The following is a 140,063-nucleotide window of genomic DNA, read 5'->3' as shown; positions in this document are numbered from 1 at the left end:
GGTTCACTACTATTCCTTTTTCAAAAGGGTTCACGTTGCCCTTTGTTGCTCATGTTTTTTGCTTGTTCCTTTGCTCTGATGTGTCTGTTCATTCCCTTTCACCACAACTATGGCATAAATTTGTTTTCTAACAGATTGCAACTACTATTGTGCCCCAAAAAAATAATGTGAGGTACAATAACATTTATATCTTGTCATGATGGAACTACACAGATAATACTTTATTTGGATGTCATTCTTTTGTACTGAGTTCCAAAACTCAGAAAGAAAATGATATTGAGTTATGGATTAACAAAACTCAAAAAGAAAACAAATGCTAGATGAATCTCCGCAAGCTTCTTTTATGTGATCAATTCCAGAGTGATGCGTGGCAATGTTACACGATATAATAATTTGATCTTGAACTTGTAGAGATTTCTAGTCTGCCATTGATTCCTCTCTCTTCCTTCTGGATGGTTGGGTCTTTACCAAACTTATTTCAAGTTGTGATTACTTATATTCATTTTTGAGCTGAACGTCAGGAGTGGGCTATTTAATGGGGGCTGCCCTCACCCATTTCCCAACTGTCCCCAGCCCCAAACCCCATGTCAACTGTTGAATCAAAACTTCCTCTCTTAGCGGGAATATAGATTTGGCACTTAATAGGGAGTGTTACATCTTTCATTGCATCTTTGTAGTCTTTGATGTGTTACGTTCTCTAACTATGGTATCTTGTTCAATATTGGGTGAGGACCCCTCCATTATCTATACTGACATCTACTATTTCAAATTACAGGATGCTCCACTTCTTGGGAAGCCAACAATTTATGCGACTGGTAGAGCAGGGTAAGGCAATTTAGTGCTAAGATCTGTTTGTGAAGACTTCTATTTAGTTACCTAAGTGGGCGCGTTGATAAGTTTGTTGGTTAACATCTATTGGCTAACAAAATTGTGCCTCGGTGTGCTGCTGGGTGAAAATTTTCTGTTTTCTTTCCCATTTCTGGAATATTTTGAAGAGACTGAAAGGCACGTAATAAAATATCTACCAGCTTCAAATGTTTTGTTCCGTTCTTGCCAGTGAAAGGATTCAGTGGGCTCAATGCGAAGATTGTTTCAAATTTCGCAAACTGCCTATCAATGCTCTTCTACCATCAAAGTGGACTTGTTCTGAGAATTCATGGGACCCTGAAAGGTAAATGAACAGTTTCCCTAATATGTCACCTGAGATTGATATCAGCTCCAAGGCTGTGCACGTTGATAAACTGAATTTTTAATGTTTTGAAAAATATTCGCCAGATCTTTGTGTTCAGCAGCTCAAGAATTGACAACGGAACAGCTTCAAGATTTGCTACCCCGCTGTAATTCAGGTATAAATTACTGGAAACAATTATCATAATCCAGAGCTCATTGAGTCACGTGTCTTAAAGAGAACAACTTGGTTGTGGGCACTACATTTTCTTCTTTTTGGCCTACCCATTTCTAAATGGTTATTTTTCTTTTCCTACATGCAAGTTTTTCTCTAACATTTACACGCGCACATCCTTCCAATTTATCAAATTTGCAACTGTTTGTTTTTTTATTCTGATTGAGCAGTTGCTTCTAAGAAAATGAAGGCTGCTAAACAGGACCCCGATAACATTGAAGTACTGGAGGGGCTTGACACACTTGCGAACCTAGCCATCTTGGGAGAGGGTGAGTCACTACCATCATCAGGTCAGGCCACCACAAAACACCCACGACATAGGCCCGGATGTTCATGTATTGTCTGCATCCAGCCCCCTAGTGGGAAGGGTCCTAAACACAAGCAAACATGCACCTGCAATGTGTGCTCAACAGTGAAGCGTCGCTTCCGTACATTAATGCTACGGCGTGAGAAGAAACAGTCAGATAAAGAAGCAGAAACTACACGCAAAAAGCAGCACAAGGGGCCATTACTGGTGGTTGATAAACCGGAGGATGACACCCTTTTATATTGTAACGCAGGAAGCACTAGTCCAAACCCGAAAATAGAGATCCTTGAACTTTCCGATGATGACCTTAACCTGACGAAATCCTCAACTTCACCTTTTAAAGGCCAAATTGACCTGAATATCCAGCCGGAGCGGGAGGATGAGCTGTCGCCTGGATCCGATTCGGGCGGCATGATGAAGTTGCTTCACGATGCCACAGCAAGGTATCTCAGGCAGCAGAGATTGTCAAGCTCTGGTGGTGGTGAAAAGTCATCAGGCAACGGGTCACCACGAGCTGCAAGTGAAGCAGGAGGGGGAGAACCCCTCAGCAACGGTGTAAACCTCGAAAGTAGCAATCATGATAGTGGCAACGACTGTCCTGCAACTTTATCCATCACAGCATCAGCATCAATGACTGCTACGGGATAACATTAATACATCATTCCGTGCAACGATATGTAGGTCATCAGCGATGCGGGGCTGCTGTTCTGAACAGGAGATAGTTTTGTTGTACATTCATCAACACGGGCATCGCGCATCTCCACGTTTGTACATAAAAAGGTGGAAAGAAGGTAACTTCGTTGCGAAACTATAATTTGGTATGATGTTGTCCTCTCTAAATCATATAAACGGACACGAGAGCCGGTTTTTTAATAGGGAAAGCGATGAATGCAACTGAATCGTGTGGCAGGTCGAGGCAACGCAGTTTCGTTTTAGAAGCTCACCTCAATACCTTGCAGTGAAACTTTGAGGGATGTAATGTAAATGAACTCTCTTTTCCCGGCACCTATTGTTTATTTTGCGTTTATTGCTAGTAATTTTGTGCGATATCTTAATAATATGTATTTTTTGCTAGCCGCAGCTAATTAGATACCTCGTCTCCGATCTCCCGTACCTTTGTTTGACTCTCCTTCCCCTAGATTATAGATTATAGTAGTATAAAATATCGCTTTGTCAGTCCCTTTTTTGGACGTCAACTGAGTGGGGTAACTTTAGTCCTTTTTTTATTTTATCCGATTCCTAGTTTGGATCTCCTTTTTGTAGATTATAGATTGTACTAGTTTAAAATATCGCTTTGTGAGTTTGTTTTTGTACGTTACAACTGGTGGGGGTAACTTTAGATTTTTTTATCGGATTAGATTTCCGTAATTAGGTTGTTATCTTTATGAGCTTGTTAGGGTTTCCTTGTATTAGATGTGTTCCGTTGCAAATGCAAATGGTTAATTACATCTACTTGTTGCTAATCCATTTATAATTAGGGCAGGTTAATTATCCACAATTATCTTAAATCAAACTAGTGGTAGGGTGGAGAGAAACGTACGACCAAGTCAACCATCAGATTAAGAGAATAGGATAATGCCACGGGTCAACTCAGGAGCCACTGTACGGCCATCGTTAAAACGGTATTATAGGTTAATTTGGCTGGTCCTAATTATGCAATTAATCCAAAACCTCTAATGCTAATCCCACCCCACCACCCCCTCCTCACCAAAAATAAGGAAACTTCTTCTTTCGTCCATATCTTGGTGACAGCTTCTGCTTTTGTCACCTCCTCCTCCTTACGCACAATGTGGATGCAGAGGAGGTTGCAGAAGCCCGAAACCCCCATCCAAAAGCACTTTTAAGAAAAGCACACTTCGATTTAATTTAGCTTACCTGTTATACGCATATGGTTTCAACTTTACGTGCTTTTCTGTATTTTCACCAACATTAGAGAGAGAAAGAAATCCCCATAGAAAAGCAGTTTTTAAGAAAAGCGCCTTTGATTATACATAAGATCGAGGCAAGATGAACGACTTATTTTCGAGCTCGTTTAAGAAGTACACGGACCTGAACCAGCAGGCCTACCTCGACGACATGGAGGCCGGCAAGGAAAGTGTTAACCTCGACAAGTTCTTCGAAGACGTGGAGAATGTGAAGGAGGACATGAGGCAGGTCGAGAGGCTGTACAAGCAGCTGCAGGACGCCAATGAGGAGAGCAAGACCGTGCACAATGCGAAAACCATGAAGGAGCTCCGGACTCGAATGGACTTGGAAGTCGAGCAGGTCCTCAAAAGGGTCAAAATCATCAAGGGAAAGCTCGAAGGTTTAGAGCGTTCGAACGCAGCGCACAGGAACCTTCCCGGGTGCGGCCCTGGATCCTCTGCTGATCGAACGAGGACCTCGGTGGTTAGTGGCTTGGGGAAGAAGTTAAAGGACATGATGGATGACTTTCAAGGGTTGAGAGCCAGGATGACAGCCGAGTACAAGGAAACAATAGAACGCAGGTATTTCACAATCACCGGAGAGAAAGCGAGCGAGGATACCATCGAAACTTTGATTTCGAGCGGAGAGAGTGAGAGTTTTCTGCAGAAGGCAATTCAGGAGCAGGGGAGAGGTCAGATTATGGACACCATATCCGAAATGCAAGAGAGACACGATGCTGTGAAGGAGATCGAGAAGAATTTGATCGAGCTGCATCAGATATTCTTGGACATGGCGGCCCTGGTCGAAGCTCAGGGCCATCAGCTCAACGACATCGAGAGCCACGTCATGCACGCGAGTTCTTTCGTGAGACGCGGCACTGAAAACCTTCAGGTAGCCAAAGAACAGCAGAAGAAATCAAGGAAGTGGACATGCATTGCAATAATTCTTGGAATAGTCCTCATCATTCTCATCCTAATTCCAATTATATTACAAGTTTTGCCTCATATGAAATAGAAAGGGGGAGATGGGGGAGACTTTGTTCATAGTTAGATCTTACGGCGAGTTCAGAAGGAAAGAAAAAAGACTAGCAATTTTGGCGCTCCTTTTTGGTCTTCTGCACATTCATTTTGCAGTGCATACGGCTAAAAGTAGAGCGCCACATTCCCTACGCAAGAAAATAGAACCGTTTGTTCTCGAGAGGTGCGGTTTCATGTCTCTCACACACACACAATTGTGACACAAAAGTAGCAAAACTTAGAAATGGAAGTTCAAGGTTCATTCACATTTGGGCATCCTCTAAGCTTTTATATCTCTCGGGGCAACGGGACCGAAATGGCAGATGGTAAATGCATGGAATTCTCATGAAGTAACGAATTAGACATTTATTTGTAACCAATTTTATTCTCGTTTTATGAATGACATTGCATTTTTAACTACTTTTTCATTGCCCCCGTTCCCGCGTTCTTACCATTTCTCCACGACTTAGGGCTCGTTTGAAAGTGTTTTTAAAATGACTGAAAACGCTTTAGAGAAAATGTTTTTGGGTTCCAAAAGCACTTAAGTGCTTCCAGCAAGAAGCACCATTTATGTGTTTCTCGTAGAAAGCATTTCAAGTGTTTTTTCATGATTCATTTGCATATTTACTAAGCATTGGTTCCAAAAATATTTTCACCAAAAAGTACTTTTAATCATTTTAAAAACACTTCTAAATCAGCCCTCGCATTTTAAAGTCAAAACATTTTCTGAGTTTGATGAGCTATCGATTTCGATTTGGTAATGCTTTCTCCTAAGAGCTTTTATTAGAAGCATGTTAAAATCCAAGTGCCTTATGAAGGAAGCTCCCAAGTGCTTTATAAAAGAAGCACAAAGCGAAAGAACTTTTCGTTATCTAATTCTAAAGACACTAATTTAATAGAATTAGGCCACGGTTGGTGCACCAAAACCAAAAGTAGTAGAGAAACTAATCATTTATACATCAAACAATTTCCTTTCACAAAATGGCCATCAAACAATACACTACTCACAAAATAGCCCGAAGATTGAGCATTTCATTTCAATCAAGCCACCGAGATCATTTACCATTAAAAATCAAGAAACTTAATTCAAGTGTAATTCCTTCAATACAGTTTGGAAATCATATCTGGAATGATTGACACAAAATATCGACACTAAGCATGAAGTTCGGAACAGGCATTCCCCAAAATATACACATACACGCTGCAGAAAAGTAGTAATCCGTTAAGTGGGGGTGTCAAGTACCATAATTCGGCAAAGCTGACATAAACGAGTTGTAAGATGACTCGAGATCAAAGTGAAGCTGCCTTGACTGCTGCTCCGTCAACTCATCGGCTGCTCCCATCTTCGACAGCCTTGCAATCCATTCCTTCAACTTCACCTTTCCCAAAAAGTCCGGTGGCAGAAAGGTTAACTTCCCGAGGGACGTTGAGAGGTCCGAGAGCAGCGGGTGCACCTGATCAACTGCCACCATGTTCAGCTTCAAGGAGTCCATTGCAGTGATGAAATTCTGCGTGCATTCTGCCACAGCAGCAGCTGAGGAAGTCATGGAGGAAGCTGCAGCAGCCCGGTGCTCCACTGTGGCAGGCACCCCTGAGGTCACAAGGCGGTTTATAGCTGCTAGGCAGTCCATCTTGTATGTATCTGCAAACCGCTCGATGCTTGGGATGGTGTCCTTTAGCGTGGATGCCAATGTCTTAAAGTGGGCAATAAGTTTTTGGCATTCAGCCTCGTACGCAGAAGAAGTGATCACATCCCGAACATACGCCTTTTCAAGCTTCTCAGTGGTCTTGATAATGGCGTATAGCTCGGCAAAACTATCATACATTTCTCTTTCACGCTTGTCATTGGCCAGCTTGACCTCCATTTTACTGATGTATGTGAAAGAAGTGTATCAGGTGTGCGTGTGCAGGTGGAGGATTGGAGAAGAGAATGGGACACGCGCAAAGGAAAGAAAGAACCTTATGCACTGCAGAAAGAATTGCATACAGAGAAAACAGAAGTATGAGAACTTATCCCCTCAATTGACAACCAGCAAAAGAAACGAAAGATCTCAGCATCCACAAAAATCAACACACTTAAGGGCTTGGGAAGAAAAAAATTCAATCCCTCATATCAATGAAATCTGCTACAACATTCAGCTTTACTAAGAACAATCATAATTTCTTTTCGTATCTTTTCGGCCCGGGAACAAAGATGATTCTCATAACCTAGCATTCTATAACTTTGATCCAGATTTTGGGAAAACAATATACAGGAAAATACATTATCTTCATAAGTAAGAAGCAGATTGGAACAAAGGAACTAGCAAAAAGCAAAAAAGCTCCAGCTCAAAACCCAAATTTTTTTCTAAATCTCAACCTAGATATGAACATTTCAGCTGAAACCTAAACCCTAGACAGGCACAAATGTTCAATTCTTCATAGATAATTTCCAGAAATTTAAAGAACGACAAACCCAGCAAAACATATCCAAAATTAGCAAGAGAAACACAAACCCAAAAGCAAATCAGCCTCTCACACTAAGCAAACACGGCAGCAGCCATGGACGCCCATGGCCCTTTCATCTCAGGAGGCCATGACCGACGACGGAATAACCAAAAATACCAAAGAAAGCGCAGATTCCAAGCAAACCCAAATCGAAATGAACCCCAGAAATTGAAATTCCGAATTGAAAATTCAAATTGGGGGAGCTCTGAGATTTTACCTAAATAGCAGCTCGGATGGGGAAAAGTTGAGAACTTTGTTCTGCTGCAGCTGGGTTCGAGTGGGTGAGATTTAGAAATAAAAAATTGAAAAAAATATCAAAGGAAAAATCGAGGGAGGGGCCGCACCTGGGAGTATTTGTATATGTGTCTCTCCGAGAAGAAGAGGAGAGAGAAAGTCTGATGTTACGGCACACAGAGGGGGGAGAGAGAGAGAGAAGAGAAGACAAGAGGAGAGAGAGAGGGGTTGCGTGCGCGTAGCGTGTATGATTGCTGCTGCTTACGGTGTAGCAGTTGGAAAGCGACAAGGCCTTCCTTCCCTTCTTTTTCTCCGTTCTCCGAGACCGCGTTATTTTACGTCACTCGCGCTAAAATATTATCATCATGGGCTTTTTAGGCCCACTTATATATTTATGGGCCTGGGTTTCATGGCCCGCCAACACTTGTGCTCTTTATTATAGGCACAAGGGCTTCTTTTGAAACTTCTATGTCGGAAAAAAAAGTGCTTTCTATTAACGAATAGCGTTTTCGACTCACATAAGCACTTTTTAAAAAAGCAATGGTCAGATACCCCTTCATAAAACACCTTCAGATTTTTTCATGAAAAACTTAAATTTTTAACAAATTCTTCAACGAAGTCTATTGATTATAAATACTGATAAGTTTTGTTTTAAAAAACTCGTTTGAATATGTTTTTGAAAAGTTAAAAGCACGTACGCACTTTCATTTTGAAACCTAACGCTTTTAATTTAGACCCGGTTGCAAGTTAAACCAAAGATTTTATCTCGTCCGTCCATTTTAAGCAAACTGTTCTTGTTAAAATGTGTATTTAGTGACGTGAATTAGATAAAAAATTTCCGATTCCCGGTTACAAAAAGATTCCGATCTGTTCGCGGCTTTCAACCCTCACACAATTTGATACATTTAGGGTTTTATCCAACCCCAAAATCCCAGTCCATGCAACATTGAAACTTCAAAATCCCCAAAAATTCGAACTTCCCGGCATTGTTTCGGTAGGGTTTAGGGGTTTTCCAGGCATTACCAACTCCTACCTCTGCCAATTCACTCCCCCATGGCGATTTCTCAGGAGTTGTACCCATCGCAAGACGACCTCCTATACGAAGAGGAGCTTCTCCGCAACCCCTTCAGCCTGAAGCTATGGTGGCGCTACCTAATCGCTCGAGCCGAATCTCCGTTCAAAAAGCGCTTCATAATCTACGAGCGAGCCCTCAAGGCTCTACCCGGAAGCTACAAGCTCTGGTACGCTTACCTCCGCGAACGACTCGAGCTCGTTCGGAACTTGCCCATCACTCACTCGCAGTACGAAACCCTAATTAACACGTTTGAACGAGCTCTGGTGACGATGCACAAGATGCCCAGGATTTGGATTATGTACTTGCAGACTCTGACGGAGCAGAAATTGGTCACTAAGACCCGCCGGACCTTCGACAGAGCGCTGTGTGCACTTCCTGTGACGCAGCACGACCGCATTTGGGAGCCCTACCTGATGTTTGTGAGCCAAAAGGGCATCCCAATCGAGACCTCGCTTCGGGTTTATCGCAGGTATTTGAAATATGACCCTACCCATATTGAAGATTTCATCGAGTTCTTGATTAATTCTAGTCTTTGGCAAGAGGCTGCCGAGAGGCTTGCTTCGGTGTTGAATGATGATAAGTTTTACTCAATAAAGGGGAAAACGAAACATAGGCTGTGGTTGGAATTGTGTGATTTGCTTACTAAGCATGCCACTGAGGTTTCAGGCCTCAATGTAGACGCTATAATTAGAGGTGGGATTAGGAAGTTTACGGACGAGGTGGGGCGGTTGTGGACCTCTCTTGCGGACTATTACATTAGGAGGAATTTGCATGAGAAGGCGAGGGATATATTCGAGGAAGGTATGACTACTGTGGTAACGGTGAGAGATTTTAGTGTGATTTTTGATTCGTATGCTCATTTTGAAGAGATTGTGCTTGCTCATAAGATGGAAACTGCTGATTTGAGTGATGATGAGGAGGACGAAGAAAATGGGGTGGCAGAGGATAGAAATGAGGAGGAAGAAGATCTTCGATTGGACATTAACTTGTCTGTGGCTGAGCTTGAGAAGAAAATGCTTGATGGGTTTTGGCTACATGATGATAAGGATGTAGATTTGAGATTAGCTCGATTGGACCATCTCATGGATAGAAGACCTATACTGGCAAATAGTGTTCTTTTACGACAAAATCCTCATAATGTAGAGCAGTGGCACCGGAGAGTGAAGCTATACGAGGGCAATCCCACGAAGCAGATACTTACATACACTGAAGCTGTGAGGACAATTGATCCAATGAAAGCAGTTGGGAAGCCTCACACATTGTGGGTTGCTTTTGCTAAGTTGTACGAGAACCACAATGATATTGTCAATGCCAGGGTGATTTTTGATAAAGCAGTGCAGGTGAATTACAAGACCGTGGATAATTTGGCCAGTCTTTGGTGTGAGTGGGCAGAAATGGAACTGAGGCATAAGAATTTCAAAGGAGCACTGGAACTGATGAGGCGGGCTACTGCAGAGCCATCTGTTGAGGTGAAACGAAGAGGTAATGTTCATCCTTCTTTGGTTTGTTGGATGATTTTGTATGTGTTGGAAGTTCATATAAAAACTTTAAGAGAGCTTTTTATTCACTTATTATTCTGTTTCAATAAATCTCAAACATAGATACGCTTCCTGAAATATCCTACACCTGGTATCTTGCCTGTACCTCTTATGCTGCTTAATTTTGTTTCCAATTTGAAGATTACCTTGATTCGATTTGATTTGTTTGGCATTGTCTCTATTATTATTATTATTGTTATTCCAAATACCGTTTTCAAGACCTATAATTCTGCCGGACTTCCAAGCGCCTTTATATTAAAAGAAATATGCCTCTAGGCCCTATTCAGTTTCCATGTTCTTGTCTTTTTTCTTTTCCATTCTTATTTTGCTTTTTGTCAGGCTTTTTAATTTTTTTAATTTTTTTTATTTGTTGTGTTTGGTTTGATCCTCTGTGTGCACTAGTCTTTTGGTTTGTAACAGCCCCCATCCATCGAGTTGTGACCTTTCTATTATTATTTTTTTTATTTTAATTGTTGAAAAGAAAAGGAAGTTAAATAGTTAGGTTAGTCATATGGATTATGTGGGAGCTATAACTAAACTTTGGACTCTTGGCTTGTGCTTTTGCAGTGGCTGCTGATGGGAATGCGCCGGTTCAGATGAAGCTGCATAAATGCTTGAGAATTTGGGCATTTTATGTAGACTTGGAGGAGAGCCTGGGTAAATTAGAGTCCACTCGAGCTGTTTACGAGAGGATATTGGATTTGAAAATAGCTACACCGCAGATCATAATCAATTATGCATCGCTTCTTGAGGTATGGCATTACACCTGTTGCCCTTTTCTTGGCAAATTCACTTTTAAGTATCTTATGTTTATAATTTGACTGCACAGGAGCATAAATATTTTGAAGATGCATTCAAGGTTTATCAAAAAGGTACTAAGATATTCAAGTATCCACATGTCAAAGACATATGGATTACATATCTTTCTAAATTTGTAAAGAGATATGGGAAGAAAGAACTGGAACGCGCAAGAGAGCTATTTGAGGAGGCTGTTCAAGCGGTACGGGCCTTCTATCCCTTTAGACTTTAGTCTGGAATACTCTGGATATATAAGTTACTGTGATAATTTTAAGGCACGAAATTTTTTTATGTCGCATTCCTTTTCAACATTTTTTGCTTTGGTTAATGATTGTGTTCATATCTGATTAGCAATCATATGGTTCATTTTTATAGATTCTGTCTTATCATATCGTTCTTGTGTCATACTATCCATTTTTTAAAGTGAAACTCGACAAGCCATTGAGTTATAATTAAGGTTAATTTATTTTGTTGTATTGTATTCTATTTTTTTATGTCTGCATGTGGTTTACTTTTCATTGACTGTCAATGGGGGCCTGCATCTTGGTGTCTTCTTACTTACTGTGATTATATATGTGCACTCTGTCATCTAGTGAATGGAATATAACATGAATATTATTACCCAAGTTGCTTTTGAAGTGCGTAAGGACCTCCTCTAGGTCCAGCTGTCAAAGTTTCTCACAATTGATTGCACGGAGCCTTTATGTTGTTCGTTTCAAGAGTTCTCCCTCTGGTTTACGGGTGGTCTGTATGTCACCACTCTGTGTGTATAAATTTGTGTGGGTTTCGTATTTTTTGAAATCATTTCAGGTTTGAGTTCAATATGCTAGAATGTTGCCATTTTGGTTGTTATTTATCTTATACTAACCTTAAAATGGTCTATCAGGCTCCTGCCGATGCGAAGAAACCTTTGTATCTTCAATATGCAAAGCTGGAGGAGGATTATGGTCTATCAAAGCGGGCAATGAAGGTCTATGATGAAGCAACTAAGGCTGTTCCCAACCATGAGAAACTGGGCATGTATGAAATCTACATTGCTCGTGCTACAGAGATATTTGGCGTCCCGAAGACGAGGGAAATATACCAGCAGGCCATAGACTCTGGTCTTCCAGACAAAGATGTGAAGACAATGTGTTTAAAGTTTGCTGAGCTTGAGAAGAGTTTGGGAGAAATCGATCGTGCTCGGGCAGTGTATACATATGCTTCACAGTTTTCAGATCCACGATCTGATGTGGACTTCTGGAACAAATGGCATGAGTTTGAGGTGCAACATGGAAATGAAGATACCTTTCGAGAGATGCTTCGAATTAAACGAAGTGTTTCTGCAAGCTATAGCCAGGTAAGCTCATTAGTTCTATATCTGTTTTTGTCTAAAACGTTTAGTACCTTCATTTTTTTTTCTCCAGCAAATTAGGTAGGTGTTTTATTAGGGTCTCAGTGAAAGAGTTCCTGAATTGCTCATTTAAATTCCCATTTTTTTTTCGTTCTTCAGACCCACTTTATTCTACCCGAGTATATGATGCAAAAGGATCAGAAGCTGTACATAGACGAGGCAAAAGACCAGCTTAAACAGGCTGGAGTCCCCGAAGATGAAATGGCTGCTCTAGAGAGGCAGTTGGTACCTGTGGCCAACGATACTACCACTAAAGATAGCAGTAGAATAGGCTTTGTGAGTGCAGGAGCAATTCAACAGACTGACGGAGGGATGAAAGTTGCTACAAATCCTGAAGACATTGAGCTACCAGAAGAAAACGATTCAGAGGATGACGAAGGGGTTGAAATTCAAATTGCACAGAAGGAGGTCCCGGATGCTGTTTTTGGAGAGTTGGCTAACAAGAGAAAGGAGGCCGAAAAAGATGAGGGTGGAGGTGCTGATACCAAGGACAACGACAGCCGCCTTGGTGCCCTTGAGAGAATAAAAAGGCTAAAACGAGGTGCCTGATTTACTAGCAGTTTTGACGCGTATGTTCACCAACACCGTATTCAGGTTTCTTTTTCTCCCCTTTGCCATTGCATCTGGACCTGTATATTTTAAGAAAATAGCTGCATCTCTCGGTTCGCTTGCTCAGTGTTCCTGAGTGATCGAATCCGAAATAGACGACTTGAGAACCCAAAAACAAAAAAAAGGAAAGAGACGACTTGTTTGCATCTCTCGAAAGAGGTTAGCTTGAAAGAAGTATTTAGCATAACCTTACACTCTCTTGATCTTTTGATGTACCTGAGTACAAGTTGAAAAGGCTGGCTGCTTTATCAATTTAAAAACTCTCCTGTTCTATTCTTTCTTGGGCCATCTCCAACCGAAATGGCTAAATATAGTCCCGTTCAAAATTATAGACCTGTAAAAATTATTTTTAAATGAACAATATTAGGCTATAGTCATATAAAATTTCCAACCGAAAATGTTAAATATAGCTCCTTCAATAATTTATTAGTTTTAAGGATATAATTTAAATTTGTTAGTTAATGTAATAGAATTACTTTTTTTGGATGTTTTCAAATATTGTTAAATTTGAATCAATTGTTGCAACTAAGGGGTTGAGCTCCAAAAAAAGGGCTAAGAGGTGGGTTACATATGGCCATCTTGATGCCCATTTGGCCGAATAATAATTGAGAAAATTTGAACTATGTCCAATTTTATAAGCCACCTTTTAAATATGTCTAATTTTTAGTTAATTTGGACCTATATCAAAAGACCTCATAATAGTTTGGTGGGTTTTATAGAATTATAGTCCAACCTTCGGTTGGATATGAGTTTTTGAACAAATCAAATTATTTTATGACCTCTGGACCTTTAGCCTTCTTCATTGGAGATGACCCTGATGTAACATTCTTATTACTTGTGTCTACGTGATTTTACATCACAAGAAATTCTAAGATGAGACACCCGGACCACATCAGGCCAACCCCAATCCTGTCCCAGCCGGGTGAGTCTGATACCGTACGCGGATGTCAGCAACTAAGAATTCCCCCTCCCACGGTGAGGTGTCGAATCTTGAATACTTTTTGGTGCATCGTTTCTATCTCAAAGATTCAAGTGGGTGGCCATCGGTGTCGTGGCCAGGTATGTCAAGTCAGCCCCGGCAGCTGACAGCTGTCTTTTTATGAATGGATTTGGACTTTGGATAACTATGGGGTTAGGGCCTAAATAATTTAGACTTGGGACAGATGTAAAGCCATGAGTTACTCGCTAATCGTAGTTACGGACTAGTTCTTTAGGTGACCTAAAATAAGAGATAATGATACGGTGATACTGATATGATTCACCTACATGGGTAGGGTTTTTTACAAGTGTCGGGATACCGAAAGCTCTGGATACACCAGTTGAGTAAGATATTACGTGTTGTTTGTCTAGAGCATAAATTCTATGATGCTTCAAAGCAAAAATACTCTGGGGACTTTTATTTGTTAGATTTTACTTTTTATGCTTTTAATCAAAGATTTAACTATTTCTAAAACTTGGAGTATGATATTCTAGAGTACCATAAAAAATCGTTTAAAGAATCTTGTAGCTTAGTTAGTTAAGAATAGGGGCGTATCTACTTTTGAGCAAGGTGGGTCAGCTGACTTCTCAAGCTAAGAAATTCTCCAGAGAGGAGATGGGTGTAGCCCTCTAAAAATCTGAGATGTCCTTGAAAGCTGCCCTCTAACGGCTCAACGAATTGCCACTATGGGCACTGGGCACAGTAGCTGAGCAGCTGCTAGCCTTATGCATTTGTATGCGTTGTTATTGGTATATGTCGATATACTCACTCAACATATATTAGCATATGTTAGCATGTTCGCTAAAAAACTATTAACATCAATCGACATGCTTGTTCAGACGCTATTTTTATTGACCCCCTAATAATATTTCCTAAATCCGCAATTGGTGAAGAGCATTTACCAACTCTTGAGTTGGATTACCCCATCATTTGTTTATGAAAAGTAAATATCGCCTTGTCCTAAGAAAAACTTCAAATTCAATCATTCAGTGAAGTCCAAATCATGATATAACAAAAAGCTTACAATGAAGTACACTCTTTTAAAATTTCTAACTTTCCTTTACAGTCAAAAAGAACGAAAAGGAAAGAACAATATAAAACGGTTTCTTGCTTTACAGACCCACACGTCTTACCCTTTCCCTTTCCCAAGACAAAAAACAAAAGCAATCCTAATTAAACCCTAATTGTAATTTTGTTCATCTTTTTTTTTTTTTTTTTTTTTTTCTGGTTAAAATTAATTCCAACCAAATACTTTTTTTTTTTTTTTTTGAAAAAAAACCTATTAAATTATAGGGGGAAAAGAAAAAAGTTTGAGCAAATATGTGTATCAATGGCTTCCAGGGTTGACCATCTTCATGTACTGATTCAAAGACTTTTGTCTCTGCAGCCTCATTTCCTCATTGAACTTGTTTATGAACTCTTCCGCTCGGCGGTTCAACTCGTCCTGACTCAGCGACGGCTCTTTCCTCAGCCTCCCTCCACTTCCATCTACGGCGGCTGCACCTCTCAGTTTCTGGTTGCTTCGGTCCTTAAACGTCTCTTCCTTCGCCATCACTGGCGTGTCCACCGCCGAAGTCAAGTCAACGTTTAACTGACAGCCGCGGTTATGGAACGTCTCGGACTTCTCCATGCGCCTGCTCAACGTATTTGACCGACCTTCCGTTATCGCCTTCCACGTGCTCTCCAGCGTGTCGTACTGTTTTGGCTTCGCCACTCTCAAAGGCCTCCCACCTGTGAAATTTGGCGGTAAGAAGTTAAATGTCTACTTTACCCCTTTGTGCTAGAGCACCTTTTACTTTTCAACGTATCATATATAAAAGGACTTATTAGACATTATTCAAACTTTTATGCCGTTACTTGTTTACCTGATAACAAATGTTCGAAAATGTTTTTCAGATAGTCACAAACATTTTCGTTTCTAAATAACTAAAAGCGTTAAAAAGTATTACAAATATTTTAAAATTCTAAAAGGACTTATCAGTTTCTTCGAAAAGCACTTTTAAATGACAAGTACTTGAATTTTCAATAAAAGTTTTGTTATGCTAGCAAAAGTGCTTCTTATTAAAACAATCTTAAACTATTTAAACATAAAACTAGGGTTATGAAATTGAAAATGAAAATACCTTCAGGACTGGATCTAGCCGGTTTCCGGTGACTGTATCTCGCCGAAACTAGAGGTCTCTTCACGGGCAAAGCAATCTCATCGGACTCCGCCATACTCTTCGGCGGCGAGATCACAAGCTTATCTTCGTATTCGCGATCATCTTTATTCTGAGCCACCTCAGGCTTTGCTTCTTCTACGTAGCCATTGCTCACAAACGCAGACGTCGACTCATGAACAACCTCAGGCTCTCGATACCTCGGTTCGTAAACCGCCTCCGACCCCGGTTTGATCACAACCGCAGACGTCAGCTTATGAACCTTCGGCTCTCGATACATCGGCGCGTAAACCGGCGCTGGCTCCGAAACGCTCACCTCCGACTCCGGTTGAATCTTCGGCTGAGGCGACCTGCCGTAGCCGTCGAATCTGGAGGAAGCAGCGATGGTGATGATGATGCCGTTGACGAGGAAGTAGAGGTACGGAGGGCGGAGCAAGAATCGGAATGAGGAGCACATGACCGAAAAGTTGGAGGCTACGAACTCCGCCGCCATCGGAACGGAGATCTTCATGGCCAGAGCCCACGCCACAAAGCCGCTCGAAATCAGGACAATCTTCAGAGAAGCTAACCAAGACATTTTTGATTAAGTAAGATCTTAATCAAGTTTAATTTTGATTAGTTGGTGACTGTTTGAGAACGAGTGAGAGTGAGTGAGAACTGGAGATGTGAGCACTGAGAGGTGGTCGTTTGAGAGAAACTGAATTAATGCATGGGGAATATATAGAGAAGGAGAGGGAGGGGCGCGTATTTTGTGATGGAACTTGAGCCGTCGGATTTAGACGAGGAGTGATCGATGGGTTGTGATGAATTAATGCATGGGGAATATATAGTGAAGCAGAAGGAACGCGTATTTTGTGATGGGACTTGAGCCGTCGGATTTAGACAAGGAGCGATCGATGGATTGTGACTGAATTAATGCATGGGGAATATATAGAGAAGGAGAAGGAAGGACGCGTATTTTGTGATGGGACTTGAGCCGTCGGATTTAGACAAGGAGCGATCGACGGTGGATTGTTGACTCGGTGCGCAAGGATGACCCACTCTTGTTGCCTTGTTGTAGGAAAAATTTTTAGTTGTGACGGGAGCACAAGTGGTATACTATGGTGGGAAATCTTATTTTTTTAAGTTATTAATTTTTTAGCACACATATCTCACCATTTGTTTAAAAAATTTTAGTTGTGACTGGAACATAAATGATACACTTCCACATAATGGCCCATGTTTCAAATTAAGTAATCATGATCTAGAGATAAAGTGATTAGCTGTAAATATATATGGGTTTAAGTTTAAACATGTGTGGACCACTTCTTAATTAAGCGTAGTAATCATGATTTAGAGATAAAGTGATAAGCTGTAAATATTTATAGGTTGTAAGTTTAAACATGTGTACATGGAGGCACCGCCACTTCCGAATTAAGCGTGCCAGCGTGGGCATTACATGGTGGCAATTTGGCAAGTTGAGTTTCCATTTCACACGAAACTCAACCACTTCTTTTCTCTCTAATTTTCTTTTCAAGAGCTTAGGGGGGTTGTAGTTAAATAAGAATTTAGATAGATTTTAAAGGATTTTAAAAGATTTTAGAATCCAGGTGTAGTCAATTAGGATTTTAAAAGAATTTAAGAGAGTTCATTCAAATACATGGAGGATTGAGCATTTTAAATTAAGGGTTAGGAGAACTTGACATCCGGAAAACATGGAGGATTTGGAGAACTAGGCATTTTACATTGGATGGCAAGGTATTTTAAATTAATGGGTGGAATTTGTCAGGGAGAACTGGGTAAAGTTCTTAAAAAAAAAATTTCAAGTTTTTTATTTATTTTTAATCTTTATTTTCTATTTAAAAAACAATTCTTTAAATGACAAGAAATCTCTCAAAATCCGTTCAAATCTTTAATCAAAATCCATAAGAATGCTTGAAAATCCATTTGAAAGTTGTAAGGATTCTACAATCCTTTGAAATCTATCACTTAACAAAATCTTTTAAAATCCTGTGAAATCCAAATTGACTACACCCTCCTTAGTTTATGGTCAGTTTGTTTCGTCGTTGTGCATGATGTTCTATCTTTCTTATATACAGGTTACACTGAGGAAATCTAACCGATTATAAGTTCTCATTGACCATGGCCTCCAACAACCAGGCTATCTACCAACTTTAAGTTTTTAACCCCTTGCATAGGTTCATGCATAGATTTGCGTTCAATAATCTCAAGGGCTTTCACTTCGACCTCGTGTTTAGTTGCCACTGTTGAATTTGGAACCCTAAGCAAACTGCCGGTGATAAGCTGCATAAAGGTGAGGATGACGTCAAGTCATCATGTCCCTTATACCCAGAATTACCATTTAATTTAATGTTTAAGTTTTTAATCTCAAATGTGACAGCCCGTTCCGGAAATTTTTAAAACGTACACGTGAAAAGACGATTTTGCCCCTAGCGTGATTTTTTTTTTTACGTTGTATGGTTGTTTTGAGCTTGGTGTGGCTGGTTTTGCACCACACACTTCCCCCACACATTTCCTTCACCCTTTCCCTGTCCCTGCACCTGTCCCGTGCCATTTCCCTTCCCCATTTTCCCCTCCATTTGTACGGACCTACATAGAAACCACCCAAATCTTCACAGATCGAAGAAACAAAGTACATATTCATGCTCGTGAGGTCCGTAGAAGTTCAACCATACCCATTTCAGGTAAGGATACCTTCGTTTTCACGTCGAACTCGGGATACCCGATTTTTGTCATTGTTCATGCACACGTAAATTCTTATGTTTTTGGGAATTTCAAGCTTGTAGGAAGCTTGGTGAGGTCCTTAGGAGGCTCGGGGTGGTTCGTTTGAAGGTTTTGGACGTCGGGATCGTGAGTTTCGAGGTTGGCCGGAGTTGGTGGTATTTTTCCGGCGAGATTCCGTGGATTTTAGCACTTGAAAGTGGTATGGATTTGTTCCTCTCGTTGTAAGCTTCATTTTGGTACCAATTTTGTGAAATTTGGTTGAAAAAACGAAGAAGATATCACGATTTGAAAATTTCCCAGTTTTCCGGCGCCGAAGAAGACGACGGAATATTCCGTCAGTTTGGACGGAATATTCCTAACGGCGTTAACGGAATATTCCTGACGACGTTAACTGACGCCGACAGCGTGCCTGCGCGTGGGGGGCACGTGCGACGGTGAAATTTTTTTTCTAAAAATATGGGGATGTTCCTGAGGTTGAGTATATCACGTTGGTGTATTCATACACCCCATTTGAGCATTGTATGAGAAGTTATTTCCTAAGGTTGGTTATGTGTTTTAAAATTAACGTTTTTATAGTTGTTTCGCATATAGGTGTGACCTATCCCGAGGACGAGCGTGGTCACTCGAGGCAAGGGGTTACGATCCTTCCACATACCAGTGAGTGGGCTTTTGGTTTTCCGTATATACCTATATACTTATACTTTTCCCAGAAAGTGAAATGAAATGTTTATTCGTTTATATGTCATGCTTATTGTTTGCCATTTATTTACGCATTATGAATCGCATATGTTTATATATGTTTGGTGCTGCGGACGCATAGGTAAGTGTCAGGTGAGTTATGATTTATGTTTACGTTCAGTAGTGATTTGAGATGCATAGAGAGCTCATAACCTGCACCCCCGGTGTTAGTGCTCTCGCCCAGAGTTGGGCACAGTCCTTCACGTGATGTTCACCTCCCGCACCACACGCTCATCTTGGATCCAAGTTAGGTGCACAGTCCTGTCGTACAGACCACTTTAGGTGGTTCCGACTCGTAGGTGACCCGCGATTATTCACCCAGCCTTTACGTGATCGTAGCACTTGAGCGTACTTATATTACACCCATACTTGTCGTACAGACCACTTTAGGTGGTTCCGACTCGTATGCAGGTATAGTTAGTTAGATGGAGATTTGAGCTCTAGATTCAGTCATACAGGTCACGTTAGGTGACTCCGGCTGACAGATTATATGGCATTGACTTGATATTCCTGAGCACTTGCATTCTATTTAGAGGCATTTGACTTGGCATATTTCGGAGCATGATTTATATACATATGTATATTCTATTTTTCTGGGAAATATACAGGTTTTACGGCGAAGGGTTAGAACTTGTTTATGAAATGGTTTTTTTTTAAAAGCTTTGTTTTTGCCCACTCACAATTTTGTTTTGCGTCCCTCTAGGTTTTAGTTGGCTAGCACGTTTGGTGGCTTCCCCGAGGATTTCCCCGGCATATCTGACAGACGATCACCAATGTAGGACCACCTTCGGGTGTGCTTTTGTAGTGTCGTTTTCTCCCGGACTGCATTAGGTCTTCGCGCTCTGAACCTTGTGTTCACACTTTCGCTTGCACATAATTGCTTTTACCTTGTGTAAAGCTGTTTGGTTTTTATTCATTCGTACTATTTATATATATTATTTTTATTATTATTTTATTAGCTTCCGCACTGTGCACATGGTTACGTCACTTCCACGTGACGGCCAGCATGCCCTTATCTCGATCGGGATGTGTCATCAAATTAGTTAATCATTTAAAAGGTAAGTTTTCCCGTTTAAGTATAACATTTGTACATTATAAAATAGCGGAAAGGGATCCTCTCCGGATCCCTTCTACCAAATCCACACAATCAATGAATTTGGGCCCTTAAAATTTGATCTAACGGCTAAAGTTATTACAACTTTTAAAGGGGCCCCCTGTTTTTAGCCGTTAAATCAAATTTCAAGGGAAACTATATAAGCCCATAGCAAACTTTGTCCCTCACCGATGTGGGACAACTTGTCTTTCAAATTTCAACTTTCAACACGCCCCGGCACGTGTGGCCGATTTTCAAGCTTACACGTGGACAACAACTGGGTGACGTGTGAGCACATGTGGCCTTTGGGCTTTCACATGAGGGACAAGCTGCTCTGATACCATGATGAAATCGAGGTTCTACCATAAAACCGATTGACTATATGGGAAGTAGCCCAAAACCATATAAGCCCATAGCAAACTTTGTCCCTCACCGATGTAGGACAACTTGTCACTCAAATTTCAACTTTCAACATTGATTGGGTAGATTTGATGAAAGAGATTCAGATCGCATCAGACAATCAATCACTCTATTAACTTGTTGGCGAATATGGGTAACAGAACCATCAATTGCCTTTTTTCAACAACTCTTCACCGTTCATCAACTCCATCTCAGATGTGTTCAGACCTGAACGAACAATCGCCGAAGTTACGAAGAAAATGACCTTTTTAACTCTTTTGTTTGTTTAGATCCCAATTTATGTGTAAAGGGGGTCACAATCTTCTTTTTTCGGATTAAGGTAAAGAGGACTGGCTTTAGGTGACAGGAAAGTTTAGTAGTATTTATCAAAAGTAAAAGGCATTATTTTGGATTCTTGGAAAGCATAATTTTGAAATCTTTAGAGCATTATTTGACTGTTACTTAAGGATTAAGATCATGAGAGCATTATTTTGAATTTTTCTTTTGACAAACAGTAATGTTAGTAGATTAAATTGTTAGTTATTAAGGAAGGTAAATCAATAAGGATCGAACTCGTACCAAAGTACATAAATATCATTACTTTTCACCACTACAGTAAAGCGCATACGCGCATTACTTTGAATTCTTGAGGGCATTATTTGACGTAGTAAGATCATGAGGGCTGGTCCAATGGGGGCGGAGACGCTCCTCCATAGTAGCTGGCCAGTGGCGGGCACCACTTGTTTTGTAGCTTTCACGAAGTGTACCTCTAAACCGATCACGTAACCTTGAGCTTTTGGCACTGGATCCTACGGCTGAAAGATAATAAGACTATTTGTTTGGTCAACTTGATTAGAATAATGTTGACGAATCTTAACCATTTGATCCTTGGAGATGAACTTAATCTGCTCCATATGGCATATATGTGAAGCGGAAAAGGTATACAATATTAGAGTATCTTTATAGGAAATGTCAAAATGTTAAAATGTCAAAATCAACAATAACGGTAAAAAAAGCAGCATCAATGTTTTCCAACCGAGAAGCCAAATTTGACATCACCTTCAAATTTGACATCAGCTTCAATTTTTTTTTAATTAACTATTAAACACTTTTTATTAATTTTTTTTATTGGTTTAAAGCATTGACTTTTAATTTATTTTCATGCATTGTTTACATATTTTTTTTATACCTTTTAATTCATTTCCTTTCATTACCAATGCAAAGAAAATAAATATAAATTTTTATTTATGTTTAAAATTTAATATATCGGGTGGAGAGCAAAACTTTAAAAAATGTCAAAGTGGCACATAAGCTGTCAAATTTAAATTTTATGTTTAAAATTTCACATCTTCTTTGGAGATGGTCTTAGCGGTTTATCATTAGTTTAGGAGAAGAAAGTGATGAGAGAGACTTTCCTACACCTTCGGAGTGCCAACCGTCATGTTTATGATATTGTGCCGTATGTTTTATATATATCTTTTCTACATAGCATTATATCATTGATAGGCGTCATGGTGAGATCTCAGAGTGTAAGTCTTTTCTGAAAATGATAACTAATTAATAATTTAACATAGAAGCAAAGAGGTACTGAGGTGGTTGGTGCTTGACATCTCAACTAAATACACTAGTACAAAAATCAATTTGCGCGACGGAAATTTGCACGACGCATCAAATTTCGTCGCCCAAAGTGTGTTTGCGCGACCCTATCCTAAACGCGTCGCGCAAAGCTATTTTGCGCAACGTACTTTGCGCGACGAAGACGACGTCGCGCAAAACAGCTTTGCGCGACGAATACATCATCGCGCAAAGTTGCATTGCGCAAAAGACGTTTGCGTGACCCCTATATGCGTCGCGAAAGATTTTGGCGCCAAACGAAGGATCGTTACCGCTTTTTTTTCCAAATTTGCGCAACTAAGGCAGAAACACGTCGCGCAAAATAGCTTTGCGCGACGTAGTTGGGAAGGCGTCGCGCAAAACAGCTTTGCGCGACAGAGTTGTACCTACGTCGCGCAAAGTCCTTTTTTTTTTTTTTTTTTTTTTTTAATCCCTTTTGCTTTTCTTTTGGGGTTCTTTCATTGCATTTTCCTTTATGGTATCCACTTGTGTAAATATTTGAAATTGACGATCCAATTAGTTCATTGTATTCATATAGGGTTAAAGAGTGTAACTGTAAAAAATCATCAAAATCAGAGTTAAAATAATCATTTGATCGTGATTTTTTCGTTTATGGCCGTCGAAATAGTGTGTCCCATTACTTGATTTCTGAATGTTTGTTTTTTGCGATTTTGGCGTATGCGATCTCGAAGCATATACAAATAAGTTTGACGGTCAGATTGTTGAAACTAGTTTCGTACAATGCGTTTCCCATCAAATTCAATGGTATATGTATTTACTAAGTAGATTTCAATTTATTTATTTTGTACTCATAAGCAAAAAAAAAAAGGACTTGGCGCGACGTAGGTACAACGACGTCGCGCAAATATGTTTTGCGCAACGTAATTGTACCCACGTCGCGCAAAATCCTTTTTTTTTTTTTCCTTTTGCTTTTCTTTTGAGGTTCTTGCATTGCCTTTTCCTTTTGTGGTATCCACTTGTGTAAATGTTTTAAATTGATGATCCAATTAGTTCATTGTATTCATATAGGGTTAAAGAGTGTAGCTGTAAAAAATCATCAAAATCAGAGTTAAAATAACCGTTAGATCGTGATTTTTTTGTTTATAGCCGTCGAAATGGGCCAATTTGAAGCCATGGAAGAGTTATAATAAGTTATAATAAGTTTTTGTTGTATGATTAAATTTCAAGAGTCCGAATCACTTAATCTACAGGCTGATTAAATTTCAGTGAGCAATACACTGAATAAAATAAAGCATGTCCATTGATCTCCGAGAAATTACAAGTGCGTACAAAAAAAAAAAAAAAAAGATTGCTCATTTGTGAAAATCGTCTCCGGCCCCTTCTCTGGAAGTGTATCAACCGTTGTAAATTCCATCTTCTCTTTGGTGATTGCATTGAGGCTTACTCTTGAACGGGTTCTCCCATCGTTGATTTTCCTTTGTGCTACTCTTGAGCTGGGCAGCAGGATTCCTTTGGGTCTCCCCCGAAGGTCTGAGCTTCCTCTTCTTATCTGTTTCTTTGTTCAATCTTTCCAATTCGTATTGAAAAGGGTTAGAGGATAGCTCAGCATTTGGGTCTCTACATGCTTCAATGTATCTTTTTCCCCTTGCCTTACTTGCTCCCCCTTGCAGAAGTGGTCCCTTCTCTGGAAGTGTATCAACCGTTGAAGATGACTACTCGAGAGCAACGCTAGGTAAGCAATCAGGAATAGATTCCAGGCAGTTGGCTCCAGATCGGAAGACTGGCTCCAAGTGCCGGCTGATTGCTTCTTTCACTTTGCCATGCGAGTAAGAACAAGGACAAAGAAAAGGACAGGGAAAGAGCATGATATGAGATACATTTGCTTTTGACCTTGATGATATGAGATACCTTTGCTTTTGAAGAAGCGGTGAATGAATCAGCGCATGTATTTCCTCCTGGGTCATATGTACTCCAGGTATCTGGTATCATCTTTGGGGAAGAAGAAAAATTTGAGTATTTCAAAAGGCTTTGCTGGGAGTGCGCCCTCAGAGGTGAGGGAGAGTTGGTGGGCATTTTCTTCAAGTCTGCCTTGCCATAAGAGACGAAGGTCGACAAATATAGGGATTTTCTGAATAGAAAGTGGTGGTACTGTTCTTTTACCCTTGTCGACAAACGTTTCTTCGATTTCTGAACGAACGGCTCTTCGATTTCTGAACGAACGGCTCTTCGATTTCTGAACGAACGGCTCTTCGATTTCTGCATGGCAAAAGTAGTCACGGGTGCGGCTCTTTTGACAAAGCTTCACGTGATTTGCGGAGGAAAATCCGGCTCTCTGAATAGGTGGACGCATCGCCTTGGCATTTTATAGAGTTATCTATCACCACAACAAACACACTCTGAAGAATTCTCATTCTTGAAAATCGACTCCGGCCCTTTGAGAATTAATTTCATCCACCCCTTCTCTTTGAACACTTTGAAAAAATGGCAAACCCATCAAACCTTAGCTTAGAATTAAGTCTCAGCAGTGATACGGGCGCGCCGCGTCAAGGTAATGTATGGCGCCCTTCTTTCCTATCTTCTAACGGTCCCCTTACACGTGAAGACTCCGTGATCCAGGACGCCACAACAGCTACAATAGTAGCTAGGAACCTCCTCACTCCAAAAGATAGTAGGCTGCTGTCAGGACGGTCCGATGAGTTGGCCGTTCAAGAGTCCCTCGCACTTAGTGTTCAGTGTGCGAGCTCTGTGTCCAATATGGGCCAACGCCTACTTGCCCGCTCCCGTCAGGTGGAATCATTGATGGCAGAGGTGGAAAGTCTCAAGCAAGAGATCAAACTGCTTAAGCATGAGAATAGAAGTTTGCACGTGCTTGCAAACAACTATTCGACGGGCATGAAGAGGAAGCTTGATGAGCTGCAAGAATCCGAAGGTCGGATTCAAAGTGACCGTCAAAGGTTTTCGGCTTATCTCCAGAGGCACCTTTTTCCTGGGTCATCCAGCATTTGTCCAAGTATTGAGGCCTCGAATGCTCTATATCCGATGCCTTCCGCTCCGATGCCTTCCGCTTCAATGCCTTCCGCTTCAATGCCTTCTGCTCTGATGCCTTCCGCTCCAAGAGTTTTGCCACGTAGTGGGGCTTCAAGCAAACAACCTTTGTGAAAGTTACATTCTTTTAATTTTTTTTTTTTTATTTTTTTTTTAATGCACATGCTTTTTTCATGGAATCTCGTCAAGTCAAGGTTTATCCTAAACCTAATTAATCAACTTTATTTATAGCACATTGACGGACTCTACAGCTTAATCAACATATACCACTCTTATTTAATAATTTAAATTGTGATTCTTTAACAATGACAGAATAATTAATATATACTTTACAACTTAGAAAAATAAGTGCAAAAGAAAAGCGGATTGACACTTGGTTAAGCATAAGCCATGCAAATCCATTAGCATGATTAGGATATGCCATGATTAAAATCCATGGAAACTCTGTCGGTTCTTTGAAAACAACGTGCCAGAGGACTCCAATTCGGAAAGATATCATCTTCATGTCTCTTCTTCTACAGCCTGTAGATTAAGTGATTCGGACTCTTGAAATTTAATTATACAACAAAAACTTATTATAACTCTTCCATGGCTTCAAATTCACCTCTAACTAAAAAGAAATTAGTTCCACATGTTTAACTAAATCCACCTATTTTTTTTTTTCTTTACCTTCATCATTGCTTCCCAACATCATCATTGCTACCTCTTTTTTTTTATGCCGTCCATCATTTCCCTCCTTCCCGTGAAAACCCCAGTTTTCCTGTTTCCCTGTAACTAGGTTTTCCCTCTTTCCCTCTTTATTTCCCTCTTCCCTTTTTCCCTCTTTCTTTCCCTCTTTCCCTCCCGTATAAACCTCTTTCCCTCTTCCCTTTTTCCCTCTTTCTTTCCCTCTTCCCTTTTTCCCTCTTTCTTTCCCTTTTTCCCTCCCGTATAAACCTCTTTCCTTTTTCCCTTTTTCCCTTTTTCTTTCCCTCTTTCCCTTTTTCTTTCCTTCTTTCCCTCTTTCCCTCTTTCCCTCCTCACTTTCTTCTCCCGAACTTCCTCTCCACTATCGATCCCCCTTGCACAAAGGAAGAAGACAATGATTTTTTTCAGGACCTCAAGGTTTTATTTCTCCATCTTTTTCTTTGGTTTTTACGATTTTTCCTCTCTTTAGTTTTGTTTTCCCTCTTTTCAGTATTTAATTCACTCTTTAGTTTTGATTTCCCTCTTGCAATCGACTTTAATTTGTAGAAACATGCTTATTCACTCTTTTCATTCTCTTTGCTTCTTTGCAGATTTATGAAGAAGGATTTGACTTTTAAAAATCACTTTAAGCACTAGAAAATTTATCTTCCATTGATAGGTTTTCAGAATGTTGGATACCAAAAGTTGAATCAATTATATCAAATTGGAGCATGCATGATTCCTTTGTCGCATTTGATCACTCGTCGTCGGAGCGTGACCAATGCGCCTCCCACATTATCAGCATCTACTGCTCCAGGCGTGATTGGGGAGCCTACACCCCTTACTGAGGCTACTCCTACGGCGTCTCAGGTGCCCGTATCATCAACATCATCAGTGTTGGTTCAACCTCTCAATGCAAGGCGGCCTCACCGTCGCCGCCGCGAGTTGGAGCCTGGTGATCACGCTTCCTCCTCCTCCGGAGTCGATGGTGGGGCCTCCCAACCAGGTAGTTTTTTTTCTAATTCTCACTACGTTGTAATTTTTTTTCTATTTTAAAACTATTATTTTATGATTGTGAAAATTTGTTGGATTGTGAAAATGTGTTGCGGGTTGTGAATTACTCTTTTAAGGTTTTGGGAAATGATATACTATTAGGTGAGGTTTTGCCCAATTTTCTGTACAAATTTAAGCTTTTTACCATTTAAGTTTTTTTGGGCAGCTAAAAAAAACACCAGGGGGCCTAATCGAATGCTAAAGGAGGCACATGTTGTACGTATGTCCGCCTCCTTGATCAAGATTGCATATGACTCGCAACATCGTGGAGCGGCTACCTCACAGCAGCATAGCAGCGTTGTTACTAGCTGTGGTTATGTTATTCGGAATTGTTGTCCTATGCGGTGGGAGTCTTGGGCACAAATTCCCGAGGAGACGAAGAAACTGGTGCGAGACAAGTTGTCGGTTAGTAAAATAATTTTTAGCCCTTATCATTTTTTTAAAAAATTTTGTTTACAAATATTATAAACCAAAGTATATTATCTTAATATTATTAAATTTCTTAATATTATTTTATTATTTTTCATATTTGTAGGTCAATTTTGATGTTAAGGACTTATCCCCTGAGGTTAGTGCCTACTTAGAGGGGACCTTAGCAAACCGGTACAAAGATTGGAAGAGCGCTTTTCACACGCATTTTCAGCTATGGGATGATCCGGAGATTGCTCGCCTAGAAGGTTGCCCAAACGAGTTGAAGGACCGGCCAGAGGATTGGGAATGGCTCTGTAAACATTTTATGGATCCAAAATTTGTGGTATGTACATAATACTTTAATAATAATTTACTGTTTTTGTTATTTTTTTTTAAGTTTTTTTTTAATAATTTCATTCAAATAATCGCACTAACATTTATATTGTATGTTTAACAGAAGAAATCTATTGCTGGCAAGAAAGCTCGGGACTCAAAGACACTTCTCCACCATTCCGGTTCAAAGCCCTTTTCGTATAGGCTTGAGGCACGACGTCAGGTAAAAGTATATTAATTTTTAAATTTTATACATTTTATTTTTTATTATTGACTAATAAAATTTACTTAATGATTTTTTTTTTAAGGAGGGTTCTAAGTTCCCACAGATTGACTTGTTCAATGACGTTTACGTTCGACCCGGCAATGAGACCGCTAAGGAGATTCATGTAAGTATATGTAATTCTTATTATTCTTATTTTTACGAATCGTTCAAATATTATTTATATTTTGTTATTAAACATTATATGTTTTTTCTTTATTAATACAGGATGTTATGGTGGAAAAGTCCACTGCTGTTCTCCAAGAAGCAACATCGCAGCTTCCCCCGGAGACCCCGATCGAGGACGTCAATGTACCCGAGGATGCAGATATTCAGATCGTGACTGAGGTCTTGGATCAGAAGTTGGGTCGTCGTTATGGCAAGATTGTTCGATGTATGGGGAAGGCGGGGGTTCGTGAGACGGGTGCCTCCTCTTCCAGATCGTCCACAGGAGAGGTCAATGCCTTGAAGGAGGAAGTGACAACCCTAAAATGTCAGCTTGCGGCCCAGGGCGAGTACATTAAGGCCCAGGGCGAGAGGATGAGTATGATTGTACAAGCCTTAGCGATGTCCGGCCTCCAGATCCCGATGCCAACACGTGATGTTGCTCCACCTTCAACTTCCCAGCCACTTCACCCAGCTGATACCCAGTAGCATGATGTATCCTAGAAGACTAGTAGTTGTTTTTTTGTGTTTGGACATCTTGTGTGTACATTTTTATATATTTTATAATTAAATACTTTTTCTTGGTTTAATAATTATTGTTTAGAATTTCATTACAATATTTATTAAAAATTAAATAAAAAAAATTCTTTGGCCAAAAAAAAAAAAAAAAAGGGTTTGCGCGACGAAGAAGTGATCTGCGTTGCGCAAAACCACTTTGCGCGACCCAGGTTCTTAGTTGCGCAAAGTTGTTTTGCGCGACACAGGACCTAGGTTGCGCAAAGTTGTTTTGCGCGACGCAGGACATTCGTCGCGCAAAGTGGTTTTGCGCAACGTAGATCACTTCTGCGTCGCGCAAACCCTGCTTTCACGCACTTGGCGCAACGGTGAATGCGCGACGAACATCCGTTGGGCTAATTTTTGCACGACGTTTTTTGACTTTGCGCTACGAAGGTCCTGCGTCGTGCAAAGCCTTTTTTGTACTAGTGATATATCGTTATTTTGTGTAGACATCTGAGGACTGACCCGATATGTTTGAAGATATGGGTAGTCTGTGTAGACATTTGACGACTGACAAATATTTGAAGTGTTGAAGAAGATCAATATTGCTCAAATATAAATAATAATATCCACATTTAGCGTTCAATTTGGCCCATATATAGCATTTGTAATGATACTACCATAATTCCCAACCGACCATCAGTGAAAAAAGGATAACCGAAATTAGATTACTGCAGATAAATTAACAGATAAACAAATGGGCAAGCAAAAGATTAGTCAATTGTTCGCTGAGACGTAATTAGTATTTTCGACGTCAAATGACAGGTAATTACATGGTAATTAAATATGGAAGTTGGAAGTTAGCTTGTTAGTTAAGCGATCCATATATATATACGGAAGTTGGAAGTTAGCTTGTCAGTTAAGCGATCCATATATATATATATATATATATATATAGAGAAACAGAAGGTCAGTCAATTGGTGGTCGGTGTGCTTTAGTTTCAGGTGAACTTCTAGTATTAATCGTGACACTACTTTTTTGTGGACCTCAAATCACCCAAATTGCAAAGAAAAAATCTTCATGCATGCGATTTCACCAAATGGCCAACTACAGTCCTTGACAAGTAAAAAGCCTAAAAAATACTCCCAAAAAAATGTAGACTGTAGACGTCACATTCATGCAATCCATTAAACCGTCCATATGTATCGAGGTTGTGTATAGTACAGACATATACTGTGGATAATGCGTGCACCCCAATAAAAGGAATCGACATGAGATAATTTTTCAGTGCAGCTGTTGATGATCACATAAACCATTAAATTCTATAACAAATGTTATAATATATCAACATTTTTATGCGCTCATGTGAATTTTATGCATACATGTGAATTAGTACATAACACCACGGATCAATGTTATCATTGCTAAACTCATAAATCTCTCAATTGACACAGTTTCTCCATGTAATCTCCAAATTTATGTCCACCGGCCAGTGTGAAATGTGAACGAATAGTAGACTAATTGCATCTTTAATTATTAATTAGTGTTCTTTTGCGTAGAAAAAGTGCATATAATGGTATGGAAATATAACTAGTCGCTCTCAAAAATTAATTAATTGCAAAAGAAATTAAATAAATGGAGGATAAGGTAGTTAATTGATAAAGATGCATGGTTGGCTGCCTCCTTCTAGAGCTACCAGACTATCCAGGAAACTCCTCCGAAGACCCATGAAATAGGTCGTTCTTTTATCAGCAAATTTTTTTATGTATCCGGGGGTGATGTGATGTTATTCTACTTAAATATTAATACGTGGATTTGTATTTTATTATTGACCATGTCTTTTATTTTTATTATAATATGTGAAATTATACGTTACATAATTTGTAGTTTTGATACTCATAAAAATTTTCCTGGGTGTGGCAATATGTCATGCAAGTTGTCAATACTCAATAGCTTCCCTTTTTATGGATAACTAGCTGTAACCCAATGTCCGAATATTTTTCTGTGTAGTTCCTTTTAGAGTACTGTGAATAATTTAGCTACTTCAAAGACTACATTAATCTTATGGCTAAAAACTTCTATGTAAAAATATAGTGTGTATATGTATTGTACCAAAATGAGGATCCCAAATTACATGAGTATAAGTCTTACATGTAAAGGATCATGCACCAATGATAGAAAAAAATTATTGCCAATTGTCCGAAATGAGAAGGAAAGATATTTTGATAAAGATGTTCCTCAGTAATATCATCATGACTTTTAAAGTCATGTGCAGTAGCAATACCAAACCAAATACGACGAGTACTGAGTTCCTGAGCTAAGCCTTGGTTAAACCTTGGAAATCTTAAGGCATTATAAGATGTATACATATGCATGATCGGTCCATTAGATTAGGTAAGAAAAATTGGCAGTTAATATACAATTACCAGCGAAACAAAGAGGGACAGAGAGATGGTGCATGCGTGTGTGCTCAGATAGCACTGATCAGTAGGTTTATTTGTCTGGTCCCAGATGATGAAAGTGATCGAGACTCGAGTACTGACTTTGAATGGAGGGAACATACTTAACCTAATGGGATAGAAACTGCGTATTATGATATATGCTTGTGAAGTTGTTGTCGACGAGCAAGACTTGAGATAACATTTTGCATGGTTTGGTGGGTTGCTTTCTACTTTATACAGCCAAACCGACTATCCATGGAAAAACGGATAACAGAAACAAATGGGACAAACCTTGACCCAAATGGCAGTTTATTGTTCGTTGAGACTTGAGAGGTAGTTAATATATACGTCACACAAATATAGTTGATAAATAAATATACGACAGTTAACTTGTCAATTAAGCTGCATATATGGATAGACAGAGGATAAGTCAATTGGTCTGTGGTCCCTTGATTTCAGGGAAATCTGTTGGTCTTAATCTTTGCGGACCTGAAATAATTGACAGCATTTTTTTCGCAATGCACCTTTTTTTGTGGTCCTGAAATAATTGTCCGGATTGCAAAATCTTTGCATGCATACGATTTCACCAAATGGCCAACTTCTATGTGTGAAGCGTAAACTTAACCACGCGCGTTCATCTTTTTTCCACCTAAACTTTATCCAACTGCCCCCAACTGCATGCATATAATATGTATATACATATATATATATTATATTTCTCAATGAAAGAAAAAATGGTGTAGACTGTAGACGTCATGCATATGCACCATAATTAATTACATGCATACGATATGGAAAAAGTGTGGACCCCAGTTTAAGGGGATAATTTTTTGGTAAATTTGGGGATACTTAACGGTTGTTAAATGTTAATACATGGTATCACTTAACGATCAATTTAACAAATTTTGTAACGATTTTATGATATTGTTACAAAATTGTGAGTCGTTGTATAAAATTAAAAAAGTTAAAAGACTTATGAATTTAAAATTAAACAAACATATAAGAGTGCAAAATTTAGTTTGTCCTTGATTATTTATAATCTCCGAACGAACGGTGGACTCGAGTCACACTTTGCCTAGAAAGTGCAGAGGGGCCATTGCCAGATTATGGGATTGTGCTAGTCATTGTTAGATTAAATTAGTTAAATAAATAAATTAAGGATAATGAAGGTAGTTAATTAAATTAATCATAAAGATGCATGGTTGGCTACTGCCTCCTTCCAAAGCTACCAGTCCATCCAAGAAACTACTCCCGATCGCCGATTGAGAGTTGCATGCGATCGAAACAGGTCATTGTCTCATGCGTGTGTGTCTACTAGTCTACTAGTAAGAAATCTTCGATACCTTACCTCGTTAATCAAGTAACAAATTAGTTTATTTATTTATTATTATTATTATTATTATTTAAATACAAAAATATTATAACTATAAAATGTACCACGTACAATATTTAAATTTAGGTGCAAAGGAACAATATATACCTGCTTTAACCCACACTATACTTAATAAAAATTCAAGAGTATTAGCATTCGTTTGAAAATGTTTTTAAAATGACTGAAACAGTTTTTAGAAAAAATGTTTTTGGGTTTCAAAACACTTGAAGTACTGTCATAAAAAACACCAATTATGTGTTTCTTCTAGAAAATACTTTTAAGTGATTTTTTGATTTACTTGCACTTTTACTAGACTTGTTTCCAAAAACATCTTTAACAAAAACGTTTTTAATCATTTTAAAAACATTTTTAAACAAACGATTACATAATTTGGAGGTGATAATATTGGCTAAAACTTTGTTCCCTTGGTACGCCAGTGTATTTTCATCCTCCACTAAAAATATTGGATAGGGTATCGTGGGCGGTGGTCAGAGACTCAGAGGGTGGGAGTGTGCCGCTGATTGGGCAACTGCAAGAGATGGAAGGAGATTTGGTAACGTACGAGGATTCCGAGTCAAAGTCTTTGGTCCAAAGTCGTTACTGATGAACAGTTTACCGTTTACACCGTCCATTTCTTGAGTGTCAGCCATTTGTAAATTTCCTCCATCACAGTTTACAGAATCTTCATGGTTGCATCAGTATATTCTCTATATCCGTAATTGGATAACTCCACCGTATAGCTCGGGTCAAACTCATGCGAGATGAGAGATAGAATGCATTAATGGATCATATTAGCCGTCCTTTAATGTACGGCCTATGGGGCTCATTAGTCATTAGACATATGATCAAATTTTCAAAAAAAGTGTTTATCACATAGTATGAATCTTTCTCAGTAAATAGTAAGATGGTTTTTAAAGGGGTTATAGCGTTTTTCTTAGGGGTGGTTTGGTGTTGCTTAATTTTTTTTTAAAAGCACATTCTTAAAAAAGTTGGGGCCTTAATTGTGTTTGGGATGAAAAGAAAAGTATTTTTTTTCTTTTCAAAATCATGAGTCCAAAACAACAGAAGCAGAAGCGGCTCCACAAAACGCTTCTGAGAAATTGAAGGTAGGTGAACAATACCAATTAATGAAACTTTCATATTCACAATCGTGCCCCCATCTTTTTTTTTTTTTGGTGAAAGTACTTTTAGCACTATAGTTTACCAAACACTTACATGATTTTTTTCACAGCTACTTATTCACACAACACAGCAGAAACAATTTAAAAAAAAAGCATAGCAACTCCAAACTAGCCCTTAATGAAGCCACATATAAGTTCTAGCGAAAACTTAACAATAGAACTTGTCACAAAAATTGTTGGTTGTAGGTCAATTTAACTTTAATTATTTTTGCGAACAAAACTATCACAAATCTATTTTCGTGTCATCATAAGAAGAATAACATGATATGAACATAGCACAGCTTCATACTTCAGGAGTTCTGGTCTTCTGGTCTGAGCTTGCTTAATCTGCTTGCAGTGGAAGCATGCATGGTGGATATTCTAGACGTGGTGTCGGCCACCGTGGGGGGACAAACGGGAACGCACGAAAGTCTTCATCCTTCAAATCGTGCTTGGTAAAAACCGTTTCTGTACGAATGTTGCAAATGCAGCAGTTTAGTTGTAACACGGTGCAAGTGACGAAGACCAAATTCATCAAGCATTGGGGACAAGGAAACGTTATATATCAAGCAAAAGTTTCCTTCCTCAATCTCTCCCTTCAACTCCCAAATATGAATGCGACTCCCATTGACCCCATCTGTAAGGCACGAACAGCCTCGGCGCATACATAAGCGTCTAGAGTAATCTGATTCATCTGGATGCTCGTGGACAACTTTAATGAAGCGACATTTATCAAAAACATTGGCATTACTAGCCACTGGTTGCACCAATATTCAGCGTTACTACAACTAGTAGCGTCTTGTTCTAAATTTTTGTCATCTTCGTATACGGATCACAGATGAAATCTACTCCCACTGGCCTCCGTTTGAATTCCAATGGAGGAAGAGCAACCCATTGCGTGGTGTATGTATTGCAGATGTAGTAATAGCTTCCGTTGGTTTTGTGGTTACACAAAGCTAAGTCATTATATATCGACACTACCTATTAGAATCGGAAACTAAAAAGTTAGAAAAGCAAAGAAGAAATTGAACTAAACCCACCGTATAGAACTTAAAATTGAATATGAATACGAATCCTATATAATCAATCTTGGCTTATATAAAAGGGAAGGGAATAAACATGGCCTCGCGTGCTAAGATAAACACGTTTAAACACTTAAGCTACAAGCCTGTTGCATTAATTGAACTTTTTTACATTCTAGCCTTCGTCATTTAACAAAGGCGAAAAGGCCTAACTACAAGAAGCAACTAAAAGAAGGTGAATTCATGCCAAGCAATACGAACCCAATTTTATTGAGACAAAGCCTGCCGATACAATTGAAATCAACATCTTAGGAAGGAATCAACTAAAATACTATTGTCCCAACTATTTTCCATCAATTTCTTTCCTTCTGTACTGATGAATGATTGAAGTGGATCATTCTACCCGCTGCAGGAGAACCTGCTCACCTTTTGGTAAACAATCCTTGAGTTAATGATGAGAAATCAAAATCCCTTCCTGACTTAGTTGAAGGGATGGAAGATATTGGTGACGCTGATGAAAATCCGTTAGCTCTGATGTTAGTGACACCATTAACTGGAGTTACTGGCCTTGTCATGTACATGCTGCAACAGAAAAGTTTCACAAAAAATTCACATGGTTAACCAATTTTCTTCACTTTCTATTTTCTAAAAAATATCTGAGCAGTCTTTCAGATACCGGCGTATATTATAGTATAGGGCAAATTGAACATGATCATGTCGAATTGATATATAATCTGTACCTTGATGTTTGGAAAGGAACTGTATTCCCTACCAGCCATGTATGATAGCTGTTTCCAATCTGGTGCAAGGAAAGCAATGACAAGATAAGAGATGGAACATCAAATGGAAAACACTAGGTGCAAGCTTTGTCCTAAGCACAACCTGAGTATAATGTTGTGGATGAACAGGTACCAGGCTTCCAGGAACTTGGCGACCAATGTTTTGCCCATTTCGGGTGGGTAAGTGCTGAATAGAATGGGAGGCAGGTTGTATGTTTGCAGTAATGGTATGGGATCCACTAGATTTCGCCGCAGTAGCCATGAGTAATGCCTGTTGTTGGGATGACATTGCAAGTTGCTGTTGATGCACAGAGAATGGAGAAGCCATACTGGACTGCCCAAAATCCAATATTAAATTTGTTAGAGAAATGTAAACCTACATGGTTCATCGGCAGACCAAATTCTACCACAACACGGAATCAAAAGTTAGAAACGGCATTCTAAACAACTTTGCAACGTATACCTTCTCAAATAAGTTCATAATGTCATTCTGCACGTCAGTCTGAGTTTTCATTGAAAAGGGTTGAGTGACTGGGGTTGGATCTATAAATAAATCCTTGAGACCAAAGTTTGGTTGAATCTTGCTTTCAGATGATTTTGGTCTATTACTTTTCTCTTCTGTCAATTTTGTTTCAACTGCTGCATGTTAAGGAGGTACGAGGTTAGCGGTAATGCCTAAGCCAAACTTGCAAGATGTAATTGATTTGGAAATTTTCATCCATGGAACACAACATAATCAAGCAACAGTTTCTCTCACGATGATAAATAAAAGAAACATAACATGGTTACCAGCCAATGTATTCGTACTGGCAGATACCACCGAGTCATTTTCTATATCATCCTCCATGGAGAGCAAATTGAACAGATCAGTAGCATAATCCACTTTAACTGGTACTGAAACGGGCCTTACACTACCCACCTCACTTACTGGTTCAACCTTGAAGACTACTGGTTTTGGTTTCAGTGCAAGTTCTTGGGGTTTAGGTTTCTGATCAAGTTCTTGTGGTTTTGGTTTCTGCGCAAGTTCTTGTGGTTTTGGATCACGACTGATCTGTCCATCAAGACCATCAAGCTTACTTTCATCAACAGAAAAAAGGAACCAATACAGATACTAAAACAAGAAGCAGCATGATTTGTATCAGTTATCAACCGAGAGGGAAATAACCGAATAAAATTTACCCGCTGCGTCATCCTGTAACTTGTACTGAGTGTACAAGAACCTCTCTGCTCCTCAGAAAACCGTTCCATCTTTTTCACATGGACATGCTGACAACTAGTTGCAGGTCTCGCTCTACAAATGGAAGTCTTCTCCTCACTCACCCTCGGAGGTGATTTTACTTTTCGATCTCTAGGAACCCATTTTTTGTGTTCATACCTATGGAGAACACAAGCACCCAAACAACTAAGCCCAAAATAAACCAATAATGAATAACTAGTACTACATCATACAATTACTCGACAATCTAAACCAAGAAAAAAACGAAGTCATACTTTGCTCGAATGAAATTCTCAATTCCAACTCTGTCATACTTAGGAGGCAACTCTGCTTCCCAATACCTGTTCGCCTTATCGTTTCCCATTGCTAGCAGCAAAATGAACCAAAATGAATTTCAGTACTTGTATCATCATTCAAAACTCGATTCCCACCAGAATGAAAAGAAGACGGTAAAACAGCAGTGGTACTTACATTGGATAAATGCAACCTGCTCCGGAAGCCATGTATCCAAATTGGCAGATCTCACCTACAAAAGCATCCAAATCATCAGAATAATGCAGGAGAAAATAGAACCGAAACTCAATAGCATAACGCAGAAATGAACTTGAAGTTTTTGCATAACCGAAAATTATACCTTTGATACATGTACCCCAAGACTCTTGTGGATCCCTGAACATTGCATGCATATGAAGATACCAAGATTCACGCTAGCCCATCGCGGAGCTCTGCACCAAAAACAGGCAGCACTACAAGAAGTTAACCATCCATATAAGATGCTAACGACGGAATAATCCTCTACAAAAATACAGTATTAAATCTAAATAGCCTGCATTAGTCAGTTTCTACCCCTTGATCTTCGCAACTCAACCTATCGTGTTGCTTACGCTTCAATGAAAAAAAAATTACTGTGTCTATAGTTCGTTACAAGACACGTACTTGGTTTTGCAGTCTGCGCATTCTCTGTTCTCTTGTAGTTTTAGAAGACCCTCCAATATCTACATACAAAAAACCCAGATGAGACCAAACCAATCTAATCATTAAATCCAAACAAGGCCTAAGATTTCAAGGTATTATGCCTTAGCCAACTTGGAGCATACGAACTGATATATGTTGGTTCATGCTCAGCTCAAAACTCAAAACCAACAAAGCCAAAAACTTCATCCTTCCAAAAACAAGAACATTAAAAAGAAAAAAAAAAAAAAAATCATATCTTTGAACCAAATAATACAGAAAATTACATAACTTGATATCACTAAGAGTGAAAAAATGAAGAGAGAGAGAGAGAGAGAGAGAGAGAGAGAGAGAGAGCGAAGGAGAGAGAGACCTTTCTGTGTTTGGAATTAAGCTCTTTAGAAACGCTATAGCCTTCTGGTTCATGTTGCTGCTGGCACCCAATTATCCAAACTCTCTCTCTCTCTCTCTCTCTCTCTCTCTAAAAAAGGTTGGGTCTTGGTTTGGGATTCTGGAAATGAGAAAATGGGTTATCTGCGCTTTTGCTTTGCTTTGTTGAAGATGTTGTGTGTGTTGGTGTTGGACTTTGGAAGGTGGCAATGCCTTGTTGTTGGTCTTGTTGTTGCCTTGTTGGCCTTCGACGGCGCCGTCCTCTGTCATTTCGTTCGTTTGGCTTTATCTCTGTCTACTGTCTGGCTTACCGAGCAAACAACCAAACAAGTATTTAGTCCCTCTTCATTTAGTCCCAACCCTGTCTCTTCCGCCTCAGTCGATCAAGAAAACTAAAACAAAATAATCTGCCGCTTCGAGTCCGAGTGCAAACTCTACCTCGTAATTACCCCAACTTTTTTTTTGTAATCATTGAGGAAATAAAACCAATAATATTCATATTTTCTTGGTCTGACATGTTATGTTACCGAAAATGTAAATTAGATATTTAATCGATTATTCATGTACTTACTGTTCGACTACATAACATCCTACACATCTTGACACAACTCATAAACAAAGTATTCCTTTAAATTACTTGGATTCAATAAAAATCCAAAGCAATGAGCAAGGTAATACTAAGTTTCCATAAGCAAGAAGGGGATGACTTGCAATTAATTACTATATTAGGGAAAATTATGCACTGATAATGAATATGTGCGCTGATGAGAATGACTTTTATGGCATGAGTAGTCTCCTCGCTGACTTGGAAATATTTATCATGTGTGCTGAGGACACAGCCCGGTACACCGAGTGTAGTAATACAATTGGTTGGAAACTTAAAAAAAAAAAAATATTTCAACCGAGTGTATTATTACACTTGATGTACAAGACCGTGTTCCCGGCCTCCTGAAAATTCTCTCGCTGGCTTGCTAGCTAACAGGCGCATTATGATTGATGGCTGTAATATTAATTTGGTCCTATGGTTTTTGTTGTACCAACACCAACAAAATATTTTAAATCATTCAATTATGAAAACCAATAAACACATAAAATATAATTATATTATCTTTGAGAAATATATTGTAAGAAATACATGACATGAACTAGTTGAACACCTCATCTTCAAAGAAGGAGAGAGTGAGAGGTAAAACTATTGATACATGAAAGAGGAAAATCGCATTCACGTACATGAGAGAAGGCTTCGAATCACTCCCTCTTCTTGTTTAACATCTTCTTTTCTACGTCTCCGCTGTAAGGCGCAACGTGGTACGCATACTGCTGGAGGACAGAAAACACAACCATCTCCAGACATATCAAGACATTCTGAATAGCTTCCTCGACGTGCTCCACATCTAACCAGAAATGGTGAGATCGAATGATGCCCACAGCAGCTAATATGTCAATGACCACTCCCTGCAATTGGATCAAAGCCTCGTTTGTTAACGAATGGCACAATGAAGAGTTTATAGATTAAGTCAATAATTGGTCTTAAAACAATTTTCAGGTGGCGTTTAACCAAAATCTGGTTCCAATAGAACGAGTGTGGTTCCAAATAGAACGAGCTGATAAGTGAATGTGTGGTTCAGTTACAAGAAGTTCCCAGTTTCTTACATGTTTTTGCTTCCAAGTATAGAACCAGAAAATGTCAAATCAAAGTTGTAATTTGCAAATAATCACTCTTACATAGTAATTCTATCAAATAAGGCGAGCAGTTCAGAACAACTAAAATAATTTTCATGTTCAAAAGACCAAAACCAACCACAATAGATAATACTAATAGCTAGGATATTCTATAGACGGATCTCAAATCCTTTTACTCGGTATCTTTGTTGATTTGTTTGTGTTCTATATCCTTGGTTGCATTTTCTCTAAAGCTAACATATAAGAATTGGGCATGCAAAAGAACAGACGAGCTGTACCTGCCAAAAGACGAAGAAGACAATTCCCTTGATGCACAGGAACTTTGCAAGGGGTGAATGCGGTGCCAATTCCTTTGCAAACACATGGTAAAACACCACTAGAGAGTACAATGCTAGAGAAACCGAAAGGTTAAGAATTAAAGTGAAAGTCCAGCTCAACCAACTGGGGTACAGCCCCAGTGCTTGTAGAGTTATCATCAAAACTGAACAAACTGGGCGTATGATGACAAACTGCCACGTCCAATATTTGAGTAGCTTCAGGGTCTGGTGGTTTAGCCGAACGGTGCGAGGCTGCAGTTTGTAGAGCCACATTGTATCTGTTATTATATGATAGATTCAACATATACAATGAATTATGCTTACACATCCATTGCAATGGAAACTGAAACAGCATAAAACTACCTCGTACCTGAAAAAGAGTCATGGGAAACGAGTGGTGAATTTCTCTTCCTTTGATTTCATCTGGCACAATATTTTTGCTTATGGATATCTTCAGGTAACTATACATAAGAGCCAAGAACTTAGCAATCACCTGGAAATAGGAACACGAGAAGTTAGCAATCGTGCAAGCCATATGAGACAGTTGACAATAACGAAAACCATAACAAAGTTGAAGGCACTCACCAGAGCCTCGTAACATTCCTTAATAGAGTCCAAAAACATGAAAAACGTTTTGCTTCCCTTAATATCCAATAAACCCACAAACGAGTCAGCAGCGTATAAAGGAGCCATAAGAATGATAATTATTATCGCCTTCTGCTCCTTCGGGTTCTTCCAGTAAAAGAGATGTTGCGACAATAACTGTAATGTGAAATGCACCGTAAGCATCACACAGCCTGCGGATCCTAGCAGGGTCAACTGACCGCGATCCATTGTTCTAAAATCCATTATTCAGCAGTCGGATGGAACCCAAGGTTGAAATCTGCCCAAAAGAAATTAAATGATCCTCAGATTCTACAATTGGTTCAACTATTCATGATTAATTCAAGTAAACCAGACAAATTCATGATTACTGAGATACCTTTTTCTAAATTTTCAATTCATCATAAGATTTTAGTTCAAATTGCAATTTTGCTACCACTATACCTCTAAAGCTCGAAAATTCCAACAAAACATAAATCTTGATTTCACAAGACAATCAAGCATTTCATCTGAATCTTCTAAAACCACTGACAATTCACATACAACACAAAAAACCCATGATTGATCGAAACTAACATCCTGAAAAATACGATCATTAGCTCACGATTTTGAATGTTTGGTGAAAGAATGAAAAGCAAGAGCATGGTTTTCTGTAACAGTTCAACTAGTTCGAGAAATCGTATTAAAGCTAAGGTCTTTAAGTAAAGATTGTATACAAGTTGCAAGAATCGAAGGAGCAGAAGAAGAAGAAACTCACCCGAATCCGAAACCGAGCAATCGAGCGGATCCAATCCAAGAAATCTGAGAGACCCTTTAGTGTTTGTGCTGAAAATTGAGTCAACAAATCGGATTTTAACCAACCCACTAGAGCTTGTTACTTGAATTGGATCAGTGAGTGTCCACGCCGATTGATATCTTGTTATCGGAAGCTGAATGCTTTCCTCATGTATCACATTAGCGTCCAACGACCCTCTCAATTATCTTATGGCATTCAATTTTGCACACGAAAAACAGAGACCTCTGTTAGCTGCTGCCATTCTATCGAGTCGTCGGTTTTTTTTCTTCCAATTATTGCATCACACGTTGATTAATTGACAGTGAATGGACCCACAAATTATATTTATAATAAGGGTTAAATTTGAATAATTACTCAAATTTTGAAGGTGATTTTAAAATTGTTCTGATTTTTTAAAACATTCTAAATAACTACTTAATGTTTTGAAAAATAGACATCTGCTTGGTTCACTAACGTTAAGTGATTATGATGAGGACAATTACCAAAGCGGATTTTTATTCTCAAGTCATTTATAGAGTTTTGAATATCCAAATTGACGCAGTTTAGCTTAACAAATTTATGACTTAATTTGGCTAAAAATAGTTCATTTGATCAATTATAGCTCTATGGACAATGATTAGTATACATCAACTTTAATATTTGTCACCCCATCATTTAATATTAGAAACATCGTTTGTTAGTGTTGGTAAAGTCATTACTAAATATCGATGACCTAACGAATGTTTAATTTTTAAAACATTACGTAATTTTTTATAATGTTTTAAAATATTGAAATTAATTTGAAATTACTTTAAAAAGTTAATTAGTTATCCGTAATTTGTTACCATAAAAGTTTGCCAGGCCTCGAGTTTGGCTCATGTGCCTGTACCATACGCACAGGTGCAAATCCCCAGTCTATACAAACCAATAATGTATTTGGTTGGATGGAATATATATCTATGTGCTTTCTATCACTGTGACATATGACCATCATGCTTGAAGCACTCCGACTCCGGAGGTGAGTTTTAAAATCTGTTTGTTTACGTTATTATAATGAGGTCGATAAAGAAAATCTTAACCACCAAAACAAGCTCAAAATTTTAAAACAACAAATATCATACTTCTCTTCAAATGAAAAAATGGTAATTGTTGGACAAGATTACAAACCTTGTTTGAAATAAGAAAATCTACAAAACGACAAACACGAACTTTAGCATGGACAATGTCTCGAATGTTTTTATATGTACCACAAATTTTATGGGGTAAATATACACGGGCAGTTGAGATACTTCACATGTTATTTTCAGTGTTGATTTTGTTACTTGTGTTAATGTTACCTTTACAACAAAAGAGATTTGTAATCATCCTCTAATGGTCAATTCCTCTTTACAAAATAAAGACCAAAATAGTCATTAACATTGCGGTCTAAGAGCTTTTCTAAAGAAGATGTCAAAATGTCTACATAAGTTATAATAATAAATAAATAAAAATCACACTAATGTTCTCCAACTATGTGGCGATGACATGAATTGACAACAAGAGAGTTGCTATCAAGTTTGACATAAAATAATAATTTAATTTGACATATTGGGTGAACAATAAAACTTCAAAATATGTCAAAATATCACCTAAATTGTCAAACTTTAAATTTGATGTTCAAAATTTGACATCTTTAGATACTCTAATGAAATTCATCTTCAAATGCAAGGTCTCAAGACTCTCAACTCCAACTGATTTGAACGACAAGTTACTTTTGAAGCTGCCCAAATTAACGGTCGAAAATGAAGCAAACCATCTCTGTTTTATCACTTGACAGCAACGCCTTTGTTTTCTTCTTCCAACCAAAACAGAAAAAGCCATCAGCTTCCCTCCAAAAACCAAGCTTGGTAAATGTCATCGGTCTGGATAATCATCAAGGTACGATCTTTTGCATTTTTCAGTGCCAACAAACAAAATAATCGAATATCCAGTTCAACGCACATGTTAAATTCGCGAATTTATGATTATATCACTCTCATGCTCTTCTAATCTTTGAGGGGTTTTTGAAGTTTTTGGGATTTTTTCGAATTCTGGGTTTTGTGAATTTTGTTGAATTGAATGATGGGAAGCAAGAATTGGGTAGCATTAGTTCTGTTTGTCCTTTTAGTTTTTGAAGGTTATTTCACTGAAACTGTGGTTTCGGCCACCGTGACATATGACCACAGAGCACTGGTTATTGATGGGAAGCGGCGGATTTTGCAGTCGGGCTCTTTTCATTACCCTCGAACCACTCCGGAGGTGAGTTCTAAACATCTGTTTGTTTATGTGATTGCAATGTGCTTATTGAGAACCTTTGAAAAAGGGTATTAGAGGGTGAATTATAATGACAAGGTGGGATTGTTCTTGTTGGGGGGCAATGCAGGTGTGGCCGGAAATTATTGAGAAAGCGAAGGAAGGGGGAATAGACGTGATTGAGACTTACGTTTTTTGGAACTACCATGAGCCAGTAAAAGGCGAGGTATATATAAGTAACCCTAGCAATTGCAGCCTCTCAGTTAGCTAATTAAGTCCTTTAGGTCTATTGACAACTATTTTCTCACTAGATTTGTCTTTAATTTGACGGGTTTTTTCGTTTTACATAGTACTACTTTGAAGGCAGATTTGATTTGGTGAAATTTGTGAAGACAGTCCAAGAAGCAGGTCTTCTAGTTCATTTGAGGATTGGCCCGTATGCTTGTGCTGAATGGAACTACGGGTTTGTTTTGTTTCTTGTGATGTTCATTGCACCGGCATCAGTTTCTTAGTTTTGTATGTTTCACTCTGTTTTGGCATTGAACTGATTCTTTAGATATTGCTATCATATGACAGGGGATTTCCAATTTGGTTACACTTTATTCCCGGAATTCAGTTTCGCACAACAAATGCACCTTTTAAGGTACTTGATATGTTTATACTTGGCAGTGGAAATGGTTTCTTCATGAGTAAAACCTGACCTCTTACTTTTCCATCTTTATTTGCATTGCTTATGCTTTTAAAGGAAAGTTGTTCAAATTAATGCCCAAATTTCAAGTGGTTTCCTTTTGAGTCTTATGGATGGGTAAATTTTATACTTGTCAAAATGCAGAAGGAAATGAAGATATTTCTTGCAAAAATTGTTGAAATGATGAAAATGGAGAATCTCTTCGCATCACAAGGAGGCCCAATCATTCTTGCTCAGGTGCTTCCCTTTGACGGTTAGCCAATTTACCAACTGCATCTGTTCTGAGTCAATTGCGTATCGAGACATGTTGATTGTTGGCTCAAACAAGTAGTCTAAAACCAACAAATGTTGTTGGCTACTTTTGTGGTCAAAATTGATGGTTGGTATGCTACATGTGGGAAATAAAATGGATGCTCTTATGCCTAATTTGTGGTCAAAGAATGGATGCAATTATGCCTAATTCTTTTGACTTGATGAGAGGCCTTTGGCCTATAAAAGGAGGTGTAGGCATAACTCATACAACACCAAGGAGAAAGGAAGAGAGAAAATTAGCAAGAAGCCATTTGGCATAGAGAAGAATTTTCTCAAATTGTCTTGCTTTGTATTTTTGGTTTTCTCTTCCTATTGTAAGTGTGAGAGTTTGGGTTATTCGGGTCTTTGGGAAATTGAGTGATAAACACTATTGTATGTTCTCATTGATTATAGTGGAATACTCCGTCGTCTCCAAACTGGATGTATGCATTGCCGAACCAGTATAAATCTTGGTGTTCTTGTTGGTATTGTTCCATTTATCTTTTGTCAGTTATTGTGGTTTATTTTTCACTCACACTTGGTTGACGCTTCCGCACAACAAGTGGTATCAGAGCCTAGTGTTTCGACTAGGTGTTCTCGTGGGAGTGAAAAATTTGCTGGCGCTACAGTCCCGTGAATAGTGCCGAGTAGATGGCTGGAGATAAAGATGAATCTGTGAAGGGGAAGGAGTCGACATCGTCTTCGTCGGCATCTACATCCAATAGACATCAAATTGCTACTACAAGGTTAGAGGTTGATAAATTCAATGGCTCTAATAATTTTGGTATGTGGCAATGTGAAGTTATGGATGTGTTGTATCAACAAGAGTTGGATATGGTTCTGGAAGATAAACCAGAAGATATTGATGACAAGCAGTGGACACGAATTAATCTTCATGCTTGTGCTGCTATTCGATCGTTCCTTGATAAGGAGTTGAAATACCCGTATATGAAGGAAACTTCTGCTAAGGAGTTTTGGACAAAATTGGAGGAGAAGTATATGACCAAGAGCGCAGAAAATCGGCTCTTCTTGAAGAAGCGACTCTTCCGATTTCAGTATAGTCCAGGTATTTCTATGCATGAACACCTCAATGATTATAATAAAATACTTGCTGATTTAGCAAACCTTGATGTGAAAATTCCTGACGAGGATAAGGCACTATGTTTGTTAAATTCATTGCCTGATGATTATGATCATTTGACAACTACTTTGTTGTATGGAAAAACCGAGGTGAAACTTGATGAGGTGTCTGCGGCATTGGTGAATCATGAGTGTCGTAAGAAGGAATTGAAGACTCACAATTCACAAACCGAGGCACTTGTTGCAAGGGGTCGAATAGAGGAAAGAAAATTTGGGAAGCGGGGAAAATCTCGTTCAAAGTCACGAGGGAAGTTTCCTGCTAAAGATGAATGTGCCTTTTGCCGCCAAAAGGGTCATTGGAAGAGAGACTGCCCCAAATTGAAGAACAAAGAGAAGGAGAAAGCGGGTTCTGAAGCAAATATTGCAAAATCTGGAGATGATGATTTCGAGTTTGCTTTGGCTAGTTCATCTGCTGATGGTCACTCCAAGGAGTGGATTTTGGATTCAGGTTGCACCTATCATATGTGTCCCATTCGAGAATGGTTTTCTAGCTTCGAGGAGCTGGATGGTGGAGTTGTTTTGATGGGTAATGATAATGCCTGCAAAACACAAGGGATAGGCAAAATCTGTTTGAAGATGCATGATGGAACAGTCAGAGAATTAAGTGATGTTCGGTATGTACCGGATATGAAGAAGAATCTTATCTCACTGGGTGCATTGGAATCCAAGGGTCTCAAGATCACCATGAAGGGTGGAGTTCTTAAAGCTGTTTACGGGGCACTGGTGGTGATGAAAGGTACAAGACGAAATAACTTGTATTTCTTGAAGGGGAATACAGTTATTGGTGAAGCAGCTGTCACCGAAGCTGCTGACGCAGATAGCACAGACACCACGAGGTTATGGCATATGCGTCTTGGGCATGCTGGTGAAAAAGCGTTGCAAGGATTGGTGAAACAAGGCTTATTGAAAGGTGCAAAGGCATGCAAATTGGAATTCTGTGAGCATTGTGTGTTGGGTAAGCAAACTAGAGTAAAATTTGGCACTGCTATTCACCACACTAAAGGCATTCTTGATTATGTTCACACTGATGTTTGGGGACCTTCCAAGAATGCATCTTGGGGAGGTAGCCATTATTTTGTCTCCTTTGTTGATGACTTCTCTAGAAGAATATGGGTGTACACCATGAAGCGTAAAGATGAAGTCTTGAAGATATTCCTGAAGTGGAAAAAGATGATTGAAACGTAAAGCGGTCGAAAGATCAAGACTCTCAGATCAGACAATGGGGGTGAATATAAGTCTGATCCTTTCTTGAAAGTTTGTCAAGATGAGGGTATTGTGAGGCACTTCACGGTTAGGGAGACACCGCAACAGAATGGGGTGGCGGAGCGCATGAACCGTACTTTGCTTGAGAAAGTTCGGTGTATGTTGTCTAATGCTGGATTAGGCAAAGCGTTTTGGGCTGAGGTAATTACTTATGCAAGCCATCTCATTAATCGATTGCCAGCTGTTGCGAATGAGGGCAAAACGCCCATGGAGGTATGGTCTGGTAAACCTTGTACTGATTACAAGTTCTTACACATATTTGGTTGTCCTGCTTACTATCATGTCAGAGAAAGCAAGTTGGATCCAAGAGCAAAGAAAGCTCTATTTATGGGCTTTAGCACTGGCGTGAAGGGATACCGACTCTGGTGTCCAGATGAGAAGAAAATTGTTGTAAGCAGAGATGTGACCTTTGATGAGGCTGCTATGGTTAATCAGAACAAGCATGAAGGTGAAACTGAAACGACCGAGACCATGAGTAGCTCAAAGCAGGTGGAGTTACTGAAGACTCCAGTTGTTCCAGTAAGGTCTGATGTTACAGACACTAGTCCTACAGTTAATCATGATGATGAGGACGAGGATGATGAAGAGGAGGCACCTACCCAAGAGCCTCCACAGCAACAAGACTATATTGCAACCAGAAGATCGAGAAGGGAAATTCGAAAGCCTACTCGATTTACTGATATTGTGGCATATGCACTTCCCGTTATTGAAGATGATATTCCTTCCACCTACAAAGAAGCTGTCATGAGTTCAGAGTACGTGTTGTGGAAGAAATCTATGGATGAGGAGATGAAATCTCTTCATAAAAACAAGACTTGGAAGCTGGTTCAGTTACCAAAGGGGAAGAAAGAAATTGGTTGTAAATGGGTGTATGCCAAAAAGATGGAATCTTTGGGAAAAGACAATGTAAGATTCAAAGCCAGATTGGTAGCTAAAGGCTATGCTCAGAAAGAAGGCATTGACTACAATGAGGTATTTTCTCCTGTAGTAAAACATTCTTCTATTCGTATTCTGTTGGCTTTGGTTGTGCAGTTTGATCTTGAGTTGGCCCAACTTGATGTCAAGACTGCGTTCTTACATGGTGATTTGGAGGAAGAGATTTATATGTCTCAGCCAGAAGGTTTTAAGGTTGCTGGAAAGGAAAATTGGGTTTGCAAATTGGAAAAATCATTGTATGGCTTGAAGCAGTCTCCAAGACAATGGTACAAGCGATTTGATCGATTTATGATCGGGCAAAAGTACACAAGAAGTCACTATGACCATTGTGTATACTTTCACAAACTACAAGATGGAACCTTCATTTATCTGCTTTTATATGTTGATGATATGCTTATAGCATGTAAGAGCAAAGTGGAGATTGAAAGGTTGAAGACTCAACTGAGTAATGAATTTGAGATGAAGGACTTGGGAGAAGCTCGGAAGATACTAGGTATGGAAATTGAAAGAGATAGACCGAAGGGCAAGATTAGTCTGTGTCAGAAGCAGTATTTGAAGAAGATACTACAACGTTTCAGGATGAATGAAAATTCAAAACCGGTTAGTACACCTCTTGCTCTTCATTTCAAACTTAGTGCTTCTATGTCTCCTAAGACTGTTGAAGAGAGTCAGTACATGACTCAAATTCCTTATGCAAATGCTGTTGGTAGTTTGATGTATGCTATGGTGTGTACTAGGCCTGATATTTCACAAGCTGTTAGTATTGTGAGTAGATATATGCATAATCCAGGAAAAGGGCATTGGGAAGCTGTGAAATGGATTCTACGGTATATTCTGGGTACTGTGGATGTTGGTTTATTGTTCCAGCAGGATAAAATTACTGGTCAATGTGTTGTTGGATATGTGGATTCTGATTACGCAGGTGATTTGGACAAGCGTAGATCCACTACAGGTTTTGTATTCACTATTGCTGGAGGTCCAGTAAGTTGGAGGTTGACTCTGCAATCTACAATTGCTTTGTCAACTACTGAGGCAGAATACATGGCTATAACAGAAGCTATAAAGGAAGCCATCTGGCTTCAAGGGTTGCTTGATGACTTAGGGGTTCAACAAGACCATGTGGATGTTCATTGCGACAGTCAGAGTGCTATTCATTTAGCAAAGAATCAAGTTCATCATGCACGTACGAAACACATTGACGTGAGGTTCCATTTTGTTCGTGAAATTATTGACGAAGGAGATATTCTTCTTCAGAAGATTGGGACCGCTGACAATCCTGCGGATATGTTAACAAAGCCAGTTTCGTTGCTCAAGTTTAAGCACTGCTTAGACTTGATTGGCATTTGTAAAATTTGTTGATTGCCCCATGGGGGAGTGGGAGACGACTATTGGAAGTTCTACTTAGAGGGTTTGCGCCAAGGTGGAGATTGTTGATTGTTGGCTCAAACAAGTAGTCTAAAACCAACAAATGTTGTTGGCTACTTTTGTGGTCAAAATTGATGGTTGGTATGCTACATGTGGGAAATAAAATGGATGCTCTTATGCCTAATTTGTGGTCAAAGAATGGATGCAATTATGCCTAATTCTTTTGACTTGATGAGAGGCCTTTGGCCTATAAAAGGAGGTGTAGGCATAACTCATACAACACCAAGGAGAAAGGAAGAGAGAAAATTAGCAAGAAGCCATTTGGCATAGAGAAGAATTTTCTCAAATTGTCTTGCTTTGTATTTTTGGTTTTCTCTTCCTATTGTAAGTGTGAGAGTTTGGGTTATTCGGGTCTTTGGGAAATTGAGTGATAAACACTATTGTATGTTCTCATTGATTATAGTGGAATACTCCGTCGTCTCCAAACTGGATGTAGGCATTGCCGAACCAGTATAAATCTTGGTGTTCTTGTTGGTATTGTTCCATTTATCTTTTGTCAGTTATTGTGGTTTATTTTTCACTCACACTTGGTTGACGCTTCCGCACAACAAGACATATACTGATAAGATGGTTATGCAGATTATGTATCCAAAACTTAGCTAGGGCACTCATGGTGTTTTCTCGTGCAATTTGATGTAGTAATCAGGCTAACAAAACAAAACCGACAGTTATAATTTGCATTACTCAATTTTTATTTCTTCAAACGCATTCTTACATGTGCTCTCACAGGTTGAAAATGAATTTGGAAATGTTGAAGGGTCGTATGGAGTTGGTGGAGAATTATATGTCAAATGGGCTGCAGAAACTGCTGTTAGTCTCAATACATCTGTACCTTGGGTGATGTGTGTGCAAGATGACGCCCCGGATCCAGTTGTGAGTGTTTGAACTTGATTTTTCATGAAAAGGTGTAGCCTATATTTCAAGAACACTGCTTTTCTTCAAGAAGTAAAACTACCTTTTAACTTATGAGGCATCTAGATATATCTTCTCAGAGTTTCTCCAACCTTTTCATTGTTCTTTACGTGATTCCAGTTTAAGGGTTGAAGGGGTTTCGTCCGAGAGCAAACTCCCGAGATATTCATTAGTTTAATAAATTACCTGCAGATAAACACATGCAATGGATTTTATTGCGATGAGTTTACCCCGAATTCCCCATCCAAACCGAAGATGTGGACAGAGAATTACAGTGGATGGTAACGATCTTTGCTTATTTAGCCTATTAAATTGTGTATAGGATGCAGGAGTCCTCTTTGGAGTTCACTTGGAAGTACAGGTTGTTGAATTTCATATGTAACGTATAGGTTCCTTGGATTTGGCAATCCAATCCCCTTTCGACCTGTTGAGGACCTTGCTTTTGCTGTTGCACGATTTTTCGAAACAGGTGGCACTTTTCAAAATTATTACATGGTAAGCTACACCGATTCTCTTTCTCTACTATCTCTAGTTCTAGCCTTGATTGGTATATGTTAGCATTTTCATCACCATATGATTCCATAAACATCATCGTAATGTCTTCATTCTCCGACATTTCCTTGCAGTATTTTGGCGGTACCAACTTTGGGCGAACTGCTGGAGGCCCTTTGGTTGCAACGAGCTATGATTATGATGCTCCTATAGATGAATATGGTAACTTTATCCAACACTTAGTTTGATTTGCACATCTTGATGCGAGAATTATACGCGCACAAATTAAACCATCTTTTTGTCAAATTGTAGTAAGTATGTAAGTAGGGATCGTTCTGGACCGGGGATTAGGAGGGATTGCAAAACACTTGGAAACTGACTTCAAAACGTAAAAACAATATAAAACACTAAACTAGACTCAAAGAATGGGAAACTAAACGTTAAAACACTAAGACAAACCAAAAGACTCAAAATGCTTTAAAAACACAAACTAAATTGATTTCTAACTAAATTGAACATTAAAGCAAAAGGGGGATTGAGGTTTGAGGAAAATTGAAATAACGAAACAAGTTAATAAACTAGACAGAATGTAAATATGAAATTTATGAAATGGAATGAATGGATGCTAGCCAAGGGGTTCATCTCCACACATGTTACACTTGCATAATAAAATGATTTCCAATTGCAATTCAATAAACCATGAATTCTCAATGCTCCAAGTTAATTAGATCCGCTTAAATTAACTTTCAGATTTCCCTAGATTCATTGGATTGAATGGAATACGCATTACAACCAAATTATTCCTAATCAAAGTCCCTAACTATGGAATATGCATGATAGAGACATTCAACAAAAATCATTAAGTTCAACGGAAATCATAAGTGTTGACGAGGCATTCGTTACTATGGAATACGCATGAAACTTATGCCAAGAATTCGTTTAACGCGATTGTTTATAAGCAACCTCCACTACTTGTGAATATAAGTTCGTAACTATTAGGTGAAACTCACTTATATTCTAGCGTCATATTCATGCATGAAAATTAAGCGTGCACTCTCAATAAACATACATAAATAAGTTATCAATCAAACAGTTAAACAAATTGAATCCACAACTTATGAAACGCAATTAGAAGTAATCAAATCAAAATGCAAGCATAAACATATATTTCGAATCCCCCCCTAGCCAAGGGGGGGTTTAGTTCCTCATGGTACAAAACAAAGAGAATTGAAATTTAAACATTGAATTCAAAGGAAAAGAAACACCTAAACATCCCAACAACTCAAACTTGAATTGTATGAACGTTTAGGCCCGCTTCTCTTCCTCTTTGTTGTAGCACAAGGTCTAAGGATAGTTTGATGGTGTGAATATGTATGAATGGATGAGGAGTGATGGAAATGAATGGAAGGGAAGGCACGGCCTTGGGGGTTTGTGGATGGTGTTTGGATTAATAGGGAGAGTCACGGCCAAAGGGCAGTTTTTGGTGAGTTTCTGAAAATGGAAGAATGTATGAGAATTGAGGTGTGTTGTGGTAATGGGAATGCAAGGGTTTTTATAGGAGGAGTGGAGGTGTATATGGCTGTTTGTTTAGAATGCATGTGGTTGTTTAATGATGGAAAACAACTAGGAAAACATGTGGCAAGGTGGAATTGCATAAGGGGTACACGGCAAAGAAGTGTTGTTGGTGCTGGAATTGTTGGAAAGGCACGGCAATGATGCTTGTTGTTGGTGAAAATGTGGCTGGATGGTTTAATTAATGAAAGAATAAAGGTTGCATGTTTGAATGATTAAAGGGACATGTGGGGTGGTTAGAACAAAGGGGGAAGCACATGGAAATGCTGGAAATCTGATGGTAGTAATGCACGGCAAGGTGGAGTGGTTTTGGAAGAAAGGTGGATGAATGTGCATGTGGATTAGGTTGTGAAAGCATGTGAATGCATGTGTTGATTTAAAGAATAGGTATGCATGTGAATTAGGTTGGAAAGAGGTGGAAATGGAATGTTATGCAATGATAATGTCTTGTGGCTGAATTGGTGGAGTAATTATGATGGGAGGCACGGCATAGTTGGATTTGTGGTGGGTTGATGAAAGAATAATGTCAAGGTGTGGGATTGTTAAAGGGGGAAGTGCATGTGCAAGGTTGTTGTTGTGATAAGTGATAAGTGTATGATATGTTAAGTGTATGATATGATAAGTGTATGATATGTGGTGAATGATATGTTAAGTGAATGATATGATAAGTGAATGATATGTGGTGAATGGTTTGAATGGTTGAATGATTAAGGAAGTGTTTAAGTGTTTAAAATAGGGAACAAAGCCCTTCCTTGCATGGCAAGGAAGGGAGACACAAGGAAACACACGACAATGTCCTAAGGTTGCAAGGAATGTTGTTTTTGTGTTCTAAAATGCGTAGGAGTCTTCAATGATAACCAGACATGAGCTCTTTTAGGATTTAACTTTCATACTTCAAGTCTTCAATTTCGTCCATCCTCTTGGCTCCAAGCATATGATATCCATTCCAATCTCTAATTTGCTCCAAAAGGCTCCAAAAGGCATCCTTTTGCATACTTTGCCCTTAGAACCTACAAACACACGAAAATAGCTTAAAGTACTAAAATTACTAAAGAAACATAACGTAAATGCACGAGAACAAGCCTTTTAAGTCGCATGAATATGCTCCTATCAAATATACTTAGTTACCCCCCACACTTAAATCGAACATTGTCCTCAATGTTTTAAGCATAGATTAACACAAAACATAAGTAAACACACAAAAAGCAACTAAACATACTAAACATGGCAGAATGTAACTAACAAAGAGAAGAGTTTAGGGACGCAAATCTGGTTTTGGAGTGCTTTCTCTCTTCTCCTTGGTTGAATGCATGGGTGCTTGATCTTGATGATTCCACAGGCTCATTCTTGAACTGGTTTCCTCCCATCGTTGATTTTCCTTTGTGCTACTCTTGAACTGGGCAGCAGGATTCTTTTGGTATCCCCCGAAGGTCTGAGCTTACCCCTTTTATCTGTTTCTTTGTTCAATCTTTGCAGGAGTGGTCCCTTCTCTGGAAGTGTATCAACCGTTGAAGATGACTACTCGAAAGCAACGCTAGGTAAGCAACCAGGAATAAATTCCAGGCAGTCGGATCCAGATCGGAAGACTGACTCCAAGTGCCGGCTGATTGCTTCTTTCACTTTGCCATGCGAGTAAGAACAAGGACAAAGAAAATGACAGGGAAAGAGCATGATATGAGATACTTTTGCTTTTGACCTTGATGATATGAGATACCTTTGCTTTTGAAGAAGCGGTGAATAAATCAGCACATGCTTCAATCTACCGTTTCCTCCTGGGTCATCTATACTCCAGGCATCTGGTATCATCTTTGGGGAAGAAGAAAAAATTGAGTATTTCGAAAGGCTTTGCTGGGAGTGCGCCCTCAGAGGTGAGGAAGAGTTGGGCATTTTCTTCAGGTCTGCCTTGCCATAAGATATGAAGGTCGACATATATAGGGATTTCTCAATAGCAAGTGGTGGTACTGTTCTCTTACCCTTGTCGACAAACGTCTCTTCGATATCTGAACGATGCCTCTTCGATTTCTGAACGACGCCTCTTCGATTTCTGAACGAGCGCCACTTTTGACAAAGTTGCACGCGTTTTCTGAAAAGCAGAGAAAGCGTCGCCGAACTTTGCGCTTGTCGGCTAAAGATGTGTAGTTGCGATGATGGCCTCCACGTGTTTTCGACTTTGTCAGATATCTTTTGACAAAGTTGAACGCGTTTTCTGAAAAGCCGCGAACGCGTCGCCGAACTTCACGCAGGAAAATTCGGATTTTTGAATCGGTGGTCGTGTCGCCTTGGCTTTTTATAGCGGTATCGATCACCCCAACATACACACTCTGAAGATTTCCCATTCTTGAAAATCGACTCCGGCCCTTTGAGAATTAACTCCATCCACCCATTCTCTCTGAACACCTTTGAAATATGACTAACTCATCGAACCTTTGCTTAGATTTGAGTCTCAGCAGCGATCCGATTGCGCCCCGTCAAGGTAATGTATGGCGCCCTTCTTTTTTATCTTCTAACGGTCCTCTTACAGGTGAAAACTCCATGATAACGGATACAACAACAACTACGATAGTAGCTAGAAACCTCCTCACTCCTAAGGATAGTAGGCTGCTTTCAGGACGGTCCGATGAGTTGGTCGTTCAAGAGTCCCTCGCTCTCAGCGTTCAGTGTGCAGGCTCTGTGTCCAACATGGGCCAACGCCTACTTGCTCGCTCCCGCCAGGTTGAATCGTTAATGGCAGAGGTGGAAAATCTCAAGCAAGAGATCAAGCAGCTGAAGTATGAGAATAGAAGTTTGCATGTGCTTGCAAACAACTATTTGACGGGCATGAAGAGGAAGCTTGATGAGCTGCAAGAATCCAATGGTCGCATTCAAAGTGACCGTCAAAGGCTTGCGGCTTTCTTCCAGAGGCATATTTTTCCTGGGTCATCCAGCGTTCCACCAAGTATTGTGGCCTCGAATGATCTAGCTCCGATGCCTCCCGCTTCGATGCCTCCCGCTTCTATGCCTCCTGCTCCGATGCCTCGTAGTGGGGCTTCACGTAAACAACCTTTGTGAAGGCTACATCTGCTTTATTTTATTTTATTTTTTATTTTTTTATTTTTTATTTTTTATTTTTTCAAACGGCATGGAATTTATCTTTGAATGGAAGGTGATACTTGAAATGATCCGGTAATAGTTTAAATTCAAGATTGGGTGCCTGAATCATCAACAACAGATTAGTATAAAAGAAAATTGAAATTCGGAGAGGCGGCTTACCTGTGTGCTCCGACATGAACTCAAGAATAAACACCCCTTCGTTGAACGTTTCAGGAAGAACGTCATCTTTAACGAATTCTTGATATTTCATACTCTGCACCTTTGGAAGGGCTTCCAAGATGTCTTTTTCACTTTCTTCTTCTTCGGAATTCATGAACCTGCACGGAATAGGGACATTAGGTGGAATGGGGTTAGAACTAATTAAATTTGGAACAACCTTACTTGAATTAGATGACGTATGAGCAATAGGTGCTTCCGGCAAAGGTGTTTCGAATCCTCCCCTCGGATTTGCAATGGTTGAACTAGGGAGTTCGCCTTGGTCTCGAAACTGTCCTACGAACTCCGCGATCTGCCCAATTTGCTTTTCCAAGTGGTCCAACCTTTTGTCTTGATTTTGGCTCTCTTTGTTTTGAGTTTGGACCCCCTGCGTCAAAGTAGTAAGTAACTGAAAAATCTTATCATTATCACTTGACGGTCACTCTGAATGCGACCATTGGATTCTTGCAGCTCATCAAGCTTCCTCTTCATGCCCGTCGAATAGTTGTTTGCAAACACATGCAAACTTCTATTCTCATACTTTAGCTGCTTGATCTCTTGCTTGAGATTTTCCACCTCTACCATCAACGATTCAACCTGGCGGGAGCGAGCAAGTAGGCGTTGGCCCATGTTGGACACAGAGCCTGCACACTGAACGCTGAGAGCGAGGGACTCTTGAACGGCCAACTCATCGGACCGTCCTGAAAGCAGCCTACTATCCTTAGGAGTGAGGAGGTTTCTAGCTACTATCGTAGCTGTTGTTGCATCCGTCATCATGGAGTCTTCATCTGTAAGAGGACCGTTAGAAGATAAAAAAAAAGGGCGCCATACATTACCTTGACGGGGCGCAACCGGATCGCTGCTGAGACTCAAATCTAAGCAAAGGTTCGATGAGTTAGTCATTTTTCAAAGGTGTTCAGAGAGAAGGGGTGGATGAAGTTAATTCTCAAAGGGCAGGAGTCGATTTTCAAGAATGGGAAATCTTCAGAGTGTGTATGTTGGGGTGATCGATACTGCTATAAAAAGCCAAGGCGACATGACCACCGATTCAAAAATCCGGATTTTCCTGCGTGAAGTTCGGCGACGCGTTCGCGGCTTTTCAGAAAACGCGTTCAACTTTGTCAAAAGATATCTGACAAAGTCGAAAACACGTGGAGGCCATCATCGCAACTACACATCTTTAGCCGACAAGCGCAAAGTTCGGCGACGTTTTCTCTGCTTTTCAGAAAACGCGTGCAACTTTGTGAAAAGTGGCGCTCGTTCAGAAATCGAAGAGGCGTCGTTCAGAAATCGAAGAGGCGTCGTTCAGATATCGAAGAGGCGTTTGTCGACAAGGGTAAAAGAACAGTACCACCACTTGCTATTGAGAAATCCCTATATATGTCGACCTTCATCTCTTATGGCAAGGCAGACCTGAAGAAAATGCCCAACTCTTCCTCACCTCTGAAGGCGCATTCCCAGCAAAGCCTTTCGAAATACTCAATTTTTTCTTCTTCCCCAAAGATGATACCAGATGCCTGGAGTATAGATGACCCAGGAGGAAACGGTAGATTGAAGCATGTGCTGATTCATTCACCGCTTCTTCAAAAGCAAAAGTATCTCACATCATGCTCTTTCCCTGTCCTTTTCTTTGTCCTTGTTCTTACTCGCATGGCAAAGTGAAAGAAGCAAAACAAAACAACAAAAGAAGACGAAACTAGACAAAACGAACAAAACACAACCTATACCTTCCAACAATCGTCTTACGGATTTCCAATGCACATGACAAGTTAAAAATCATTATTCCCACAGATTTTAGCCATCTTTACACTTAAGTACATTCTTAATCATAGTCACCACATACTAGTTCACAATTAAGCATTTAAAACATATTTCGAATGTAGTAACATGCCTTAGAGAATTTCCTCAATTCCTTACTAGAATGCACTCTATTTTCACACAGATTTTCTAACTACACACCCTACACTAGTTATATGTGAGAGATTGATGTAAACATGAAGGACTAGTATCTCACATATGTTATAACAAAGAAAGCATTTTCTGGATTTATGACAATGACATGAATATGATCTCATGAATGGAAAGCTACTACTTAGAACGAGAACCAGTGATTCCATATGCTCATACCAAATTCAAACTCCACATATTGAATACATAACATCAAGATAGAAGTTGAGGGTTGTAACGGGGCTAAGGGTAATGGCTAACAAGGAAAAGCAAAGGACAAACAAAGGTTCTTAAAGCAATAGGAAGCAAAGTAATGAAATTGACACTTAAACTCACTTTTAATGGCAGAAATCAACTTTTAAACACAAGGGAATATTCATGCACACTTAGGGTCAAATTCACTCTTTTGGACCCTTCCTTCAATAACCAATACTTGTGAGATCATTCTCACTTATTTTTCAACTTTGGCCGTGCCCTATTATCTTCCCCCACACTTATTTATTTTATTTATTTTTTCTTTATTTCATTCTTTGGCCGTGCCCTATTATCTTCCCCCACACTTATTTTCTGCAATATATTGATCAAAATGAGTTCATTCTAAGTCATGCTTCACTATCCTTTAAGAACAAGGGTATGGAAAGTCCTAATCTAGGCTAGGTGAGGATAATGTGGTTAACAAAGAAAATAAGCTTGAAAAGGCTCAAAAGGGGTAATCCTACAATACATGTGAAAAGGGATAGGCTTTTTGGCTTTGGCTTGACTAACAACTTCATCTTATTGTATGTTATGCAATCAATATCATGCTTTGAATGAAACGGATATAAGTTCTAGCATTTAGTTCTATCATGATACAATTGCATTCTAAGTAGCAACCAAGCAAGGAATAATGAGATCCTGCAACAACTTTAGAAAACAAAGAATCACAGAATATAACTCTCCAAAGAAGGTAATGGCTCGAGTCTCACAGGGTTGTAGCGTTTGTTTGAGTTCCTTCCTTCAAGCATGTTACAAAAACGAATTTTTCTTTTATGATTGCATGTGAAGTCATACATTATAACCATAACCAAACATATACCAAGAGTAAATCAAACTTTTCTCTATGTTTATAACTCTTTTTAACAGTCATGCAATTACAAACCAAATCCTTATCATTGTGTTGGAAGGTACCCTAAGACACAAACACACAAAAACTACTCAAAACACTCTTTTTAGGTTTTTCAAAACATGTTTTTCAAATTTTTATGTGATTTTCGGAGTTATAAAAACAAAACATACTAAAACACTCTAAAACAACTTAAAAACACCTTAAAACAGCAAGGAACAACATTTGAAGTAATGAGTGATAAAATCCTACGAATTTGCATCAAATATACTTAGTTACCCCCCACACTTAAATCGAACATTGTCCTCAATGTTTTAAGCATAGATTCACACAAAACATAAGTAAACACACAAAAAGCAACTAAACATACTAAACATGGCAGAATGTAACTAACAAAGAGAAGAGTTTAGGGACGCAAATCTGGTTTTGGAGTGCTTTCTCTCTTCTCTTTGGTTGAATGCATGGGTGCTTGATCTTGGTGATTCCACAGGCTCATTCTTGAACTGGTTTCCTCCCATCGTTGATTTTCCTTTGTGCTACTCTTGAACTGGGCAGCAGGATTCTTTTGGTCTCCCCCGAAGGTCTGAGCTTACCCCTTTTATCTGTTTCTTTGTTCAATCTTTGCAGGAGTGGTCCCTTCTCTGGAAGTGTATCAACCGTTGAAGATGACTACTCGAGAGCAACGCTAGGTAAGCAACCAGGAATAAATTCCAAGCAGTCGGATCCAGATCGAAAGACTGACTCCAAGTGCCGGCTGATTGCTTCTTTCACTTTGCCATGCGAGTAAGAACAAGGACAAAGAAAAGGACAGGGAAAGAGCATGATATGAGATACTTTTGCTTTTGACCTTGATGATATGAGATACCTTTGCTTTTGAAGAAGCGGTGAATGAATCAGCACATGCTTCAATCTACCGTTTCCTCCTGGGTCATCTATACTCCAGGCATCTGGTATCATCTTTGGGGAAGAAGAAAAAATTGAGTATTTCGAAAGGCTTTGCTGGGAGTGCGCCCTCAGAGGTGAGGAAGAGTTGGGCATTTTCTTCAGGTCTGCCTTGCCATAAGAGATGAAGGTCGACATATATAGGGATTTCTCAATAGCAAGTGGTGGTACTGTTCTTTTACCCTTGTCGACAAACGTCTCTTTGATATCTGAACGACGCCTCTTCGATTTCTGAACGACGCCTTTTCGATTTCTGAACGAGCGCCACTTTTGACAAAGTTGCACGCGTTTTCTGAAAAGCAGAGAAAGCGTCGCCGAACTTTGCGCTTGTCGGCTAAAGATGTGTAGTTGCGATGATGGCCTCCACGTGTTTTCGACTTTGTCAGATATCTTTTGACAAAGTTGAACGCGTTTTCTGAAAAGCCGCGAACGCGTCGCCAAACTTCACGCAGGAAAATCCGGATTTTTGAATCGGTGGTCGTGTCGCCTTGGTTTTTTATAGCGGTATCGATCACCCCAACATACACACTCTGAAGATTTCCCATTCTTGAAAATCGACTCCGGCCCTTTGAGAATTAACTCCATCCACCCATTCTCTCTGAACACCTTTGAAAAATGACTAACTCATCGAACCTTTGCTTAGATTTGAGTCTCAGCAACGATCCGGTTGCGCCCCGTCAAGGTAATGTATGGCGCCCTTCTTTTTTATCTTCTAACGGTCCTCTTACAGGTGAAGACTCCATGATGACGGATGCAACAACAGCTACGATAGTAGCTAGAAACCTCCTCACTCCTAAGGATAGTTGACTGCTTTCAGGACGGTCCGATGAGTTGGTCGTTCAAGAGTCCCTCGCTCTCAGCGTTCAGTGTGCAGGCTCTGTGTCCAACATGGGCCAACGCCTACTTGCTCGCTCCCGCCAGGTTGAATCGTTGATGGCAAAGGTGGAAAATCTCAAGAAAGAGATCAACCAGCTGAAGTATGAGAATAGAAGTTTGCATGTGCTTGCAAACAACTATTCGACGGGCATGAAGAGGAAGCTTGATGAGCTGCAAGAATCCAATGGTCGCATTCAAAGTGACCGTCAAAGTGACCGTCAAAGGCTTGCGGCTTTCTTCCAGAGGCACATTTTTCCTGGGTCATCCAGCGTTCCACCAAGTATTGTGGCCTCGAATGATCTAGCTCCGATGCCTCCCGCTTCGATGCCTTCCGCTTCTATGCCTCCTGCTCTGATGACTCGTAGTGGGGCTTCACGTAAACAACCTTTGTGAAAGCTACATCTGCTTTATTTTTTTATTTTTTTATTTTTTTATTTTTTTATTTTATTTTATTTTTATTTTTTTTTCAAACGGCATGAAATTTATCTTTGAATGGAAGGTGATACTTGAAATGATCCGGTAATAGTTTAAATTCAAGATTGGGTGCCTGAATCATCAACAACAGATTAGTATAAAAGAAAATTGAAATTCGGGGAGGCGGCTTACCTGTGTGCTCCGACATGAACTCAAGAATAAACACCCCTTCGTTGAACGTTTCAGGAAGAACGTCCTCTTTAACGAATTCTTGATATTCCATACTCTGCACCTTTGGAAGGGCTTCCAAGATATCTTTTTCACTTTCTTCTTCTTCGGAATTCATGAACCTGCACGGAATAGGGACATTAGGTGGAATGGGGTTAGAACTAATTAAATTTGGAACAACCTTACTTGAATTAGATGACGTATGAGCAATAGGTGCTTCCGGCAAAGGTGTTTCAAATCCTCCCCTCGGATTTGCAATGGTTGAACTAGGGAGTTCGCCTTGGTCTCGAAACTGTCCTACGAACTCCGCGATCTGCCCAATTTGCTTTTCCAAGTGGTCCAACCTTTTGTCTTGATTTTGGCTCTCTTTGTTTTGAGTTTGGACCCCCTGCGTCAAAGTAGTAAGTAATTGAAAAATTTTATCATTATCACTTGAATTACCTACATTGCTTTGGGCAGGTTGTGGTGCCTGCATAGGCGTTGAATAGAACTCCTCATATGGCGGCCAATATCCTCCTTGTTGAGCCTCATTGTCTTGATTTTGTGAGCCCTGCACCAAACAAATTAATTCATTAAGCTTTTGATTATAATCTATTGACGAACTTGAGTTTGCTTGGGCATATTGAATATGAGGTTGTGGTGGCTGCATAAGTCTTGAATAGAACTACTCATATGGCTGCCAATATCCTTCTTGTTGAACATGTTGAGGTTCCCACCACATAGAGTTTGAATGATCACTCCAATCCGAATTGTAAGTATTGGAAAACCCATCATTTCTTGATTGAAGATCAAATGTACCAACGCTTTGCATTTGGGACCTTTCCATGAGCTGTGACAAAAGAGAAGCATTATCAAGTGCCATGTTGTGCTTCTCTAGTACTTAAAATCAACAAACAAAACACAAATCAAAAACTAAAACTAAAATACATAATAGAAACGAACAATCCAAGGAATTAGCAAATTTACTAATCCCCGGCAACGGCGCCAAAATTTGATGCGAGAATTATACGCGCACAAATTAAACCCTCTTTTTGTCAAATTGTAGTAAGTATGTAAGTAGGGATCGTTCTGGACCGGGGATTAGGAGGGATTGCAAAACACTTGGAAACTGACTTAAAAACGTAAAAACAATATAAAACACTAAACTAGACTCAAAGAATGGGAAACTAAACGTTAAAACACTAAGACAAACCAAAAGACTCAAAATGCTTTAAAAACACAAACTAAATTGATTTCTAACTAAATTGAACATTAAAGCAAAAGGGGGATTGAGGTTTGACGAAAATTGAAATAACGAAACAAGTTAATAAACTAGACAGAATGTAAATATGAAATTTATGAAATGGAATGAATGGATGCTAGCCAAGGGGTTCATCTCCACACATGTTACACTTGCATAATAAAATGATTTCCAATTGCAATTCAATAAACCATGAATTCTCAATGCTCCAAGTTAATTAGATCCGCTTAAATTAACTTTCAGATTTCCCTAGATTCATTAGATTGAATGGAATACGCATTACAACCAAATTATTCCTAATCAAAGTCCCTAACTATGGAATACGCATGATAGAGACATTCAACAAAGATCATTAAGTTCAACGGAAATCATAAGTGTTGACGAGACATTCGTTACTATGGAATACGCATGAAACTTATGCCAAGAATTCGTTTAACGCGATTGTTTATAAGCAACCTCCACTACTTGTGAATATAAGTTCGTAACTATTAGGTGAAACTCACTTATATTCTAGCGTCATATTCATGCATGAAAATTAAGCGTGCACTCTCAATAAACATACATAAATAAGTTATCAATCAAACAGTTAAACAAATTGAATCCACAACTTATGAAACGCAATTAGAAGTAATCAAATCATTATGCAAGCATAAACATATATTTCGAATGTCCCCCTAGCCAAGGGGGGGTTTAGTTCCTCATGGTACAAAACAAAGAGAATTGAAATTTAAACATTGAATTCAAAGGAAAAGAAACACCTAAACATCCCAACAACTCAAACTTGAATTGTATGAACGTTTAGGCCCGCTTCTCTTCCTCTTTGTTGTAGCACAAGGTCTAAGGATAGTTTGATGGTGTGAATGTGTATGAATGGATGAGGAGTAATGGAAATGAATGGAAGGGAAGGCACGGCCTTGGGGGTTTGTGGATGGTGTTTGGATTAATAGGGAGAGTCACGGCCAAATGGCAGTTTTTGGTGAGTTTCTGAAAATGGAAGAATGTATGAGAATTGAGGTGTGTTGTGGTAATGGGAATGCAAGGGTTTTTATAGGAGGAGTGGAGGTGTATATGGCTGTTTGTTTAGAATGCATGTGGCTGGTTAATGATGGAAAACAACTAGGAAAACATGTGGCAAGGTGGAATTGCATAAGGGGTACACGGCAAAGAAGTGTTGTTGGTGCTGGAATTGTTGGAAAGGCACGGCAATGATGCTTGTTGTTGGTGAAAATGTGGCTGAATGGTTTAATTAATGAAAGAATAAAGGTTGCATGTTTGAATGATTAAAGGGACATGTGGGGTGGTTAGAACAAAGGGGGAAGCACATGGAAATGCTGGAAATCTGATGGTAGTAATGCACGGCAAGGTGGAGTGGTTTTGGAAGAAAGGTGGATGAATGTGCATGTGGATTAGGTTGTGAAAGCATGTGAATGCATGTGTTGATTTAAAGAATAGGTATGCATGTGAATTAGGTTGGAAAGAGGTGGAAATGGAATGTTATGCAATGATAATGTCTTGTGGCTGAATTGGTGGAGTAATTATGATGGGAGGCACGGCATAGTTGGATTTGTGGTGGGTTGATGAAAGAATAATGTCAAGGTGTGGGATTGTTAAAGGGGGAAGTGCATGTGCAAGGTTGTTGTTGTGATAAGTGATAAGTGTATGATATGTTAAGTGTATGATATGATAAGTGTATGATATGTTAAGTGAATGATATGATAAGTGAATGATATGTGGTGAATGGTTTGAATGGTTGAATGATTAAGGAAGTGTTTAAGTGTTTAAAATAGGGAACAAAGCCCTTCCTTGCATGGCAAGGAAGGGAGACACAAGGAAACACACGACAATGTCCTAAGGTTGCAAGGAATGTTGTTTTTGTGTTCTAAAATGCGTAGGAGTCTTCAATGATAACCAGACATGAGCTCTTTTAGGATTTAACTTTCCTACTTCAAGTCTTCAATTTCGTCCATCCTCTTGGCTCCAAGCATATGATATCCATTCCAATCTCTAATTTGCTCCAAAAGGCTCCAAAAGGCATCCTTTTGCATACTTTGCCCTTAGAACCTACAAACACACGAAAATAGCTTAAAGTACTAAAATAACTAAAGAAACATAACGTAAATGCACGAGAACAAGCCTTTTAAGTCGCATGAATATGCTCCTATCACATCTCCTTTTGTTGTTTCATCTTCTGAAGCATCTTATGCAGGTTTTCTTAGACAGCCAAAATGGGGGCACCTCCGAGACTTGCACCTGGCAATAAAACAGTGTGAAGAATATATGATCAGCTCTGATCCGACGCAAATGAAACTTGGTACTAATTTAGAGGTGTGCGACATATTTCTAGATTTTTAAATATATATTTTCTGGACTTAAAATCAATTTGTTTTCGAAAACTCAGTTTTCACCATTGTTTTCTCTTGTTCATATCTCTCACTGCACCCTGACTTCAGGTTTCCCTTTTCTTTCATCAGGCACATATCTACCATAAAACATCCAATGAGTGTGCGGCATTTCTTGCTAATTATGACAGTAGTTCAGATGCAAATGTCACTTTTAATGGAAATATCTATTTCCTTCCAGCTTGGTCTGTGAGCATCCTTGCGGATTGTAAAAATGTTATATTTAACACCGCTAAGGTATGGATCCTGTTGCAATTTAGTATATCATGGGCCAATCGGGACTCGCAACTTCTTTTAGCACAAAACAGAGTGTCCCAGATCTCTTGAACCAAACATTTGCCTGATTATTTTTCCTCCCATTAATGTGTCACAATTGAAGGTTGTCTCACAAAGGAATATTGGACTTTCTCCTTTCGCCCTCACACCTGGTGTACATGATTTTATACTGGAACCAGCTTCATGGAGTTGGTATAAAGAGAGAGTTGGTACTTGGAGTAACAATTCGTTTACTGACTTGGGCTTACTGGAGCAGATAAGTACGACGAAAGATGTTAGTGATTATTTATGGTATACAATAAGGTAAAGAATCCAGTTTTGTTCATCTTCTGCGCTCATAAGAACAGCATTTCAAATCCTTGGCATACTTGCATTCTAGTTATTTGTATTCTTATCAAAATTTTGATATGTTCTTGAATATTCTTCACCATACTGGCAGCATTAATGTGGACGCAAACATAATACCCCGTCAAGAAAAAGAACTTTTTTTACACATCGAGAGTCTGGGACATGCAGCCCTAGTTTTCGTAAATAAAATACTTGTGGGTAAGTAGTCTATTGAATTTCAGAGAAGCGAAAAACTGACCATCTAATTATTCGGAAGCTTTGAATCTTATGTCCCTTTGTGCATCTAAATGAACATTTTATATCGCTATCTTGAAGGATTTGGATATGGTAACCATGAAGATGCAAGTTTCATTGTTGACGAGAAGATTACTCTAAACCATGGAAACAATACCATAGATTTGTTGAGTATGATGATTGGTGTACAGGTACGTAAAAAACTGTTTGTTAACAGCCATCTTTGCACCGTTTCCTCTGCTTATACAAACACGGTGTGTGCAACTATTCAGAAATTTTATGCAGTAGTTACTGTTATTAAATCTCTGTTATTTTCCAGAATTACGGGCCATGGTTCGATGTTGCAGGAGCAGGAATCTTTTCTGTTGTTCTTAGAGACTTGAAGAACAGAACAAATGATCTTTCTTTTGAAGAATGGACCTACCAGGTGGGACTTGAGGGGGAATACCTTGGATTGGATAACATAAGCCTTGCGAACAGTTCGCTGTGGACTACAGGGTCTGCTCCACCACTTAATCAGAGTTTGATATGGTACAAGGTAAGTAGTTGGCATGCCTGATTCGATGTTTTTCTGTTTCCTTTTCCCCCTCTTCAATTGATGTTCTTCTCATCCTCAGGTTTCATTCCTTGCTCCTGAAGGCATGGGTCCTTTGGCGTTAAATCTTGCTAGCATGGGAAAGGGACAAGCGTGGGTTAACGGGCAGAGTGTAGGGAGATATTGGCAAGCCTACCTCTCGCCCTCAACTGGTTGTGTAAACGGCAGTGATTGTGACTACAGAGGAGCCTATAACGCATCTAAATGTCTAAGGAACTGTGGTCAACCGGCTCAAACTCTGTAAGAGTGAACATTGCTGGTTTTATTCATTTTGTAATCCTGTATATATTTTGCACGATACAGTATTATGCATCTCTTGCACTTAGATTTACTAACAAATGCGAAGACATAATGTTTAGGTATCATATTCCCCGTACATGGGTACATACCGGAGATAACCTTCTAGTTCTCCACGAAGAGCTTGGTGGTGACCCTTCAAAGATTTCTTTGAGGACAAAAACCGGCCAAGAAATATGCGCACTTGTATCTGAGACTGATCCTCCGCCTGCCAGTTCTTGGAAACCAAACTCGGAATTCATATCTCAAAACCCTGAAGTTCAACTGACCTGCGAACCAGGATGGCGTATCACTTCAATCAACTTTGCTAGCTTTGGAACTCCTATTGGAAGTTGTGGCACATTCACTTCGGGAGCTTGCAGTGCTGACATCTTATCAATCGTTCAGCAGGTAAGGGAAACCTCAGCTTATTCATATTATAATGTTGAATCAGTAACTCATACGTTTTCGTAGGGGAATGCCATTCACACTCCCCTCCAATGAGCTTCTTGCACTCCTCTTTTTAAGAGTCGAAAACTATGAAATATTGACTTCCGGGTGTAAGGGAGTGAAACGGGATTGCAAATAGTAGTTTCTAATTAGAGAGGGCTTAAACATGCTTAACACCTTTGCTTGTTTCAATGGACTTGCAGGCTTGCCTTGGCCAAGAAGGATGTTCAATCCCTATCTCCGCGGCAACCTTGGGCGATCCTTGCCCCGGAGTGCTTAAGAGTTTAGCTGTCGAAGCTATTTGCAGTGAATGAAAGTTCGACTTCGTACCCTAAATGGCGATTGAAGACGACACTATTATAGATTAATAAGATGGATCAGTTTTGCATGAATGTCGAGAAGGGCATTCAGCGTTATTATGGACCCGACATGACGAGGTCTGGACCATTTTGTTCACTTGATTACTTAATTACAATAACAATTATATAATCAGCAGCAGTATCTTTCCGATATGCGGATTGCTTTCCAAGAGCCGGTGAGCTTCTGATGCCTAAGATCAAGGTTCTAAAAGACGCTAGGCGCTAGTCGGACGGAAGGCTGGGGCCTAGCGTTTAGGCGGTCTATTTATATTGAAAATATATATAATTTCATCATAAACTACAAAATAGAATGACATATATATTATGAGCTATTGGAACATAATGAAAACATGGGAAACAAGCATATAATGTGTGTTCATTTAAGTATTCAACAAGTCTCTTACAATCTATTGAAAAATAAAATAAAATGCAAAATGAAAGTTATATATTTTCCATCTAATTGAGTCGCAATCTAGGCGGGTGCTTAGGCGGGTCTTGACGGGCTAGGCGGGTGCCTAGGTGGTCCAGGCGCTCTTTCTTAATTCTCAAACCCCTAGGTGGCGTTAGGAGGAGATTTTGAGAACAGTGCCTAAGATAATGGAAAAGACATGTAGATCACAGTTTGCTAGCAACAATTGCAGGCCACACATTGTTCTCCACCTCCCTAACAATTAGCGCTTTGTTTCTCTTGACTTCTGTACCACAAGCCGGCAACTGCATATGCAGTGTAGAGATGCATTCGCGAATTGTTCGGCAAGAACCCACGGAACCATCCCCACGATTTTGATAGCTGTACCCACCAATACCTATCGCACGTTTGGCGATTTACAACCGAACAGAAAGATTTTCTTTAGTTTCCAATTTTCACAATGATTTATTTACATTCAGTTTTGTACTCGGATTCATTTTCTACTGGGATTCGTATTTCCTTGCATAATCAAGATTACAAGCAAACACTATATATATATATGTGTGTGTGTGTGTGTACCCATATATATAGAGTACGTGGTGTGCATGTGCGTGTCCATGATTCCATATTGGTTGAAACTCTTCCTCGTCTTCCCTCGAAATCCGCATTTCAGTGCATGTGCGTGTCCAAGCGTTGGTGCACTCTCGTTGCTGATAATCCTTGTTTTGATGACCGCTTTTTTCGTGTCCAAATTGATAAGCAGAGGCCGGTTACGCGTAGTCTGATCTTCACGAATCCAAGAGATCCAAGGGATTTCTTTAGCACGTCTGAGCAGCCTTGGGCGCCCAAAAGAGTACTCTGCGGCAACCTGTTGCGGCACAACTTCTGTTTGAGTTTCCTCCCTTGTTTTCAAGGGCCTGTCAAGACAATAGCCGAAGGGGGGGAGCCCATTGTGGTAGCAGCTCACAACGACTTTGTTTTATGCTCCGGGACAAGGTGGTTTCAACAGGATTACTACATATGTTATCCATACACCTAGCAGTGGGATGCCCTTCCTCCCCCTCCTCAACGCACAGCCCAGGTAATCGTTGGACTCATGTGCAATCCCTACAACAACCTTGGTGATCGTCGTGTTTGTGACGACCAGTACAGGTACAGGGTTGTGCGAACAATTATTCCTGATGATAGAGATGAAGGGTGTAATTCATCCTCGGCCAATTAAAAGCGGAGATATTTGCTTCAGAGACTCGTAAATGGACAGAAAGAGTTGTATTATACCCAAAAAATACAGGATTTTTTGTTGGTAATTTGGTTCAAATGCATGTGGCAGTTGCTTTCAATGAAATGTTGTACTTCTTGAGCAGCGATGGCTTTGTTATTGGTTTGGATCCCTACTACAACGATAACAACTATATCACTCCTCCCGCGAGTACTACAACTACTGGTGGATCCGACGATGATGGTAAGAATTATATTAATTGTCATTTCATTGATAAGCCTGAAGGTGAAGATGCAGTAAAATCTGACTTACTAGGTGTGTGTAGATGGTCATCAGGACCTTGTATGCGAATGTACCAGATCACTCAAGGTAGTCCAGGTTTCGCTCGTGATCTGTGTGTTTGGGATTACGTGAAAGATAATCAGGCTGCAGCAGGGAATTACTATTGGACCTTAACTGGCAGAGTGAACCTGGAAACAATGGTTATGCTTAATCCGCTCTCCATCGAATGGAATTTAGACCGCCGCTTTCATAACGTCGTACGTTTGCTTGTTTTGAACCCAAATCATGGGGATATCTTGTATCTAGAATTGTGTCAACACATCGTCATGCTCAACGGTGTTGCAGGAACGCTAACCGCAGCTTGGAAAACTAAGGTTTCTTATGATACGTGGGTTGAAGGAGGTACTGTCTTCCCATTCATGCTACCAGGGTGGCCGACACCAAATCCTGGACACAACCAACGGGAGCAAGCTAGCTCAAATAATTCAAGACTGCCACATTAGCCGCCCACCCACCCGCCATCATGACTATACTTGGTCTGAATCTCATGATCCATGTCTCTACGTACTTGTAGTATCGATTATTATGTATATGCATGTAACGTTGCTATTCCTAGCTAGCTAGTTTTTGTTATGTACTTATTAATTGACACTTGTAGAATTTGTCCTCGCATAATATTGTGTGTAAAATTTTCAGTCTGGATTAATTCAAACTTTAAATTTCCATACCAAATTACCAAAGCTGGCATCTTTTCCTATTTCACAATCTAGATTCTTGAAACATCAAAGTACGAAACAGAAGTAACTGAATCTTTATCAATCACAGCAAAAAAATCAGCTCCTGAATTTATAAATTTTTATTGAACAAAAAAATAATCAAATAATAGCAAAAAATTTACCGCGCAGTAAACTGACCTCTGCAATCTTGCAAATTTTGTATTGGCCTTCTTTGCTTGAAACCACCCTCAATGATTCTGCTCAGTTTCTTCAAGGACTACTTGGAGGACAACGTTGGTGTCCTTTCTGGCCTAATCAACAAGGTCACACCCCCATGGGTGGTCGTGGTCCTATCTATCAATAAGTGTAGTGCAGTCCTATACATTGTTAATTTGGACGATGCTCAACATCTTCATGCAGCTTCCTGCCTTTGTTTTATCCCTGGATTTCTGAGTGAAGAATGAAGATGCTCTAGCTGCAGTGAAACAATCGCTACGGGCATCTACTGAAGGTGATCTTGCGGAAGTTTTCTCCAGGCCTGATGACGAGATTCGACACAGCTACCATTGGCGATGGAGTAGTCCTTTACACTACGTTGACACACCGGATTTTAAGTGTAACTACAAATACTGGAGTAGTTATATGAATGTTAATGTCGTATGGCTTACATGTTATGAATATTTCTCTAATTATATGCTCATGGGATTCTCGCGTTTGGAACATATATTGGTTTAGTAGCATGCGGGTGGTGGAGTATATGGTGCACGTGTGATCACTGATCAGCGATTACACAGTTTAAGTTCAATCGGAAAGTAAAGGATAATGTTATTATGCCTTTGTTAGATAGCAGACTGCCGTGATTCTGCTGGACATAATAGGTATATGCTTCTGAAAGCATTAGTATGGCATGCAAATATGCTTACAGGAATGCCACACCCGGAAGCACATTGACCGGCATATATATGTTCCCTTTTCTGCTGAAGAACTGTTTTTTTTCACAACAGGACCTTATAGAAGTTTTCTTTGACTATTCTGGAAAGGGAAAAGTAGATAAACACATGTGCAATCATAGGAGAGAAAATGGAGAAAAACCCACACATCGAAGCCACAATTTCAAGCCTATCATGCTTTACTCTTTTTTAATTCTCACACACATGATAATGCATGATTGACTTAAAATATTGTCTGTCACTGTATAATTTCAGTTGCATGGAAGGCTATTTTTGCAAATCGCAAAAAAATAGACTTCTAGCTGACTACTGCAGCAATGACAAACCTATACCTACATAATTGCCTGTCCTAGAAATATTTCTTACATCCACTTTTTCTCCGCATCGTATGGAAGGATCATTTTCTCATCTAATTTTGTTGTTATCATGTGATTATTAGATGAATACTGCCTCTCCCGGTTACCTGTTGTGGAGAAGAGGCTAGCTCAAGGTGGGGTCCGTGTGGCTGCTACCCCTCAGCCGTGTTTTCCCTTCTCAAGCAATAAAATTGCTCTTCCCCAACCAAAAAATAAAAAATAAAAAAGGCAAAAAGGGCAAAAAAGCAAAAAAAATTTGCTGATGCACGAAGATAGGAGGACAGGGAAAGACCTTCAAAGAAGATTTAGATCTCATCCGGATGCAAATTGTAGGAATTCTAAAAATTCTTACATTTTAGTAATTCATCGTGTATCTTGAGGTCAAAAATTATTTTTTTATTATTTAAAATTAAACACAAATAATACCTGACGAAAACTGATCGCACGATATACGATAAACGGCTAAAATATGGAGATTCTTAAAACCCCACAAAGTGGATCGGAGAGGATCCCCTTCCCTTCAGAGGATGATATAAAGTGGGGCCTACCATTATTGCTTACAGGTGGAAGTGGAAGCTCCCCATAGGAAAGAGACCTCCCACGTGTACCAAACTCGTCAAGTCATAGGCTAAATATATGAATAATGGTAGAGAGATTAAATTCAGAAACAAAATTTACAAATTAAATGATATGTCACAAATAGGAATGAACACATTTATCAACGCTCAAGTAATAAACCAATTATCAACTTTCATGTTTTTAAGTTTTCAAAATTTTCTCTACAAATTTAATCTCAATAGCTTTACTCTAAATATATAGCACTTATAATCCATGTAGTTTATCTGGATTTTCACTTTCTTGTAGTTTCATTCGGTTGGGACCGTTAGTTCAATCCGTTCTTCTAAAATGGGGTTTTCAAACAAGAAGATGTGCAACAAAAATGGATGGAGAAATCAACTTAGTTGACGGATTGGATTGTAGCGAAAACATAATGAAACTACAATGACGAAATACAGCAAAAAAATCTACACCAATGAAAGCGAAAATCTGAGTAAATTGCAATGACTATTAGTGCAATTTATTTGTCAGTAAATCCCTAATCTGTTGTGATCCACCTCATCCCCACCTTGCTTGGGCTAAAGAATGACTTTTGGTGTACTTAAATTAGTTGGAAGCCGAAACTTGTACTCATTGAATACCTTTGATGACTTGTAAGTTAACATAAGATTCCTTCTGCTGGGCCTACAAATAATCTGTATATATGTACAGTAGAGTCAACAGAGAGAATTAAGATGGAGAAGAAGTACAGATACTTTGGGAGATTTTCCTTCCATTGGTTTGTTTTGTTGGCTTTTGTTTGCAGTTTAGTTCCAAGAGCTCAAGGATGGAGCAAAGAGGGTCATATTATGACGTGCCGGATTGCGCAGGTAAATGACCACACAAGCCCACACTTGATGTGCACCATTAGAGTCTGCATGAGATAATTTTCGTTAAATGAGTTGCCCTAGAGTCCAAGTTGCCCAAAAAAAACATAACAGCTATCCCTCCTCGTAATTTACACGTCTGAACATCTTTTTTATGTCATATCTTTAATCTATCAAGATTTCGAACAACTTCAATAGAATTTCTTTTTTAACCTTTGTTAGATTAATTGATCATCCAGATTGCACAATTTGCATGCCCTCAAGAAAAGGAAAACAAAAAGCAAGGCTGACCAGTTCTAGATTTTGAGTTTTCAAAGAAGCTCAAATCCTTCAAGTATCCTGATTAATTAGTGATGATAAACTGCAGGCACTTCTAAAGCCCGAGGCCGCAGAAGCTGTTCGAAATTTACTACCTCACAACGTCGATGGTGATTTATCAGCTCTCTGCGTATGGCCGGATCAGGTCAGGCATTGGTACAGATATAGATGGACTAGCCCGCTTCACTTCATCGATACACCGGATAATGCTTGCACCTTTGACTACTCAAGTAAAGCTTCCCCCTGCCTAATTAGTATTTAGTACTGCTTGATTAGCAAGAAAGTAACATTAAGGTAAAGTTTGGTTTTGAAAAAAATAGGGGATTGTCATGATCAACATGGCGTGAAGAACATGTGTGTCGCTGGTGCCGTCCAAAACTTCACCTCTCAGCTTTCACACTACACAGAAGGAACATCTGACCGTCGATGTAAGGAACCCTGATTTTCTTACATATAGATTGATGATATTGCTTTAGGGTTTGTCAATGTCTAATTTCTTGTATTGCACGGACAATAATATCAAAGTTTGTTTGGTGTTTGAATATCTTTGCAGATAATATGACTGAGGCCTTGCTTTTCTTGTCACACTTTATGGGAGATATCCATCAGGTAATATACATACCTGTGGGCAATTCCAGCAAATATGAATGTTATTTTTTAGTTCTCTTGGGATATAATTTATATGAATTTCAGCCAAGTTTTTTAGTTTCTGATCATCTGCGTGCATCCTTTGGCAGCCAATGCATGTCGGGTTCACGACAGATGAGGGAGGAAACACGATAGACTTGCGTTGGTACAAGCACAAATCCAATCTTCACCATGTAAGCCCTTGAAGTTGTAGCTCGTGGAACGACCAAATAGTAGTCCGGCTATGGAATGAACATCCATTCTTTATTAAAAATCGAAATTTCTTGTTTGTACAGGTATGGGATAGGGAGATTATACAACAAGCTATGAAGGACTACTATGACAAAGACATGGAACTTCTCCTACAAGACATACAGGGGAACATCACAGATGTAAGCGCCAATGTTTATTAATTATTAACTTGCAAGGGATCGATCGATACATGGAATTATATGATTGAATTATTAACTATGTTAACAGGGAATCTGGTCTGATGATGTTACATCATGGAAACATTGCGATGATCAACGTTCATGTATAAACAAGTAAGCTTTGATCAACGTTCATGGTCTCATGCGTACACACAAGTGTGCACAAGCACACACATGTACGTACAGACATACATAGCTTTGATATTTTGGTGGTCGATATTAGTGTTGAAATATACGTTGTTACGTATGTACTTAGGTATGCTACGGAGAGTATAAACATAGCTTGTAAGTGGGGTTACAAGGACGTTGGGGTGGGTGATACTCTTGCAGGTATATACACACAAGCACATTTTTACCAGTGTACATACATTACACATACACACTCCCAAATTTCAATTGTTAACTAATCAATGATATGATTGAAAATTTTTAGAGGATTACTTCCTTCCTCGGCTACCTGTGGTGGAGAAGAGAATTGCTCAAGGCGGGGTTCGCTTGGCGGCCACTCTCAATCGGGTCTTCTCTTCCGATCAAGAGACAGAAGTTGCTGACGAAGCATCACACTCACCCACCTAATCTAATCAACTAACCAGGAGTTGCTGATCAAACTCAAGCATGAAGATTGAACCCTAGTAAAAGACATGACATTCTAATTAGTACTTGCGTATCTGAAATCTTGTTATTCCACTTCATTGCTAAATTGCTAATGTATATATGTGCTAAAGTCATTAAATGAAAAAAGAGGACGACTTCCTTATGTCCAAATCGAAGGTTGAAGATGGTGTAATTATTTGCTAAGTACACAAAAGATCTTGCGAAAAATTAGGAATCACATTTTTCACATTATGGTTGATGGAATTCCATTTCGACTACGATCTACTTTACACTAGTATTTTCTTGGATGAGAGGAGCTTAAAATATATATATATATATATATATATATATATATATGAGAGGAGCTTGGCTCGTTAAGATTGAGGAGGAGTTTCTCCTTAATTTATTTCGTTGTTGATTCACAGAACTTCGTTTATCTAATTAGAACCATTTATATTATAAAACACTATGTAAATATCATCTTTACAACAAATCAATTAAAATTAGGGTCGTGTTGTCAATCAACTGTACCAAATAAATAGACGTTCATAATGCTTTTACCGAATCCGTCCATCTATCTTTATCTAGTTTGAACAAGAGCTGTTAGATCCTCTTAGGTTAAATTATCTAAAAGTTCTTACTGAAAATATGACTTTAGCCCCTAAAACTTAATTTTCTCCACGTAAAACCCGACATAAGTTTTTTACTCCAATAAAAGCCATTGACTAGATTCCATATCAGCAAATCATTAATTATATTTGACTTTACACTTTTAAAAATTTTTGATGCCTAATATACCCCTATTTGAACGTTTGATGTACACAATTAATTCTATACAAATTGTAAGTAAGATTTAATGATTTTACAAAAAAAAAAAATAATAATAAATTTATTGCCTAATATATAATAACAATAAAGCATGCCTAATATATGTAATAATACATGCTTAGTTTAGTCAATCAAATTATATTTTACATATAAGTGTAGGTAAACTATTTCACACACACACACACACACACACATATATATATATATATAACAAAAAAAAAAAAAACATGCTTGATATCATAAAAATTCATGCAAAATAATTTACCTACAAAAAAATGTTATTTGATTTAGTGCACCTACTATTCAAATTTTAAAATGTTAGATGCTTAAAAAAAGCAAAATAATTTACCCAATAAATGTAAAGTGTATGCAAAATAATTTATCTACATAATAAAGTAAACCCAATAGATGCAAAAATACATGCAAAATAATGTACCTACATAAAAAATATTATTTTTTTATTCAATACTAATTTACCTATTATTTGTACATATAATAATAAAATGTGCCAATATATGATACATGCAAAATAAAATACCTACATAATGAAGAATGTTATTTGATTCAAAATTAATTTACTTACAAAATAAAGCAATTTTATTTGATTCAAAATTAATCTACCTATTATTTGTACATATATCTTATAATAATAAAATGTGCCAAATATATGTAATAATACATGGAAAATATATTACCTACTAAATAAAAGAATGTTATTTGATTGAACATTAATTTACCTTCAAAATATATGTTAGTTGCTCATCATAAATTTACATATAGGTAGATTAATTAGTATAATATGTTTGAACATATATGTAGTATTGTGCATATACACACACACACACACACACACATGTTAGGGGTAAAAATATGTGTAATAACTATTTGTTCATTGTAATTAAGGTGAGTAATTACATATAGGTAGTACTGTGCATATGTGTGACATCCCACATCACCCAGGGGAGTGATCCTTAAATGTATATTCTCATCCCTACCTAGCACGAGGCTTTTTGGGAGCTCACTAGCTTCGGGTTCCGTAGGAACTCCGAAGTTAAGCGAGAAGGGGGCTAGAGCAATCCCATGATGGGTGACCCACTGGGAAGTTGCTCGTGAGTTCCCAAAAACAAAACCGTGAGGGAATGATAAGCCCAAAGCGGACAATATCGTGCTACGGTGGAGTCGGGCTCGGGTTGTGGTGGGGCCCAGGCCGGGATGTGACAATATGTGTGTGTATTTGAACATATATATATATATATATATATATTGAGCTTATGGTAGTACTATATACATTTGAACATGTATATATATATATATGTTAGAGGGTAATAATATGTGTAATAACTATTTGTTCATTGTAATTAAGAGTTGCAATGATCTAGTGAGCCTTTGGTTTCCCATGAATGAAAGCTATCGAATCTTTTCAAAAAAAAAAAAAAAAAAAAGTCAAGTTCTTATTCAGATATGTAACTTAAATGTGCATTTTGATGTGTGCTAGAGGATGCCTCTTTCCGCCACACAACAACACTCGAAAGACTTGGATTTGGGCCTCCTGGTCATAGGGCCGATTTGAGTATGGCTATTGGGTACCAGTATAGTGAGCCTTTGGGGTAAGGGCCATTTTCGACCCACAGAAATTAAGAAAAGGAAAGTTCAAAAGTACGCCCCGATATCGTGGGAGAAGACTATTGTATTCAATGCCGCCTACCTAGATCAAACCTTGACTTTGTCTCTTCCACCTCTCTCACTAAACAGCCAGGGTTTTAGGGTTTTACACACACGGGGCCAGCTAGCAGCTGGGGAAATGGTTCGTGGGAGTGGGACCCACTGAAGTCTCCATTACACCCCCAACGAAGCATCGTCGTATTTGCCACCACTCTCTCTCTGCAAATTTTCTTTCCAGTTTCCACATTTCGATTTTCCCACAGAGAACGAGAAAACATGCCAACTACGGACTTTTTCCATTCTTTTACTGCCTAATATTTAATATATTTACATATCGAATCCCAACAACCTTCCTTGCGTCGCAAGTCGGTCCCTTCAAACTCCCTCTTCATTTCCCAACTTTTTAATTCCCGAATCAGTTCTTAGATTTTGTGATCCCCCATCACCTTTATATAAACAGACACGAAGGCCCTTCTGATTTTTTGCCCTACGAAGATGCTCCAAGAATCTGGGATATTCCAAAGCAAGCAACTTTCATGATTTCATCGCTCCAAAATCTCTGTAAATATTCTTTAACTTCTGCTTCACGAAGATTATGTTTTTACTGTTTTGGATTTTTGGTTTCTTAGTTTTTGGATGTGATCTGCATATATGACGCTGGTGGGTTGCTGTTAGATTAGTGTTTGATTTTTGGGGTTGAAAGTTTTAGTCTTTTTCGGTTTCAGATCGATTTTTTCATGCCTTCGGTGTTGATCTTTGTGTATAAAGCAGAGTTGTTCTGTTTGTGTGGCTTTGTTTCTCGATGCCGTCCATTTTTTAGCTAAATTTCTGAATTTTTGAAATTTTCATGGATCTGGATGTATGGACTCATCCGGTGGTTTTTCATTTTTTGATACAAGCGATATTGAGAGAGAGGGAGTCGAACACAGGACATCAAGCGAGGGGGCGTTTGTGCATGTGTGATCTTGATTTGACGCTGAATGTTAATTTCTATAAGCAATGCATAAGAATCAAACTACTGTTTTTATATGATCTTCAACTCCTAAATTTACAAGAGCCTTTCTCTTTGTTCCTGCCATCAGCTGATGGCCCTGGTTTTTGTTTTCTAACCAAGTGGTATTTTCGATACAAATCGTTGTCATATGGTAATTCTTTGATTGGAGTGTTGCTCTAATTGTCCTGCCTGTTGTCTTCACCTCTCCATCTGTTAGGAGTGACCAGTTCATCTCCCTATATATATTTCTGCCCTCAAATGTTGATCCGATAGTAGTAGCGGTTTTTGTAGCTCACTTCCCTTGGTTCAATTTCAACAGGTTGAACAAGCACCGATTTGCTTCTCTTCAGAAGGTTCAAAGGGTACTTGTTAATCTTCTTTCGGAGTGTAGTGCTGCATCTGAACATGGCATTAGAAAGGATTGCCAGGACTGCTCGAAATGGATTCAGAAGGTCGTCAACAGGAGCATCCACTCGCACAACTGATAAGGATATGTTGTGTGAGCGAGCATCCACACGCAATTATTGTTCCATACCTTCACTCGAAAGTGAGACTAGAAGCAACAGTCTTTCGTACCTCTCCAGCATTTCGAAGGTGAATCACAATAGATTCTTGAGCAGGGGAATAAGCATAACTCCAAATTATCAGTTCCCTTTTGCAGAAAGGATTGTTGAGGAGTCTGATTCGGAGTGTAATGAGCCCAAGTATACTGGACTAGAAGCAACCAGACCGGGTGAAAAGCCAAGAGTGGTGGTCCTTGGTACTGGCTGGGCCGCTTGTCGATTCCTCAAGGGACTAGACACCAAGGTTTATGATGTTGTTTGCATATCGCCGAGAAATCACATGGTCTTCACTCCTTTACTTGCTTCAACTTGCGTTGGTACCTTGGAATTTCGTTCGGTTGCTGAACCTGTTAGTCATATACAATCTGCAATGGCGACGAGTCCCAATTCATACTTTTACCTGGCTTCCTGCGTTGGCCTTGACACAGGCAAACATGAGGTAACGGAACTATAGTTATCAACTTGATTATTTTCAAATTTGGGAAACGTTTGCTTACATTGTTCAGTGCTCTTAAGATTCATAACATATTGGACACTGACTAATTTAGATTTTTGAAGTCATAGCTACAGAAAAGTTAATGTTCTTCTTTCGTATAGGTTTACTGCGAGACAGTTAGCGATGGCAGTTTATCTCATGAACCTTATAGGTTCAAAGTTGCATATGACAAGCTCGTCATAGCTGCAGGAGCTGAGCCTCTGACATTTGGTATCAAGGGTGTGAAGGAACATGCATTTTTCCTCCGTGACGTGAATCATGCCCAAGAGATTAGGAAGAAGCTTCTCTTGAACCTCATGCTCTCTGAACATCCAGGTGAGTGTTATATGTATCTCAGAGTATACAGTTATTTGAAGACTTGGTTTCGCTCTCTGAAGGATGAGTGAAAGACAATTGGTAAGAATCGGTGTTCTTCCCTCTAACATATTATACATTTTACTTTGCAGGCATATCGGAGGAAGAAAGGAAACGCATTCTGCATTGTGTTGTTATTGGAGGTGGCCCTACGGGGGTGGAGTTCAGTGGCGAGTTGAGTGATTTCATCATGAAAGATGTCCAAGAACGGTATACTCACGTTAAGGATTACATCAAAGTCACACTCATTGAGGTACAATCAGTTATTCTCGCCTATATTTATGCACTCTGCACTGGCTTCTTGTGGACAGATTATGAAACAAATGATTGTTTTCTCCGTAATTTTTTTAACAGGCGAATGAGATTTTGTCGTCGTTTGATGTTGGCTTAAGGCAATATGCAACAAATCACTTGACCAAGGTAAGTTGATTTGTTTTTCTAACATGCTGGAGGCTACTTTATGTTGGTTCTTGGGATTGATTTGAAATGTGAACTTTTGCATCAGGCTGGCGTTCGCCTTATGCGAGGCGTTGTGAAAGAAGTGCATCCGAAGAAGATAGTTCTCAACGATGGAACTGATGTTCCATATGGCCTTTTGGTCTGGTCTACCGGTGTTGGTCCCTCAGAGTTTGTGAAAAAACTTGATCTTCCAAAGTCCCCGGGTGGAAGGTATAACCACCAGCATCTCTTTACTTTCTCTCTTTTTCAAGGTCGGTTTCTTCCTTGGATTCAATTGATCAAGTATCTAAAATCAACTGTGTTGAGTGATACAGGATTGGTGTTGATGGCTGGATGCGGGTTCCTTCAGTGGAAGATGTGTTTGCACTAGGAGATTGCGCTGGTTTTCTTGAGCATACGGGGAGGCCAGTGCTTCCGGCTTTGGCTCAGGTTAGAATTATGTTTTCACTCTACAAACTAGACATTGCTGTCAAGCCTGTCATACTTCATGCATATTCCCTATGGCATCCAATATTTGAGTTTTGTTAAAATTGCTAATGTCAAAGGCTAAATATACAGATAAGAAGAGTTTAACATCAAAATTTATAAGGCATTCCAATTGAAATAGCAATCACATTGTTAGCATATTTCAACCGATTTCACATTTTCGGACTTACTGATAGATCGACGTAGAGAGAGCAAATGAGCAACTGTGAAGCCATCTTAGAGCTAACCCAGTTCAATTTGTTTTGAATAGGTGGCAGAACGGGAGGGAAAGTTTCTGGTGGAGTTGTTTAACAGGATTGGAAAGCAGGATGCCGGGAAGGCCTTCAGCGCGAGAGACATCCCTCTTGGGGAGCAATTTGTTTACAAGCACCTTGGAAGCATGGCGACAGTTGGAGGCTATAAGGCTTTGGTTGATCTACGCCAGTCTAAGGTAAGGGCAATGTGCTTTTATGCCTAGCACTTTCAGTGTGCTTTTCCGCCAAGCATTTTCCTTTAACCTGTTGGGTAAAATTTTGCAGGATGCAAAGGGCATATCCCTTGCCGGATTTCTCAGCTGGTTTATTTGGCGCTCCGCTTATCTGACGCGTGTTGTCAGCTGGAGGAACAGGTTCTATGTTGCAGTGAACTGGGCTACTACTCTTGTCTTTGGCAGAGATAACTCAAGAATAGGTTGATGCTACAAGTCACCTCACACACCATTGCCATGTGTTATAGGCTAGTAATTTTAACACTCCTCGTTTCGCCTTCTTCCCAATATAAAGGCTACATATGTTAAAGGTTTAAGATCTTGATCTCTCAATTTGTTGAATTGGTGAAATTTTGGTTCAATTTAAACTCGATCTCTTAATCATTTGTCGCGAAGTACTGTGTAGCGTAGATGGTAAAATGATTTTGCCCTTCTCACCAATCTATTGTCATTTAATTTTGAGTTCGATACTCACACCCTAACAGACAGATTGAAAGAAGACACATAACTAAGAGTTAACAAACATATTCCAATAGTTATAAACTTTCAAACTACAAATTTTTTACAGCCTTTTGTTGCAAGAAACAAAGGTAAGAACTTAAACTTTTTACCCTTCCCTCTCACTCACTCATCGAAAATGTAAAAATCTTTCACCAAAAAAAACTGAACTGATTGATTGATCAACATGATCTCATCAGCTAAGAGAAGTGACGAGCATCGCTAGATTCACAAACGCCGCGGCGGCTGCTGGCAGAGAAAATGGAGGAGAGAGTGAAGCAGAACCCCAACAATAGCCACCTTCACCTGACCCCTCTTGGGAATCAGACGGCCAGAATTGAACCTCTGAGAGAAACTCCCACTGTTGATCATAGCACTCCTTGCACCCTCCATCTCTTCTTTTGCTTCTGATTATCTTAATAAGGGATCAAAAAGTATGTATCAAGCAGAGAACGCTCTGTATTTTACACCTCGAAAGCTCTTCTCGATGCGGATATCCGTCTTCGATTAAGCAAGAGAAAAGAAGTGAGTGCTTGAATCTTGAAAGTCTGAAACTTTTGAGCTGTGAGGTTGTTTTGTGATTTGGGCTTTCTAGCTTGTGTTTATATAGTGCCAACTGCCAAGGACATCAACTTTTTTATTTTTTTTAACTTTATTTAATTTTGGGGAAATTAATATATTTGATTAGATTGTGTTGCTCGTCGAATTTGACCGTTTGACAGAGACAATCTTGACTTTCCTTTTTAGCGGTGGAGAAATTTTTAATTGTGACGGAAATACGGATGTTACATCACGTATTTTTATGTAAGTGATGAAATTTTTTTTTTTGTCGGTTCTCCATTTTATAAGTTTTTTCTTCTTTTGAATTTACGTCATCTCTTGATTTTTGTGTCCGAAATAGGCAGATTCATAAATTTAGATTACTCAATTAAAATCTTACGGCCTAGTTTGTTTATTAGAAAAACTAATGAAAATGTGTTGAAATTTTTGAGTTTTAATGATAAAGACAAAATAAAGGGTAAAGTGAATAGTACCAGGATTAACTTTTGACTGTAAAAATATAAATTTTTATTAAAATGAACAGTACAGTAGGTTTTTCATTAAAACTCTCATTGTTTATTTCACTTATCCAACTCATTTAAATTAAGAGTTCAGATCTCTCTCCTCTTTTAAATAGTCCAAATTTTTAGATTTCTGGATCCGAACTTGGAGATTTGATGAGGATCTTGATTTTTTTATTTTATTTTTTCTGTACTCCTTAAACTCATAACCTAATAGCTTCTCTCTTCACAATGACTTCGACCAGGAAAAGTCGTTCAACACTTCACACACAACAATCATAACTTGAAATTATATACTCGGTTTTTCTTACATGTATAATAAGAATAAGAGTGGAGAAATGTCACATTTGGAGCTGCTTTCTACATGAATTTGAATTCTATATATAAGACTTGAATTTGAATTTAGTGGCAGTGTTTCATTTATTCATAAATATACAATATATAGAAGTACAAATATACAAATTAATTACAATGAATTTACTTTGAGTGCATCCTGATGAATCTGTTATACAATGAACCTAATAAAAAAAATTCAATGAACCTAATTTAAAAGATTACAAAGTGAGTGAGACAATTTCACTAATAGAAATAAACCATGCCAATGACTTCATGAAAAGATGTGATTCACGGTAAATTTTCGACCAGGTTTCTTATTCGAGTTTTCCTAATCCGAATAATAACTTAAACCAAAATTTTTTGTCATCCGTTCATTTTAATCTTTCGATTACTGTTTATACGTGTGTCTAGAGATTTGTCCTAGAGAAAAATTGTTTTGTCTTTAGCTATACTTATTCTGCAGAACCAAGCAAATCCTGAATCGGGTCCGCCCGGTCCCGTAAGGGCCTGAACTAGATTCAAAATGAAGTGCCCAACTCGGACCTTTTTTTTCCCCACTAGTGATTAAAGCTCCAAAACATAATGTCTTTGTCTATACAAATCGGTGCGGATTTGATCATCATCGATCTCTCTCCTCCCTAATAATGTACCTGCCACTAATATAATTAATTAATTTTAAACTGCTAATTGTATGTGAATTAAAGTTGTATTAGATTATTCCAAAGTACAATTATAGAGTCAATACCATTCACTGAATCTGATAGTGGAAAAGGGAGCACCTTGATTCGTTGTATTTCATCTAAGTAAACCCACTAGACAGTGGACACAATATTTTAATTATGTTAGATTATGTTTAAAACGGAAGAGATTTGGGTCTAATAATTTGGATTATGGACAAAATAACTAATAAGGCTGCCAATTACAGAGGGAATATCCTTATTTTGCAGTATATTCTCAGTGTTTTGTTTCGTTATAAATGGAACAATAACAGCTAAGCTAATTCTTTTTCTAAAGTACGAATGTTTTCCTAGTAGATCAACCTTTGAAAACTATGATTGTAACTTTAAACCAAGAAAGAAACTTCGATATGACTATTGATTAGAGCAGTGTTTATACTGGGTGAGATTAAATCAGAATACAATCAGTCTTATATTCTTGCGAGAGGTCGTTCAACCATACAAAAATAATGTTGTGCACGATTGCCACATAAGACAATTGTCTCCCAACAATAAAACCAATGCGAGGCTGATGAGACCAAGATATAGAAGAGATTCATACTTTTGTGAGGTTGAAATAGCCAACAATAAAGTCTGACAATCTCAAAAGTCAAGACTCTCACTGAAAATTTTCCCTTTCACATAACCTCTATTTACTCGAACTAAATCTCCAGTCAAAAACCAATTAGTTGTTTTCCAAATTACCTTCAACTTAAAGTACCAAGTTTTGGGACACATGCTGAATAATTAACAAAAATTAATCTTTGGGTTTTACGTATACTTTTGCATCTTATTGCTTTAGGGCTGATTATTTTTTATTTGTTGGCAACATTGACCCTGCCAGCTATTGAGTTTTCTGGCCACCAATTCATCAACATAAATACATCTTTTTAAATGGTAAACCATAAAATAAAATAAAAATAAAAAAATAAAAAAAATAAAAAAAAAACCAGTAAATATGAACACGACAACTAGTAAGGTCAAAGAATTAATTTGAATATTAATATGACCTAAAGTAGTAAAGTTAAAGTTAATCATGGTGAAAGTAGCAAATTAACGTAGGACCAAATTAAACAAACGTATAAATTGTGTTGGTTCCTTGTTGTTGCTCCTGCTGCTATATTTGTAGCCCACAAGAATCACATGACCATTTTGCTAGCTTCCACTAAAAAAGTGAAGTCTTATGATTCTCTTCCACTGGTAAAATAGGTTGGGTCTCGTAATACAGGACTTATCTGCAATTATTTATTAATTCAAGGGTTAACAAACTCAAATAGCCTTTCACTACCAAAGATCTTGGGATCTCTCTTTTGAATTTAAAACATTATTTTCGATTATATGACAAGTGAGTTCCAGATATAATGTTACGTACACTTGATAGTATGGATTTTTTGCAAGATTTAACTGTTGCAAGATTTATTAGATCATTTTACTGTTAATTTTCTGGATCACTCAGCTGTATGCACCATGAAAGAAAATTATTGAAAAAGATGAAAGATAGATGCCAATTATTTTGAGAAGGACTTCTATGAATCTATGATACATGTAACAATCATGATGTTAAGTATATAATTATCATGATGTTGTAAGTGCATAAATGATATTTTATATAATTTTCTCTTCACATGACCTTGTTTCACTGACCCGAAATCCCTTGGTAGTGGTGCACATTTGCCATGAGAGTTTGCTCTCCATTATTAAACCCTAAAAACATAGAAACGGTACGGCCAAACAAAATGATGGCCTTATCATAGTACGATGCATGCATTGAATCTTGCATTGAAAAGGAATTGGGCCAAAATCTGTAAGAAAATGTGTTTAATTGTGTCAGATTGTGTTAAAAGAGGCATAGATTCGATGTAGGCAGTGAGATTATTTTGATATTTGTGAGAGTTGGTTGATGGTTGTTTGGCTTTCTTTCATATCTTAATCCACCCATATCTTACATATTATTTCATATCCTAGTGCATAGATACATGCACTGCATCCGGATTCTAATCTCTTTTTAGACATGAAATGTCGTAGTGCTAGTATTGTACATCGAATTTTGATAATATTGTATTTCTGACTTTGATACAATCAATTGTTTATGTGTGGATAAATGGTTATCATTAATTTGAGTTTTAAAATACATTAATCGATTGTAAATCACTTATTATTTACAATAAATCAACAATCATGATACAATACTTTAACGTATGATAGATTATAAAAGGTACTACCTCTATCATATCCATGATTCAAGACCAAATAAGTAGAAAATTTGTTTCTATATAAGTGATACTATAGGATGGCGAATTCGAACATAGAGCTCAAGTGCAAGGTTAAAAACTATTTACCATTTAAGGTACAAACTCCTTACAAATAGCAGTTTAATACACTAACAATGTACTAAATGCAATATGAATTCCTGCTCCTGGTGTTCCAGTTTAATTTTTGTTCTAGGTTTTGAGATTTCATTTCACGCACCAATAAGTGTTGTACCAAACAAAATAATTTGACCAAAGAAAGCAGATTCTTATTCAATATTTGAACCAAATTCTACAATGTACAAAGATTAAAATCCATTACATAAACAAATTAAAGATCTCTTCAAATCCTCAGAACTTCTTGACCTAATTAGTCGATCTCGAAATTCGTCTAAGTTTAGTAACTACGAGTTGCTTAGGCTGCTGCCATGTGCATTTATGGACGATGAGGATTGAAGATTGAAGCCACGGAATTGGCTAATCCCACCACGATTCCCATCTTCACCTGACCCCTCTTGGGAATTAGCCGGTCGGAAAAGTTCCTCGACGTCGCTCCCCCGGCGGTAGAATTGGATGCGGAACCTTCCATCTCTGTAGCTCTTCTTCTTGCATAAAACCTTCTGAACTGTGTAGCTCTTCTTCTTGTAGCAAAATCCTCTTCAAACTACAAAAATTTTACAGCCTTATGTTGCAAGAAAAAAAGACGAGCTCAAACTTTTTACCCTTCCCTTTCACTCACTCATCTAAAATGTAAAAATATTTCACCAAAAAAAAAAAAAAAAAAAAAAACTGGACTGAAAGATTGATCAGAACATGATCTCATCAGCTAAGAGAAGTCATGAGCATCATTAGATTGACAACCGCAGCCGCCACGGCGGCTGCTGGCAGAGAAAACGGAGGAGAAAGAGTGAAGCAGAACCCCTACAATAGCCACCTTCACCTGTCCCCTTTTGGGAATCAGACGGCCAGAATTGAACCTCTGAGATAAACTCCCCCCGTTGATCATAGCACTCCTTGCACCCTCCATCTATTCTTTTGCTTCTGATTATTATCTTAATAAGGGATCAAAAAGTGTGTGTGTGTGTGTGTGTGTGTATTAAGCAGAGAACACTCTCAGTATCCTAACACTTCGAAAGCTCTTCTCGATGCAAAGATCAGTCTTTCTATTAAGCAAGAGAGAAGAAATGACTGTTTGAATCTTGAAAGTCTGAAACTTTTGAGCTGTGAGGTTGTTTTGTGATTTGGGTTTTCTTGATTGTGTTTATATAATACTGAGGACATCAACCTTTTTGTTTTTGTTTGTTTTTTTATTTTTTTTATTTTTTTTTATGTTAAACTTTTTAAAATTTTGGGGAAATTAATATATTTGAGTATACTGTGTTGCTCGTAGAATTTGACTGTATTTTCTTTGGTTTTATAAAGACAATCTTGACCTTCTTGGTTGGTCGTGTGCTCGTGTTCACACTTCACTTTTTATTGGCTCGTTTTGTCGGTTTTCTATTTTATAAAGCTTTTTTTATCTCTACTCCTTTAAACTCATAAACTAAATTCTTCTCTTTTCACAACCAGTTGAACAGGAAAAGTCGTTCAACATTTCACAAGAGATGAAAATCTCATGTACAATTATTTAGAGTGACAGTTAAAGTAATATATTGTCAACTTTTTTATTATTATCCCCGAGAAAACCAAACTTTTACCTTAAGTAAAATTTAGTTACAAGAGAATAAAAAACAAAGAGCTTTTCCCTTTTTCTTCCGAATATTAATCTTAAGAATGTAGATTTTAAGAATGAATGATTGTCGTTCTCCAACCCTCATTGCTCCCCCGGACCAAGTGGAGCATGCATGGAGTCGCATTATTTGGAGCTACCAAATGCATCCTATCCTTTCTCTTTTAAGCAGTGAACAATTATTATAATTTAACAACTATAAAGAGAAAGGATAGGATGCATTTTTTCTCACCGCTTTCAAGTGAGGATAATGTTTGCCACCCTACTTATTAGCATTGAATGAGTTTAAATTTTAAGGTTTGTGTCTACCTCATATAGATCTTGAAATTTAAACTCATCTAATGATGATAAATAAGATGGTAAACATCATCATCATTTGAGAGTTGTGAGCAAAAATATTCCCTTTTTCTTTAAGCCTAGTGATTAAAGGTTTCCAAATATAATGTCCTTACTTATGCAATCTGGTCTGGTTCGATCTCTCTTCTCTCTACCAACTACTAGTTTAACCTACTAATGCTTTCGTTTGTAAAACAAAAAACATAATGTCCCTGCCACTAATATAATTAATTAATTACAAACTGCTAAATTAAAGTTGTATCAGATTATTCCAAAGTACAATTATAGAGTCAAACCATTCACTGAATCTGATAGTGGAAAAGGGAGCATCTTGATTCATTGTACTTCATCTAAATATACCCACTAGACAGTGAACACAATATTTTAATTATGTTAGATTATGTTTAAAAGGGAAGATATTTGGGTCTAATAATTTGGATTATGGACAAAATAACTGATAAGGCTGCCAATTATAAAGGGAACCCTTATTTTGCAGCATATTCTGAGTGTTTTTGTTTTGTTATAAATAGAACAAGTACAGGCTATGCTAGTTCTTTTTCTAAAGTACGAATGTTTTACTTGTAGATCAACCTTCGAAAACAATGCACCATGAAATACACTGCCCCCGTACTTTTGTGAGAACTACTTTAAAGATAACATGGTCCTTTCAGCCATACAAAAATAAATCGTGTGTGCAATTGCCACATAAGACAAGTGTCTCAAAATAATAAAATCAAGGTATTGTTGTTCACACACATCTTTTTACCTCTCAACAACCTTGTTAATTTTTGTGCATTGGGCTTCTTCAATTCGCTCTATCCAACCGCCGTAAATTCAGAGTAGTATGTGAGAAGTAAAAATAATTGTGTGGATACATAGCACCATCCTAAAACTAATGCGAGGCTGATAAGACCGAAATACATATAAGACGTTCATACTTTTGAGATTAAAATGATCATCTATAAAGTTTGACGATTGCATAAGTTAAGACTCTCACAGAAGATTTTCCCTTTCGTGTAACCTCTTTTTACTCAAACCAAGTCTCCAGTCAAAAACCAATTAGTTGTTTTCCAAATTACCTTCAACTTAAAGTACCAAGTTTAGGGACATATGCTGAACAATTATCAAAAATTAATCTCTTAAGGGCTCATTGACTTTCATTTGTTGCCAACATTGACCCCGCCGGCTGTTGAGTTCTCCGGCCACCAATTCATCAACATAAGACATCTTTTAAATGGAAAACCAACAAAAAAATCCAGTAAATATCAACACGACAATCCGTAAAGTAAAGAATTTGAATATTAATTGACCTAAAGTAGTAAAGTTAAGTTAATCATGGTGAAAGTAGCAAATTAAAGTAGGACCAATTAAACAAATGTATAAATTGTGCTGGTTCCCTGCTGCGTATTAGAGTCCACAAGAATCACATGACCACTTTGCTGACTCCCCACTATAAAAGTAGAGTCATATGATTCTCTTCCACTCGTGTAGTTTGTTGGGTCTCGTAAGCAGGACTTATCTGCAATTATTTATTAGTTCAAGGGTAAGATCTTGCAATCTCATTTTAGAATCTAAAACCTTATTTTCGATTAATATAATATGCAAGATTTGGATACAATGTTACGTCACACTTAGTTGTATGGATTTTATGCAAGATTAACGAGTTGCATTTCTCTGGATCACTCAGAGGTATATACCGTGAAAGAAAAATTGTTGAAAGATATAAATGATAGATGACAATTATTTTGAGAAGGATTTTCATGATACAGGACAATCATAATATAAGTATATTATTACCATGATGTTATGAGTGCGCAAATGATATTTTACATAAATTTCTCTGCACATAACATTGTATCATTAACACAAAATCCCTCGGTAGCGATGCACATCTGCCATGAGAGTTGGTCTCCATTATTTTATCAGAGTGAAGGATATGAGTTAATAATTAAACACTAAAAACATCGAAAATGTACGGCCATTTGTTATGGCCTTTATATAATACGATGCATGCACTTAATCTTGTACTGAAAAGGACTTCAGACCAAAATCTGTAAGAACATGTGTTTAATTGTGTCAGATTGTGTTAAAAGAAAGAGGCATAGATTCGATCTAGGCAGTAAGATTATTACGATATTTGTAAGAGTTGGTTACCGGTTGTTTGGTTTTATTCATATCGTAATCCACCCATATCTTACATAACTACTGCATAAACACATGCACTGCATCCGGATCAATGTTATCAACTTATGATTGTATTGAATTTAGTATTATTCAATCTAATCTATTTTTAGACATAGAAAATGTCGTAGTGCTATTATTGTACATTGGATTTTGATAATATTATATTTGAATTTTGATACAATCAATTGTTTGTGTGTGAGTAAATGATTATCATTAATTTGTGCTTTAAAATACATTAATCGATCATAAATCACTCATCATCTACAATAAATTACTCTAACGCATGACAGACTATAAAGGTACTAGCTCTATCAAATCCATGATCCAGGGCCAAACAAGTGGAATTTTTGTTTCTATAAAAGTGATACTATGGGATGGTGAATTGAACATAAAACTTAGGTGTAAGGCTAAACGCTTCACTATTTAAGCTACAAATTCTTTACAAATAGCGGATCTGATACACTAACAGTGTACACTATATGCAATATCTGTTAATTTTTAAGTAAAACTTGCTATGCAATATGAGTTCCTGCTCCTGGTTTTCCAGTTTAAGTTTTGTTCTAGGTTTTGAGATTTCATTTAAAGCACCAGATTTATTGTACCAAACAAAATGATTGGAACAAAGAAATGCAGATTCTCATTTCAATAATTGAATCAAATTCTACAGTATGTACAAATATTAAAATCCAGTACATGAACAAATTAACAATCTGCTCAAATCCTCAAAATTTCTTGACCAAATTACTCGATCTCAAAATTCGTCTAAGTTTAGTAACTACGAGTTACTTAGGCTGCTGCCAAGTGCATTTATGGACGATGAGGATTGAATACTGAAGCCACAGAATTGGCTAATCCCACCACGATTCTCTTCTTCACCTGACCCCTCTTGGGAATCGGCCTGCCGGAAAATCTCCTCGATAAATCTCTGCCGTTCATCATCGCTTTCCCGGCGGTAGAATTGGATGCGGAACCTTCCATCTCTCTAGTTCTTCTTCTTCTTCTTCTATAAAACCTTCTGAATTCTGTATGTGGTTTTCTGAAGTTTTGACGCAAAATACAAGTTGGTTTTGCTCAATGCTCTTTCCAGAACCCACTGCTTTCTTATATACCACTCAGCTGGTTTAGGATAATGACCATATTGGCCATGCAGCGGTTCGATATACAAAAGTTGTGCATGCGTGATCTAGTCATTTTATTGTTTATAGGACCAATAATGCTTGTGAATTAATCAAGTGCACGGGTCTACAGTATAAGGTGGTTGGTGGCTGCTGCATATGGATCACGTGGGTAATTAGTTTTGTGTTGTTTGAAGGAGTCAGCATTCCACCGATCATGTCGAACTGTTTGGAATCTTGTCCTTGTTTAAAAATTATATAACCCACTATTTCTTGTTTATTGTTAATGATTAATGATAGGGTTAAGATAAGAATTAGGTGGTGATAATAGTTTACTTACTTTTTGGGAGCCAATCTCGTCAGTTCTCACACAAAGAAGAGACTACTTTTAACATGTGAAACGAGAAAGATGCTAATATAAGATATACATCTGAGTTAGTGTATCTACGAATGTCACGACAAAGAAATGGGGTCATGGTCTTGAAATTAACTTCTTGACTTATGGAAGAAATAAGGATGATAAAGTGAGTTGGTTGGAGAATCGAAAAGTTGGAGGGGCTATTTTGGCCGGAAATTTGGTCTAAGCTTGAATTATAATAGATAAATACAAGTAGGAAAAATTTTAAAAACAAAAATTGGATTGAGCTAGAGCTTGTTCAGCCCTTTATTTTTATCTAGTAACTCGTGTGACATGTGACATTTTACGTGATAAGAGAGAGATTAATAAGTTACATGATGAGAGAGATATTAATAAATGATATACTTTTAGTTATATCCAAGAATCTCCCCACACAAACACATGAGCTCATGGTCATCGAGATTAACTTATACACCCAATTTAGAGGAGAAAACATGATGATAAAGTGAGATGGCTGGAGACTTGGAAATTTGGACTAAAGATTGTCTAAACTTTAATCATAATGGATCATATAAGTAGAAAAAATTTTAAACTTGGGTTGGGCTAGAGCTCGTTTAGCCCTCTTCATCACGTAATGAGTGATAAAAGAATATTGGAGTATAACAATATACCACGGACATATATAAGCATTTTGTCATGATGATGAAATTTGCACTTTGTTATATGAGATAAGTATGATCAGATAATTTAATTTGATCAATTGTGAGACTCACCCAAGCCGGGCCAAATGAAAATCATAACCTCCACTCCACTAATTGAGCTACATTATTGTGAAGTGGACAAGTCCACTTTGATTTCAATTTCAAGTTCAAAGAAGTTGGGGGAGCTTTAGCTTTCACCTTTGTTCCAAGATAAGATTAGGGACCAGAACAAATTGAAAAAAAAAATAGAAAGCAAATTCATTTTCTATTAGATGAAATGGATTGATTGCAACATCCATGCACAATCAAGCCCAAATTCAATTTTTTAAGTTTTGCGCTCAATCTAATAAAAATGCGAATGCCTCCACCACCCCCATTTAAACAAATGGCGGCAGCCCAAAAGTCATAATATATGTGAATAACAATGTGGGCGGGCTCCCTCGTGATTTTTGCAAAAACCTCATTCATTAATTAGGGGATCAATCAACAACATTCTTTTGAGACTTACACACTGTTTCCCACGAAGGTGATATCATTTTACCGTACAAATATTATAGTCGAAATTGTTTATTATATTTATCACCATCGAAAGATCATTTCTAGAAAATTTCATTCGATTTAGAAACCGTTTCGTCATTCATATGAATTAAAGCAGTTGATAGTTTTATGACGATGTCACTTGCTACCATAACTATCAATTTTCGACATACATAGATGGCTACATGATCACCTAATCGAATGAGTTTATCTAAAAATGATCTTTAGATGTTAATAAAGAAATGAAATGTTCTAATATGATGTTTGTATTGTAAAATGATAACTCGTTGTGAGAAAATGAGCTTTCCTAAAGTGTGGATGAAAACAATAAAATCGAACTACGTCATGCTGTTGAAACGCTGAAGTAATAAGTCCTGTGTTTGAACCTTGAACCTTGAAACTTGAACCCCAAGAATCTAAAACAATCTAAACACAACAGGTTAAGAAAAATTGACCATCAAGAATTCAACACCAATCAATCATGCTGCTGTGAGTGATTTGCGGCCACTAAATTCTTGCCCATTCGCCCACCTGTGGGAGGGATTTTTGGCATATAATGCCTTTCTGCTTTCAAAATTTCAAATCAAGTGGGCTGTATTGTTGTATTAAGCACTAAAGTGGCACACTTGTATGAGATAATTACGATTATTACTTGTTAGTTAGTGTCTAAACCAATCAAGTATGCATCCAGTATCCGGGGCTGATTCCAAGCTATCCAGTAGTTTTGTTTACTCAACGATTGTCATTTGTGTGATTTGAACTCACGACTGATCATAATTTTTTTTATTTAACTCGCAGCATGATTAAAAAGTAAATAAAACTGAAAAGATGTACTCCGAATCGAAATTCAACTTATGTTGAAATGTTTTTATAAGTCTTCTCGATCTCCGAAATGATGGACCGCCGCAGTGAAACTACCGGTTGATTTCTTTTTAAAAGAAAAAAAATGGGAACTCAATTTGTTCAACTTGATTAAGCAATCACAAGTCTCCAAAACTAAATAGTAAACACTACTAGAAAATCATTAAGTTGACGATTAAAATATGGGTCCTTGCACTTATTAAGATAAACATTATCAAAAGAGTATGAACATGGATTCAACTTGCCTATCAACAACATCAAGTGTGAAGTGTTATTCTATCAATTATATGCTTATCTATCTTGTCATATACCACTCCTTCTGAAGCATATTTTGATCAAGTATGAACTTGCATTGCATACGTTTTGATGAGCTCACAATGACTCTAACTTTGGTTTAATTTTGTACCCTTTTTTCTTTTTGTTTTTACAAAATTCGATACTTCATTGAAAAGTCCGGTTAAATTTCATGAAATCTCATTAACCACCATATGCATCAGCTAGATCACATGATCAATGCATCTAGCATTCAAGATGTAATGGAACTTCGAGCATGTGAAAATTCGTTAATTACTAAGCAATCTTCAATTTGATTAACCATTTGCTGAGATAATGCTTAAATGGTCATTTAGGAAAGGAACATCTTTTATTGTGACATAAGTTAATCGACACTAGGGTAGACAAATAGAAGAGAAATTTTAGTAGAGTTGTATGATTAAGGTAGTTCTCACACTAAGTGAGATCAACATAAAATCAAGTAGAACCAAAACATTAAAAATTTGTGAGAGTTTACAAGTCTCGCAACAATACTGACACAAAAGGATCAATCCTTCACTTGCCAATCGTTTGCGATTTGAATTCGCTCTTTTGCCTCACCTTTTACTCATCTTACCAATATCGTGACCGGATTTCTCACACTAGTTTTTCTCAAACAAAGTACGTCTAAATATTCTTTTTTCCTTTAAATGAAGAAAAATTAAGCTAGATTAGCTTTTTGATAATGATTGTATGCGAGAAACCTAAATATTGTTAAAGTAAATATAGCTTATTATCTCATATTTATGGCTTATTCTTAGCCCAATTCCTTTGTAGTTATTGAAGTCCAGCCGAAAAATAAGTCTCCACCAATCATTATCTATCACTTTCTATTCATTTTGCCTTTTGGTTACCACCCTTCCAACGTCACCAAAACCAACACCCTCCAAATCCACACAAAACACTCTCTCACTCTCACACACAAACCCAAAACATTCTTCAACCATGGCTATAAAATTCTCGCACAATTTGGGTCTTGAAAAATGGAATGACAAGAAGTTGACAAGCAGGTACAAAACCCACCTCAACTTTTCTGGGAAATTTGGCTGCTGCTTATCCAAGTTCATGAAAACCCAATCCTTCTCAGTAATGGAGGGCCTGAAAAGTTCGAGTCTTTTGGCTCCGGAGCCAGTGAAAAATTACTCCCAGGAATTGGACGTGGCTGTTAGAGCTGTGCAATTGGCTTGCTCTCTCTGCGAGAGAGTTCAGAACAGTTTGATTTCGAAGAACAGCGATGGGGTCCAATCCAAGGATGATAACTCTCCTGTCACTGTGGCAGGTCAGTTAAATCTGCAATCTTTGTTGTTTCAGTGGTTCTTAAATTCTGTTTTCTGAACTGGGTTTTTTTTCGCAAATTTGGAATTTTGGTGATTTGGATTTATTTAGATTTCACTAATTATGAGCCTTTGAGAAATTATTTGGGTTTGAAGAAATTGTTCTTAAAGTTTCTTCTTTCGAAAATTATGACTTTTTGAAGTCAAAACACGTTGACGAATGTGAAGTCACGTATAGGAAAGGACCGAATTAAATCTGATTTAGAAATGCTAAAGAGGCTCTATCAAAAGCGAGACTTTTTATAAATTTTGTCGCCTCTTGTTTTTGGCACAACGTTTTATAATATTGGCATGAAAATTGACGTTAAACTATGAGGTGACAGAAAATCCTTAGAGCATTCCAAATCTCCTTAGAATTTCTCATCTAACTTATATTAAATGATTTCACTATTAATTGTATAGAGTCGATTAGTATAAAACTCCGCACATGATTGCACAATTAGTTTAAGTTAAGGATAATATTATTGCTAATTAGTACTGGGCTGCTGAAGCGAATTTGAAACTTTGGCAGTGTATTACTTTTCGTTTTATCTTTTAAGTGCTATTAAAACTGTGTTAGAAAACATAATGCGGTTTCTAGTGGAAGTACTATAATATAGAAAAGGAAACACAAAAAGGTGTCTATAAGCCTAAAAATATCAACTTGTGGAGCTGTTTGGCGGTTTTGCGAGTGGCAACTAAAGGGCCATGCTAATAAAGTAGAATGATGCTGCTAGCCTGCTAGTCATAGTTTCCTCTTTTCATCAGCAGCAAGCTTTGTTTTCAGTCTTTTTATCATAATCCACCTTCAACCCTTAACAAACTTGCAGAATGTGTGATAAAATGTCGAACCGAATGCGCAAAACTCATATCAGAACCTGTAGAGGACATTGAATCTTAGTCCCATCTCCTATGTTATGTTATTCGTTGAATTTGCATGTATCATTTAGCCTAAAGTTGGTGCGGCCCTTGAGAATACAGAATCTCTGTGCACAACTTGCATTCTGGACCAAGCATAGTGGGAGCATAAGTCCTTTTTTTGCAGTCTCTTCTAGCACTCAATCTTTTTATCTTCGAAAGCAATCATTATTTTTTCCTCCAAGATGTATTAAATCATAGCAGAACTGAACATTTTTTTTAGAACATGTGTCTTTTTGTTGTAGGACCGAGACATTTCATCTCTATTTCCTCACAAAATCTCCCTCACACACCTCTCTTGATCATCTTACTTATATGCCTCGTAATCGTTGTTTGTCTGCTCAAACTTAGATTCTTAATTGAGAGAAATCATGCCCAATTTGCTTTTTACGTCAGGATCTTTACAATTTGGAACAGTTTAGCTTTCAACACGAAAAGAAAGCTTCCGATAAAAAAAAGCTGGAATATTTGGCACCACTCTCTTAATAAGTTGTTGCTGGTATGCCAGTTTATGGTCCTGAACATCTCTCCAGGGAATAACTTACAATATGGTGTTTATGTTAGTATATTATGTTCTAAAGTTGTTATATTTCCGATATGAATTCCAATCTATGACGTAAGAAACATTTACACCAAGAAATAAGCGAGAGCTTAGTCCTATACCAGATGACCACATGTTATTCGAGTTTATTTCTTCAAGTTATCGTATCAATGGTTCATCATGGAAAAGGAATTTCAACATTTTGGGTGCAATTTTATGGTCAATGAAGCTATGAATTCTTTTCAATACATGTTCTCTCTTTAATGTACCGTGCAAACAGATTGGAGTGTCCAAGCAACTGTGAGCTGGATACTGTCCGAGTCTTTTGGGAGCAGCAACGTGTCCATTATTGCTGAAGAAGATATTCAAAATTTGTCCATGGCAAAGGCAGGTGGAGTACTAAAAGATGTAGTGAAAACTGTAAACGAATGTCTAGCTGAAGCACCTCGTTTTGGACTTAAAAGTCCGAAAATGGCCCTTGGGACTACAGAGGTTCTTGAAGCCATCAGTCGGTGCAACTCACTTGGAGGCACGGCTGGGAGATTTTGGACACTTGACCCCGTTGATGGCACATTGGGTTTTGTCCGCGGTGATCAATATGCAATAGCTCTGGCTTTAATAGAGGATGGAGAAGTTGTCCTTGGAGTTCTTGGCTGTCCCAATTACCCAATGAGAAAGGAATGGCTCAATTATCATCACCGGTATCATAGAATTATATCTAAATTGACACCACCAACGTCGGAATCTTGGGACAAAGGCTGTGTGATATATGCTAGAAGAGGCAGCGGTGAGGCTTGGATGCAACCGCTGCTCCATGTAAATAAGAACTTAGTGTGGCCAAACTCTGCAAAACCTGTCCGAGTGTCCTCCATAGATAATCCAGCTCTGGCAACATTTTGTGAACCTGTTGAGAAGGCAAATTCAAGTCATTCCTTCACAGCAGGGCTTGCTCATAGTGTCGGGCTTAGGTACCACAATTTAAACTTTCATCTCTCTTTGCTATATATGTTACATTCTAAAGGTGTATGATAAAATGAACAAATGATATTGTGACTGCAGGAAGCAGCCACTGCGAGTATACAGCATGGTGAAGTACGCAGCCATAGCTCGTGGAGATGCCGAGATTTTTATGAAGTTTGCAAGGGCTGGCTACAAGGAGAAGATTTGGGATCATGCAGCAGGCGTTGTTATCATACAAGAGGCTGGTGGGGTGGTTACAGATGCCGGAGGGCGTCCACTGGACTTTTCGAAGGGCATATACTTGGAAGGCCTTGATCGAGGTGTAGTTGCTACTGCTGGAGCCAATCTACATGACAAGATCATCAGGGCCGTTGATGCTAGCTGGGACTCCTCCAGTCTATAAAAGCCGTCTACCGCTGCTGCCTGACATCAATGAAAACACAACTCCTTAGCCCTTACATTACCGGAAATCGTACGAAGATTGTAAATTATTGTTTTCATTTTTGTGTTCTTTATTTATCTGATTTTTGCATTGGCAGAAATATAAATTCTCGAGGGGAAAATGCAGAAGTATATCTACAAAGTTCATGCTTGACCATCTTAGTCTGTGTTCCAATATGCTTTAAGGTAATTTAGAAGTCTCTCCTATCAGCCTGGCTGCAATTTAGAGAAACTAAGTGTGTACTGTGTCAAGCAATGTAAATGTATTGAATTGGAATCCAATTGCAGAGACAGTGCTGAACTCTTTGGCCCAAAACAAACCCAACAAAGAGGAAGAAAAATAAGAAGGAAAAGAAACTTCTGAAGAAACTTTGAGTGTATTTGTAACACGACGTGGTATGCTCATGTATTACTAACTCACTTAAAATGTTACAAGTCAGATTTTCTCATTTTCTTCCAAATCAAACTCCTCTGCATATAGTCTTTGATGTTGGCAACCACATTGAATGTATAAAAACGACTTTTCTCACTTTGTAATTATCTGTACTAGCGAAACACAATATGTAATAACTAATTCATCAGTACTATAACACGTAAATTGGTTATATCAGGCAAAGTTATTCCAGTACCATAACCTTTTGTGAAGGAGGGTATAACGCGCTTGGCATCCCAAGCAGTGATTGATACCCTGAGATGAAAGTGAGTGAGACGCTCACACTGAGAGTCTGAACAAGCAGAAGTTGAAATAAATCTGAACCGTGTTTTTGGATGCAACTAGTTTTACAAGTCATCAATCTTCTTAATGGCAATCGATATGAAATCTTAGAAGATTTTTGTGTGTCTGAAATACAGATGGTATATCACATATAATTATATAATTGGAGGATGTATACTTAAAAAAAGAGCTTTTTGAGAACATTTGGCTTATCGTTCCGTACTACACACTGAAAAATCTTTCCGAAATCTTTAACTTGTGGAGATGCAATTAATTGAACTAAAGGAAGGACGGTGACCTCGGTATTACAAAGCATCAATGTTTATTGAATGGTCTAACTCCCAATCAATTGCTTAATGGTAGATGGAAGAAAAAAAGTGGTTGTCAGCACAACGGAGAGAGAGTGATATTTAATTGGGATCAGGATCCTCTCCTAAGTAAATGGTGAGCATCAAGTTCATCAGATCGTTCAAATTTTATCCAACGATTACAAATAGAAGGTTCTTCTAAAAGTTATAATAATTGTAACAGTTAGATAAAATTTGATCAGGAGGATCCTCACCATTTTCTTAGGAGAGGATCCTGATCCATTTAATTGGACCCAGCTTCTCTGCCTCTCAGTTCTTATACACTCTCATTCCTTCTTATTTTATGTGATCACAATTAAGCCATATCAACATTTTATATTAATTTTTTTTATAGAGATAATAAGACAAAAAGCAATAGTGACATAAAATATTAACGTGGCTTAACCGTAACCGTAAAAATAGGAGAAGATGAGAATGTATGAGAACTGGGAAGTCAGAGAAGCCAGGTCTTAAACCTTGCTGCGTAGACTTATAACTAATCAATGCTACTTCTAATTAAAACTAACTTAAACACACCCTAAGTCTTCAAATTAGTAGGAAAACCCCCATTCTGAACAGATGGATGGCAAAATTCACCTTCAAATATAAAAATATCTAACCTAGCTCTTGGGATTGGATGCAAAACAAGTTTTTCTTTTTTTTAGAAATAGATTATCTCCGGATCCCTTATTCCTAATCCATCAATTCGGGAATTCAGATCATTGAAATTTGATCTAATGGCTGAAGTTATTATAACTTTTAAAGTAAATCTCTATTTGTAGTTATTGGATCAAATTTTAATAGTCTGAATCCTCGAACTTGATGAATTAGAAGGGATGAATCCGGATCTTTCTTTCTTTTGGGAGTTGAGACTTGAGAGATCAGAGACATACATCTGTATGGACTTAAAGTCATGAATGATCATAAAGGTGGTCGGCCCTCCAACTTTAATTGCTCAGCTCCTCCCTTGACAACTTGACATGTGATCTGGTTTTCCAAGACTGAAGTTCTTACAATGATAGTCTTGAAAGACACTGTTCTCCTTAAGGGTGCAGAAATAAATTAGCATTATACTCATCATTTATAAGATTTGAGCTTAAAATTATTTCACTTATTAATCAAGAAGAATATATGCATAAAGAAGTTGAAAATGATGCTTTACAATAGACTATACACATCTCACCTCAACTTTTAGCTATCAAGTGATGAATGTTACCATATTTGGTCCATCCGTCGCGCAAATTAGGATTTAGGGTTTAGGGGCGTGAACTATAAGACATAGCCCATAACCTTCTGAGATTGTTGCATCCCCTTAAACCCAACCCTAGAACACCCAAATCTAACTATTATCCAATATTTATTTGTCACGTGTTTGAAAGCTAAAAGAAATTTGATTTCCATTGCAATTTAAACAATATTTGAATCAATCTCAGAGAAAACTTTTGGGAGAAAAATGTTGCCAAATGATAGGAAAGCTACAGTTTCAACTTTCAAATTAGGGCTAATTTCTTTTTCAGGTCATAAATTATTATCTATATTAAGAATCAACGTTAACGAACTGCTTTTCACCATTTAATTGGAGAAACAAGACATCAAATTGGAGAGATTTGACAAGAAACCAACCATCAAGAGACGTATGATCAAAATCTAGCAATCAAAAAGCGCCATAACATCAACATGTAGTCCTTAGGCCATGCTTATAATTCAACTGACTCAGTAGAAACGAAAAGGGTATAAATTGGTTGATACCGGATATTAATCTACAATATTCTATTAGATGTTGCATTCATATCATGTTTTTTGTATCGTTTTTGTGACATATCTGATATCTTAACCGATCATGTCGTGTAACAATCAAATTCATCCAACCTACAATAACTTTACGAGGGCCCCCATCAAGAACAAGATGTGGCATATATGTCAAATTGTCACTTAATACATAGACCAAACTTCATGTGTCCAACTTATTACGTAATACTATAAGGCCTCGTTTGGCAGTTCGGACTGTACTGACTATTTCTGTCGGATAGAATAAATAGCCACCGGATAGTACTGACTAAATTAGTCGGGTGTTTGGTGCAGTATCGGACTAGTGATCGTATTATTTATACTGTGTTCAGTATTATACTAGATAGGAGGAATCAAACTTAAAAAAAAAAAAATTAAAAAAAAAATGAAATCACTTTTTTGTTCCCAGATCTTTCTGCACCCCCTAAACACCCTTCCTCTCTCTCCCTTCTTCTTCCCCGACTGCAGAAGAATCCCAAATAATTGTTCCCTAGCTCTCTCCGCCACACCCCCCAAACTCCCTCCCTTTCTCTCCCATATTCTTCTTCTCCGACTAAATAATCCAGGCGTTTTGGTTGGTTTTATTAAGCAGGTGTATACCGTATTATCCTATCCGACAGGTTAAATTAATCTGGCGCTTATTTAGTACGAGTGAACACCAAACACCCGAATCCGTATAACTAATCTTATTCGATCCTTTATCCGATCTGCCAAACAGGGCCTAAGAGAGTAAAAGAAGGATGGTAATGGCACCCAACCAACTCCCCATTCAAGCGAGGACCTCTACGTCATCACTGTCCTCCAACACCCTCCCAATTAATGCCCTTCTTTTGGTAACCTTCCCCACCACGGCACCACCACAATCCCTCCACTTTTATATATTCCCCCTATCCCCTAATAATCCCTCCTCTTCTCTATCTCATCTTCTCTATCTCATCACTCTCTCCATAAGTGCTTTTCCAAAAAGCCAGCAAAATGATCCCAGCAACAAGTCTTTTCCTAGCCATTTTGCTCCTCACTGCTTCACTTGGCATCGCAGCCCGACCGGGATCCGATGGAGCCTTCTCAGCTGAGCTCAAGAACTCAAAGGACAAAGGTGGTGCTGCTAATGGTGGTGGCGGCGGGGGTGGCAACAGTGGTGGCATAGGGGGTTTTTTCCCGCCCGGGTTTGACATACCCGGGTTCGGAAAGGGTTTTGGAAGCGGTATAGGTGGCGGGTATGGAGGCGGTTATGGGGGTCCGAATGGAGGGTACTCCAAGGGTGGAACTGTGAGGACTTCTCTTGTGTGTAAAGAAAAGGGTCCGTGCTACAAGAAGAAGCTGACGTGCCCTGCTAAGTGCTTCACATCCTACAGCCGGTCAGGGAAGGGTTATGGCGGCGGCGGCGGCGGCGGTGGGTGCACTATCGACTGCCAGAAGAAGTGTACTGCTTACTGCTAGAGGAATAGGCTGCTCCTTTTGTTATGGTACTGCAGCCGGTAGCCGGTAATAGTTACTATAATTAGTATGTTTATGCATGTGATGTGATGTGATGTGAGCCTTCTAATTAGACCATATATATATATATATTTATTTATATTTATATTTCTGAGTGCAATAATTTCTTTTATTTTTCTACTACTATTTTGAGTGGCTTAAGAGTGAGTTTGGTTTGTGAGCGACCATAAACCTAAAATACATGATATGTGATTTTGCTTTATCCAAGATTAATGTTCTCCTGCTTCACAAGCTGACATCTAAAACCGCTTTTAGATAACAAAACGCTTATGACAATGATCGATAGAAGCACTTCATTCACAACGTGAACATCTCTGATAATGTTTAAAATGTTAAACTGCTTATGAGTTATAAAACACTTGAAAAGTCTTTTTCTGCATAAAAGTGTTTGTTTTCCAAGAAACACTTCGGAATTTTTTATTGAAAATTTTGGTGTGCCTCTAAATAGAAGCCCGTTATGAACAAAAGTACTTTTGCAAAAGCCTTTTCAATCCAAATAGGGTTGATTGTTTAACAATCCTAACATTCTTGATTCTTAAAACAAGGTAATATAACTTTTGTAACAAATTTCTTCCATTTAAAATAGTTGCTTTCATAAATATATTAGTTCGTTTGAAAGTATTTTAAAATGACTGAAAACATTTTTAATGAAAGTGCCTTTGGAACCTATAACACTTTAACCAACAAAACTTTCAGTGATTTTAGAAACACGAGATGTATATAACTAGGGTTTATGTGTTCAATCCATGGAGGTACAACAAAGGGTACCTTGCAAAGTCATAGAAATTAATCACATCACACAAAAGCAGTCTCAAAACGGTAACAATTAACGTTTTGAGAAATTAGGCAGCCTATCAGTACCTAATAAGAAGCTTGATTCCCAACGTAAATCGGAAAATTCCATCATACAACAACGGATTTCAGAGGAAACGAGTTCAAAAGTTAGAAATTTTATAACACGGTTGAAAGAACGTAGTAAACGAAAAAAGAATGCAGTAATAAAAAAACCTAAGCAAAAAATGATGGAACTAAGAGTTTTCAGAAACAGAAAAATGAAGAAAACATAATGTTTCTAGCAAGCCAGTGGTGTCAAGCCTCCTAAACATTCTCCAGTATAGAAACACAGGTAGCACATAAAAATCATCTATGAAACAGGCGTAATACGGAACAAATAAAAAATGAAGGCTCTAACAAAACCATCTGTACCTGCAAATCCTGTAACTAAAGGGGCATTTACAACCTATATCAAATACAGAATTCCACCATCTTTTCTTCTCCATACAAGATTTTAGCTTCAAAGTGCTGCCCTCACGACTCCTCTAGCTCCTTCACGCCTCATTTCAGCAGCTTTACCGCTTCCTCGGAAATACATGTATACTTGCTGCACATGTAGAGGGGGGAGGGGGGAATGTGTTATAAAAGACCAAAGAACAAATGCTAGCTTTTCTTTTTCGTGACAATTTGGCAACGATAATTGGGATTGGAATTAGACCTGAATGACCCAGATGCTCAGCACTGATTCAAGACAGAACATTCCAAATCCAATGAAGTAGAAGATCTGCAAGCAATGGAAAAATAAAAAGTATCATCGAGGACCGTTTGGTTTCTCCCTTGTAAGTATTTTGAAAACATTTGGAATATGCTTTTAACCCATATCCTCTCAAAGGTTCTGAATGTGCAACACTCGTGGCTGGGCAGCCATACAAAATATTAGAAGAACAATATACTTATGGACCCAACACTCTTACCCCAACCAAAACATGGTCACCAAGAACATCAATTGCAGGCAGAATGCCACTGTTTCAAAAGCAAACAAATAAAATCATAAGCAGCATACACAGGAGAAAACATTCACTTTGTATATCCATCAGCACCCACCAAATAAATAATCCATTGATCAATCATAAATGTCTAAAAAGAGTAAGGGAAATTCAATTAAACTACATACGTGAGAGATTTTCCTTTGAAGAATATCGGAGGAGCAACCGCAGCAAAGATGCAGAAGCCAATGTGGACCTGTTGGTAGAAGAAATGTAACTAGTCAATTATGCTAAATGACAATGTGAACTGCATATCAACTACAACAAAAAAAAAAAAAAAATTGGGACAGCTTTATACCAGATAAAACAGGAAAAACCATCCATACTTCAAAGCACTCTCGGACCTGCAAGAAGATAAAATTAGAGAATTCAAACTATAGCTAGCTACAAATTAAGCAGCTATATTCTGCATGGTTGAAACAATTACAGATGCATTAACCAGATGGATTCCTCATAACCATCATCGATAGTACTATCATATTACCCAAATCCAATAAGTTTCATTCCCTAATCTTCCATAACTTGTTCTTTGTTGCTTCATAATAGTCTCACATGGTGCCCAAGCTTTAAAGGATCTCCTTTTGGCTATAAACAATTGGCATACAGAACTAGGACTCTGACAGGATTCAATAAAAATGGGCAATATATACCTGAAAACACGGTACAGTGGACGGTACCACAAGACATAGGATCCAGGAGCCCCTGATATGAAGTAGATAACTGCAAGGAACCAAATTTTTACCCCTACACCAAAGATCAGGAAACGATCAATTTCACCCAACATGAGATAGATCCAAAATGAATACTTGATTACATGCAGGACAGTTGCCAAGTATGTTTTCACACGCACCTTCCCCCTTAATCCATGCCGCAGTAACAGCTATTACATTCCAGAAAAGGCAAAGAACAAGTCCTGCATAACACCACCGATCACAAAATTTAGGCAGCCTTCAATGAACTTTAGTTTAGAAGTTTAGGACATATAAACAATAACAGAAGCTATAAAACATCACACTACACAGATAGACTCACACAGCCTATCTCACACCCAAAGGGCAAGATGAAGTAATGCTAAAAAAACATATGACTAGAAACTACATCTGCTCAGCACAATAGGTTAGTTTTAGAAGCCAAGCTTATGTAATGATATATATATATATAGAGAGAGAGAGAGAGAGAGACTACCACCAACTTCTATACTTATGATTGTTTGAAGTTTTGGCTTTCATCAAATTTTCAAGCCTCAACACCATAATCTAAGATCCACCATCAACAATCATAATTTCCAGTGAAGGGAACAAAAAGCCAGCCCATATATGAATATAATTTAGATTAAGTTTGTGCAATAAGAATTGTGATATAGAGTCGACGCATAATCATAAAATCCATAAATAAAACAATAACTGACATACCTAACCATGTTGTGAATGCCACATACTGCACCCTCTGTAAATGAACTGGTATTTCATTTGCAATATCATGATGGATAATTGGGAAGAAAGGTGGCCAATTTTTTTCCTCAATAACAATTCCAGCTGCAAAACAAAAGGGACAATGGAAAACATTCGTCGATAAAATTTCAAAGGATGTCAAACTTGTACGTGTTTCAAAAACCATTATTTTAACCTCCCCCAGAATGAGGAGAAAAAGTATCTCAGAAAAATAAGTCAAAGTAAAATACCACGTGCGGCAGCTTCTTCTTTCCGTCTTACAATCTGCATAATACCACAAAAGATGACAGTTAAAAACTTGGTTGGATGAATGAAAAACCACAACATGGAATTTACTGAAACATTTATTGCCATGCTCCTTGAATGATTATTCACTCTTTCAGAATTCAGAATATCTTTCAAGTCATACCTCCTCCCGCTTTCTCAATTCAGCTTCTTTAGCTTGGAGTTCCCTCTCCCTCTTTTTCAAATCCTTTATTAAAAAAAAAAAAAAAAAAACTACACTTAGTAAACAAAAGAAGTCCACTTCAATTGCCTATGTAATAACCTGAAATTAAAACTTACTGCATTTCCATCGATAGGTATGTCAACGGGGTCGCCAAGGCCGTAGTTGAAACCAGCACGTTCAGGAGGAAGAGGTGAAAGTCTTGAGTTTTTGGCAGGAGCAACAATTCCAGGATTCTGCTAATTATGTTAGCACATCATAAGAGCTCAAACAATGCGTACAAAAAAGCAAATTATTTCTCAATTTTTACATATAAAGCCATGATTTATGTTTCATGCGCCTGATTGAATACCCTCAAAATCTTATGGGGAGAGGTAAGATTTGTGGATGCTTAAAATACATTACGAAATCTCTCCAATTCCCTCTAATTCCTCAACTTTTTCAAACTCTTTAAAGTCAATTTTTAATTGAATACACCTGGAATGTTATAAACTTAATTAAAATCCTAATTGAATACATCCGGATTTATAAGGATTTTACTAAACTATCTTAAAATCCTGATTGAATACACCAATATTAGAGAATTACTTAAAAACCTGATTGAATACCCTAGATTCATTAAAAAAATTAAAATCCCCCAAAATCCCAATTGAATACATCCCCCTTAATCTGAAACAAGATAGATATATACATAGCTTGGTATCTACATGTGCGCTCAAATATTTCCAACTCAAAATTCTGACTGGAATCCAATAACCCACAAAAACCCAACTCAAAATTGACCAAAAAAAAAAGCGTAAATTGGATTTAGATAAGGTTACTTCTATACAAGGATTCAATCATAACTGCTCGAGCAAACAGATATAATTAAAATTTGAAATTTTGAAAACACAGACAGTAAACCCATGAAATTTTAGAAGTGGGATTCAGATATGTTGACTTGATTCACTTCAATTCGACAGCAAAACCCAGATCTTAAAATCTCTAAAACCCAAGTCCAAATCCAAGTCGACGACTTTATCAACCAGAATCACCAAATCAGAAAACCCAGTTCGAATTCAATTGATTTCAAAAGAAACAACAGCAAAAATCATCTAGATAGAAAACTCACCGAGAAAGGATTGACTTCTTCTTCTTCGGCAAATGGGTTACTGTCGTAGCGACCAGCCATGGCGGGGAGAGAGATTTGAGCGCCCAAAGGACCAGTCTCAGAGCTTGTCCGAGAGATCTGAAAGCTTATGAGAAGAGAATAAAAGAAAAGACTTGTGATGGAAGAAGGAAAATTGAAGAAAAATATAGTTTCAGGCACAAAAGTATGAAGGGAAACTGTGAAGAGATGAAATGGAATTTCTAGAGAGAGAAAGTGAGTAGACTGCAGACCGGCTGCTTTTGGTTTACTGAATTTTTTTTTTTTTTTTAGAGAGAGAAAGGGGATGAATCGTCGACTCTTTTGTCAGCTTTTGACAGCCAAAGGCGGCTTTTTAATTTGATTTTTCAGAATTTTAGGGGCATAATTGAAAATTCAATTTAATTTTGGGTTTTTTGTTTTGGTATGTTTTTTGTCAGATAATGACATTGCGATGTGAATGTGATGCTATATAAAGATATCTTCTCCCTATATTATTGTCTGATTAGGTAATTCGGATCACTAAAATTAAAGTTAACGCTTATCATTAACTTTGTTGGTCAACTCACACAAATCAGGAGCTCTGATCTCTTGCATAAGATGATCAGATTTTTTTGTTCTTAACTTCTTATGCTTCAGACATTCGGACGGTAAATTCCAGAAAATATTCCAAATGCCTATATTTTAGCAACATTTTGAAGTGCTTCCAAATCTCTATTTGTTTGGAAGAGATACCATGTTTTAGGTACGAGATGAGCATGCGATGTATATTTTATGATGAGTTCGACAGATTACTATGTCGTTACTTACATATATTCGACGTGTTGTTCAATCCACATGATGTTAGCTGTAGGTTTGGTTGTAACAAAACTTCGTAGTTTTGTAATTGTATTTTATTTCATGGAATTGATGTCACCCTCCAATAACATGGTTTAGCTCTTAGGTAAGCCCCACCTAATTTTTTAATCTTGGGTTAGACAATGTAAAGTTAGACAGGCATCTCACGGACCTCCTTAAATTATACGAACTCGAACTCAAACTTTAAATATAAAAAGACGGAGTTCATTATTCTGATTAAGTTGATTAAAAGTTTGTTTTGTTATAAAATCTTTCATTATCGTTTTTTCTTTATGCACTTCTCTTTTTGTCTTCGATTTCTTTTTGTTCACCAATTTTGTTTTAATTTACTAGACTCAAAGCTCAAAGAAACTGAGTTTCGTCCTCCAATTATCTTTTAATTTACTCGATTCAAAGCTAAAAAAAAAAAAAAAAATTAATGAATGTATGGATAAGATGGAAGTTCGGAAATTAATTCCCTACTTTTCTTCTCATTTGCAAACACTTAACCGAGAGCTAGAAAATTCTTATCATAATGATTATGTGAATAGGATTATTAATTAGAAACGTGATTTTTTTTTTTTTAATTTTTATTGTTAAAGAGAAGAGTATATTTAAAACTATTACAATAATTTAGGAAATGAGGAATTTTCGAACCCGGAACATATGGGTAGAAATCAACATTATATCCACTAAAATATTGAACCACATATAAATTAGAATTATTATTGTGCAAATTTAAAGTAGAAATCCAGTAAGATTTGGATATCAAATTATCATGAGTTTGTATTACATGGAAGACAAGAAACTCTTCATTATTAATATAAAAATAATAATACAAGATCAAGAACTAAGCACACCATTCTCGGACGCCTGAGCTATTTTCTCTCTTTATCGTCGCTTTCTCTCTCATCCACTTTTAAAATTAGCTTCACAACATATTCTAATATAATGATTAGACTAGAAGGCTAGGCACCAGCGGTCAAGACTTGATTTGATTATTTATACGAATACGCGCTAATGCGTTATTCATATGCTTCCAGAAGAATTGAGACTACATTTCTGCATTACATTTAGAACTCATTTGAATATGTTTTTAAAATAACTAAAAGCATTTTTGGTAAAAATATTTTTACTAACCAATTTTTAGTAAAAATACAAGTAATTCTGGAAAAGCATTTAAAGTGATTCCTGGAAGAAGCACATAAGCACTTTAAGTGCTTTTGGAACAAAAAAATATTTTCTCTAAAAACGCTTTCAGTCATTTTAAAAGCATATCTAAACAAGCCCTATTCAGAAAAACAGCTCCGGATTCGAATCATAGAAGCAACTTTCTTGCAAAGCAAGAGTAAATCTATGTACAAAAGATGTTGCCCCGACTCTTGCAAAACTGGAAACCTTGTTGGCTTATGGTCTGTCATTTTTACATTTATTAAAAGAAAAAACCTTGGATTCCGAGAAAAAAAGGGACAAAATTTACTGTTTATATTGTCACTGCCATCTTCAAGGTAACCATCTGGCGTAAAAAATGCATATGAGACCAAGTGTATACCATCCATATATGTAACCAACCACACGGACACATATCGAACTTACGAGGACCGCGGCCCGAACAAATATCGAACTTATGAGAACCGCGACCGGGCGGAGGCAAAATCTGAATTGCAAGGAACAAAACTTGTGAATAATTCAAATAATGAATTAACCATGGGTTCAATGAAACGCTACACAAACTATGGGTATAGACGAGATTGAGCGCCTCTGAATGAAGAGGCACTAATAATTTCAACTAGCTCGGCTAGGACTTGTAAGTTAAGAGCTCAAGTTGTCGCGTTTACGCTGTTTCCTGCGTTTTAGGCTACTTTTAAATGGATCAGCCCAGTTCGGGTCTTCTTCTACTGCGTTGTTCCACCGCTGTTTGAAGGTTATAAACTCCCGCGTTGACTGCCTCCTAATCTGCAAATGTATAACCCAATACATTGGTAAATAACGCATAGCTCAAATATTTCAGGAGTCTGGTAATATGTAGAGAGAGGATTGGCGATTTCGTGTGATAACTTTGGACAGCAGGTCTCACCTCAATTCGCATGTCATGCCCTGGCGCAGCTCGTTTCTGTGTATCATTAACAAAGTCAACAACATCAAATTTAGAATGCTAGTGGTTGTCGAATCTTTTGATGGGGAAAACGAAGAAAACAAAAAGATGGCTATTGCTTGTTAAGTTTACCTTACTCTTCTTCACAGGAACCTGGAAATAGGGAAAGAAAAATGGGAAATGTTAATCGTGAAAATAAGAAGAAAAAAAAACTGAGCCGTCGACAAGGATCAAATATGCATGTGCAAGAGATATGCAATGTTTATGGTTTAACACTTGCAAGCAAGAGAACTTCCTTCTCTAGCAGACAAGGAATAGGCAGAGATTAACTAACCTTGTTTGTCGACGAACCACCTTCTCCCAAAGTTTGTATTCCCTTGTGAACAATATATTCACTATCAACAACTCCCACTTTCTTGGTACGGTCTCCCTACAAAACGCGGTATTCTAGTTATGGCCAGCTGAACGTTATGTAAACCGACTCGGGATTATTGATTCGAATAAACAATAGTCAAGCAAAAGCAAGAAACCTAAGCAATTTCTAGCAACCTAATGAGGAAATTGATCCTAACAAGAACCAGGAAAGCAGTTCTTACCTGTGCACAATACCCAAGTCTCATGTCCAGACCCCATCCATGTACAAGATCATTCTGAACAAAAAGAAAGCTGCTCCGTGAGGAATTAATGAAGATAATGTTTAACATAGTATTACGCATGGTAGTGGCACTCAAATTATTCAAGCTTAATGTTTTCTTCAACAATATAGTATAGTAGAGGTGAACAGATTAAGATACAACGGCTACCTGTATAAGATGCCAAGTACAATGCCAGGCAGCTCTTGAAAAAACGGGAGCCATGCCTTCCACAAACCTGCATTTGTCAATTTAAAAGGCTAAGCAACAAGTCCTAAGGTCCATTCTAGAAAATGAAAAACTATATCCCAAAAAATAAGCCGATTAGAATTCTTGCAATTCGGATATCAGATGACTCCTCGGAATGTTTGGTCTTAATTATTAACTTTTCTTCGCCCAGAATGACAATCGACAAAAGAACACAGTGTTAACAGTTACCCCACATCCTAACATTTGATCCTAAATTCAAGTTCCGGTACTCACAACCCCTTGATGCAAAGTTGAATTACACACGTATAGAGAGTCTCAGAATATAGAATAACTGTCAGCTCTCATCTTAACGGATTTTAGAAGCAGTGGTAAACCAAGAAAACATACGAGGCAGGTCAGACCTCACAGCTACTCATCACACAAGCAGCCAACAAATTCTTCAAACTTGGAAGGAATAGCTGTGTCTGTCATACATATTAATATGAGCATGACAACTCACCCGGTACATGGTGGTCCCTGACTTGCTTCTGTACACTTTGTGCTGCCTCTGGTGTCATAAACTCTTCTGCGAAGAGTGAAATCTTGTTATTAAGATAACAAGTGCTCAGAAAAGTAAATCAATAGACTTAAGATAGTTGTTTTGAAACCACCATATTCACCTATGAAACTTCTTATTTTTAGCACGAATTGTAATTCTATGATGTATATCTGTTGAATTTGGATGCAAAGCTGGCTGAGATATCTCCAGTCCCGTTTCTTTCACAATTTCAAGGTATCTGGGAAACAAAACAAAAATTTAAGTTACCGGCTATCACAGCATTTATGGTCCAGAGAATAGCATGAAAATAAAACCATATGCTGCCTATGGGATCAAGTTAAAATGTTTAGACAAAATAAACTCTCTTAAACAATTTTCGGACAAGCTAACTAATGAAAATAATTTCAAACAGATAATCTTCTGAATTATACTCCTAAAAAGATGCTTTAGTACAAGAAAATGCAATGAGAAGGCAATGAACTTACATTCAATTGATATGCCCTCACACGTGTAATTATGAATAACTAACTAAAAACTACCCTGTTCAGAGTCAAACATAATCAGAGTATGTGTTGCATAAAGTGTCCTGGGATTCATTAAAATTACCTTCCTGGATGAAAATTCTCAACCCCCAAATCCTCATCCCAAAGGAATACGTAATCATAAATGGACACAATATCTGGATGTAGAAAGCGTTTCGCAAACCACCTGAAAATAAATCGTAAAAAATAGGTTGAAGGAAAGAGAGATGAGAAACAGAACAGAAAACCAGGAACAGCACTAGAAGGAATTGCCCCTTGGATAACTGCAACTGTGAGATTTTCAGTAGGAGCTTGCATGTTTTTTCATATCACGATCAAACAAGCACATTGCAGGCACTACATATATGTTATATATTCAAGCCAGATAAATGGAATCATAAGCAGAACGATTAACTTACCACTTTGTTTGGTTCTGGGCAACTATGTGTATGGCCTCGTTACTCCACTCAAGATCCCACCACCCATCAACATTCCCATCATAATGGAATAGGATAAAGGTAAAATTTTCTGGAAGAAACTGAAATGGATAAAATTAGCCCTAGTGTCAGTTGATGTCTTTTGGAACATAATAAGAGAAAAATGTATTACTCACCTTTCTCACAATAGCATCAACACTATCCTTTTGCTTGATACCAACTGGAATAGCCAGCAAGTTACGGTTGCTATAATCATCGACCTGAATCAGAATAACCACCCCAAATCACAAAAAGTGTCTATATCCAGTTCATAAGGAACAAACTTCACTTTACACATTGCGGTCTATGATCAGTAAATGAGCAATCATCTATCAATTTTCTATTAGTGAGGATAAGTTGATATGCAAGAAAGAACCTTAAAGGCGGTGCTAAGCACAAGATGATTAGAATCTTACCTTTAACCTTGAACTACTTGTCAACCATAGAGGCCTTTGCTCTAAATCTGACCTAGGCTGTATAATCCCACGAGGTAAACTGTCCAACTTTCTTGAAGTCGCAAAAATTTCCTGAAGCATCAGAAGAACCTCAGAATATAAAGAAGGAAGAAACATCAATCTGCAATGGATGATCCAATCATGAAAGAATTGCATACTGGACTAGTAATCTCCGTAATTTGGAAATCAACGGAAAAAGAGCTACTGAAGTCTTACTTTAAGGTATTATATAAAGGTAACAAAACATTAACTTGGCTACATGGACACGAGGATCAAAGCACTACCTTTGCTGTGTCAAAGGGATTCCACTTTGCGTCAATCTAATAAACGAAAGGAGTAAAGGACAATCAGTAGACTAACCACCAGGACAAGGAAAACAGCAATTATAGAATTATCATGATATCAAAAAGCCAGAAATAAATCAATTTATCAACGACTATGAGAACTCAGGGTCAAACTCAAACACAAAACAACAAATGCAGTAAATTATTTCATTCGGCCAATCAAATGCAGTAAATTGTTATCATAATTCTTGTGTGTATGATGGTACCTCTGTCTGCTGATAAGCTTGATACTGAAAGTTGGTGGTTCTATACACAATGAATAACATCACAGTACATGCAACTCCCATAAATGACAGCTGCTTCATCTTGATTCCGCTTTTCCCCTGCACCGGCATCATACATTATTGAACGTGAGATGGGTTACTCAACAGAATACAAGCTTTTGGCTCCAACTCAACTGAATACAACGACAGAAACAAAAGCACAAAAGGGTAAGAAATTGTGGATCGTACCCCATCAGAAAAAGAATTCTTTTTCTTGAGCATCCATATCCATGAGTTTGGTGACTTCATGGACAACCAAGTTCTCTACTTTGTTTTCATAAGAAGCTGCATCAAACAAAAACCAATATTATTTGTAATTCCAACCAAATGCTACCAAGATATATAATCCACAAATTTACCAAAATCCAAGTTTGAGATCCAATTTATAATGATGCATCTTATTCAGAGTAAGTGTCAAGAAAAGTTGCAGAACCCACCAAAATTTAAAGAAAATTATTAATGGGACTACATAAAGTTATGTTCTTTTCAAACTTTACCATCAATGGGAAAACCTCTACACAGAAATCAATCCAATTAGATCTTAATTAGGCGAAAATACTACAAACCCACATACAGAAAGTAAATTTTCTTTAAAATAACAACAATGAGAAAAAACAAAAATATTTCCTCTTTGTTTTTGCAGATATAATTGAAGAATCTTGAAGCTGACCAATGACTGAACAGAACCCAAAAGGGAAAACTCACCATGCAAACAACAAAACCTCCGGCCTTCCTCTGTGAATCTCCAAAAGAAAGCAAAACCAAAAGCAGAGATTCGCTGAAAGATCGAGCCTTGACGACCGTCGGATTCAACAGCTGAGGAAAGAAAATAAAGAAAGCCAGACACTCTCACCAAAGTGTCAGCCCAACCCAGAAGCAATGGCGACCGTAGGATTTGGCAAAATGGAAGAACACGCTTTTTAGAGAGAGAGAAAGTAGGGGAGAGAGAGAGAGGGGAGAGAGAGTCGAAAGGCGGATTTCAAGGGAGAGAGTCAGCTGCTGATGATGTAGTGAGCTATTGCATGCGCAGAGGAAGAATCAGAAATCCATGTACTTATAGGTTTTGGGTTCTGATTTTCCGCCGACGACGAGTGTCACCGTAGGAATCAGACGCGCGCGAACCTTCCGATCTCCGTCTGTCTGTTTCTTTTCTGTGTCCTATTTCCTAAATATCATGTTCCTTTTTTATATTCGTGAGATCTCAGACCAGGCACCCTTTTTTGTTTTTATTTTATTTAATTTCGCTTAATAAGAAAAACAAGGTTTAAATTTAATTACATTTTACACCCTTTATGTTCGAAGGAATTTATAAAATAGGTCATAATATTTTAATTTTCTTATCTTACACCGTAAAATATTATATTTCATTAATTTATGTCATTTGTTGAATAGATTGTCTGATCATTTCTTAAACTATGTAATGATACTCTTATATAAGTTAACGTGTAAGCGGTAAAAATTTATAATTTAATAGATGATTATACTTTAATAGAAATAAATGATGTAAAATGAAACAATTTTAAAACTTCAAGATGCAAAGCGAATAAATTAAAACATTGTGTATCATTTTGATACTTGCCTCAAACTTAAAAAGGGTGAGATTAGCCAAAAAAACCAACCAAGAATTTGTAAAAAAAAAAAAAAAAAAAAAAAAAAAAAAAAACCCAAAACCTATGACTGTGAAGTGTCGCCGTCTGTCCTTCTCAAAACACATCTTAGGATTTCTAGGGTGTTGCTTTTTTGCCATTTTCTTGCCTTATTGACCAAATCTATAAATCTTTTATTTATTTATTTTATCTTTTTTTGGGTGGGAAAAATTTGTAACCAGTGGAATGAATTTATGTGATTTATCCAAATGATTTGTTATTTATTTTATAAGAACAAAGGTAATTTTGTTTTTGAGCTAAGGATAATGATGATGATTTCTTTTCTAAGGTGGGAAATTGGTTGAGAAGCTTAAAAGTCAACAATTTTGGAAGGTTTACACTCAGTTTCCACATTAAGTTTCTTTTTTCTTGGCTTTTGTTATGTTTGATTACCAGTTTAATCAGTAATGTTATTCATACCGTGTTTTTATACCACATTTCTATAGCACTTTAGGTGGTATCTGATGTGGACAATCACATCATTTGAGAAATTTGCAAAACTCAAGGAAATGAATAAGAAAGACTAGTCATATATCACAATCATCATTTAATTAACTATTTTTTCTTAATTATTAGTTTATTAAATAATGAATTAAATTAAAAAAAATCGGATTAATTCAAATGATGTGGCTATCTACATCAAATGTCACCTAAGGTGGTATAAAAATATGGTACAATAACATGGTATGAATAGCATTACTCTAAATTGTGATTAATGGATGATTAGTGGCATAGGATAGTTACCTAAGTGAATTACCTAAATTTTCACACACATTCAACCACTTGAGGTGACCAAGATAAGGTTGACATATTTTTATGAGACTTTTCGGTCCTCAAAAATAAATAAAAATAAAAATTGTAAGGACGATGCCACTGGCTAGTCTTCTTTGTAAAAAAGAGAAAAAAAATTATACACACATCCTTAATTCTCTTAGCATTACAGTACTTTTACAACTAATGTGTTATTTGGAAGTGGTTTTTTTTTTTTTTTTGAACAAACGATATTATCTATACTAAAGAAAGGGGGATAGGTTTAGTCTTACAATGAGCTGGCAATAATGTGGTTCAAATTCATCTTTGACGAGAATCAAATCTAAGACCTCACATTTACAAGTAAAGAAAAATATCACATATCGTAGTATTGAGTGGCTCATTTAAAAACGTTTTTAAAATGAGTGAAAATGATATTGGTGACAATATTTTAAAAACCAATCTTAGTAAAAATTAAAAACAAAAATCCTAAAAACACACTTTAAGCACATTCTACAATAATTCTTTCTGCAATAAACATATATCTTATACTTCTTCTAAACGAGTGCGGATACGTTACACTTGTGATACCTTAAACAACTTGTGAAGTTTAATCATGGTAAGGCATATAGAAAAGTTTGAATAACTTTATTATTCTGTCAAATTTGCAGCGTGAAACATATAATATAATATATCCCTACACAAAAAGCTAGAAAATTAAAAACGTGGCTCGCATTCACTAATTTTGGGTTGTTTTGTAAATACACGAAAGCATGGACCCATTAGGACAAAAGTCACTTTCCATTGCAAAACACCTCTCAGATGCTTTGTTCTATGCAAGGAGATCGTTGGATTTGGTGTAGGAACTAGAAGCTGTGGACCAATCAGCTTCTTCCACCTTTCCCCCTCAAAAGCCGGACTGCCAACTATTTTTTACGACCACGACAAATCTGTGGTATTTTTTATAATTACCGAACAATTAATCTAGCCAATTACCTTTTCAGCCACGGTTTACGATTTTTTTTTTTTAACGAACGATAAAAAATTTATGTTAAATTATAAAAATGAAAACTCTTTAACAAATTAAGTTGCAGGCTACCTGCTATGCTAGTGTTCTTTTTCCTCAATAATTACCAATGTCATTGTAACATCCACATCGTTTAGGGAAGTAAATCATGTAAGTCCTATATGTATATGTTCATCTCTATCTAGCATGAGCTATTGTGAGAGCTCAGTGGCTTCGGGTTCCATGAGAACTCTGAAGTTAAGCGAGTAGCGCGCGAGAGCACTCCCATGATGGGTGATCCACTGGGAAGTTCTCATTTGAGTTCTCAGAAACAAAACTGTGAGGGCGTAGTCGGAGCCCAAACTGGACAATATCGTGCTACTGTAGTGGAGCGAGCCCGGGATGTGACAGTCATGGTGGCGTAATCATTATTTTTTCATAAATAATAACGCTAGAAAGTTAAATCACTAAAAACTTAAAATAAATAAATAATAGTTTTCTTTTTCATAAACAGTAGCGTTAGTGAGTTAAATTGTTAGTGAGAAAGGAGATTGGTAGGAATCGAAATCATGCTTAAGCATCAATGCTTTAACTCTAAATTTTCTTATCCAATGAATGAATGAAGAAAATAAAAAAAAGTGAGATTAAGGAAAGTAGTTAAGTAATCTATTAATTTACTTATATTTATAAGAATTTTTGGTGAGAAATCACATTTACCTAATACTCACCAAACCTTTTTTAATGTGTTGTTGTTGGCGGTTTGCCTTTCTATTTTCTGTTACGGATGCGTGACAAAAATCTCAATCAATTGACTTAAAAGTAAGTTTTGAAGAACCCTAAAGATTACCAAGTGTAGCATTCAATCTATCGTTTTTATGTTTATGATCGTCACCTTTACCATGTGATGATGGACATGGGTTCACAGCCATCTATTTCCAAAAGTGCTTTCACTTGTTTAAAAGGCATCTTCTTGGTAAGGATCGTTATCATCTCTAGAACAAGACTTAAATTCGAGTTTTGTTGTCGACAACCTTTCTTAATGAGTGATCTATAAAAACCTAAAAAAAGGACTAAGACTCTCTTGGTAAGTCCTCAAACAGACTTGTGTTGAGTCCTGGCCCTAAAAAGGTATTAATATGCAGACTTAGCATAATAAAGTGATAAGAAATGAGATTGATTAGTGTATCATATCAAAGGATACTCAATTGGAGGCAGATTGTCTGCCCTCTTGTTTGGGTGTCCTTTCCATCCCTTTTTATTTTGTGTGGTCACGTTAAGTCACGTCAACATTTTATATTGAATTTTTTTTATAGAAATAATAATACAAAAATCAATAAGAATATAAAATGTTGACGTGACTTAACCGTAACTGCACAAATAGGAGAGGATTAGAAGGGCACCCAAACAAAAGGGCAGACAATTTGCCTCCTACTTAATTAATGACATTGTTTAAGTTCCACTACACTTTAGTGGAGTATAGGAATCATAAAACGCATTAAAGTAGAAATTAGACGGAAAATTAGCACTTCATCACCTAATCAAGTTCGATGAATGCAAAGACTTTCAAGATGATTGGTTGGAGTCCGATACGTAGGTTAATTAGCAGCCAGTATAATATTCATAATATGGTTGGGCGTTATTGGAGCGATGACACGAGAAGCTTTTTATTGTGATATAATATACATAGACGATGCTGTATTTGATATGTAATATAATGCAAGAGTAGAACCAGAAATTAATATAGGAGTAGGATAATAGTTCTTCTACCATATCAAGATGTAAGTAAAATTTATTCTCAATTAGCAGAAGATTGGTTTTGCATTTTTGGAGCGGATAGAGTGGGGGTGGGTTAATTTTTGCTTAGTAGGTTGGAACCGTTGGGATAACATATTATATGTGGAATGGGGTGGGCGGTCTAAGAATTATAAACCTTCCCCTTCGCTAGAGGCCACTCAAGCCTTGTCTTAGTTTATGCACCTGATGTCCTGGCCATATTATATGATACTAAAAATACATATAAATACTATAATATAAGGTGAGGTGCTAAAGTTAGGAGTTTTTGTCATCATTGATAAAAAAAGGTCACATGGATTTGGTTTTGGTGGAGTTTTGTGTTTGGTGGTGCTTAACCATTAATTATTTGATATAATTAAAAAAAAATAGGGATGTGCTATTCACACATCTCTTTTTATTTCTCACGCATCCCTTGTTAATTTATGTTTCTTCTTCTTCTTCAATTTATCCGATCCGACGGCTGAAAACTAAAAAGGCATGGAAGAAGTAAAAAGAGATGCGTGGATATCACACTCTAAAAAATATTATGGATCGGGAAGGTTGGACTTGGAGTGGTTTCGAAGCTGAAAGTTTGTTGGTGCTGCTGCTTAATGACGTATTAGTTTAATCTGCTGCAAATAATAACTTGAAGGCATGGCTAGTTGATGACTCCAAGAAAACGCACGAGTCGAAATGTTTAGGTTATGGGAATCCTGAGTCCTCCTTCCTGCGTTTGACGCCGGTTTTTGTCCCGCACGTGCCCCGCGCGAGATGCATGGTTTAAAACTTGGATCTGGATGATATCAAATGGTGATCATTTGTGGGAAAAGGCCACCTTTGCGTGCACGTTTATGTGTGTAATTGTTGTTCCTAATACATCATGTCATTGGAGTCAGTTTGGCGTCATCATTTGTGTGCGGGAATTTGCGCAGAAAGTTGCAAACCGACAGATATTAGGTATGTTGTATGGTGTGGTGCGTATGGTGCGTAGAGGATTATTTGGTTTAATTATGTTCGCATGGTTACTATTAGAGCAATTCCATCTCTAAAAAATAAGCTGGCCTAAAGTCCATTTAATCCACCTAAATGAATAGTAATTGACTCTAATGAACAATAATTGACCAAGTGCATCTCTACCCCTAAAAAATGAGCTCGGCAAAAGTATAGTCAATTCGTATTAAAATATTATTAATATTTTTATAAAATAATAAAAAAGAATTTTACTTTTAATTTCAGATATAATTTTTAACTAATCTTATCTCGTCACATATCATTTTTCGAAATTACATTTTTTTGTGAAAGATGGTTGGGTATTTATATATATATAAAAAAATTCTGTATTTTAAAATAATTTTTTATTAAGTTAATTAATCTGGACCGTTAGATTTCAAAAAAAGGAAATCCAATAGCCCAAAAGTGGACATGTGGCCCTTAAGATTCTGCCCTTTTTTTTTTAAATTCTGGAATGCGCGCCCACATGCGCTTATATCCCACGTGCCAGCAACAACAAAAAAAAAAAAAAAAATTCACATGGTTGACGCCATCCTTGAGTCATGTAGGTCGGTCTCTTGCTCAGTTCAATATGTGTTGGGCTCAAAGCTGGCCTCCACTTTGGGCCAGCCTATTGGGTGGGGGGGGGGTGCGGTCCTGGCCTAAAAAATAGACTTTGGGCTAGCACATTTGTTAGGGGTGGAAGTGCTCTAAGAGTAGAAAGCTCACAAAATTCAATGCATTTGAAGATAGGTGTGAATACTTTTTCGTTTTGAGGGAATTATAAAAGAGTTAGACAACAATGTATTGTATCCTTGTTAATTGCATTATTTTGGGAGAAAAGTGATTCATTCCTGAAATTAGCATAGCTCTTCATCTTAGACAATGAAATTTAAAATTGATAGAAGAAAAATTTAATAACTAAGCAAATGGTTGAAGAAAAATATATACTATTTTGAAAAATTACACCCTAAAATTGGCATAACTCCTCTCCGCAACAATAAGTGCTTTGTCTTCTCTCTCTCTCTCTCTCTCTCTCTCTCCATATTGCTCGTGATTGATGATTCCATGGGCCTTCCCTTCTCCGCCGTAGGTGACATGGAGGAATCCATCTTCGTCCTTGTTTTGCTCATCGACTTCAGACATCAAGGCACCTATCAAAACATTGGAAGAATTATTTCAACAGCCACAACTTTAACTTTGGGAACAAGATGACATATTTAAGCCTAAAACTAAAACAAAGTTGGGTTGCAACTCAGCAATGGGAGGCTCAATGTTCTTGAAGGAAACAAAAATAGGTTTGTCTATGGTCTCTATGTTGAGCCACCCGATCCATGCCCGAATGAAATAAATATATTCACCAAGAGGCAGCTCACCGTGGACAAGCATAACAGAACAGGCAATAAGAACCCGCCTTCGTATAAGACAAGGAACTATGAACACAAATGTCTTCTTTCTTTGCAGATGAATTTCCGAACATATACCGAGAACATAAACGACTAATCCATGGTAACAACAAGAATAAGATAACTAAAGCAAAAGGGAATTGGAAACTAACTTGTCATACTCAACGTCGGGAATGTCACTCCTTTCATCCTTCACAATCACCTGTATAGGAGCTCAAATTATAATATATATCCAATTGAATGAACGCATGGAGAGGAAATAAAACATAAATTTGACAAGGTGAAATTCTTACTGGTACAAAGCCTCGACGCTTCTCCCTTAACTCCCAAGCTTTTGCACAAGTATGGAGTTTGTGTTTGAACCTCTTAATATATAACCTGAACACGTATCAAAAGCGTAAATGGAAAAACAACAATCCCAATCTATTGAAGCAGTACAGATTAATCAAGACAACTCAAGACAGCAAGGTAATTGGCAACTAACTCAATATTCCTCATGGCATCCTCCTTGCCAGGAATGTCGTCAGGCCTCGCGGCAATCCAAGCGGCATTCTCCTTCATGATAGTCTCTTGCAACTCATCATACATACCACACTTCTCCGCAAATCACATGTATGGAAGCTCAAATTAGTACTGCATTTAAAAATGCATACGTGCGTAGGATATTGACCGAGTAAAATTCTTACCCATCCTTTCGCTTTAACACAACAATGGGCCTTGAAATCGCAAAGTTTCCTTTATTCCAAAAAAAAAATGGAAAGAAAACAATCATCAATATTCAAAATTCACACCAAACAGAAGCAGAAAATCCTAATTTATGTCTCTCTTCTTCTTTTTCTTTCAATAAAGCAACTTCCAATTCAAAAATGAACAAATATCGTAACTCTGGTGGAAATATTAAACATCCAAAAATTAACATCAAAATGTTTAAAACAAACAAAATAGGCACATGAGTATTGCAAAAACTATAAAATTAACTAGTTAAAAACAGACGAATAGACCCCAAGCATATTCAGCATCGACAGAGCTTTTTGCCATATCGAGTATGATTGTTGTTCCCTTCAAATTTTCAAACAACGAAACATCACAGTGTATATGTAAGTATGCATGGCAAAAAAAATGTTAGGATGAAGTAATCACGAAGAAATAACAGTGGAAGAGGGTAAGCTTTCTATGTGGATAGGACGTATCAACACCTTTTGCACCTTTTAAAGGAAATATATAAGAATGAATAATATTGTGTTGGGTCCTGAGGACCAGGATGGCTGAAGATCAAAATCTAAATGTGCCTGGGGTTGATCATCGATGCCAGGGACGATGAAAGAATTTGAGCGCGGATGTAGCTAACAGCCACCTTCATAGTCGATTCATTAGGGTCGTCACCTTCTACCCAACTAGTGGAAGTACCCACCGTTTTTTTTGTCTGTTAAGCCTCACTGAGAAAAGAATACAAAAGAAAAAACAATTTATAAAATATAACTAACAATTCCAATTTCAATCAATTAGACAATTAGAATTATAAGAAAAACAAAAACTAAGGACTTGACATAAATGGATTAGGGATTTGATTGTTGATGGTTGAGAACTGGGAAAATAACAGAGGGTCAAAATCAATCAAACGAGGAGAGATATATTTAAGGGCACGGAATCACAAGTACGCATAAAATATAAGCTCTATGTTCTATTGATAGAAAAAGAAATGAAAATACTTTTGTTTTGCAACTTTCGAAGACTCACCACTGTATTTAAGATCTTCTAGGGTTTTTTACGGGCAAAGAAAACAAGGTTCGAGCTTCTGACGTCTACTCGCGCGAAGGCAGATCTCAATGATAAAATATATATCATTAAAAGTGTATGGATTCTTATATTTTATAATATTTAGTGAAAGTCTATCACTTAAAAACCTCAACAAAAGTCCATATAAATCTTAATACACACCCCTAAGATATTAGTATAGAGACATCGTGTTCGAACGTCAGAATTTGACATGACACAAAACAGGTTTGTTGCCCGCTATCAAACCTAAAATTTATGTATCTTAATATGCGTCTGCAAGTATATGATTGTTTGCCATCATACATATGATTTTCTCAACCAAGGTTCGCAAATTGTTGTGCTTGTTCACCGACTGAACATCTCTCCACTGTTCGGCAGTCATAATCCAAATTAGGATACTTTGGATAAATTGCGGGTTTAGGGTTTATCATAAACCCTAATTATGTGGGGAGCTAGGGCTCACTATCCTATCCCAATTATAATTAACAGACAGGAAAAAGACCAGAGAGGATTTTCAAGATTGAAAGAGCTTAAGGCATAGGCAAAAGCTCCCTACGAAATTGTATTACCCAGAAAATAAATAACAACGTATAAAAAAAAGTATGGAAGATATATACTCTCAAACTAAACCATAATCACTATTATCAACCCCGTATGTACGAAATTTTCAAATAACTATTTATGATGAGACCTCCCATATATGTCAAGAGCATGCCGATTCTTGTCCATTACTCGTCCGGTATATTCTATATTCACTTCGGAAACTACCAGCACCTTCATCGTTGAGGCTCAATGATGCTCCATGATGTTCATTTAAAACGAGACTCAAATTCTTCCAGTCATCCAGTGGTACGCTTGGAGGATTATGTATGGGGAAAGTTTTGTAGATTTAGCCAAAGTACAGACTCAAAACACCTCTTCCTCGTCTTGGCAGATAACCAGAATTAGACATAAACATAATTACTAAGCAGGATTTAAAACTAAAATGACTAAGCATGTAGTCGAATCAATGACTGAGAGAGCTCCCGCATTGTCTTCACAGCAAGCCCTCTCCCTCTCCGCAACAATAAGTCAGGTCCAGGCATTGTCTTCTCTCTCCATTCTTGCTCATGATTGATGGATTCAGGGGCATTCCCTTCTCCACTGTAGGTCACGTGAAGAAATCCATCTTCACCCTTGTTTTCCACATCGACTTCAGACATCAAGGCACCTATAACAATATTCGAAGAGTTACAACCACAAACACAGCTTTAACTTTGGGAACAAGGTGATATATTAAATAAAAACGAGTGGAAACTCACCAGCAGGAGGATCTGTGTTCTTAAAAGAGACAAATATAGGCTTGTCTATGTTGTCTACGTTGAGCCACCCGATCCGTCCCCGAATATAATAAACAAATTCTCCAAGTGGCAGCTCACCATGGACATTGAATCTGCAGACAAAAATACAGAATATGCAATAAAATTGTGAGAAGAGAACCCCGTCATTAATTTAGGACAAGGAACTATGAAGGCAACTGGTCTTCTTTCTTTTTTCGATAAATTTCTGAACATATACCAAAAGCATAAAACGACGACTCCATGGTAACAATGAAAATAAAGATCACTAAAGCAAAAGGGAATTGGAAACTAACTTAACCAACTCAATGTCAGGAATGTCACTCCTTCCATGCTTCTCCACAATCACCTGCATGAGATCACAAATTAGAATATAGTATATTATCAAATGAATGAACGCATGGGAAGTAGCTAAAAAATAAATTTTTACTGGTACAAAGTTTGGACGTTTTTGCCTCAATTCCCTAGCTTCTGGACAAGTACGAAGTTCACGTCTGCATCTCTTAAAATATGGCCTGGACATATATCGAAAGCATGAATATTAAAACAACAATCCCAATCTATTGAAGCAATATACAAGTCATGATAACAAAAAAGAACAAGGGAATTGGCAGCTAACTCCATCTTTCTCATGGCAATCTCCTTGTCAAGAATGTCAGGCCTCGCCTCAATCCAAGCCTTCACATTCTCCTTCACGGCAGTCTCCTGCAACTTCTCAAATATCCCACCCTTCTCCGCAAACCACATGCATGCAGGTTAAATCAAAACATAGTTCATCCACAGAATTCATCGTAGGAAGTAGATTGAGTGAAATTATTACCCATCCTCTGGCTTTCCAAGGCTCTAACTCAATAATGGTCCTTGAAACCGCAAAGTTTCCTATAATCCCAAAAAAAATTTGGAAGAATACAGATATATTTGAGAAAGAAAACTAATCACGAATTTCCAAAATTCACACCAAACAGAAGCACCAATCTTAATTTCCATTTTCTTGTTTTGTTTTGTTTTATTTTTTGTGTTTTAATAAACGAACTTTAATCAATAAGCAACTTACAAATTTACAATTCAAAGAGGAACAAAACTCATACTAAACATTCAAAATTATCACCAAATATTTATTTAAAAAAAGAAAAAGAAAAAACCAAAATAGGCACATGAGTATTACATATATTATATTAGTAACTAGTTTAAAAAACAAAACAAACCAACCAACCCCGAGCATATTCGGCAAAAGAGCTCTGTGCCATATCGGGTTAGGATTGTCGTTGCCTGCAAATTTTCAAACAACGAAATAAGTTACGGCAAGAAATAAGTTGTGGGATGAATAATTTCAGAAAGAAAATAAAATATATCAAAGACCAAAAAGGGAACGGTAATGAAAGAATTCAAACTGGAAAAATTAACAGAGGGTCCAAATCAACCGAAGAGGGATCGAGGGAATCATATGTATGAAGGCAAATAATCATATACTCGTACGCATACGATACATAAATTTAGGGTTTGATATCGGGCAACGGACCTGTTCTGCAGGTTATGTCCAATTCTGAGTTTCAAACCAAGGTCTCTTCTCTGTGTCTTTTTTCTTTCCCTTCTCTGACAACGCGAGGTCTCTACTACATCTTATCACTATTTATATCCTAATACGTTCCTCTTTTTTATTCCGGGTGTTGCAACCGACCACGAAGCTGGCTAGGCTATGGGATATTGTGCTCATGATCCAATTTAATCAAATCTCAACCACTTATTTTTATAGATGAATATCAGCGGCTGTGATGCGTTTTTAACAGAAACCCTAAAAATTCTTATCCTGGAGAAATTATAAGTACGAAACAACAGAAATAAGACACATGGTAATGCAAAAAGGCTAACGTCTTTTTTAGTTTCACGCTGCTAATTCATATCCCAATTTTTTAATTCATATTAGAGATGATTGTCGTTCCATGCAAATTTTCAAACTACGACACATTACAACATCAATATATATGCACGGCAAGGTAATAAAGAATCACGGACCTAATCTCATATTATATGGAGATGTACTGAGCACCTATGGTGTTCGCTCCAGTCTAAGTATCGTGATTTAGCTCATGCATGTGTAGAGAATCCATTTGGGTTTCGTAGTCACTTTGGGAATTGTATTTCTCCGCAACCTTGCTGACCTGTGTACTTCGGGAAGTGCACTTATATGGTGATAAATTCGTTATTGTTGGAGAATAGGATCTCACATCAATCGTATGATAAAATAATATACAATTAATATATGAGAGTTTTCACTCCTAATATCACCGAGGTTTTCTGTGATAAAACTCAAACACCTAGTAACAGATGGTTAAGTTGGATCAATAGCGGTGAGATTGGTGGTGAACTATGCTTGAGTCTACAAAGTTTATCATGGTACCAAAGCAGGTTATTCCATTGACACGGCCTGGGCTCAAATGCTTCCTAAAGTTGGGCTTTCGAAGATTGAAGTTAGTTCCAGTAATTACTTGATCAGTTCCTTATGTAAGAATTGGTTTCTCTTGTGACCCCGTGTGGAACCCACTCGTGAGGGGCGCATGTTGGAGAATATGATCCCACATAGGTCATATGACAAAACAATATTAATGGTATATCATGTTTCGGCCTACAAAATTTATCAGTTGTTCCATGCTTCCACTAAGCATATTGAATTAGATTATCATTTTGTTCATGTGTCAAACTTGGAATGCACAAAGTGTTCTTCATTCCTTCTCTGAATCAACCCGCAAATAGTCTCACCAAAGAACTCTCCAAGCAACTGTTCCTCTTTGTCCGGTTCAAACTTGTCTTCTCTCGATCGTCAAGTTTGCGCGAGCATAATAAAGATGGCGTGTTAAATAAGGGAACCAGCCCTCCTTAAGTTTAGGAGCCTTGTTCATAATTGTATTATTTGTAATCGTAAGTTATTATTTCTTGTACGGAAAATTCCACATGTGTATATAAATGCACCATAAGTTATCCAAAACATTGTAGAATGAAGAATTTCACGAAAAATAAAACACACCAAAGATTAGATTTTGAGAAATTTTATTTCAACCCATATAATCTCTCTCTACCCCAAACTTACTCTCCACACCCATATTACTTTTAACTGAATTCTTAATTTTTCTTTAAACCCAATTTATTACCTAAACTACCCTCACAAACTCAATTCAAAATATAAGTTTATCTTTGCACCCATTTAGAAAATAAAAACCAAAATCAATGTATCGAAGCTCATTTTATGCGATACATGTCACTCAATCCTTTATGAAGATGAGCACTATCAACCATGACATGCACTTGGAAGTGTTCATTGAATTTTTCCTCATTACAGTCGGATGAGACAAAAATTATTTGAAACTCTTTGCCTTCCACTCAAAACATTTCATAAAGTCCAACATTTGAGAGGTAAGAGCCTTGCAAGGCCTACACGAATTTGCAGAGAAGTAGAGGCACGCCATCTTCCCATTACATGACGATAACGAAACCCAATAATCTCGTAATTAAAACAAGATTATGTTTTAATTATCATAATCAAGATAAAAAATTCACCTTTGAAATTGAAGGCATGTTTTTCTATGCTACAAACATACTTGAAAATCACGTTCCTATATTTTCATGAAATTGAAACATTTTCGACATCCAACAACTGAATTAAATTATGACTAATTGACAAGCGGAAGACGGGGAAGCTTTTGAAGACTACATACATACATTTGTTTCACCGGATAGAAGGAACTCAACACCTTCAAATTCAAGGACAATCGCTATATCGCTGCTATGCACTGCCATCAGAACTACAAGCAAAGTATAGCCTCCACCCTTCATGAATGAAACGAAAAGAAAGCATGATATTCACACAAGTAGCTAGACTTTAAAATTTTAAATCCTATATATGTTTCTGCTAGTAATTATGCTTTGAAAAAGGGGTTAATTGTGAAATCAAACGAAAAAAAAATTTGCATAAATCGATTCATACCTTAGTTGGAGGATTCAAAACTTCAAAATCATCATCTCCATCGTTCAAAAAGAGCTTGTCTTTCTCAAGAGAACATCTTAGAGTTTTAGCTAGAATGAATGGAGGGAAAAGATTCGGTGATAATAGTTTTGATTACTGGTTATGGGTTTGTTAATAAATTTTAGTTTTATTGTTAGTTTCATTTTGTACTTAATGGTAATTATGCAATAAGATAAAAAGACAAAGTCACATTTAAAATTTAAGTTAGGTGTAGAAATAAGTTAGATGAGTTCAAATAAAACTTCCCTTAGGTTTTTAGTAATTGAAGAATTAATTGATTGAGAAATCATATGAATAAAGGCAAACTCATGTACTCATACAAGCATACTACGATGCACAAATTTTGGGGATTGATATCAGGCATCAGACCTGTTTTGGGTTATTCCGACTCTGACTTTCCAACGAGATGTCCCTATACTAACATCTTAATCTCCACTCCCCATATCCATATCTTAATCTTTCCTGTCCAATTAATTTAATGAAACGTTACAATTACCCCTATTTTCTCTTGAATTCCGGACTGATGAATCTAGATGTTTCTTGATCAATCTATCTTATGTTCTGTTGCGTCAATTAAATTGAAATAATGGCAGTGGGTTGAATATTTATTATAAAAATTTGAGCTCAATCCAAAAATCGAAATTAAAAAATATATATATCGTAAAATTAACCTAATAATAGCCAGTTCTACAACCCGCGCTTACACTATATTGGTGGACTATTAACTCGAACCCACGCTTTCCGCCTCCTCTTCTGCACCAGCAAACTCCGCCGCCTCATCTCCTGCTGCACCGGCAAACTCAACCGCCTCCAGCCAATCAATATTGTTAACGTTAATATTTTGAATGTATAGAAGATCCATATCCCGGCACAAGACAGCCTGCAGATTTTGCTCAACATGCTCCAGAGGCATATTGTTGACCACGTCATCCCTCGGCAATTCTGTGTGGCCTTGATTTCCAGGGGAAAAGAATATGTAGGAAAATGCATGCAGCAATGGAGGCCCGGGCAGAGGCGGCTCCCCGTCTAATTGCACGTACATGCGTGCGAGCATATATTGTTCAGCGCGATCGATATCAAAAGGCCTGACATTGACATCTCCTCGAAATCTCGTCTCTCCGTTTGGAAAAACTCTACGGAACGGAACAAGTCTAGCGTGGAAAAAGTCATCCATAACCACGTACCGGATAAGCTGACAAAAGGCTGGCCATGTCAGTTCCATAGCCTGCTCCCTGGTGTATCTGTCTCCTCCTAATAACCCAGGAGAGTACACAATTGTCCAGTCGTCAGGAATCCGCCATCCACGGAGGTTATATAGGCACCTACAGGTAGTTGCAATGAGAATCTCCAACTCTTGCACACTGCCAAACAGCGTCAGGTCCAACATAAACAAAAACTGCCACACGTTCGAGTTGAGATCAACTGAAATAAGCCTGTCCCCTTCGTTAACTCCAGGGACATTCGCTGCAGCATTCTCCTCTTGTTGCTGGCCCTGCGGCCCGTCCCCACCTTCACCAGCAAAAGCGAAACCAACATTGTCAATGTTCGGACCAATATTATTGTTAATATTCGGACCAATATCCGAACAGAAGACACACTGCAGACCACGCTCAACATCCTCCTGAGGAATGTTGACCACGTGATCCCTAGGATATTCGTAGATGCCTAGGATTCCAGGGAGAGACAGTTTGTAGGAAAAGGCATGCTGCAATGGAGGCGGCCCGTCCTCCGGCGAATACATTTGTGTGAGCATATATTGTTCTGCGCTAACGATGTCAAAGGGCCTGATATTGACACTTCCTCGTTCTCTGGGCATCCCGGTCAGCAAAACTCTATAGAACGGGACAGTTCTACCGAAGATATAATCATCAGTAACAACGTATCGGATGAGCTGACGAAAGACTTGCCATTCCAATACCATAGCGTGACCCGTAGTGTATGTGTCTCCTCCAAATAACTGGGAAGAGTACACACATGTCAAGTCGTCTGGAATCCGCCATCCACGCAAGTTATATAGGGTGGTAAAGGTATCTCTAATGAGAATCTCCAACTGTTGCACACTGTCAAACAGCCCCAAGTCCAACGCAAACATAAACTGTCGCAAGTTTGAGTCGCGATGAACTGAAAGAAGTGTGTCCCCTTCATTATCTCCAGGGACATTTGCTGCGGCATTTGGCCCCTCTGGCTGGTCCTCTGGTGGCCCCTGCGGCTGGTCCTGTGGTACCGGCCCAAGATGCACATCCATATTATGCAAGGTAATTGGGCATGACAACAGCTCAAAAAATTTGGAGCTGCGCGCGCGTTGATGTCTATTCACGCAATGAATGTCAGAACAATCGACCTCAATAAAAACTTTTGTGCATTAGGGCAGAGTCTCTTTTATAACAGTACACACTGAACTTGAAGAGTTTGAATTAGGGCAATACTTGTTTTTCACTCTAGTACAATCCTAGCTTAGGAAAGGGGAAGATTTCTTCCTTAGGGTGGGATCTTGTCCCTTTTTTGTCAAGTAGCTATATTATGTATCCCCGATTCTAGAAATCATGCGTGAACCCACGTCAAAATCTGACGCCCCAGAATCGATCATCTACGAGTCCATGCATGCAAAAAGGGGAAACAAGTCACGAATTGCCTGTTAAACACTTGGCTCGAAAACTGGCAGTCGATGGTGTGCAAATCAGGTAATTAACTTACTGCTTTAACTTGGAGTACTTCTGATATTCTTAACCTTTTTGGTTTTCTAATGATCAATGGCAATGACTTTTAAGTGCCAGAAAGCAGGAATGGCAATAAAATCTCAAGTCGGTGATGTGTAATTAACTTTTCTTTTTGATAAGATGGTCTATGTAGTTTACGTTTTGCCTCGGCCTTGAGCTCGTGGAAGCATGAATTCTATGAAGGCGACGCGAGACAGGACAACGAGGCCTAGCTGACTACCTTATATAAAGGCAAAGAATGATATGCACCCATACAATGCATAAATTCTAGCTAGGGTTTGGAATAGTGCAACGGACGTTACAGACCTATTTCTGTTTAAGTAATGCTAGGGAAACCAAATGTTTTAAACAAAATTGCAAACCAAATGATGTGTCACAAATGAGAAACAGCAAGTTAATCGACACTTAATTAATAATCCAATTATTTAAAACCACATCATTTAATTTGTAAGTTTGGTCTCTCTAGCATTACTCTTTCTGCTTTGGGGTTATTTCTAATTCCTAGTTTTCCAGTGCAAGTCCTTATATATTTTAGACCACACAATGGTCTTGCCCACCCCATGCGAGAGATGTCCTAATCGGTTAGTGTTTCGGTAATTGTAAGTTATTTTACCCGTGGAGGGTCTGAAGCATCTTTGTCAGATTTACTAAGTGGTGTATCCGGCCTAAATCAACTAAGTCGTGCATCCGGCCCGTTCCTCTAAGTACTGCACTCATGACGGGAAACTTTTGACCGAGATGCGTTCCTTAATCGACCCACAATCATTTTGAACAAAGACATATCCAAGCCTAAATAAGGATGGGTATTGGTCAAAACAAGTGGGTTTGGATCAACCCATGCCCGTTAACTAAGATAAAAAGGGACATATTCGCTCCTCCCATCGTAGATGGTTTGGCCACGTCCGGTGACACGAAGTGATCGAACCAACAAATTCATCTATCTTGATGTGGTATATCCATGCTCGTATAAATGAATAGCTGGTGGGAATTCAATCTACTATGTAATGAGTACGAGTTTTTATCATTAATAGCCATAATTTAGCGCTTAAATTCATAAATATCAGTTTTTATAAAGAATTTCAAATGTATCGGAAATTCCACTTTAAATGTATCCAATTGCTCTCAAAATTAAAACCTAGTTACAACTAAAACCCAACAGCCTTTTAAACGGAAATTCAACCGATATTTCATCAGAATCTCTTAACATTTTAGAGAGATTCAACCGAAGCTTTGTTATCTATCCGAAATTTCCAAAAATTCCGAAATTTTGGCGACGTTCCATGGAAACTCAGTACAGAGAGCTGTACCCCCATTTCAATTGTCAAATGCCTGATTTTCCTAAATTTTGGTCGTAGCGATTTTTTAATCCATGATTCACACAGAAATTGTTATAAAAAAAAATAAATAAATAAATTACATTAGCACTACCTTCCCATTGACAAGAGAAAACAAATGCGTACACTAAATTATGTCAAAAGAGGTCTAAAGTATGCTGCTGCTGCTTCACCCGTCACACAACTCCAAAGTCCCTTTCAAACCCAACTTGCAAATCGGGCAAGCTCACCACCTGGCTTGAAACGTTTCCCGGTTAAGATTTTATCCTCATTTGATTGATTGCTGGAGGTTGGAGGCTCTGATTAAACCATTTGTAGGAGTTCCTGGACAATTTCAGATATTCGTGGCCGGAATTCTGGCTCCCTCTGTGCAAGAAAGATTGGATGTAAGGTGAATTTATCGCTTAACGGAACACCAAGCAGTCCTTGAAAATATTTAACATTCAAGTGTTGCTTTAAGGAAAATAATACGTTGCTTCCGATGTGAACGGGATACGTAACTCAAAACACACACAAAACTTGTGTGTAAACATTTCAGTGGTACGTTTTCTTAAGTTTTATATTCCTGAAGCATGGTCTAGCAAGAACACAAAAAGTTGGTGGGAGGTAAAAGGAACGAAGAAAACTCACTTGTACGCAGGAGGAAATGATATCGGCAAAACGGGATAAAGACTTCATTGTATATGCTCCATTTAGAGAGGGATCAACCATCCTTGATAATGCATCAATGTCATGAAGCTTCGGAACTGCCCATCTAACCAAATATTGCTCCCCACGAGGCCGTGACCTAGATTTTTTAGTAACAAGAGAAGACAAAATTGTGAATGATAGCTAAGTTCAGCTGAGGCAAACATACTTAGCAGTCAAAGGTGCGAGAAACACGCATATTAGTTCTTGATGTAATTGCCAACCTGTCATAGGCCTTCCTCCCTGTAAGGAGCTCCAACATTACAACCCCAAAGCTGTAGACATCACTTTGGTGAGTATAACTTCCTGAGTCAAATTCCGGGGCAGCAGAACCATAAGTAGTGAGGAGGTGCCCAGACATCTGAGCGTCAACGAACACAAATCAGCTATAGATTAAGCCAACTCTATTTATAGCTTAAATTGCACTCTTATCTCCAACAGCGAGTTGGCTCCACCCAACAAGTCAGCTTATTACTTGCAAGTATAATATCAAGGTTTCAAACCTGAACGTTACAAGCTTACCGAGGGAGACAATATCAGAGGAGCTAAACCACAGTCCGAGACACGTACTTCAAGCTCTTCATCAAGGAGAAGATTAGCAGACCTGAAATTATGGTGCACAATGGGTGGCTGACAGGCCTCATGCAAATACCTATACCAAAAGTAAAAGATAAGATTAATAACCTAGGTGGAAGGCCAGCTCAATGCACAAGTGCACATGTCAAAAATAATAAAGTACGGAGATTTTGGTTTTGAGTCATTGCTATACTTACTCAAGAGCTCTTGCAGCTCCAAGTGCAATGCGGATGCGCACACTCCATGTAAGCTTATGATGGATTTCATCATCAGTATGCAGTGCATCGTGGAGAGTCCCGTTTCTGCAATACTCATACACAAGTAGCCGTTGGCCATGCTCAGCACAGTAACCCATTAATTTCACGATATTAGCATGTTTTGCTTTAGAGATATTAGACACTAAATCAAGAAATTCCTCATCGCTCTGCTGTGTGCATGCTGTACTGTCCAGTTTCTTGACAGCCAAAATCTACAAAAAAAAAAATAAAAAAGTGAAGGGTTAGATGCCAGGGCAGAGACATAAGAAATGAGGAAGCCAAACAAAGTAATCAAGAAACCAGCATCATCACCCCAACTGCCAACGAACAAACAGAGTCTAATGTAAAAGGAAAAATAAGCCACACGACCAAATGACCAGTTCGTAGTTCCCGAAGATAAGTTAACGAAAAATCAAAGGAATCGTACCTTTTGGTCAGGAAGCGTAACCCTATAAACACTGCCAAGCATGCCTGCTCCAATATAATTTTCTTCAGAGAAGCTATTAGTATACTGCTGAAGTGATCCAACAGTAAACACTTGTACAGAGCTTAGGTCCAGCGATTTCATGGGAATCCTGCTTGTTGTTACTCTAGCAGGGCCAACCAAATTTGCAGTGTCCTTGTTGGCAAGGAAAAATGGGGGAGGGGGTGGTCGTGGCAAAAATTCTGCACTCACGTCTGTCATGTCAATTGAATGATCCTTCTTATACATCGAACTTTCTGCAGAACTTTCCACCTCTATATTTTTTTCTTTTTGTGGCTTTGGAACTGCAACCACTCTGTTGCTGTCCACTCCATAGTCATCCAGTGGTTTCATAACTGCCTCTTTTGGGACTGTAAAAGAAGTTCAGGAAGTTACCTTTCTTTTGTATATAATGTAAACAGAGAAACTTATGTTTTAGTAAAACTCATAGAAATTAAGTTACCTTTCTCCATTTGACCACCTTCCTGAAGTGACGATTCACTGTAATTCTTATTCACTTTAGGGATCTTATATGCACTAATCTCATGCTTCTTTTCTTCCTTGCTCCGTCTCCTTCCTTGGAAACATCTTACTAGAAGACATAAAATTAGTACAATAACTACTAGAATCCCCCCAATAGCAATCCACATCACCGTCTTAGTTGTAAAAAATTTCCTAGTTCTAGCAGTAGTTAGCATTGCTGGCGAAGGACCATTAGCCTGTTGCCGAGGTAGTTGAGAAGAAGTAGGTTCCCCAGCTACGAATGAAGGTGCTGGTGATAGAGGTGATGGAATAATAGTAATATTGAAAGGATTTCCATCTTTTCTGCACCCACAGGTGTTAGCATTAGTAAAAGTAGAAAGAGATGTAAACTATACTGCATTCAGTAATTTCTGGGGAAGTTTGGCAAAGGAATGAAGAAAAAAAGAAACAACAGGAACATTCAACATGAATACACTGAGACGGAAAGCGATGACAATATAAGCATGCATGGTTTTTCTGCGGAAGGTTCCACCGGAAATTTTATAGTCCCTCAGGTTTACCTGAAATTAGGAATGCCAAGCAACTTTGGAGGTATTGGCCCAGAGAATAAATTATTTTCAATGTTCCTACATCAGAAAATAACAATTTTGAGTTGCTGAAGAGAACTGCAAATTGGTTGGTGAACTAAAACGAAATCCAATTAAGGTAAACATGCAAATAAAAGGCCATCAGACAAAGTAATTTAAGTTATAAGGGATGTAAGAATTTACAAATCCTGTAGGGGAAGATCCTGTAACACATCAAGGGTTCCAACCAGGTTATTGTTCTGTAAGTTCCTGCATTCAAGAAATACTTACAGTTAGCAGAGATTATGCACGGAGAGTAAATAGATGATGAGAAATCTGAAAATTAAAAAATGTCGGACACCACTATCCAAAAATCTTAAGTAGTCTTGAATGGACCAAAAATTTATATCAAGCACCATCGTAACTCACAATGTGGAAAGAGATGACAAATTTGCCAATGAGGGGCACAATTGACCACTTAAATTATTGCCAGACAGATCCCTGCACCATGATATATCGTTATGACCAAAAGTACGAATTGTAAAACAAAGGAAAAACAGATTGAATCAATGAAAAAGTCGTACAATCTATTCAAAACGGTGAGTGGTTGAAAGGCATCTGGTATTTCTCCACTAAGATGGTTATTGTCTAACGACCTGAAGGCATATAAGAATATATCATATTGCAATGAGAACAAGACAGCATATTAAATAACAATACAACACCAAGAAAAGCAGTTGTTGAATGAATCTTACAATTGCAACAACTGCGCTGATGATGACAAACCGCCACCTGGGATGCTTCCATTGAACTGATTATTTGATAGTGAACTAAAGCAGGGGAAATACAAGATAGAACTTTGTTAAGGAAACATGCACAAAAGGATATACAAACAGCTAAACAATCAAAACAAAAACGAGTTGTGGTGCAGACATACACGTTCCTGACAGTCAGGGGAAAAGATGTTGGAATACTCCCTCCAATATGGTTATTGCTGAAATCTCTGATCCATAAAATAGAACAAAATTTCATAAGATTACACATAGAGATGTACATAAATTTAAACAAGCGAATGCAAGCAGCCAACGCCAGACAGTTTGTCCACCCTTTAAGATGATGAAAATTGAAAATGAGACTCACATTTCTATGATGGACCCGAAAAGTGCCAAACTATCACCCAACTGTCCTCCCAAGTTGGCTCCATTAAGATTTCTGTTAATGCAAATAAATAGTTCAGAACATATGGCTTAAAAGATTAGTTTGCACTATTTACAAAAGAAGGAAATCAACCTACAGTGATGTTATGTTTGAGAAGACGCAGCCAACACCTTGCCAGTTATCCCCACATGGGTCTCCTCCAACAAGAAGCCACCCTGGAAGAGGAGGGTAGCCTAGAGCAACGAATAAACTATTCATTGCAATAACTGAAAGACAAAAACGCACAACATAATCATTCAGAGCATGACGTTCGCAAACTCAATTAAAAATCAGGAGTAAAGTTCACAGTTTTTAAATAGTTTGAATCTTCATCCATTGAAATACAAAAACCCCCAAGACTACAAGAAATATAAACACAGAAACAGCAAATTATGAGGAAAAAAAAAAAGGTGGAAAATCTATTCTAAGCATTTTGCTCGCAGTTGAGCTAAAGGTTTCCCGATAAACAAACAGAGGACGAATTGTTGAGAGTGTTAATCCCACATTGCAAAAAGAAAGGACTATGCATGTGCTTCTAAGTATTTGGGCTACTCCTCAAATCGCAAATTGATTTATGGTGGGACCTTAACTTTCTTCATGTTTTAACAGTACGTTGTCCCACATGTCCATTTCACTACGTTTGTTTGTGTTGTCCACATGTTAGGTTTAAAAATTCACGGAACAACCATATCACTATCACAGCATATGTTCAAGCATTTTGCACTCAGTATAGTTCAAATTTTCCCAAGAAACAAACAGATGACTATCAAAGCATATTCCAAGTATTTTTCTTTCAATTCAGCTCAAATTTTCCCAATAAACAGAGGACTACCAAATCATATTTTCAAGTATTTTGCTTTCAGTTTACTTAGCTCAAATTTTCCCGAGAAACAAACAGATGACTACCAAAGCATATAAATTCAGCTCAGAAATTGAGAATTTCATACTTACCATCTTGAGGATCAGTCAGTGCAACAGAAGCTGGCACAGTGAGAATCAGCATCAACCCAATCAACAACTGCATGCGTATCTCCCACTGCACACGAACCATCTTAGGCTGCTCCAAGAAAAATTCAACCTTTTAATCTCCTTATTTTCTCAGGAAACAAGCTCCAAGAAAAACCCAACCTTTTAATCTCCTTATTTTCTCAGGAAACAAACTGAAAACCCCTCGAATACGAAACCCAGCTTTTTTCTGCCTTCATTTTCTTTTATTTTCTCAGGAAACAAACAGAAAACCCCTTTAACACAAAAACCCAACTCAAACAAAAGCTTACAAATTTCAAAACCCAGCTAAAAAGTTCAAATTTTCAGAAACTCCATGGGCTGAAAACTGAAGAGCTGAACTCAAATTTGGCTAATAACTTGAGATTAGCAAACAAAAATCAAGTCTTTGATGGGGTTTGAGAGATTAAAGAAAGTAGCAGGAGCAGCTGAGGAACAAGAAACAAAGAGAAAGTGAGTTGAACAGTTAGCTCTGCCTTTTCGAGAAAAGCTATAGGGGGGTGCTCTGTATACATCCATTCATATGTATCTTTTTCAAAGATGCGTTTCGTATTTTTCAAAAATTTAAAAAGAAAATCGAACCGTTTCTTTTTGGTCTTTGGGTTTTTGTTTCTTGGACATTCTTTCAGTTTCAGGTCTTATCATATTGCCGTTAGGAACCCGCGCTTGTTCATTTTTCCTTAAAAGTTTATCTCCACCTGTATACTCAAGATAACCTAATTTTGTGCTAAATCAATGAATTTTTTCTATCTTCTTAACGTCAGTATGCTGGTCGTATTTTCGATACACCAAGTGCTACAATATAATTAGTTTAAAATTTGAAAAACAAATTTAATCAATTGTGTTATGCTACCTAGTATATCAGGTCATATTCTCGGCACACTGAAAAATTTCTCCTCTTAACAAGTTTGCAGGTTTGGAAAATTTGAAAAAAAACAAAGAAAGCATAGTTCTCAAGGTAAATTTAGTCTAATTCTTTTTTTAAACCTAAATTCGGCTCCAATTAAAACAATTATATTATAGACCATGATGAATTTAAACAATTAAAATCTACACGAAAGTACCTTAAAATAGCAAAATACAAGCAACGCCAAAAATTAACGAGGTCTGACGATGTTTAAGAAATTTCACTAGCAAAAAGATACAATTCTAATGGTGAATAAATCTAACAATCTCTTGTTGCTCTCCTTCACAATCTCTCTTATGATTTTCCTACTATTTAAAGTACATTTATATCACATAAGACCTATTACATGTACACTATGGGTTGAACATAGGAAACTAAGTTCCTAAAGAAGCATGAAAAGAAAGATGGAAGGAAAAAAACCGACATGCTCGATCCTATTTACCAAAGGGTTTTTGACAATATTTGGACTCTAGTTCTTCCCAATTCTTCTTCTCGACAATTTTGGTAAAACCCACAACACTTTGCTATCTACGTAGTGGATTAATTTTGTAAGAAATCTGAATTTAATAACAATGTAGGTCAATAATTCTCCTTACCAACGTTGTTATTTTATAATTTAAATAGCTTTGGAGTTCAAATTTCATTTTGGTAAACTTTGTCTCAACCGTGCATAATTATAAATTGGATGATGTTAGAGAGTTATATTTTTAGACTATATGATGTGACGTTGATAGTTTGATTATTTCTTTAATTCATTAAAAATAAATACAATTATCAACCACCACATCATTTAATTTACAAAATATGGTCATAAGATATGATCTCAAGAGCACTTTCCGTATGAATATAATCTGTGATGCTAACTTGGTGAGAGAACGTATTGTTTTATAATTTATTGTTAGATGGTTAATAATATTGAACCAAATCCCAACCATTTATATGCAATTCATGCAAAGGACCCATGTGATTCTCACGTCAGCTTCCACATGAGATATCAATCACGACGAGACCCATAATTTTCTCTCTGCACGCACCAACGCATGATGAGTGCCACAATTAGCGATCACACTTATTCTCGCCATTTTGTTTAGTTTTTGTCAATAGAACTTGAGAAGCGAGGACTTACTATTGATAAGGAAGGGGGAGAGTTCAAAATTATTACTAATTTAGGAGAGAGAGTTTTTAACCTAAGACGCTTGGGTATAAATCCTAGGATATTGAACCATATGCAATTTGAAAAATGAGAACTTACGATTTGCTACTTATCAATGGAG

General features: G+C 37.9%; 17 protein-coding genes across 19 annotated transcripts in view; 9 read left to right on the top strand and 8 right to left on the bottom strand.

Annotated features, from left to right (window-relative positions):
• LOC137727736 (B3 domain-containing protein Os07g0563300-like) overlaps positions 1-2,782 on the top strand; it is a 7,250-nt gene extending 4,468 nt beyond the window's left edge. The window contains exons 11-14 of the mRNA XM_068466551.1: positions 776-825; positions 1,058-1,171; positions 1,276-1,346; positions 1,573-2,782. Of these exons, the coding sequence (XP_068322652.1) occupies positions 776-825; positions 1,058-1,171; positions 1,276-1,346; positions 1,573-2,357 (1,020 nt within the window). The 3' untranslated portion in view covers positions 2,358-2,782. The remainder of the gene's footprint in view (positions 1-775; positions 826-1,057; positions 1,172-1,275; positions 1,347-1,572) is intronic.
• A 113-nt stretch (positions 2,783-2,895) lies between these two features.
• On the top strand, positions 2,896-4,716 carry LOC137727737 (syntaxin-124-like). Its single transcript, XM_068466552.1, has one exon. It carries the CDS (start codon positions 3,717-3,719, stop codon positions 4,626-4,628), a length of 912 nt encoding a protein of 303 aa, XP_068322653.1. The 5' UTR covers positions 2,896-3,716; the 3' UTR covers positions 4,629-4,716.
• A 915-nt stretch (positions 4,717-5,631) lies between these two features.
• LOC137729196 (vacuolar protein sorting-associated protein 28 homolog 1-like) lies at positions 5,632-7,548 on the bottom strand. Of its 2 annotated transcripts, XM_068468052.1 has the most exons (3): positions 7,462-7,548; positions 7,335-7,378; positions 5,632-6,597 (listed from the first exon to the last, which is right to left on the bottom strand). In XM_068468052.1, the coding sequence occupies exon 3, from the start codon at positions 6,493-6,495 to the stop codon at positions 5,866-5,868; it is 630 nt and encodes a 209-aa protein (XP_068324153.1). In that variant the 5' UTR covers positions 6,496-6,597; positions 7,335-7,378; positions 7,462-7,548; the 3' UTR covers positions 5,632-5,865. The 2 variants fall into 2 exon arrangements, with proteins under 2 accessions (XP_068324153.1, XP_068324154.1); XM_068468053.1 differs by lacking the exons at positions 7,335-7,378; positions 7,462-7,548 and adding an exon at positions 7,126-7,307.
• Positions 7,549-8,119: 571 nt separating this feature from the next.
• LOC137727991 (uncharacterized) lies at positions 8,120-12,802 on the top strand. Its single transcript, XM_068466858.1, has 5 exons — positions 8,120-9,908; positions 10,532-10,716; positions 10,794-10,964; positions 11,649-12,101; positions 12,255-12,802. The coding sequence occupies exons 1-5, from the start codon at positions 8,405-8,407 to the stop codon at positions 12,702-12,704; spliced, it is 2,763 nt and encodes a 920-aa protein (XP_068322959.1). The 5' UTR covers positions 8,120-8,404; the 3' UTR covers positions 12,705-12,802.
• A 2,219-nt stretch (positions 12,803-15,021) lies between these two features.
• LOC137727364 (uncharacterized) lies at positions 15,022-16,571 on the bottom strand. The gene is made up of 2 exons (XM_068466237.1): positions 15,867-16,571; positions 15,022-15,474 (listed from the first exon to the last, which is right to left on the bottom strand). Exons 1-2 carry the CDS (start codon positions 16,477-16,479, stop codon positions 15,071-15,073), a joined length of 1,017 nt encoding a protein of 338 aa, XP_068322338.1. The 5' UTR covers positions 16,480-16,571; the 3' UTR covers positions 15,022-15,070.
• Positions 16,572-27,931: 11,360 nt separating this feature from the next.
• Positions 27,932-28,855, top strand: LOC137728573 (uncharacterized). The gene is made up of 4 exons (XM_068467323.1): positions 27,932-27,949; positions 28,064-28,162; positions 28,248-28,328; positions 28,430-28,855. Exons 1-4 carry the CDS (start codon positions 27,932-27,934, stop codon positions 28,853-28,855), a joined length of 624 nt encoding a protein of 207 aa, XP_068323424.1.
• A 6,039-nt stretch (positions 28,856-34,894) lies between these two features.
• On the bottom strand, positions 34,895-38,466 carry LOC137728572 (ADP-ribosylation factor GTPase-activating protein AGD5-like). Its single transcript, XM_068467322.1, has 11 exons — positions 38,392-38,466; positions 37,792-37,850; positions 37,490-37,580; positions 37,327-37,381; positions 37,131-37,221; positions 36,819-37,014; positions 36,421-36,690; positions 36,103-36,279; positions 35,773-35,973; positions 35,601-35,659; positions 34,895-35,442 (listed from the first exon to the last, which is right to left on the bottom strand). The coding sequence occupies exons 1-11, from the start codon at positions 38,464-38,466 to the stop codon at positions 35,283-35,285; spliced, it is 1,434 nt and encodes a 477-aa protein (XP_068323423.1). The 3' UTR covers positions 34,895-35,282.
• Positions 38,467-39,277: 811 nt separating this feature from the next.
• On the bottom strand, positions 39,278-41,816 carry LOC137728972 (uncharacterized). Its single transcript, XM_068467789.1, has 5 exons — positions 41,557-41,816; positions 40,782-41,079; positions 40,567-40,689; positions 40,158-40,448; positions 39,278-39,651 (listed from the first exon to the last, which is right to left on the bottom strand). The coding sequence occupies exons 2-5, from the start codon at positions 41,043-41,045 to the stop codon at positions 39,445-39,447; spliced, it is 885 nt and encodes a 294-aa protein (XP_068323890.1). The 5' UTR covers positions 41,046-41,079; positions 41,557-41,816; the 3' UTR covers positions 39,278-39,444.
• A 1,696-nt stretch (positions 41,817-43,512) lies between these two features.
• On the top strand, positions 43,513-67,925 carry LOC137727717 (beta-galactosidase 8-like). Its single transcript, XM_068466536.1, has 18 exons — positions 43,513-43,851; positions 43,976-44,071; positions 44,196-44,308; positions 44,422-44,488; positions 44,678-44,770; positions 50,318-50,461; positions 50,693-50,781; positions 50,890-50,995; positions 51,127-51,214; positions 64,805-64,923; positions 65,070-65,234; positions 65,377-65,576; positions 65,713-65,819; positions 65,937-66,046; positions 66,175-66,393; positions 66,473-66,690; positions 66,810-67,137; positions 67,380-67,925. Exons 1-18 carry the CDS (start codon positions 43,672-43,674, stop codon positions 67,488-67,490), a joined length of 2,553 nt encoding a protein of 850 aa, XP_068322637.1. The 5' UTR covers positions 43,513-43,671; the 3' UTR covers positions 67,491-67,925.
• A 4,854-nt stretch (positions 67,926-72,779) lies between these two features.
• LOC137730264 (endonuclease 1-like) lies at positions 72,780-75,020 on the top strand. Its single transcript, XM_068469321.1, has 9 exons — positions 72,780-72,894; positions 73,259-73,439; positions 73,530-73,637; positions 73,763-73,818; positions 73,947-74,030; positions 74,133-74,228; positions 74,317-74,381; positions 74,524-74,597; positions 74,701-75,020. Exons 1-9 carry the CDS (start codon positions 72,874-72,876, stop codon positions 74,841-74,843), a joined length of 828 nt encoding a protein of 275 aa, XP_068325422.1. The 5' UTR covers positions 72,780-72,873; the 3' UTR covers positions 74,844-75,020.
• A 2,412-nt stretch (positions 75,021-77,432) lies between these two features.
• LOC137729225 (internal alternative NAD(P)H-ubiquinone oxidoreductase A1, mitochondrial-like) lies at positions 77,433-81,542 on the top strand. The gene is made up of 9 exons (XM_068468087.1): positions 77,433-77,912; positions 78,665-79,347; positions 79,506-79,719; positions 79,851-80,011; positions 80,113-80,178; positions 80,264-80,427; positions 80,532-80,646; positions 80,954-81,133; positions 81,222-81,542. The coding sequence occupies exons 2-9, from the start codon at positions 78,751-78,753 to the stop codon at positions 81,375-81,377; spliced, it is 1,653 nt and encodes a 550-aa protein (XP_068324188.1). The 5' UTR covers positions 77,433-77,912; positions 78,665-78,750; the 3' UTR covers positions 81,378-81,542.
• Positions 81,543-95,067: 13,525 nt separating this feature from the next.
• LOC137729677 (3',5'-bisphosphate nucleotidase AHL-like) lies at positions 95,068-98,492 on the top strand. The gene is made up of 3 exons (XM_068468681.1): positions 95,068-95,441; positions 97,215-97,902; positions 97,994-98,492. The coding sequence occupies exons 1-3, from the start codon at positions 95,108-95,110 to the stop codon at positions 98,295-98,297; spliced, it is 1,326 nt and encodes a 441-aa protein (XP_068324782.1). The 5' UTR covers positions 95,068-95,107; the 3' UTR covers positions 98,298-98,492.
• A 3,621-nt stretch (positions 98,493-102,113) lies between these two features.
• LOC137727662 (glycine-rich protein 2-like) lies at positions 102,114-102,772 on the top strand. The gene has a single exon (XM_068466483.1). It carries the CDS (start codon positions 102,161-102,163, stop codon positions 102,623-102,625), a length of 465 nt encoding a protein of 154 aa, XP_068322584.1. The 5' UTR covers positions 102,114-102,160; the 3' UTR covers positions 102,626-102,772.
• A 930-nt stretch (positions 102,773-103,702) lies between these two features.
• LOC137727661 (secretory carrier-associated membrane protein 3-like) lies at positions 103,703-107,851 on the bottom strand. 2 transcript variants are annotated; one of them, XM_068466481.1, is made up of 12 exons: positions 107,510-107,851; positions 106,518-106,637; positions 106,363-106,425; positions 106,184-106,217; positions 105,915-106,037; positions 105,353-105,415; positions 105,153-105,246; positions 104,801-104,846; positions 104,631-104,698; positions 104,431-104,479; positions 104,175-104,240; positions 103,703-104,063 (listed from the first exon to the last, which is right to left on the bottom strand). In XM_068466481.1, the coding sequence occupies exons 1-12, from the start codon at positions 107,567-107,569 to the stop codon at positions 103,977-103,979; spliced, it is 873 nt and encodes a 290-aa protein (XP_068322582.1). In that variant the 5' UTR covers positions 107,570-107,851; the 3' UTR covers positions 103,703-103,976. The 2 variants fall into 2 exon arrangements, with proteins under 2 accessions (XP_068322582.1, XP_068322583.1); XM_068466482.1 differs by having other exon boundaries at positions 106,518-106,634; positions 107,510-107,849.
• A 1,977-nt stretch (positions 107,852-109,828) lies between these two features.
• On the bottom strand, positions 109,829-115,070 carry LOC137728956 (uncharacterized). Its single transcript, XM_068467770.1, has 16 exons — positions 114,601-115,070; positions 114,085-114,180; positions 113,839-113,955; positions 113,573-113,608; positions 113,250-113,360; positions 112,971-113,054; positions 112,777-112,895; positions 112,443-112,544; positions 111,958-112,074; positions 111,798-111,863; positions 111,260-111,326; positions 111,053-111,106; positions 110,791-110,886; positions 110,589-110,609; positions 110,439-110,474; positions 109,829-110,317 (listed from the first exon to the last, which is right to left on the bottom strand). Exons 2-16 carry the CDS (start codon positions 114,142-114,144, stop codon positions 110,174-110,176), a joined length of 1,230 nt encoding a protein of 409 aa, XP_068323871.1. The 5' UTR covers positions 114,145-114,180; positions 114,601-115,070; the 3' UTR covers positions 109,829-110,173.
• Positions 115,071-123,796: 8,726 nt separating this feature from the next.
• LOC137730334 (uncharacterized) lies at positions 123,797-126,236 on the bottom strand. Its single transcript, XM_068469402.1, has 8 exons — positions 126,099-126,236; positions 125,793-125,848; positions 125,400-125,458; positions 125,199-125,308; positions 125,010-125,094; positions 124,876-124,928; positions 124,544-124,674; positions 123,797-124,452 (listed from the first exon to the last, which is right to left on the bottom strand). Exons 2-8 carry the CDS (start codon positions 125,824-125,826, stop codon positions 124,232-124,234), a joined length of 693 nt encoding a protein of 230 aa, XP_068325503.1. The 5' UTR covers positions 125,827-125,848; positions 126,099-126,236; the 3' UTR covers positions 123,797-124,231.
• Positions 126,237-132,699: 6,463 nt separating this feature from the next.
• LOC137728753 (protein STRUBBELIG-RECEPTOR FAMILY 3-like) lies at positions 132,700-138,478 on the bottom strand. The gene is made up of 17 exons (XM_068467509.1): positions 138,006-138,478; positions 137,829-137,934; positions 136,975-137,104; positions 136,821-136,892; positions 136,618-136,683; positions 136,436-136,510; positions 136,265-136,336; positions 136,110-136,181; positions 135,885-135,950; positions 135,675-135,740; positions 135,095-135,456; positions 134,596-135,002; positions 134,109-134,380; positions 133,858-133,987; positions 133,560-133,696; positions 133,279-133,435; positions 132,700-133,014 (listed from the first exon to the last, which is right to left on the bottom strand). The coding sequence occupies exons 2-17, from the start codon at positions 137,926-137,928 to the stop codon at positions 132,952-132,954; spliced, it is 2,247 nt and encodes a 748-aa protein (XP_068323610.1). The 5' UTR covers positions 137,929-137,934; positions 138,006-138,478; the 3' UTR covers positions 132,700-132,951.
• Between the last annotated feature and the right edge of the window lie 1,585 nt (positions 138,479-140,063).

Source organism: Pyrus communis, chromosome 3, assembly GCF_963583255.1.
Source record: "Pyrus communis chromosome 3, drPyrComm1.1, whole genome shotgun sequence".
Lineage (NCBI taxonomy): Eukaryota > Viridiplantae > Streptophyta > Magnoliopsida > Rosales > Rosaceae > Pyrus > Pyrus communis.
Note: the sequence above shows the minus strand (reverse complement) of the source record. Positions and strands in the feature narration are given on the sequence as shown.

Coding starts and splice junctions, on each gene's coding strand:
- LOC137727737 (XM_068466552.1), top strand. CDS start 3,717: ATGAACGACTTATTTTCGAGCTCGTTTAAGAAGTACACGGACCTGAAC.
- LOC137729196 (XM_068468052.1), bottom strand. CDS start 6,495: ATGGAGGTCAAGCTGGCCAATGACAAGCGTGAAAGAGAAATGTATGAT.
- LOC137727991 (XM_068466858.1), top strand. CDS start 8,405: ATGGCGATTTCTCAGGAGTTGTACCCATCGCAAGACGACCTCCTATAC. Junction 9,909..10,531: donor TGTTGAGGTGAAACGAAGAG/GTAATGTTCATC, acceptor GTGCTTTTGCAG/TGGCTGCTGATGGGAATGCG. Junction 10,965..11,648: donor TTGAGGAGGCTGTTCAAGCG/GTACGGGCCTTC, acceptor ATGGTCTATCAG/GCTCCTGCCGATGCGAAGAA.
- LOC137727364 (XM_068466237.1), bottom strand. CDS start 16,479: ATGTCTTGGTTAGCTTCTCTGAAGATTGTCCTGATTTCGAGCGGCTTT. Junction 15,475..15,866: donor GGCTAGATCCAGTCCTGAAG/GTATTTTCATTT, acceptor CAAATTTCACAG/GTGGGAGGCCTTTGAGAGTG.
- LOC137728573 (XM_068467323.1), top strand. Junction 28,163..28,247: donor GGCTTGAGGCACGACGTCAG/GTAAAAGTATAT, acceptor TTTTTTTTTAAG/GAGGGTTCTAAGTTCCCACA. Junction 28,329..28,429: donor AGACCGCTAAGGAGATTCAT/GTAAGTATATGT, acceptor TTATTAATACAG/GATGTTATGGTGGAAAAGTC.
- LOC137728572 (XM_068467322.1), bottom strand. CDS start 38,466: ATGACAGAGGACGGCGCCGTCGAAGGCCAACAAGGCAACAACAAGACC. Junction 37,382..37,489: donor TTGGGGTACATGTATCAAAG/GTATAATTTTCG, acceptor ATGCTTTTGTAG/GTGAGATCTGCCAATTTGGA. Junction 36,691..36,818: donor GTTACAGGATGACGCAGCGG/GTAAATTTTATT, acceptor CTTGATGGACAG/ATCAGTCGTGATCCAAAACC.
- LOC137728972 (XM_068467789.1), bottom strand. CDS start 41,045: ATGGATTTTAGAACAATGGATCGCGGTCAGTTGACCCTGCTAGGATCC. Junction 40,690..40,781: donor AGGAATGTTACGAGGCTCTG/GTGAGTGCCTTC, acceptor TCCTATTTCCAG/GTGATTGCTAAGTTCTTGGC. Junction 39,652..40,157: donor TCTTCTTCGTCTTTTGGCAG/GTACAGCTCGTC, acceptor ATCCAATTGCAG/GGAGTGGTCATTGACATATT.
- LOC137727717 (XM_068466536.1), top strand. CDS start 43,672: ATGATGGGAAGCAAGAATTGGGTAGCATTAGTTCTGTTTGTCCTTTTA. Junction 44,072..44,195: donor ATGAGCCAGTAAAAGGCGAG/GTATATATAAGT, acceptor CGTTTTACATAG/TACTACTTTGAAGGCAGATT. Junction 64,924..65,069: donor AACTTGGTACTAATTTAGAG/GTGTGCGACATA, acceptor TTCTTTCATCAG/GCACATATCTACCATAAAAC.
- LOC137730264 (XM_068469321.1), top strand. CDS start 72,874: ATGACGTGCCGGATTGCGCAG. Junction 74,382..74,523: donor CAACGTTCATGTATAAACAA/GTAAGCTTTGAT, acceptor GTATGTACTTAG/GTATGCTACGGAGAGTATAA. Junction 74,598..74,700: donor GGTGGGTGATACTCTTGCAG/GTATATACACAC, acceptor GAAAATTTTTAG/AGGATTACTTCCTTCCTCGG.
- LOC137729225 (XM_068468087.1), top strand. CDS start 78,751: ATGGCATTAGAAAGGATTGCCAGGACTGCTCGAAATGGATTCAGAAGG. Junction 80,012..80,112: donor TCAAAGTCACACTCATTGAG/GTACAATCAGTT, acceptor TTTTTTTAACAG/GCGAATGAGATTTTGTCGTC. Junction 81,134..81,221: donor TTGATCTACGCCAGTCTAAG/GTAAGGGCAATG, acceptor AAAATTTTGCAG/GATGCAAAGGGCATATCCCT.
- LOC137729677 (XM_068468681.1), top strand. CDS start 95,108: ATGGCTATAAAATTCTCGCACAATTTGGGTCTTGAAAAATGGAATGAC. Junction 95,442..97,214: donor CTCTCCTGTCACTGTGGCAG/GTCAGTTAAATC, acceptor CCGTGCAAACAG/ATTGGAGTGTCCAAGCAACT. Junction 97,903..97,993: donor GCTCATAGTGTCGGGCTTAG/GTACCACAATTT, acceptor TTGTGACTGCAG/GAAGCAGCCACTGCGAGTAT.
- LOC137727662 (XM_068466483.1), top strand. CDS start 102,161: ATGATCCCAGCAACAAGTCTTTTCCTAGCCATTTTGCTCCTCACTGCT.
- LOC137727661 (XM_068466481.1), bottom strand. CDS start 107,569: ATGGCTGGTCGCTACGACAGTAACCCATTTGCCGAAGAAGAAGAAGTC. Junction 104,847..105,152: donor CCACTGTACCGTGTTTTCAG/GTATATATTGCC, acceptor ATCTTCTTGCAG/GTCCGAGAGTGCTTTGAAGT. Junction 104,064..104,174: donor TGAGCATCTGGGTCATTCAG/GTCTAATTCCAA, acceptor CTACATGTGCAG/CAAGTATACATGTATTTCCG.
- LOC137728956 (XM_068467770.1), bottom strand. CDS start 114,144: ATGAAGTCACCAAACTCATGGATATGGATGCTCAAGAAAAAGAATTCT. Junction 113,609..113,838: donor AAGCTTATCAGCAGACAGAG/GTACCATCATAC, acceptor TTCGTTTATTAG/ATTGACGCAAAGTGGAATCC. Junction 111,864..111,957: donor AAAAATAAGAAGTTTCATAG/GTGAATATGGTG, acceptor CACTCTTCGCAG/AAGAGTTTATGACACCAGAG.
- LOC137730334 (XM_068469402.1), bottom strand. CDS start 125,826: ATGGCACAGAGCTCTTTTGCCGAATATGCTCGGG. Junction 124,929..125,009: donor AACGTCCAAACTTTGTACCA/GTAAAAATTTAT, acceptor GATCTCATGCAG/GTGATTGTGGAGAAGCATGG. Junction 124,675..124,875: donor CCTGACATTGAGTTGGTTAA/GTTAGTTTCCAA, acceptor TTTTGTCTGCAG/ATTCAATGTCCATGGTGAGC.
- LOC137728753 (XM_068467509.1), bottom strand. CDS start 137,928: ATGGTTCGTGTGCAGTGGGAGATACGCATGCAGTTGTTGATTGGGTTG. Junction 136,511..136,617: donor CCCCTGACTGTCAGGAACGT/GTATGTCTGCAC, acceptor CCCCTGCTTTAG/TTCACTATCAAATAATCAGT. Junction 133,436..133,559: donor GGGAGGAAGGCCTATGACAG/GTTGGCAATTAC, acceptor TAAAAAATCTAG/GTCACGGCCTCGTGGGGAGC.